Raw genomic sequence first — 144,179 nt, forward strand, 5'->3', positions numbered from 1 at the left:
GAGCTATTCTGCTGCCCAGAAAATTCAGTCCCGCTAATTTTGCATACTAAGCTAGTTGGTCTTCTGCTCTTTTCATTTATATGGATACCATTGAAACAGATGGGGGATGACCATCCTTTGTTAAGCAGATGGCTTGTAGTAAAATAAAATAAAATAAAAAAGTAACAAAAGAGAGGCAAGGTTTCAGACTAGTGCCCAAAGCATGAAATTTTATTAAAATGCAAAATATGGCCAATGTATTTTGACATTGGTCTTCCTCAGAGAAAAACAACAAACAAGTAGAGGTGAAAAATAGTCTCTGTTGGGCATAATTTTGGATCTGTTTTGCGGGTTGTTGTATGGTTTTTATTGTAATGTGTTTTTTTATTTTGTAACTGTCGGAGACTCCTTATGCGGAAAACTACTCATAAATTTAATGAATGTGTGTTTGTTTGTGTGTATGTGTGTGTATACATACAGTGGTACCTTGGGTTAAGAACTTAATTCGTTCTGGAGGTCCGTTCTTAACCTGAAACTGTTCTTAACCTGAGGTACCACTTTAGTAATGGGGCCTCCTGCTGCCGCTGCTCGATTTCTGTCCTCATCCTGAGGTAAAGTTCTTAACCCGAGGTACTATTTCTGGGTTAGCAGCGTCTGTAACCTGAAGCGTCTGTACCCGAGCTACCACTGTATAGACAAACACAACATTTTTCCATTTTGAGTACTGTTTTCAGGCCTTGCGGGGGCTGGAATTGCCACCTGTCGCAGGTATATCAGTTTCTGCCTATTTTGTTCTTGCATTTTTGTGAATAAAGCAAATATTACAAATGGACCTACATTTCCTTAAACAAAGGAAACGTAAATTATATCTTCATTCCCAGGAAGCGGCTTTGACTGGCCGACTAAACCAGATGAGGGAAGCTGATGGGTCTTAAACCCTCAGTGAGTTAGGGCTCCCCCTTCATGCGAAGACAGGCTCCAGGGGACTGAGCGGACGAGACCAATAGTGGGTCCAACAGTCAAGAAGGCAGTTTCTGCACATGTTGTAGAGAGGGAAATGAGGGGCAGATGGGGCTCATCAACCAAGGAAGATAACCCTCTAGGAGAAGGAAGACTCTGATTCTAAAAAATGAGATATAAATGTAAGAAAACAAATTACAAAATAAAAACAAATATATAGTTTTGGGGCTTCTTGGCAAAAACAAAACAAAACAAAACAAAACACTGGCTTATATTAACCTCCACTGTTGTGATGCTTGTTTAAAAAGGGGTTGCTTCAATCAAAGAGTTTTGTAGTTAGGAAGACAGTTGACATTTCTTCTATTTGAGCAATAAGTCATAACTTTAATGGGAACTCAAGCCCAAAAAATGGCAAGAAAACACCACCCTCTGAAACCATCATAACCCTACTGGCATCTAAAACAGGAGCTAAGAAAGCTGTCTTAAAAGCTAACTAACCAGGCCATATGACCCCCTTGCAATTTAAGCAGTGGTAGAAGCTTTTAATCATCCATATGAAATATGTTTGTATTTCCATAGATGATTTAGGAACACTGATTAGCATTTTCATGCAGGGATTATTATTATTTATTTGTACACCACCCATCTCCCTGGGTTGCCCCAGCTACTCTGGCTAGCTTCCAACATACATGAAAACATAATAAAACATTACACAATGAAGAGAGTTAGCAAAAAAAGAGAGCAGTCCTTGCTCTTAAACTTTCTTGCTTGTTTCCTTACTTCTATCTTGCTCAGTGGTGCTTGGGCCATCTCAGAGCAGAAACCGCTGGAACACAGCTCTCCTGTAGTTCTCCATTTTGAAAAGTAAAATTGAGTCACAAATGATCAGGGCCTGTTTTATTATGAGAACACAGAGTTGCAGTAAAAGACATACTTCCAATATAGACTCTCTGCCTGTAGCGAGAAGCGGGGGAACAAATCAAATTCTAACAAGGCAGTCAGTAGATGAAATCTCAATTGACATTGTAGGTGATTTTCCTTGGGTTCCGCTTTGGTAAATAAAGTCATAAAATGTCACATCCTTTGCTGAGTTTCAGAAAATTGTGACAGAGACAAGTACAATGCATGACTCACGTACCAGTGTACATTTCCATTCTGAATGTTAAAACTTAACGTTAATTAATAAGAGTAGCTTTGTTTAAGCATTTGGCACAAGCCCCCCCCCCCCCCGAAACTAAATGGCAGTGCATTGTGTGCATGTTCTTCCGGCATTTCAGTGGTACCTCGAGTAACAGATGCTTCAGGTTACAGACAGGGAATGCAACACCAGAACTGGAAAAAGGCTGGCCACCCTGTTTTATGCAGAGTGCCTAGTGCATTCATGGTTGGCCCTAAAGGCAGATTCAGGCATGAAGGAATGCAGTGTTACAGACCGCGTGTGACTTCCCACCTATAACCTGAAGTGATTGGGATATATGGCTTTGCTCAAATGTTTATACAGTGGTACCTTGGGTTACAGACGCTTCAGGTTACAGACGCTTCAGGTTACTGACTTCGCTAACCCTGAAATAGTACCTCGGGTTAAGAACTTTGCTTCAGGATGAGAACAGAAATCGTGTTTTGCGGTGCGGCGGCAGCAGGAGGCCCCATTAGCTAAAGTGGTGCTTCAGGTTAAGAACAGTTTCAGGTTAAGAACGGACCTCCGGAACGAATTAAGTTATTAACTTGAGGTACCACTATATCTTGAAATGGGAGCCTTTGAGTTTGTGTGCAGCTGTGCCATGTAGTAAGTGACTTCAGGTCCATTAGCTGACCTGGGTTGTAGCCTCTGCACAGGTCGTTTAGCATCCTATAAGGTCCTGAACACCCAGGCTGTTAAATATCATGGTTTAATTGACACTGAAATGAGAATGCCCAAATGTGTATTGGTGTGAAAAGGTTTAACATGGGGATTTCCCATGAAGCTGTATTGAAAGCAATAAGTGCTCTCTCTAAACTGTAACTAGTTGATAGTTTTCTACTCTGTGCTGAGAGGTAACCTTTGATCATGTGATAAAAGTATTGAGTTGCAAATTCGCCATCTTGAAAGGGTGGTGGCTGCTAGTCTATCTCTGAAGCCATAGGGAACAAGAGACATAAATGAAGCTCTCAAGAAAAACAGTTCCAGGGAAATGGCTGCTGTTAAAGAGAGCGAGAGAGAGCTTTGCTTATAAGTCTCTTTGGATTATTTAATATTTTCTAAGATGCTCAGCCTATTCTAGACAGCACAAGGCATTGTATGGATATTTTGGTTGTATCTTTGATGCTTATGTTTTGTTTTGAAGAGTAAAAGTTTGGATAATATTTTTATGGGCCCGACCAATGCTTCCTTTCCAAAAGGAGTCAGTTCTTATGCATCCTGTCGCTTCAAACTGTGCAATATTAATATCTGCAAAATAGGTTGGCTAAAGGACATGAAGGGGAATAATAGAGCTTTCTGTCCCACTTTCCCGCTGACGCCCTGCTTGAACAACAAAGCCATCCTGAGTTCTGGTGTGCTCTTGTATCAAGGAGCAAGCCAGAAGTCAGTACCGAAGGCCAGCTAAAGGTGATTGGTGCCTTCCAGCTTGCACTTTTCTTCTGCCTCCTGGTTTGTGCTTTGGTCCTGGCATTCTCTTCAGTCCAGACTACAGGCTGGTCCCACAGGTCTTCATTCCTGGCTAACCTCATGAAGGCTTCAGGGAATCCTATCCCTCCCGCAGTGGGATGCCAAGAAACAGAAAAACAAGAAGAGTTCTTACCAAGTAGTTTATTCAATATTCACAGAGAGAGACGAAGGAATGCGGTCTCTCTTAGATAATGGCATTGCTCCAAGTAAAGTCCCACCCCCTCAGTCCCTCCTATTCTACGTCCCCCCCTGCGCCGGCTGATCTGTGCTTTCTGCCTCTGAGCTTTCTGTTCCACTACTCTCAAGGTACGTCTCTTAGCTGTCTCTCCCCTGGTGCTTCTTCTTCCTCCTGCCCCTCTCCCAATATTTCCTAGCTTCTCCCATCTGCAGCCTCTGAACTATGACCTTCTGCAAACCACTGTTCTAAATCTATACTGTCCTCTTCTTGGGAAGGTGCAAGAAGAGGGGTGGTGGTGGTTCCCACTATTCGTTCTCAGTCCAGCCCCTGACACCTCAACTGCTGCCCGGAGCCCAGTCTAACAGCTAGGGACTGAAACTTGGATCCTCTTTAGGCAATGGATATATTGTGGGAGAACCTGCAAATATCATTTTGGCTCCCATTCAGGGAGAGCTCAACCCTAGGTTTTGAATGAGAGTGCATTCAAACCAGGGAACTCAAAAACTTGCAGAAAGTTCTAAGAGTTTCCCCAAACATGTGCAGAGTGCACTTTCCTAATCACTGAGGAAGCACAACCAGCCTCCCACATGCCAGGCTACTGAGGGCTTTTGTGCCAGAAGGATGGAGAACTTGTGGCACTCCAGAGGTTGCAGAACTCCAATTCCTATTAGCTCCAGCCAACCTGCCCAATGGTGAGCGTCAGATGCTGATGGTGGTTGCTCGTGAGTAACCAGGCAGGACTCCGACCTTCTTTTACAGGTTTTATTATGCAAACTATTTACAGTGCAGATCTACAAAGTTCATCTCTGTCTTAGTCACTTGCAGAATCCGGGAGTGGCCCCTTCCGGCTTCTCTCCCAACATAAGAACTTCAGCACCCCAAGCCTCCTCCTCTCCTCCTTGCGTTTCACCCCTCTGCACAAGCTGGGCGATGGAAGTGGCGCCTGCGTCCCTCCTGGCCAGCCTGGCCAGGTGAGATGCTGGGGCTCTCAGCAGCATCCTCAAGCCCTTTCCTCACTTGGCTGGCCCCTTCCCTCTCTTCTCCACTGGAGGTGTGGTTTTTCCTAACTCTGGAAGAGGAACTGCTCCTCAGGAGTTTCGGAGGCTCTCTGTATCCCAGCAGCCCCCCTGCCTCCCTCCCCTGTTCCGATGGCAGTCCCCTGACAGTGAGGTATGATGGGAGTTGTAGTCCTTCAATATCCAGAGGGCCACAGGTTCCTCCTCCCTGTTTTAGGGATACCTGAGTTCCATCAACTCTCTTTTTAGAAGCTTATTGCAGCTCACATGAATTTTTTAAAAATGGGACTTTGGACTTGTGCCAAAAAATAAAATGTGTCAAGAAGAGGCAGGTACTTAGGAAGTATTTATATTTTGTGTTTAAACTGGTCTAGCAGCCAGTTCATTTCCCCAGGGAGCCCTGGGAACTGTAATTTAGCATCCTCGTGAGACTCCAATTCCCATGACAGATAAAAATGACATAAAACCTATATAGTGCAGATATTTCCTTTGTTTACTTCTTGAAGGCTACTAAAATTTTGCCTTTAGGCAGCTGCTAGGGATAGTGCTGTAAAGATGGGTGAATATATGGGGGCATTGTAGTCTGCAGTCAGGGCTGCTGTCCCTAGATAAATGATGCGAAACGTAATATATGTAAACACTTTGTCTCTTAAGCTGATGCTAACAAGATTTACACTTAAGCAGTCACAAGGCACCAATCTAAAACATGCTCATGATCTGCATGGAGCCCACACTGGTTTTCTTGTAAATATTGCCCCCTATCTGGCTGCAGTTTGACCAAGGAGGTGTTTTGTGGTGTGTGGTTTTTTTTTGCAGTAAACAGTATCTTTAAGTGCAAAAGCAGCCAGGAAAGTGTGATTTTTCAGAGTTAGGTGATTAGGAGAATATTCTAGATTAGACTCCTGTGGCTGCCTTTTCTCCAAAATAAAAGCAGGTTAAGCACATTTGTTTTAAACACATGACTAACTTGATGTGTAGCTTTGCTCTAAAACATGTCTGCCCCTACCCCATTTCTGACAAGTGGTTTGTGTTGGAAGTGTAACAGCAGAGATCATTCCATATGCAATTTAAGGGTAAATTCTCTTAGTATAAAGTCAGCTAGCCAAGACAGGGAGAGGAGGAGGTGTTGCTTAGCACTCAGAGTAGCATGATGTTTGCTGAGGTAACTCTTGCCCTGATTGGCTCTGTAGTTCTGAGGGAGTTTTCCCTCTGTACATTTCATTGTATGTCACTCTGCTTTGATGAAGGCCTCCAAGAGAGAAAGGCAAAATCTCTTTGTTCCTTTCTCCTCATGTTATTGTTGAGTTTTCTCAGTACAGTGGTACCTCAGGTTACATATGCTTCAGGTTAAATACGCTTCAGGTTACACACTCCGCTAACCCAGAAATAGTGCTTCAGGTTAAGAACTTTGCTTCAGGATAAGAACAGAAATCATGCTCTGGCGGCGTGGCGGCAGCAGGAGGCCCCATTAGCTAAAGTGATGCTTCAGGTTAAGAACAGTTTCAGGTTAAGTACGGCCCTCCGGAACGAATTAAGTACTTAACCTGAGGTACCACTGTAAAGGGTAACCAGGATTCATTCTCTCTCTCTCTCTCTCTCTCTCTCTCTCTCTCTCTCTTTCTGTTATTTAAGTGACTCTGCTAATAGTTTGTACCATTCAAGCAGGATTGTAATGTGACAATCATATGCATGCTCACTTGGAAATAGGTCTCACTGAGCTTAGTAGGGCTTATTTCTGAGTAAACCTGCATAGGATCACACACTGTCAAACAACTGTTCTTAAAATAGCAGCCTGGCTTTTGCATTTCAGACAACATGAGGATTCACTGCCTGTAAAAAAATAAATGGTTGCTGAACTGTAGAAGTGCTGGCTCTGGATGTAATCTATTCTTGTAACTTCTTATAAACAACAATGACAAACTACCCTAGATTAAAAAATACTAACACTATTCTGCATACAAAGTTTTACATTACTTAAATAAGCTAAGCTCACAAGCTCTTTAATCATATATGCTGTCACTGTTTTCAGAAAGCACATTCTCCAACAAAGATTGAAGGGAAAATTTTCGGATTCCACCCCCCCCCAAACACATTATAAATGCAGATTGTGGGTTAATTTTTCTCATAACTGGACTCTAGTTCTCTGTTGATTTTGACATGTGAAAAGGCTGGTGGTTCTAAAGTGGTCAGAAGCTGAGCACTTCAAAAACAAACAAACCACTACCTGATATTCTTGTGCTTTACTTAACCACCTGTCATTTTGACAAAGCCATTCATAGTTACAAGCCATTGCAGAGAAAGAAAAAACGAAAAAACAACAGTTCTCCAAACCACATAATGCTCTTTAGAACCCAGTACCCAACCACATCCTTCCATGTATAAGTTTCACTGGTATAATTATGGTTTTCTTATAATTATTATTTTTGTAATATTCACAGGAGATACACACACACAACAGTGACTGTGATGTTCAAATGAACGGAGGCAAAATATTTGCATGCATCTCCTGAATTAATTTGGATAAGCAGGGATTTAGGGTAACTAAGCTTCAAGTATGTTCGCTGCAAATTACTGGCATGACATAATAATAATAATAATAATAATAATAATAATAATAATAATAATAATTATTTATTATTTGTACCCCGCCCATCTGGCTGGGTTTCCCCAGCCACTCTGGGCGGCTTCCAACAGAGATAAAAAATACACTAAAATGTCACATATTAAAAACTTCCCTGAACAGGGCTGCCTTCAGATGTCTTCTGAATGTCAGGTAGTTGTCCATCGCCTTGACATCCGATGGGAGGGCATTCCACAGGGCGGGCGCCACCACCGAGAAGGCCCTCTGCCTGGTTCCCTGCAACTTGGCCTCTCGCAATGAGGGAACCGCCAGAAGGCCCTCGGAGCTGGACCTCAGTGTCCGGGCAGAACAATGGGGGAGGAGACGCTCCTTCAGATATACTGGACCGAGGCCATTTAGGGCTTTAAAGGTCAGCACCAACACTTTGAATTGTGCTCGGAAACGTACTGGGAGCCAATGTAGGTCTTTCAAGACCGGTGTTATATGGTCTCGGCGGCCGCATTCTGTATTAGTTGTAGTTTCCGGGTCACCTTCAAAGGTAGCCCCACGTAGAGCGCATTGCAGTAGTCCAAGCGGGAGATAACCAGAGCATGTACCACTCTGGCGAGACAGTCCGCAGGCAGATAGGGTCTCAGCCTACGTACCAGATGGAGCTGGTAAACAGCTGCCCTGGATACAGATTTGACCTGTGCCTCCATGGACAGCTGTGAGTCCAAAATGACTCCCAGGCTGCGCACCTGGTCCTTCAGGGGCACAGTTACCCCATTCAGGACCAGGGAATCCTCCACACCTGCCCGCCTCCTGTCCCCCAAAAACAGTACTTCTGTCTTGTCAGGATTCAACCTCAATCTGTTAGCCGCCATCCATCCTCCAACCGCTTCCAGACACTCACACAGGACCTTTACCGCCTTCACTGGTTCTGATTTAAAAGAGAGGTAGAGCTGGGTATCATCTGCATACTGATGAACACCCAGCCCAAACTTCCTGATGATCCCTCCCAGCGGCTGCATGTAGATGTTGAAAAGCATGGGGGAGAGGACAGAACCCTGAGGCACCCCACAAGTGAGGGCCCAGGGGTCTGAACACTCATCCCCCACCACCACTTTCTGAACACGGCCCAGGAGGAAGGAGCGGAACCACTGTATGACAGTGCCCCCAGCTCCCAGCCCCTCAAGACGGTCCAGAAGGATGTCATGGTCGATGGTATCAAACGCCGCTGAGAGATCCAGCAGGACTAGGAAACAGCTCTCACCTTTGTCCCTAGCCCGCCGGAGATCATCAACCAGTGCGACCAAGGCAGTTTCAGTCCCATGATGAGGCCTGAATCCCGACTGGAAGGGATCCAAATGGTCCGCTTCTTCCAGGCGTGCCTGGAGTTGTTCAGCAACCACTCGCTCAATCACCTTGCCCAAGAATGTGAGGTTTGAGACTGGGCGATAATTGGCCATCGTGGCCGCATCTAAAGATGGTTTTTTAAGAAGCGGTTTAATAACCGCCTCTTTCAGCGGGTCTGGGAAGGCTCCCTCACGGAGGGAAGCATTCACCACCCCACGAAGCCCATCGCCCAGTCCTTCCCGGCTAGCTTTTATAAGCCAGGATGGGCAAGGATCCAGGAGACAGGTGGTTGGCTTCACTCGTCCAAGCAGCCTGTCCACATCCTCGGAGGTAACAGATTGAAATTGATCCCACACAACTTGACCAGACAGGACTCTAGCACTCTCCCGCCCCGGCCCTGCTCCCACGGTGGAGTCTACTTCTTCCCGAATCTGAGCGATTTTATCTGCAAAAAAATTTGCAAAATCATTGCAGGAGAACATGTGGCCCGTACTGGGCCCCGATGTTACAGGTGGTTCCGCTAAATTGCGAACCACCTGAAAGAGTCTCCTGCTGCTGTTTTCTGCAGATGCAATAGAGGCGGTGAAGAAAGTCTTCTTCGCCGTCGCTATCGCCACTTGGTAGGCTCGACGTTGAGCTCTAACCCGTGTCCGGTCAGATTCAGAATGAGTTATCCGCCACCGGCGCTCTAGCCATCTCAACGATTGTTTCATTGCCCTCAGATCCGTGGAAAACCACGGGGCTCTCCGGGCTTCATGCAATCGGAGAGGGCGCTTCGGAGCCAAACAGTCAATAGCCCTGGTTAACTCCACATTCCAGCGGGCCACCAGGGAATCGGCTGAAAGGCCATCAACATGGGATAAAGCATCCCCAACCACTCTCTGGAAACCATTTGGATCCATTAAGTGGTGGGGGCGGACCATCCGAATCGGTCCCACCTCCCTGCAGAGGGGATGGGTCGCGGAGAAGTCCAGTTGCACCAGGAAGTGATCTGACCATGGCACTTCTTTCGTTTCGCTTTTACTTAGTGTCAGATCACCAACATCCGTAGAGGTAAACACCAGGTCCAAGGCATGTCCGCGGCTATGGGTTGGGCCAGACTTATTCAGGGACAGCCCCATGGAGGCCATGCTTTCCACGAAGTCCCGAGCGGCCCCTTGTAAGGTCGTGTCGGCATGGATGTTAAAATCCCCTAGGACGACCAAGCTAGGTGTCTCCAGGAGAACATCCGCCACGACCTGAAGCAGCTCGGGCAGGGAATCCTTGGTGCAGCGGGGAGGTCGGTACACCAAAAGGAATCCTGTACTGCCCCTATTGCCCAACTTCCAGAACATGCACTCAGAAAACTGGGTCTTCCCAATAGGACGCCTGGTGCAAACTAATGACTTCCTAAAAATCACTGCAACCCCCCCTCCCCGCCCACATGACCTGGGTTGCTGTGCGTAAGAGAAACCTGGTGGACAAGCAGCGGCAAGGACAGGACCATCTGCTTCATCCAACCAAGTCTCTGTTACACATGCCAGGTCAAGTCCTCCATCCATGATCAAGTCATGGATGGCAGTGGTCTTATGAATCATTGACCTGGCATTGCACAGCAACACTTTCAGGTCATGTGGGTATCCCTTGCTGATTCTAGTATTCATCCGGTCAGGACCAGACCCAGAGGCAGGGATAGTCCTCAGACAACGACTAAACCTGCCTCCTCTGTAATGACATGGTCTGGTCTTAGCGTAACTCCTCCTCCTACCCATGATCACTGAGATCGGTTGTCCCAGTGCATTCCCCCCTGTGAAGCATTATATGCTAAAATGCTTGTTTTTGCAGGATTCAGGGATGTTGTGCTGGTGAAAACAGTTGTTCTTTTAGAAAATGGGAATGCGCCCATACTTGAAATGTAAAAAAAAGTAGATTGTAAGTCAAACAGGGTAATTGGGAAATGGAAGAGAAGCAATGGAACAAAAGGAATGTTCTTAGGTACTCTTCTTGCGTGATCAGTTTATACCTGAAGGTGGAAAGGGATTGTGCAAACCCAATGGCTGTACATTTGCTGGCTGTGAGGAATCCAGTTCCAGTTCATAAGAAATGGTGCAGAACAACCAAGAACAAAAAAAACTCAACTCCAAGAAATCTATTTCCCATCCTGCACAGCCATGACTTGACAATTTGACAAAAAAACTTTTGTAAGTAGGTGCTGTCATGAAGAAGCCATGGTCCCAAACTCCTTTATGTCCCTTAATACAGTGATACCTTGGGTTAAGAACTTAATACGTTTTGGAGGTCCGTTCTTAACCTGAAACTGTTCTTAACTTGAGGTAACACTTTAGCTAATGGGGCCTCCCGCTGGCGCGCGATTTCTGTTCTCATCCTGAAGCAAAGTTCTTAACCCGAGGTACTATTTCTGGGTTAGTGGAGTCTGTAACCTGAAGCGTCTGTAACCCAAGGTACCAATGTAATGGGTCACCTATCCCTTTGATCAAAGGATGAGAGGAGATACATAAAAGAAGTTATCCCTAATGTACTTGGATCATGTAGAGCAGTGTTCCCCAACCTTGGGCCTCCAGCTGTTTTCGGACTACAATTCCCATCATCCTTGACCACTGGTCTTGCTAGCGAGGGATGATGGGAGTTGTAGTCCCAAAACAGCTGGAGGCCCAAGGTTTGGGAACACTGATGTAGAGCATCAATGGGCTCCTCTATGGTCCTCTAGATCAGGATTTCCCAAACTTGGGTCTCCAGCTGTTTTTGGACTACAACTCCCATCATCCCTAGCTGGCAGGACCAGTGGTCAGGGATGATGGGAACTGTAGTCCCAAAAAAAATCTGGAGACCCAAGTTTGGGAAACTCTGTTCTAGATAGAGTCGATTTCCCATCAGCACCAGCCAGCATGGGCAATGATGAAGGATGATAGGAGTTTTGGTCGAAAAACAGCTGGAAAGCCAGAGGTTTCTCATCCCTAGTGTATGGCAGCACTTTGAAGCCTGAGCAATTGTGCCAGAATTGGAATGAACTACTTCCTGCATCCTATCCGTATTAAAAGACGTGCAAGCACATCACACCTGGTATGGCTGGCGAGAGTATAATGCCAAAGGAGAAATCTTTGTAATTTCTTCCAAAGGAAGATATTTTGTGGATCTTAGTGGAGGGTTGTTCGCATTATCAGCCATCTTAAAATAACCCTTGAATAAAAGCCCTTTCGCTCTTTTCAGTCTCTGATACAATCTGGTAGATGCTCTCCGAACTGAATGGCTCACAGTAGTTATTAATATAATCACTGGTGTGAGTGACCTGCAGGTTCTTGTAGGGCACCTCGCCCATTCATTTTTCTGTCTTCCATATTTTGGTTTCTCTCCTGGCTTCACAAATCTCACATTGTAGTTAATTCCTTGGATACCACATACATTATTAGATGTCTGGTGAGGGCTGATGAGTATTCGTTTATTGTGGCTCCTCCAGGTGACATATTTATTTGAGCATTCATTTTAATTTGTTTGCACAAAGCTTACAAGGTGGTTAGATTGTATTTGGCCTTTATATTGTGCATTTGTTGAATTATAATACAAAGAGGGGAGGTGTGAGGAGGTCAAGGAAATAAGTTAAGAAAGGGAATTATATTAAGGTTGGTTTTTTTTATTGTATCTTTTTTTTCTTTTTGGCTGTTTTTTGCTTTTTTATCATTTTATTTTACTTTTCTTTTGGATATGTTGTGTTTCTGTATTCTGTGTTCCTTTTTGTAATTTTTTTGAAAATTTGAATAAATATTATTTGAATATATATATATATATATATATACACACACAGTGCATTTGTTCTGATTTGTTTGTGGGGAGGTTATGCAACAATGAGCAACCGCAGGGTTTTTCTGTTAACCATTCATTCACCCCACACTTTTCAGTCCTTTCCCCCATCAATTTCCTAACCACTACAAGTTTGGGCTTTGTTGTTGTTTTTTTTAAAGTGGATATGTTGGGCACTTGAACCCCCTTTAATTCTGCAAACCTACATTTCTAGTGCCTCTTGTATAATTCAAGTGAGCAATATATTTATCATAATATTCAAATCAGATTAAGGGACATTGAAAAACAAAACATTAAGTCATCTGTAAATAATATTTGCTCCCCTAAGTTTTATGGTTTAAATACAACAGATAACAGGGTCACTTATATTTCAAAATTAATAATTCCAGTCCAATGCCAGGGCCTTTATGCTAGCCCAACTGAATGTTTCCTCCTCAGGGCAGATATTTAAACATCCTCCGAAATGATAGACATTGTGGATGTTTTTTGAATGTGCTGGACACAGTAGAACATATTCTTTTGTGCTGTCCATTGTACAACCAGCTATGCAAATGTGTACTATCCCCATTTCTTGGTAGTCCAACATCACGGCACAATGAAAATATCAGATTCCATCTGTCTGACATTAACCTGGAAGTAACTGCAAGGATGGCTGAGTTTTAATCAACAGTATCTTTTAGAGTGGTGAATGGCACTATTTAGCGGGAAGAAACTCCCATGAAAATCCTCGATATTACATAAACATGGCTGTTTATTTGTATATATTTTAAAATGTTATATGGATTTTTTTTGTTTTTGTTTTATTTTTATTTTTATTGCATTTTTTTAAATTACAAAGAAAGTATATATTAAACATTACATCCAAATCTTAGAACCAGAAAAGAAAAAATACCAAACAAAAAACAAGCAAGAAATAAAAATAAAATAAAATAAAATTATAAAAAGAAAGTAAGAAGGAAAGAATTGGAAAAAGAGGAAAAGGAGAATTTTCAAAAATAAAAAATAAAAAAAATTGATCAAGTATACTAAATTATTCAAAGGATACAAACAGTGATTTGATTATTCTATACACCAAGTTACCGGAAAGAGATTACATTTGTACTCCTGATTTTCTTTCTTCCTTTCCAGTCACTTCTGTTCCGGAAAACTAGTTTGAATTCCTTCTATGTTGGTTGACTTCCCTCTATCTCTTTGCAGTTTCAATATTTTCATTAAGTATTCTGTATTCATTTGTTAACATCAATTTATCCCATATAACTGAAAATAATCTGAGAACAACCAAGTATTATTTTTGGAACCATATTTTATCAGGTAGTTTTTGAAGCAACCCCATTCCTTTTTTACCTTGTTGCCTGAGCGGTTTCTCATTAGGTCTGTCATTTTGGCTAGTCTGAGGTACTCGCACAACTTTAATTGCCACTCATCTTTTGTTGGTGTTAACTCACTTTTCCAATATTTTGCTATTAGCACGCTGGCCACTGTTGTCACGTAGAGAAACACTCTCTTATTTTCGTTTGGAATGCTTATTGTTAGAATGCCTAATAGGAAAGCTTCAGGTTTCTTTAAAAATGTGTATTTAGTATTCTTTTTAGTTCCTCATAGATCATGTCCCAAATTTTTTTAATATATGGATGTTTTATGATGGCCTATATTTGTAACGCCTAATAAAGGTTTGGCAAAGGAAGTACATTTCCAGTGCTTAAATCTCTCCCACAAAGACTGAAAGTCTGGAGGCAGCCTTGGAAGGCTTAAAACACATCTGAGGCAGCCGCCCTGGGTGGCAGAATCCCAAAAGGCAGTGGCCCCATGGGTGCACTGGCCATCCCACCATTGGCAGACAAGCAATGGCAACTTCCAGTGATATCTCACCACCATTTTGTGGGCATCGCCACACAATCTAGGCAAGGGAGGGTCAGGTGGTGGGGCAGCATCTTCGCATTTTACCTCAGGTGGAGAAACAGGACGGGCCACCCCGCTAAAGATATCCCCACTCACTTGAAATCCACCCTCCAATTAGCCAAGCCTTGCTGACCCAGTATTTATGACAGATTTGAATTTTCTTTTTCTTTTTCCCGGAACACTAAGCTCTTTTCGATTTTAGTGGTAGTTTAATTAAAAATTAAAATAGCTCAAGGTGTATGGACAAGCTGCTTGTAAAGCAATTCTGACAGATCGAAGGGCTGCAAGATGAAAATTATTGGCCAGTTCACTTTCAGAAAGAAATAAAAAGTGGAATGCTGAAGTCAGGTTCTTAAATTTCAGTTTTAATATACCTCAACAAAATGATCTTATTCCAGAGTTTGCCATGTATATGAAGTTCCCAGTGAAATACCGTAATTACTCTTACCTGTAGCATTACATTTTTTAAAGACTAGTGGCTGACGCTGCAGCTTGCATTGCTCACCAACCCCACCTATCCCCCCCACCCCCATTTGCCAACCCCCCACCCTTTGCACACCACCCAACCCTCCCAGCCCTTTAGCTCCTTCGGCCACCAGACGTCCCCCAACAGGTCCTTCTACCCTCAGCCGTCCCCATGGCGTCTTCAACCCCCAACCACCCCCACTCTGTTGCCAATCCCCATCCCTCCACAGTTGACCCCAAACTCCCCCTTCTTCATCCCCTCACCAATCGCTCCAGTCCCATGATCCTGCTCCCAGTGCTACTTGCAGAGCAAGAGGTAATGGTGAGGTGAAAGTTTTTGCCCCTTCTCTCCACTTTGTGCTTGGTGTGGAGAGAACAATCTGGCTCTTAATACGGCTAAGACCAAGGAATTGGTGGTGGATTACAGGGAAAAAAAGGCGGACATTCAGCCCTTGTATATCAACGGGGAACGGGTGGAGAGGGTGGCGGAATTCAGGTTTTTGGGAGTGACTATCGATCAGGGCATGACTTGGAGCGCAAATACCACTGCTCTGGTGAAGAAGGCCCAGCAGAGAATTTATTTCCTCAGACTTTTAAAGAAGAACAATCTGAGTGAGAGACTGCTGGTGTCCTTCTACCGAGGCTCCATAGAGAGCATTCTCACATACTGTATTTGTGCCTGGTTCTCCAGCTGTACAGCTAGGAAGAGGAAGGTGCTCCAGAAGGTCATAACCACAGCCCAAAGGATTATTGGTCATCCCCTCCCATCTTTGGAAGAACTGTACGGTTCCCGTTGTCTTAGGAAAGCAAACAATATCCTGCAGGATGCATCTCACCCGGGACACAGTCTGTTTGTACTACTGCCTTCTGGCAGGAGATACAGAAACATCAAGTCAAGGACAAATAGACTGAAAAATAGTTTCTATCCAAGAGCTGTGGCCTTCTTAAATGCAGTAACTCGATAGTGTGACCTGGGAGTTTGATGGGTGTGGGTGTGGGTGTGGCTGGAATGTGGTTTGTTTGGTTGTTGTTGTTGTTTTGCTTTTGTTGTTTTTAAGGGATGGCATCCAATTTCGTTGCACTTGTGCAATGTTGCACTTGTGTAATGACAATAAAGAATCTATCTATCTATCTATCCACGCTGCTGGCAGAAGGAACAGGGCACCAACACTGGGTGATAGACTTTCTCTTCTTGACTCCCCAGTACATTTCCAAGCACAATTCAAAGTGTTGGTGCTGACCTTTAAAGCCCTAAATGGCCTCGGCCCAGTATACCTGAAGGAGCGTCTCCACCCCCATCATTCAGGCCAGACACTGAGGTCCAGCTCCGAGGGCCTTCTGGGGGTTCCCTCACTGCGAGAAGTGAAGTTACAGGGACCAGGCAGAGCGCCTTCTTGGTAGTGGCGCCTGCCCTGTGGAACGTCCTCCCATCAGATGTCAAGGAAATAAACAACTATCTGACTTTTAGAAGACATCTGAAGGCAGCCCTGTTTAGGGAAGTTTTTAATGTTTGACCTTTTATTCTGTTTTTAATATCCTGTTGGAAGCCGCCCAGAGTGGCTGGGGAAAGCCAACCAGATGGGCGGGGTGTAAATAATAAATTCTTATTCTTATTCTCTATAAGTGGCAGCATCAGCATCTTGGAACTGGGATGAGTTATGGGGTGATTGGGGCAAACTGTGGGTGGGGGTGGTGAAAATGATGAGAGGCCCTCTCTTAGCTGAGCTGCCCATTCATAGACAAAGAGTTCCCCTAAAAATGTGGTCCATGGACCACCAATGGTTCGCAAGCTTCATTCAGATGGCCCATGGTGTGTTTGGGAAGAACACTCAATCTGAATTCTATGGAATTGAAATTTTCATATGATAAAACAAAACATACAAAATTTAAGCAATAAATATACAATTAAAAGTCATGCAGGATATATCACAATACATTTAAATTGCTATAACAGGCAGAAAAATCATGAAGTGGTCCACCAAAACCCTCATAAAGAACTAATGAAAATACGCAAGGATTCTCTTGACTTGAGATCCTGCAGTACAACCAACTACATGATGTTTTCAATTACATGCCACAGCGACTTAAAGACAGGTAACTTTATATGCACTTTGCTTTTCTATGTTGCGTGTTCATGTAGCCACCAATCTCATTTTTTAGCAATTGAGTAGTAAACGCGAAAACTGCAAATGGTACCTCAGAATCGACCATCCAAGGTGGACCAGCTATCCCTAAGAGCAAGGCCAGTTTGCAGCATCCTTTCTTCATGTCTGCAAGCCTTCTGAGAATGCATTCTTAAGACGGATGAACCCAACTGACTTCAATGCATATAATGCCTTTCCATTTGCAAACAACCTCTAGGATTTAGAAACGCCATCAGTCACCAGCTTATTCGGCGTATTCTTCTTGATTTGTGTGTGTGACAATCTGCCAAAGAGATTTCTCCGTGGAGAAAGAGTGAGGTGTTCCGTGAAGGCTGGCTTTCTGCTTTATCCAGTTACTGCGCGTATAAGTGCAGTTTTTATTTTTAAATGCCTGTCAAGAAAAGCTCCAGCCTGCCTTGTGCTACTACACGCGTCCTTTTGATTTGCAGCTCGTTCTGCTGATATCTTTGCTCACTCCGCACTGAAGAAACAAACAGGCTGCTTTGTTAAACAGCATTAGAGAAAGGTCATTGTTTAATTGAAATAAAATATGGGCCCAGGGCGGGGGCCATCGGCACAGTCGCACCGGGGGAGCAGGCAATTTCTTTCATGCTCGCTGTGACTATTTTAGTATTCTCCTCCTGAGCAGTTATCAATGAGTTCTTGCTGCTTGTTTCCAACTCGGCTAGTTTTTGGATGAACAAAATCCACGGTTAGGTCAGATAACCTCACGGTTCTATGACTCTGGTTGCAAAACATGCACTTTCCTTGTTGTTGTTGTTTAGTCGTGTCTGACTCTTCATAACCCCATGGACCAGAGCATGCCAGGCACTTCGGTCTTCCACTGCCTCCCGCAGTTTGGTCAAACTCATGGTGGTAGCTTCGAGAACACTATCCAACCATCTCGTCCTCTGTCGTCCCCTTCTCCTTGTGCCCTCCATCTTTCCCAACATCAGGGTCTTTTCCAGGGAGTCTTCTCTTCTCATGAGGTGGCCAAAGTATTGGAGCCTCAGCTTCACGATCTGTCCTTGCCTTTGTTGGCAAGGTGATGTCTCTGCTTTTTAAGATGCTGTCTAGGTTTGTCACTGCTTTTCTCCCAAGAAGCAAGCGTCTTTTAATTTCATGGCTGCTGTCACCATTTGCAGTGATCATGGAGCCCAAGAAAGTAAAATCTCTCACTGCCTCCATTTCTTCCCCTTCTATTTGCCAGGAGGTGATGGGACCAGTGGCCATGATCGTCGTTTTTTTTTATGTTGAGCTTCAGACCATATTTTGCGCTCTCCTCTTTCACCCTCAATAAAAGGTTCTTTAATTCCTCCTCACTTTCTGCCATCAAGGTTGTGTCATCTGCATATCTGAGGTTGTTGATATTTCCTTAGTTCGCTAGAAACAAACGGCATACAAGTAAATATGTTGCTTGATGTCCTGCTGCATTAAGCTTTGTCTGAGCCTGAAAAAAAATGGACTCTCTTGTGCTTTTCCCCTGCTGTTCGCTCTGGCAGCCATGAAGGAGCCTGGCCTGGGTTCAGGTTTCTGTTTATTAAATCATAATCATGATAATGATTCCCTTTTGAAAAACCTGTTACAAATTAAAATCAGAATAGATTTCCTTTGCTGCGCTGCTAAGCCTCCGCTATTGCAGTATTGACAGCGTGCAGTGAAAACAGCGCAGCAGTAAATTAGTCCCATTTGCTTTCAAGCTGCCTAACGTAGCTCGCTTCTGGGGTAAACAAAGCTTGGAAAGATACCTTCAGTGGAGTTTAGAATCCAGTGACTGCCAACATCACCAACCATGCAATGCAGAATAAAGTGCATTCTTGAGTATGCATAAAGAGACTACAGGCAAAAAGCTGTGTTCTCCTCTTCTGCTGGCCCCCTTCTACATATGTGGGGAGGGAATTGTGCAGACCTGCTTTCTCTTCCCAGAAAGGCCTTCCAGTGTACAGTGGTACCTCGGGTTAAGTACTTAATTCGTTCCGGAGGTCCCTACTTAACTTGAAGCTGTTCTTAACCAGAAGCACCACTTTAGCTAATGGGGCCTCCTGCTGCTGCTGCGCCACCGGAGCACGATTTCTGTTCTCATCCTGAAGCAAAGTTCTTAACCTGAAGCACTATTTCTGGGTTAGCGGAGTCTGTAACCTGAAGCGTATGTAACCTGAAGCGTATGTAACCCGAGGTACCACTGTATATCTGGAGAAAGCAGACTGTGATCTATACACAGTCTGTAAGGCATCAAACTGGAGAACCAGGGTAATCACATTTTTAATGCTTCCTGCGGAAGAAGCATATGCAAATAGCAGGAAGGACAACAGAGAATAAACTGGGCTGGACCATCTCTCCCTAACACACATTTTTTTATTTGCAGTGAACTCGTTTTCAGGTGGGTGTTGATTCAAAATTGCCTCCATTCCACCCTTGACATTTCCTGTAGGGTTAAATGGCACAATCCACTCTATGGTCTTAGGATTCTTGCAACCTCATTCTTTTCTTTTTCTTTTAAACTCCCCCCCCCCATTTTATAATGAAATGAGTCTATCCTGTTTTCTCAGTTAAAATCACCCCAAGGTGTTATTTGTACAGCTAAGCAAAATCCCACGTACCTGTATGGATTCCTCCATGGGCAAACAACAGCTTCTGGGGAAATTTTAATCAGGAAAATGGAATGTGCAGGAACAAATTAGCCCTCACAATTCAATTTTGGAAGCCACTGCTGCTTTGGAAGCTATTTATTTTAATAACCATGGGAAATCTGGCACCACACCTAGTTTGGCTTTTGGTAACATCCAAAATATCACCAAAAAGTCTCATCTAGGCTGCCCGACTCATGTCTCCTCACTTCTTTCTGTTCAAACAAACTATACTTTTAAAGTAAATTCTCCACCTTCCAGTTCCATGATTTTTGATAGAACATCATGTCTTCTATGCAATGTCTTTTTGAGACCTGGTATGCAAAATAGCTCCTTAGTCGTTCCAGAGATAAAGATCATAATTGTCTGCTCACCTTAGAGAAACAAAATTATATAGTATGACTAGTTGAGTTGAATGAGTAAGGTGAAGAATTTTGCTTGACTAAAATTAGAAAAATCTATGGCCTCTGTTATCAACAGGATGAATATAAATAAAAGTATTCAAATTGTTCTAATCGGAGGTGTTTTTGAATTTCATACCTTTTCTCTTCTAACAGCAAATTTATGGACAGCAACATCTTCCATTATCGGCATTAGTTTTTACAAAGATGACAGCATAATAAAATGTTTCCCACCCATTTTTTCTTTCCCTTTTCTCTGCTGAGTTCATTATTTAGTTCCTATTGCTATTGGATCAGTTTGTCTAGACCACAGGAAGCAACAAAAACAAAATTACAATAAGAACAGAAGATAAAGACTCGCTTATCACAAAAAACCACTTTTCTCATTGTTCTTTTCTCTCTGTTGGCTAAAAGAAATTCTGTCCCCAATTTGAGAAATAGTCAGGGTTCAGTGCAGAGACAGTACTGGATATATACAGCACTGAAGCAAGTAATACAGTAAATCTGCAACTATATCTTACCACAAATACAGAATCGTCAACAATAAGTTTCTTTTTTCCTGCTAGGGTATCCAGAACAAATACATTCTCCAGTGATGTGGAGCCTGTGACCATTGAGATATTGTTGGATTCTAGCTTTCACCAGCCCCAGCCAGCATGGCCAATGGTCAGGGATGATGAGAGTTAACATAGGAAATTGCTTTATACCAAAGGCGCCTACAGACAGGTGTATTATTGCTGTTGCGTGCAGCAACAAGTGTTTTACACTTCCCGTGTAGATTTACTGGACCATGAGCTCCTCTTCCTGCTACATAAATGTTCACCAATACTCCTGCATTATTGACGCTGCCTCCTTTGGCTATCCCAAAACATGGTTTCCATCCCTGCCATCTTCCCACTATTCTTTCAAACAGCAGAAGTTAGTTTCGCAATGATGCTATGCTGCCACAATGGAGGCAGATTTAGGGCAGTGTGCCCTATATGGGGAGAGGCAGTCCTTGGGATATTGTGGTTCCTGAGCTTTTTGTTTTGGTCACAAAATTAAGCAGAACACTAGGGGGAGAAAAGCCGTTAGTGAGGCAGGGTCTCGTTTGTGGATTAAATTTCTCGTTACTGCCAATTTCTCATTGCTGTTAGATAACTTCACTGAGCTAAGATTAACATTTGTCCAGAGAAAGACATATAGCCTTAGACGTGTAGCATTAGGGAGATTAGCTTACGCATTTATATTTGATATATGCATATTTTTGTCGAAGGAGCTAAATACTGTAGTCATTCGATTAAAAATATAGGAGAGAATTTATAGAAGGACATAGTTTGAGCACTGTTCCCATGGCAACGACATCGCTGGAAACTAACTTGCGCATGGTAAGAAAAACAGTTTTCAAGTCAGATAGTCAAACACACCTAAACTGGGTTAGGTCAGGGAAGCCAGTGTGGTGATCTACCCCTGTATTAGATGATAGGTAAAGGTAAAGGGACCCCTGACCATTAGCTCCAGTCGTGACTGACTCTGGGGTTGTGGCGCTCATCTTGCTTTATTGGCCGAGGGAGCCGGCGTACAGCTTCCGGGTCATGTGGCTAGCATGACAAAGCCGCTTCTGGCAAACCAGAGCAGCACACAGAAACGTTTACCTTCCCGCTGGAGCAGTACCTATTTATCTACTTGCACTTTGACGTGCTTTCGAACTGTTAGGTTGGCAGGAGCAGGGACCGAACAACGGGAGCTCACCCCATCGTGGGGATTCAAACTGCCGACCTTCTGATCGGCAAGTCCTAGGCTCCGTGGTTTAACCCACAGCGCCACCCGCGTCCCTCTTAGATTATAGGACAGGACAAATAATTTGTTAAAGGTATATCTCATCTTTCTTCCACCATGGAATCCAGGTAACATATGTTTCCTAATCAGGCAGTAACTAGACCCAGACCTGTGTTGCTTCAGCGAGGGTGCTAACATCACATGTGCCCATCAGACTCTGTCGTGTTAGCAGAATCATAGAGTGATTACAGTGACTTATCCCACCCCTCTCCTGCTAAGGCCTGGGGTCTTCGCTTCTAAGTTCTCCGGTGCTGTGCTGGACTCATTGCTCTGGGAAAGGTCACAGTACTCTCTTAGCTGTAAAGCCAGCGAGTGGAATGGCTCGGAACACAGCTGTAATTATTAGGAGACAGATGATATATGGGAGACAGATGAAAAGTGGGAGGACGTGTGCTGCCTCATTCCTCTCGTAATTTTGGCAGCTTTGTAGTCGCTACAGATCCATTCGGCTTCCTTGGGATCACTTCTGCTGGTTGTTCATCTGCTTTGAAATGTCTTGAAAATGGTGGTACTGATGGTGGGCCCCTCGTGTCAGTTTCTATTGCATTAAAAACCAAAAACAAAACCCTTATGATTTCAAAATTATAGACCTTTCTTAGTTTGTATATGTTATTCAGAAGTCCCTTTCTGGGTATCTCTCTCTCTTTTGACAAGGTAATAATCATAAATAAATAAGAATAAAAATATGCACGCCACCGCCAAGACCATTCCATTGTAACTATCCAACCTGCCAAAATTTCAACACCTCATGCGATGGTTTGACCCCTTTCTGTTTTAACAGTACAAATTCTAAAAACACCCTCCGTTTCGCCTCAAAATCATTTCTCCTGCATATTCCCCGTCTTACCTTAATGGCACATGTTAATTTATCATTAATAGCTATATCCCACACCTCTTTATGCCATTCTTCCAATATATATTCCGCTTGCCCCTTCCATTTCCTAGCTATAATAATTCTTGCAGCTGTCAAATTTGTGAGCAAGTCCTTCATAGCCTGTGAACCTTCCACCCCATCATAAATTGATAATAATGGCTACCTCTGGACTTTTGGTCAGCTTTAATCCATTGGTATCTCTTTGGTCAGGTGGATAGCAACAGAGAACAGAATCTTTTCAGTGATGGTACTCTGCCATTGGAATGTACTTTCCAGGAAGACTTATTAGTCCATCCTGAGAGCACCAATGCTGAAGGACAGGATTAAAAAATAAGCAGACTAAAACCGATGGATTAAGAAATAGTCAAGGTAGACCCACTGAAATCAATGGACTCATATGGCTCAGCACTGCAGTACCTGAAGGACTGCCCTCTCCCCATATAAACTGTCCCGTTGTGGCTCCCTGTTTGTAGAATGCTCTTACCAGGGAGGTTCACCTGGGGATAATAAAACTGACCTACCATACGGGGGGGGGGATGCGGGTGGTGCTGTGGGTTAAACCACAGAGCCTAGGACTTGACAATCAGAAGGTTGGCGGTTCGAATCCCCGCGACGGGGTGAGCTCCCATTGCTCAGTCCCTGCTCCTGCCAACCTAGCAGTTCGAAAGCACGTCAAAAGTGCAAGTAGATAAATAGGTACCGCTCTGGCAGGAAGGTAAACGGTGTTTCTGTGCGCTGCTCTGGTTTGCCAGAAGCTGTACGCCGGCTCCCTCCGACAATAAAGCGAGATGAGCGCTGCAACCCCAGAGTTGTCCATAACTGGACCTAATGGTCAGGGGTCCCTTTACCTTTACAAAACATACTAAAGATTTGAGTGTGTATCTCCTTGCAGTCAGCCTTTGACAAGAACTCTGATAAAATAAGAATATTAAATACGTCAAGTATATAATACAGTCATTATAGTGTAACAGATGCTGGTGGACTGCTTTTAGAGTTTCACATAATGCAGGGATTTATCCTGGGACACATACATTCAAAGAATGATCCTCAAGTATTTTATTTGCTTCTCTTGCAGAATAGAATAGCTGAGGAATACAACTTAATGATTCGACACATAGATTCTATTGACAGGGAGCTGCAGTAAATTCCCAGCCTTTGGGGAGACATGCATCATTGAGATAAACAATGATTCGTAATCTGTGTGGGTGAATGGAGGAGTGGGAAAAAAGAACAGGGCCACCCGTCAGAGGGATGCACTATTAGTCTATAAAAACATACACATATAAATGTAACGTCTCTTTTATATTTCACTGTGTACATCATTTAGAATCACTTACATGAATAGCAAACCCAGGTGCCAAGTTACACCAATTACATTGCCAACACTGAATCAGTAAACACACACACACACACAAGAGGGAAGGGTTAGCATGCTCAGGGGAACCTCAAAATTTGCAGGGGAAGAAGAAAAAAATGATTCAGGGGAAAAACCCTTAATGGGGCAAAAAATCACCTGTAAAACTACCCAAGTGAGGACTAAACATGTTCAATGACCACAGAACACTGAGTATATTGGGGCGTGGCGAACGGAAAACAGGAGAGAAGGGGGAATGAATGGAATATCCTGAAAGAAAGCATGTCTGGCTGGAGCACTGAGAATCCCATACTGCAATGTTTTGCTGCAGGCTCCAGAAATAATCTGAATGCAAAGGCCTTTCCCAGTGTGTCCATGCCATTTTTGTTTTGTTTTTGTTTACATATGTGTGTGTATGTATTATTTCCTTCCTTCATTTCTTTTTAACATTCCATCTTAGAAGTTCACCAGTTGGATATCAGATATGGCAAGGGGCTATAAACTACGGCTATATGATTAGGCCATCTGAAAAGGCTTCTCTGTCCACTGTGAATGTCATGGAAGGCTGAGAGGATGCACCAGTCAGGAACCTAGACAAGAGCTTTATTGACTCCCTAAAATGAGAACAGAACAGTCACAGGAAACTCCTGACTCTTCTCAGATACAATGAAGTCTGGTGTCAGTTAATGAGAGGAAGAGCTTCAGCTAACTTTTCCACATATAGAGGTTATTTGACTCCCACTGTCCATTACTCCTGACCATTGGCTAAGGATAATGGGAGTTTTAGTCAACTTTTGGAGAACCACCCTAGGAGTTAGAACCAACACCTCTGCATTGGTCTTGCTTATTGTGCCATGTTCTTTTGAAGCTGTGGCTTATTGCTACCCATCTGTTTCCTTCTTTTCCCCATCCTGCGATGACCAGCCCATGAACTTTAACACCAGAATTGCTATATAAAGCTTAGGAAGAAATGTAGTTACTTTTACACAAGCGTTCTTTCAAACTGGGCATGTTTTTATTAAGTCTTTTGTGGCTCGGTATGTTAATATGAAGGTCAAGCGCAAGAGCAATGAAGCCTTGAAGATTCCCAGGTAAGATCCTCCCTCTATTGTGGGGGCAGGTAATCCCTCCCCTACCTGGCCTGGTCTCCTTGGCACCGCTTCCCCCAGGTGGGATTGGACAACGGACTGAGGTAGGCGGAGACCTTCAGGTATCCCACCTGAGGGAAGGCAAAGCCAAGCCTATGCTGTTGGAGCCGCTCCAGATCTAGGGGCTGCACGCGTCCACGCAAAGGGCGCCCCCCCATTTTAAGCAGGAAGCGGTCATTACTGGTTAAGTTTTTTGAGGCCTCTTGGGCAAGATGCTCTCGTTGGCTCCTTTCCATCACCTCTTCTTCCCTGCTGCCCATTCACTTGCTTGTCCCTTTGCACCTAATCCATGCCATCTTAAAGGGGAGAAGACAAGGCATGTGAAGGTTGCTGCTCCTTCTCCTTGCTCCTTCCAGTACTTCCTTGGCTGGAGAAAGAGCAAGTGAATAGGCAGTAAAAGCAGGAGACTCTTGGGATCAGCAATGTGGGGCATGGACTAACAAGCCCAGTGATTCCCTTGAATCACCGAATCCCTTGATTTTTCTATTGCAGTGCCTTTAGTTTTCCAGCTAGCAGAACACTAGTGTTTTGTTTTTGGTGGCAACGGGTTACTATAAGTTGGGTGTCAGTTACTCCTTCTTCTGAGGGTTGTTCTTTTAAAAACCAAACTCAAACAACTTGGGTGCAATTCTGAGTGCAGGCAGGCAGGTGGGGAGAAACCGCTTAAGCATTTTGCCTCCAGGTATTTTTCTGTTCGAGATTACCCGTCCCAATCTGTTTTGTTGTTGTTTTTTAATCTTGCAGGGGGAAACCCACAGAGAAGCTGCAGGGATCCTGTGTCTTTCCATCTGTGGATTAAAAAGTTCCTTGGAGCGGGTGGTTTTGAGCTGAAAAATTCCAATAGGCAGAGAATCAGAGCTCCTTCTCTCCGTAGCCTTCCTACTTTCAAATTAGCAGCCTGCCTAGGCTTACTTTGAATCTTAAAAAAATGCAAAGAAAAGGATATCGTAATTTGAGCCTATCAGACTAGTTCCTAAAGTGAACCACTTTATGGTTTTGATGATGGAAACAGAGAACTATGTTTAATCTATGGCCTACCTGAAAGGTAGCTTCTAATTAGATGGCGTGTATTGGTAGAAGCTTTTAAAAATTATTCTTAAAGCTGATTTTACTGCTTGCTTGCTTTTTTTCACATAGAGGTTGTTTGTTATGGGTTATTCTGCAGTGCCTACTGGGAGACTTCCTCACATTCAGTTTTTGCTGAATTCCAAATAGACTCCCAGGGGAGATGCTGAAGAGGCCCTGTTGCTTGAAACAATCAAATCATTTGACAAGAAGCATTGCCAAGTACCCTGTAGGCAACAGCCCTGTGCTAACCGGGGAGCAAGAGCTGATCTGTTGGGTTTTTTCCCCCCATTGCTTGTTTCTGAAATTTCGGAAGACAGATTTGCATGAATAACGCATAAGGGGAGAAATAGCAAGTAAGTGCCTTGCTGTTGTGATACATTTTCTTTCCAGCAGAATTCAATGCCATGGGCTCACGTTCAAGAAAAACTGTCAGCACTATTAGACAAAGGAGAGGGCAAGCGGGATTAGCAACAAAATGTGTTCAGCAGTGGTGTGCAGTCCGTGAACTAGGGGGACTAAGCTAGTCCCCTAAGTGTTCCCCTGGTGCCTCTTTCTCGCAGCCCAGGAAGCTTCTGCCCAACTTAGGAAGGGGGGAACAATACTAACATGGGTCCAAGAGCCCTCATGACATCACACGTGCTTCTCCATCCCCCAAAGGTTTGGACTTGGACTTGATATCCCGCCTTTCACTCCCCTTAAGGAGTCTCAAAGCAGCTAACAGTCTCCTTTCCTTTCCTTCCCCACAACAAACACTCTGTGAGGTGAGTGGGGCTGAGAGACTTCAGAGAAGTGTGACCGGCCCAAGGTCACCCAGCAGTTGAATGTGGAGAAGTGGGGATGCGAACCCGGTTCACCAGATTACAAGTCTATCACTCTTAACCACTACACCATGCTGGTGCCTCTGGCCCCAACTGTTCCCCTATGAAAAATTTCACTGCGCACCACTAGTGTGGAGTGCTCCACTTCGGGACGCCATCCATCCAGGTAGGCAAGCCCTCTTTGAGGACACTCCATTCCATTCCCCTCTCTCCACTTTTCCATTTCCCTCTTCCAGCTGTGGCTCGCCAGGTGGGGCTGAGGAGCTACTCTGCTAACTTCCCAGCAAGTGGGTCACATTTTCGTATTGGGAGGAGCAGGGGGCGAGGCAGTCCAATATGGTTCAAATGCACTTGCAGGAGCATCCAGTTGTCTCTGCTGTTGCTTTTGCGCTGTGCTTCACCCTTCTCTCTCCTGGTAAGAAACAGTCACCCACCTGCTGGGAAGCTATTGTAGTGGTTTTGCCTCAGCCAGCAAGCTGCTTATGCCCAGCATTCAGTGGCTACTGAGCATACCCAGTTCCCACTGGGCTGATTTTGGGGCCCCTGCAACTCTTTTACTGTAATTTTGCAAAGCCCTGCAGTTTCCCCAAGTCTGTTGATGCCTCCCTCTTGTGTGTGGGAGCTATTTTGGCTACATAATGATCTGCACTCTGAGAGCTGAGTTCACTCTTAGCATATAAGATGTTCACAGAGAACGAGCCATTTTACACACTACAGAGAATGAGGTGCTAAATGGAGGTGATGGTACGCTCTGAAATTTACCACTCCAGACTGCAAGTAGGTGGTCATATTTTTAAATGCCCCTCTACTTAAAAATCTCCCAGATGTCTGAAGTGGTAAGAATTTTTCCTGTGTGAGTGGCAAAAAATTTTCCTGTGTGAGTCCGCGTTATAGAGAAAGACCAGTCACTGATCTCCCAACACCTTTTTGTGAAATAAGAACGGATATGCCTGTGGCCTAATTTAAAGGAAAGCCAACACGTGTTCTTAAGGAATTTAACCCCATTTCCAGCCCCCACTCAAGCTGCTATTTGCTCGAAGTTAGAAAAAACAAGGACTTGAATTATGGCTGCCCCCCACTTTCATGGAACATTGTTGAGTATGCACCTGGTTTAGACTGAAAGAGTGGGAAAGGGTCAAACCATGTTGCTTTTCTGATCAAATTAGCACCCCAGAACTGCATTTAGTATAAATAAAAACAATGAGAGATCACTCATTGATCTCCTCTCATAGCAAATAGTTTAGCCCTTGCACTAGTGGTACAGGAGTCCGTTTGACAATGGTACATTAATTTGTACCCAATCCACCAGACCACTGTGAGATGCTTCTGACTACATGGGAGAAGCCTATGTTTCAATTTCTCCTCAAGGCTAGTGTTGCCTATTCATTCAAATCAGTGGGGTGCAGTCAGGTTCGTCCCATAAATGTTCCCCTAGCACCTCCTTCCCAAAGCTCAGGAAGCTTCTGCCCGGCTTAGGGAGGGAGGTGTGATGTTCACTCGTGTGACGGTCCTCCATAATCACCATCACACGCTGGCGCCTCTGACTCTAACTGTTCGCCTATGAAAATCACTGCACACCACTGATTTGCCCTCTCTAGCTTTCTCCCCCTCTCTCTCTGCCAAACTTGCCCATAAAGAGGACAAGATGAGGCCATTTCCCCCCTCAATGAAATATCAATGGCATAGTGTGTACCAAGAACCGCTGAGCTTGTCCAAAGCTGCTGAAATCATGGGATTTGGTGTAACAGAAATATTTCTTCAGCCGAGCTCATAGAAGTTGGAAGTGGTACATTCCAACCTGTGAGACTCCAACAGGTACACAATTCACACACTTTTAACTTCAGGATTTGAGAAAATTATTTTAATACACCATTCCTAGAGTGGAACTTGGGTTATGTTCACATTACGACTTACTGTGACTCCAGCATACTTCCTACCATTGGGTTTTTTAAAGTCAGGTTCACACAACATTACCCACAATCCTTTAGCTTTTAGAGAAATACTCTTCTTTGATGTGCTTTCTCTCAAACCAGTTGCCATGTGATTTGAAAATGGAAGCCGTGGTTTTGTTGTGGTGTGGGCAGTTCACGCAGAGCCAGTGTGGTGTAGTGGTTAAGAGTGGTAGACTTGTAATCTGGGGAACCGGGTTCGCTTCCCTGCTCCTCCACATGCAGCTGCTGGGTGACCTTGGGCCAGTCACACTTCTGTGAAGTCTCTCAGCCCCACTCACCTCACAGAGTGCTTGTTGTGGGGGAGGAAGGGAAAGGAGATTGTTAGCCACTTTGAGACTCCTTCGGGTAGTGATAAAGCAGGATATCACATCCAAACTCTTCTTCTTTTCCACATGCACAGATGATAGTGCACGCACAGATGAAAGTTTCACTGAATTGGAGGCATCAGGTGAAGCCTCTGGTGTAAACAGCAGCAGAAGAAAGCAACTGGGAAAAGCAGCAGAGGAAATGGACCTCACAGCTTTTCAAGCTGCCAATGTGAACATACCCTTGGTTTGTGGGTTTTTTTCTCAGCTGAATCGCAGCAGCGCAAGATTTGGCTGCTAGAACGATACACTCGGGGCTAGTTCAAAGATACAGAAATTGTTTGCTAACGTTTTAGGGGGAAACAGTGCATTCTGAATAGCAGATTTTTACTATACCGCTTCCATCCACTTTATTCTGTAGTTATTTATATAAAATCTAATTTGTGTACTAGTACATAAGTACAAGTACTCACGACCCCTTGTCAGACAATAAATTAAAGGGAAAGTATTTCCAAATTGAAAATTAATTCATTCAAAAATAGGCATGCATGTACATGTTTGTAGGCTGTTACGGTTTCGTCAGAAAGCTTGCAGTGCAGAAGGCGAAAGCATTTTTTCATTCAAGTGACTGTCGCTACTTCTCCTAAATATTGTTTAAGGCTCCTCTTTTATTTCACTAGATTCCACTAGGATAAAAATATAATAGTTCACACCCTGGTATGCACTTTGTAATGAAAAAGGAGTTCATATTCTATAAATATAATTCATGTGCCAGGACAAATCAGTTGTATTCTTACAAACAGCCCTCTAAAGGCATGCAATATATCCCCAGTTTATTGTGCTTTTCACAACAGTGGGATCATAACTCAGAAAATGCGCTCCGGCATTAATGTTAAATATGAATATTTTGACCTGGCATAGCAGCCACCTGCTGCCTGTATATAAGAATGGCTTAATAATGATCAATCCTGCTGCCCGTCTCTTAAGATCAAATCAGTAAGTCCTCACCCAGAGAATATTCCTATTGAACACTATTGTGCTTCCAGAGTGAATAATAAATCGGACAGTACATTCTTGTGATTGATTTATTTAATTGTTTGAGACAAGTTGTGGGGGGGGGGGCAGGGGTCAAGAATGAATACTCCCCTGCCCCAGCTAAAAAAATGTCCCTGGATGTAGAATATGTGGATGCCGCAGAGAAGGGCTTCAGAGCAGCTTCTTGCCCGATATATTAGTTTTCTATTTGCAAGGGAGTCATTTGGTATGAAGGAGCATTAACTCATGCAACCTATTACCTGTCGCTTGAAGTGATACAGTCCAGGAACAGGTTTAACCACCTCATCTACTGTGTGTGTGTGTGTGTGTGTGTGTGTGTGAGAGAGAGAGAGAGAGAGAGAGAGAGAGAGAGAGAGAGAGGAGGGGGGGCCTTTGTTGCTTTCATGTGTTAGAACATGAACAAGAAGAAAACTTCACATGTGTGGAGGAGAAAACCAAATCAAGTGTGCGATGGCACACCTAGCTGGCACTAACCTTCATTAGAAGGAAATTCCATGATAATGACCAGCAAATAATACACAGGGCATATACATAGTAGCAAGTACACAGTGGTGTAGCATAGGTTGCCTGTGCCACGCGGGGGGAGGGGGGAGGGAAACGGACAGAGTACATATGCACATTCAACTGCCTAATAGCATCTATCACAGCCACAGAAATAAGAAAAGAAGAGTTGTCCCATTGTCTGGAGAGGCCACTCCCTGGTTTGCATGGAGAAGTCATTTTCAACGCAGCCCAGCGACCGAAGCACACAGCTGTATTGAGGCAGCACTGGGTGTTGGAATTTGGTGCCCCTAACAATTTTGCGGCGAGGGCAACCAACCCTGTGCTTCCACCACCACCACCACCACCACCACCATGCTAGGCCACTGCCACAACGAACACAATTCAGCTGAAATCAGTGTGTTTCTGCAGGGCTGGCACAAGATGTGTACGCACCTCACCCATTCAATATGCAAAAACTAACTGCAGTGACAGTTGAATCTTATGCCCACAATAGGAACTGCGAAGCAGCATCTAGCTGAAGGGAACTGCTAGTTTAGGAGGTACTGTGTAAGCAAAGTGAATAGCTGGTGTGTGTGTGTTTGTTTGTGTGTGTGTGTGTGTGTGTGTGTGTGTGTGTGTGTGTGTGTGTGTAAGAATGCACAAACAGGAAAGAGGCAGCTGCCTAACTCTGTTGAATAGTATGGTCAACACTGTGTTAATGCATGCCTAACGCAGGCCACATTTACACTATACATTTAAAGCAATAACATGCCACTTTAAACAGTCATGGCTTCTCCCAAAGAATTCTGGGAGCTGTTGTTTGTTAAGTTTGTGCTGGGAGCTCTTAGGAGACCCCCTATTCCTTTCCCAGAGCTACAATTCCAAGTGTTCCCTGGGTTAGAGGGATTGACTGTTCAACCACTCTGGGAATTGTAGGTCTGGGAGGGGAATAGATGTCTCCTTAATGATTCTCAGCAACCTTAACAAACTACAGTTCCCACGATAGTTTGGGGGAATCATGACTGTCTAAATTGGTATTTGACACTTTAAATGTTTGATGTGAATGTGATCTCAGTGTTGGGAAAGTTCATAATGGATCTCAACAATGGAATAAGTATTTAAACATTATGTTAAAGTTTCAGGAAAGCTTTCAGAACGTTGCTTCACTTTCATTGTTACTATTTACTTTATTTGCATGTTGTTGTATTTGTTCTCAGTTGGCGGGGGGGGATCAGTAATATTATTGATAAAATGACCTAAATCAAAACAAGTGTTTCTTGTTTTGTTTTGATTCCATCACTTTTAAGGAACCATAATGCTACTTCATATTTAGCCCCAAGTAAAAATAATTTGAAATAGTTGGGAAATTAATGGTATTCCTAATTAGTACTGCAACTAATGGTGTGATAAGCATTCATTTGAAACTACATTAATGAAAGACATCTCCTTCCCTCTAGCCCTCTCCTCTAGATTTCTGTCTGAGCTGACTTATAAAATGAAAGAATTAAAACCTCCTAGCAAGCAATCTTAATTAATCTCTTGTCTTTTTTTCCCTCCTAAAGGAGATGATCTGATTGGAGTTGCCACAATGAAAAACAATCTTTCTTTTCTCTTGTGAAACTGGAAAGGTTTATTCTCTTCATTTTCAGAGCTAGTAAAGATTTTTTTTAAGGAGATTTATTTAAGAAGCCTGTTACCAGAATTACTCTGGAGAGTTTAGACTGTGGATTAGATTAATGAGGTTTTAACTAAAGAGAGAGAAATGTGTGTAGCTTTTCTCTCTATCACTGAAGTGACTTTTTCAGAGGTTTCTTCCCCACAGAACACTAGAGGCTGCTAATCTTAGAGAGGAACTATACATCTATTTTTTTTCTCACACGTGCACACACACAAATGAACACCCCTGACCAGAGCATGTAAACCAACCTGCATTGAAGTTCTTATGTGATGTTTACAAATAACTGTTGGTTCAGTGCAATGCAATGCCATAAAACATAATGTTGTACCAGCATTGCAAGGGCTGTTAATGCTGCAAAGACGCTGCTCTTTGGTTGTTTAAGGGTTTTGTTGTTAGTAGGGATGGTGCACGGTATCGATTCAATTAGCATTTAAAGACAAACCTACCCTAATTTGTGCTTTCTGAAACAATACATAAACTGAAACTCAACCGTCCTTTCAAATGGTCACTGCTCCATCTTTTGCAATGCAGTTCCCCAGCTAAGTAATATGTCTTAAAATTCATATATTGGCGTAAATGTGCATCAAAAGCATATATCAGTGAAAATAGTATATAAAATTCATTGTTTTAGAGGAAACTGCCTTGCAAAAATTCGTCTGTTAGGCAAAATTGCATGCAAAAATATGTTTATAAGGAGAAATTTGCAATAAAATGGTGGCAAGGGTCAGGTCTTGACATTCTGCTTCATTGGGGTTCTTATTGTTCTGCCTAGGAACATATCTGAATTCCATTGTGTGCATTGTCATCCAATGTACTGCAATTTAATGTAAGGGCACTTCCAACATTTCCATTATCTATGTTTTTATTTAATTAGTTTATCAGAATATTTATTAGATAGATGCTAGAGAGAGATTGAGATAGACAGACAGATAGATGTAGGTTTCAGCATCCATCTGTTTTAGGAGCCAATTGAAGAATGTGCCTTTGGAGGTGAAGTCAAACTATCGGAGAGTTACAGCACCTGCTGTGGCTGTAGAGACTGACACAGGATAGACATGTTTTGTTGCAGCTGAGACCGAGGAAGGCAGAGGTTTAGTAAAGGTAAAGGGACCCCTGACCATTAGGTCCAGTCGTGACCGACTTTGTGGTTGCGGCCCTCATCTCGCTTTATTGGCCAAGAGAGCAATTCAAATGTTTATTCGGCTTTACGCCCATCGTGAAACACAACACAACAAAACAAATCAAATAAAACAGCGGACTCGTACAAGCCACAAATAGTATAACACAGTTCACAACTCACAAGGACAAATATTAGCCATTCATAAGAAAAGTTTAAGATTAAGATTAAAATTTAAAAAAATTGCACTACACTAAAATCAATATCTGATGTCGTTATAGAAAATTCTTATAACTATCAATAATCAGCTAACATTCCATTCCGTCTCTTGTACGAGAGGACGGCTGTTAGGAATTTAGCAACCTGTAGGGTAATATAAGGATCCACATCTTGAAGAACCCAGGCAAGCTGTAGGTCTACTGGTTTGTCAGCCAAAGGCTGGATTATGGAGTTTAGTATACTAGCACGGGCTGAACTGTACAAAGGGCAGATAAACATAACATGATGTAGAGATTCAGATGTTTTCATTTCACAAGCACACATTGAAGGGACTTGGCCCTTAGTGAATCTGTGTCTCAGCACGTTTGTTGGAAAGACATTAAACCTAGCTCTAATGAAGGCATATCGGTGAGACGTGGCCATAAGCGATGTTAAGTAGGACGGAGTGCGGTAGATAGGGGTTATGCCGAAATTTAACGGCGAGCAGGCTCCACCACCAGCTACGAAATTTTGGTATAGCTCCGCATCATCCAGCCTTTGATTTATACACCTTTTTGCCACATTTAGATCCAGATTGAGCAATTCAGTGGGCGAGATCTCATAGGACAGCAATTTGGCATGGATTTTTCCTGACCACAAATTTGTGAAGTCATCACGCCACATGCATTGAATGAGATAGTGGTTTGGGAGTTTATGCCATAGGGATATCCAATAAATCAAAACTCTCCTCCATATAGCTAACTCCACTGACGGGATCTTCATTTCTAAGCAAATAGCCGCATTACTTACGCATGTTGGTAATTTTAAAAGTCGGCGTAAGAATTGGCTTTGAAGAGACTCTAATGGTGAGAGGTTTGCAAAGGCAGCCCATAAAGGTGCAGCATAGGCCATTGTGGCCATCACTTTAATGCTATACACTTTCAGGGCCGCAGGGATGAATAAGGCCCCCTCAGAGTAGAAAAAACGAAGGAGGGAGTGTGATAGGGCTTTTGTCTTGTTTTGAAGATATTCAACATGCGCTTTCCACCCTAAATTATATTGAAAATAAATTCCTAAATATTTAAATTTGTGTACTTGTTCGATTTTCGTGCCCTCCAGCTTCCATGAATAAATTTTTCGACTCCTTGAAAATATCAGTACTTTGGACTTGGTGTGGTTGATAGACAGATGATTAGAATGGCAATATGTCGCAAAAATCTTTAGTGCCCTCCTTAAACCCACTCTGGAGTAAGAGAGTAGTACAGCATCATCTGCGTAGAGAAGTAAAGGACAACGGTAATCTGCTATACAAGGGGTGTGGATAAATTTATGTGAGACGGCTAATGGGTTCCTCATATCACTGATAGATAAGTTAAAAAGAAGCTAAAATACAACCCTGGCGTACACCCTTATTTACTGGCACTGGGTTAGTCAGGTCTCCAGCAGGGGATAATCTCACCCTGGCCACGGACCCGGCATGAAGTTGGGAGATAAGCCACAGGAGCCTTCTATCTATTCCCCAACTGGCACGTTTATCCCATAGTAATTTCCTCGGGATACTATCAAACGCAGCTTTCGAATCTATGAAAGCTGCGCAAAGTTGGCCCCGTCTAGGTGTCGAGTATTTCCGGGCTAAGTGATAAAGAATAATTGCCTGGTCTGTTGTGGATCGGTTTAATCTAAATCCAGCTTGCTCATGTCCAATCAGGTCAGCCTCAACTGACCACTTCGTCAACCTTGCCAGCAAAAAACGGGCATATATTTTCCCAATGGACGATAGCAGACTGATATTCCGATAATTCCCTGGGTCACCGGGAGGGCCATTTTTGTAGATAGGAATTATAATGGCCTCCTTCCACATTCCTGGAATTAAGCTCGTGGCATTTATTGCGTCGAACGTTTTAGCTAAAATCCCTGCCCACCATGCAGAATGAAGCTTTATAGCCTCAACAGGGACCAAATCTGGCCCGGGGGCCTTACCAGTTTTCAGCTCGGCTATCAGTTCTAGGATTTCAGCAGGGTCGGTATTGGGCCAGACGGGAAGGGGATTAGAAGGTCTCCAATGAGTGGCCGGAGCATCTACCACTGAGAAATATTTTCTCAGGAACTGCTCCCATGTAGGGGCCGGGATCACCGTTAAGGGATATTTCGTGTTTCTTCCCTTTATTAAGGACCAAAATTTCCGGGAGTTATGAGATTTTGAGGCAGAAATTATGGCATATAGGGTTGGGGTAAGGTAAAGGTAAAGGGACCCTTGACCTTTCGGTCCAGTCGTGACCGACTCTGGGGTTGCGGCGCTCATCTTGCTTTATTGGCCAAGAGAGCTGGCGTACAGCTTCCAGGTCATGACTAAGCCACTTCTGGCAAACCAGAGCAGCGCACGGAAACGCCGTTTACCTTCCCGCCGGAGCAGTACCTATTGATCTACTTGCACTTTGATATGCTTTCGAACTGCTAGGTTGGCAGGAGCAGGGACTGAGCAATGGGAGCTCACCCCGTTGTGGGGATTTTAACCACCGAGGAAGAGGTTTACAACAATATAAAAACATAAAACCAGAGAGTAAAATCATAAAAAGTTAAAACAAGTTAAAAGCAATAAATAAATACATAAATAAGCATTATAATCTTATACTTTAATAACATGGACCATACTTCAGTGGTGGACTATTTGCATTTCATGTAGAAGCCTCAGAGGCTGGAGCCTTGCAGGTAAGAGGGTGGAGTCCAGAAACATCTTGCCAGTTGAAGCAGAGCTATTATGTTGGTTTCCAGGCAGGTGAGTCACTGTTGCTTATTAGGAGGGGGAGATGCAGGGATGAGGCAGCATAGAGGTTGCTGCAGTGCAAACACATCTTGCAGAGCAGCAGATTGGCTTTGCTAGAGCGTTTGCACTACAATGACCTCCCTACCACCCCTCCTGTTCCCCTCCTGATAAGCAACATTGGCCCAGCTGCCAGGAAGCTACCGTAGCAGTTCTGCTTCTTGTATGTAGTGGAGAACATTAGTGCTGGTTTGGGCGTGGAACCTGATGAATCAACAGCAAAAGCTCTCACGCCAAGCAGACATTTGCTCAGGGCAGGAGAACTGCTTGGTGGTAAAGTGTATGTTAGATATTAAATGTCCCAGGGCTGATTTCTGGTAACTTCAGGTGGTGGTTGTTTTCCCTCCAAAAGAATTCAGTGGTATGTGATGTGAAAGACCTCAGCTTTATGTCCTGCTAGGAAACTAGGAAGGGAACAAATATTCTGGCCTGGTATACAACAGGCCCAACACTGTTTAATTCAACGCCACTTCTCATTATCTGAACAACTGCAAGTTCCTTAGGCTAATCAAATTAATTACATTGCCCTGTGTTTTAAACATTAATCCTATGGATTGTCATAGCCAGTGGTGAGGTTCCAAATAAACTTTAGAGAAAACAGACATCCCAACCAAGTGCGCTCTTAAAATAAGTGATGTGGCTCTCCAGTTTCACTGAAATGGGTGAGAGGTGAAAAACTACAGATTGAAATGATTGGTTTATTTGTTGTTGTTTAGTCGTGTCCGACTCTTCGTGACCCCATGGACCAGAGCATGCCAGGCACTCCTGTCTTCCACTGCCTCCCGCAGTTTGGTGAAACTCATGTTGGCAGCTTCAAGAACACTGTCCAACCATCTCGTCCTCTGTCGTCCCCTTCTCCTTGTGCCCTCCATCTTTCCCAATATCAGGGTCTTTTCCAGGGAATCTTCTCTTCTCATGAGGTGGCCAAAGTATTGGAGTCTCAGCTTCAGGATCTGTCCTTCCAGTGAGCACTCAGAGCTGATTTCCTTAAGAATGGATAGGTTTGATCTTCTTGCAGTCCATGGGACTCTCAAGAGTCTCCTCCAGCACCAGAATTCAAAAGCATCAATTCTTCGGCGATCAGCCTTCTTTATGGTCCAGCTCTCACTTCCATACATCACTACTGGGAAAACCATAGCTTTAATTATACGGACCTTTGTTGGCAAGGTGATGTCTCTGCTTTTTAAGATGCTGTCTAGGTTTGTCATTGCTTTTCTCCCAAGAAGCAGGCGTTTTTTAATTTCGTGGCTGCTGTCACCATCTGCAGTGATCATGGAGCCCAAGAAAGTAAAATCTCTCACTGCCTCCATTTCTTCCCCTTCTATTTGCCAGGAGGTGATGGGACCAGTGGCCATGATCTTCGTTTTTTTGACGTTCAGCTTCAGACCATATTTTGCGCTCTCCTCAATTGCTTTTATGTGGTTTTATAGTAGGCTAGTATGGGTTCACACACAAGTACAAAAAACAGAACAATTCATCGGAGTCAATTTCTCTGTATTTCCAACAGAACTGCTGCATTTGACTGACAGCAGTAGTTCTCTTTTAATTCCTAAATAATTGTGAATGGCCTTGCAACCCAGCTGAATGGAGGATCTCCTTTTCATTCATTTCAGCGACAGCAACTGCCTACCCCTTTCTCTTTGATTTTGTTTTAATCAAAGCCACTTGAGACAAAGAGTGATAGAAAAAAATGGATTTGCTGGCAAACTGATGGGTTGTCAGGCTCAACCCATTAGAACGCTTTTTAATCAAGATCTAAAATGCTTTTCAAAATGGAAAAATGATTACAAAAATCCCTGAGAAGAGAGAATGAATTATTAAAATGTATATTAAAAAGCACTTGCCTTCGTAAGGACACCTCCCCTATTTGTTTTATAATTGTGAATTATTATATAATGTTTGCCCTATGCAGTTGAAGAGATAAAAACATAAAACAAATGTGAACAGAATGGTGAGCTGAACTGCTAGCAGAATCATATTACTTCCTAGGCTGCTACAGCACTTTTATTCTAGAATGTTTCCAATTATATTTCATTCATGAAAACCTTGAATCTTGATTTATTACACTGAATGAGTAGATCTTGCCAAATCCTATACATATAAATTTTCTATGATATTCCAGCAGTCAAGAGGGGGAAAGTGTACATTCTGATATTTATAACATTTCTGAGTCTGTCGCAGTTTAGATGAAATAAGAAATTGCAATAACTATATAATGGAAATAGATGTTTCCTGTCTCCTCCTTTTAGCTGTGCTAGGGGAGAGAGGGAAGCATATAAGCCTAAAGCTCATTCATGTAATGCTAAACTATGGTTTGGTGTTTCAACCAGCTTTCCCAATGAGAGTCAACCAATCACAACATATATAAAATATGGTGGACATCAGTGAATGAATCAGGGTGTAAATCACTCATTCCTTGTTCTTGGTGGATATTAGTTGTACAGTTTCTGTATCACTGTACTTTTGCTCCTAGATTCCTGCTGAACTTCTCTTTTTCTTCACTATATTCCATTTGCTGCAACTCCTCCACCAACTTCCCAGAGCAATGACCAGTGCCCAAATCCTTATTTTGGCAAGGTTTATTCCATCCGTCTGCATCTTCACGGTCTGCTGCTGAATCTTTAGCCTTCTCCCCCATTTTCCCAGTGTCGTGTCAACCTGTCCTCGTCACGCGTCATTTCAATTCCCCAAGCACTTTAGAAGCACAGGTGTGCCTTTCTTGGCTCCTGCTTTGGGTTAACCACAGTGTAACAGGCCCACATTTAGAGAGCCAAATTCATCAATCAGGGAGTGTCAGTGCTCTCTGGCTGGATGGCATTTGCAGAAGGTGAAAGGCATCTATTGCAAAACTAAGCAGAATGTTATGTGCTGAAGTTCTCACCCTGGGCCAGCAGGGGGATACTGTAGATAGTTATGCAAATAAGGGATCGAAAGTGACGTTCAGTGATTGGATAGTTTTAGAAAACTGTTACAGTTACATTGTACTGGAGCTCTATATAAGCAAGCTGACTGAACCCTTCAGTTCACTTCTGTCCTGTGAATAAACAAGAGCTGTTTGAAGAATCGCTGTGTCGTCTGATATGTTCACCCACAACTTAACACAGAAGGCATTCCACGGGTCTTTTTTCAGTGGAAGTCAAGGAACCAAGCCAAAGATGACAAGCAATTCATTGAGATCTTAAAGGTTTGATGAATTTCCAAAAGAGAATGTATCCTCAACAAGAAAATTAATATAGTTTCCAGACTGGCAATAGTATGTTGTGATGTGCAGCTTGCAGCATGTTTACTTAGAAGTAAGTCCCACTAAAGAAATAAGTCCCCTTGAAGTAAATCGGCCTTCCTTCGAACTAAGGAGGCGTAGGATTGTCGCCTTAATTGATATATGCTCTTGGCATATATCTTAACAGTGTACACTAAGCTTTACACTTCATTATAAACAAATAAATAGTGAGGAGCGACATTGCTAATACCAACTGTTAGTGTTGTTTTGATTTCAAAATTGGTCTGCACATTTTCTTGGCTAATTTAAACATCATGTCTCTCTTGTTTAGCCTTAAAAATCAATCCGGGAATGCAGAAAATCCAGCATCCCATTGTCTTAGATGATAAATTGTTTGTCAAGCCTTCAGAAAAATGTAACTTTAATAACAGTGAATCAGTTTCCTTTCTATTTGTTTAAACACACATGTAATAATAAACTCCAGAAGACAAGGAATCCTGGGGCTTGGTAGGGGGGACACATTCACAGCACACTTCTATACATGTCTATCATCATCATTACTACTACTACTACTACTACTACTACCACCACTACGAGTAGTAGTAGTTACTATTACATTTTGATTTGTACACTGCTTATCTGCCAAAACGAATTCTAAGCAGTTTGCAGGTTTAAAATATGCAATAAAACAAATCCACTAAAAGCACCCATGATTTAAAAATGCAATAAAGCAAGCCAGTTCAACAGCATAACAATTAAAATATTTAAACCCATTAGATCACAAGTTCAGTTGCCATACTTGTTCAGAATTAAGTCCCATTGGTTACACAGCAATCTTTGCAGCTTTGTGGGAGTTGGGGAGGTTGATGCCTCCCCCTTCAGCAATCCTAATGCAGGAAGAGAAATGTTAAAAGTCTGTGTGCATGTGAAAGGAAGATGACAGTGGAGGGAAGGATATGCCCAGGGCTTTTTTTTTAAAGCCGGAACTTACCAGAACTCAGTTCTGGTACCTCTCAGGTAGGTGATGTTACCATTCTAAAACAGGCTTTCTCAACCTCGGCCCTCCAGATGTTTAGAGACTACAATTCCCATCATCCCTGACCGCTGGTCCTGTTAGCTAGGGATCATGGGAGTTGTAGGCCAAAAAACATATGAAGGGCTGAGTTTGAGGAAACCTGTTCTAAAACAAAGAGGTGTTCTGGGTAAGTTCTGGAACCTCTTTTTCTAGAAAAATAGCATTGAATATGCCTCATTGTGTATATTCAATGCTATTTTTCTGGGGGGGGGGGGGGGGGAGAGGTGCCTCACTGTGTATAGCAGGACGCGGGTGGCGCTGTGGGTTAAACCACAGAGCCTAGGACTTGCCCATCAAAAGGCTGGCGGTTCGATTCCCTGCGATGGGGTGAGCTCCCGTTGCTCGGTCCCTGCTCCTGCCAACCTAGCAGTTCGAAAGCATGCCCAAGTGCAAGTAGATAAATAGGTACCACTCTGGCAGGAAGGTAAATGGCGTTTCTGTGCACTGCTCTGGTTCGCCAGAAGCAGCTTAGTCATGCTGGCCACACGACCCAGAAACTGTACGCCGGCTCCCTCAGCCAATAAAGCGAGATGAGTGCCGCAACCCCAGAGTCGTCCATGACTGGACCTAATGGTCAGGGGTCCCTTTACCTTTACCTTTATGCCTAATTGTGTATAGCAGGAGGGGGGCAGAGGTTTTGGTGAATGAATGTGTGTTTAAGAATGAGAGGGAGTCAAGGGGGATCCCAGCACTGGTCTCACCCGGCATTGAGTTTGTCCCCACCCTTGAAAATGAAACCTCTGCTCCTAAAATGTTGCCCATTGTATAGGTCTGCAGCCTCGCTTCCTTTGCACCTAGCTTTGAGTGGAAATCATTCTTTTTAAAATGACCTTGTAAACTATGAAATGTGTGTCCACGCAACGGAAATGCTGATCTGTGCTGTGTGTATTATGTCTTGCACTGTTTATGCTGCTGTTTTAAAATAGCCATAGCCATTCTATTATAGACAATCTCGATAGCACCCCCACTCCCGAAAAAAAGACAAAGACATTTGCAGTGATAATGGGGCTGCAATCAGCAGCTGTCCACAGTAGAGGCAGTACGCATTATCATGCCACCTGTTCCAATCCAAAATGTGAGCCACGCAGCAGTCACCTCCAGGCTTGATTATTGTAACTCGCTCTGCGTGGGGCTGCCCTTGAGACTGACCCAGAAACTCCAGCGGGTGCAGAATGCCGCGGCGAGACTCCTTATGGGGCCCTCGCCGCAGGATCACATTCATCCGGTGCTATACCAGCTGCACTGGCTCTCGGTGGAGTACAGGATCAGGTTTAAGGTGCTGGTTTTAACCTTTAAAGCCCTGTACAGCCTAGGATCCTCGTACCTACAGGACCGCATCTCCTGGTATGTCCCACGGAGGACCTTACGGTCTTCAAATAAAAGCATCTTGGAGATCCCAGGCCACAGGGAAGTTAGGCTGGCCTCAACCAGAGCCAGGGCTTTTTCAGCCGTGGCCCCGATCTGGTGGAACACTCTGTCACAAGAGACTAGGGCCCTGCGGGACTTGACATCTTTCCGCAGGGCCTGCAAGACAGAGATGTTCCACCAGGCCTTTGGCCAAGGCACAGTCTGACCCCCTTTGTCCTTCTGTAATCTTCATAGAACTTTAGCACAATGATTGCCATTAATTTGATTCTGAACTGATTTTAGAATGTATTTCAACTAATTGACTGTGATTTTATGTAAACTGTGCTATTTTTACTGTTGTTAGAAGCTCTGAGCCCGGCTTTAGCTGGGGAGGGCAGGATATAAATAAAATATTATTATTATTATTATTAATAATAATACTAAATGTTTTTCCTCCACCCTGCGTAAGTTGAACAAAATACACACACAATGTTGATACCTCCCAGGACATTTGCATTGAGAAGTTCTTATCACCGCACCATATTTATGTGTAGAAGAAGAAGAGGTTGGATTTGATATCCCGCTTTATCACTACCCGAAGGAGTCTCAAAGTGGCTAACATTCTCCTTTCCCTTCCTCCCCCACAAAAAACACTCTGTGAGGTGAGTGAGGCTGAGAGACTTCAAAGAAGTGTGACTAGCCCAAGGTTACCCAGCAGCTGCATGTGGAGGAGCGGAGACGCGAACCCGGTTCACCAGATTATGAGTCTACCGCTCTTAACCACTACACCACACTGGCTCTGCAACATAATGGGACCTGGCTATAGAGGCTAGGTTGAGTAATAAAAATGATTAATACTATGATTGATTGATTGATTGATTGATTGATTGATTGATTGACTGAATCATTCTTCCATCTTATCTCTGGGGCTTAGCACAAACTGCAGTAGGGTTGGTGGGGGTTTTTGTTTTATGTTTTAACAACCCAAAAGCCTGTAAAACTACTCCATATAAACCAACAGATAGAAATGTCACAGGAGCCAACCATTTGTTACAAATCCCAAGTAGCAGCTTAACCCTGGAATTGTAATCCAGCACAGGCATGACTGAATCTTACAATGCTGTTGCCTATAAAAGCTTGCGGTGCAATAAATTAGGTGGTCTTTAAAAGTGCCGTTATACTTTTTGCTATCTTCTAAGACCTTGGAAGTCTCTAATAGAAGCAAAATACCATTCTATGTGTCCTTGTTATTTGGACACTTTGAAGATGTTCCTCCTGGACAAGTTATACGGACAGCTGAGAACAAAGCCATAGGAGCAGAAGCCATTGTATAAAGCATTTGAGAACGGGAGAATGGTGAGTCCAGAGGAAAGACAAATGGACTTGGTTCCTAAGCTTCTGGTCCACTAATGATGGGAGTTTCTCTTCATAATAGGTGAGCTTCTGTTTAAGGAAGATGTGCTTCCATAAATGCAACTCTTTTGCTCTACGCAAATAGTCCCCTCCATTCACAGAGCCACAACAACATAGGATCCTAACTCTGCTCCTTTACAAAAATATACAAGGAGGTAGGAACCACCTGACTTTAGCGTGGGAATCATAAAGCAGTGCCAGTCCTTCAGAAGCAGCAATGTACCTCAGCAGCTCCCCAAGTTCTTTATAAAACTGCCCCCCTCCCCTTGTAACATTCAAAAATATGCTCCCCCTTGGACACAAAATGCACTTTTGCTGGACAATTGCTTATGACAGATTAAGCATGTTGCTTTCCCTTCTGAGATACATTTTGTAAGCAGATAAAAATATTGACATGGACTGAGGGTACACAATAAATATCTCTCTAATTACCACTGCAACTCTGGGGAGTCTTTCAAACTGTTCTCTCTTTAAGAAATTTTTAATACGTTTTCTTATCAAACTGTTCTCTCTAAGTAATTTTAATGTTTTCTTATCAGCCCAAAGGGGCGTTAAGCCTGGGTTGAAAGAGGACATCTTCACATGTATCTGACCCCTGGAAAGCACTTGAATGTGTGTGAGAGAGTCATGTTCTGTTACCAATACATGTGTTCCACCCATGGGTTTAGTTTGACCAAGCATATCAGCCATATGAATATCACTGGAATCTTTCTCCATATAAGATTATGGCCTAGGTTGATTTTATTAGATGGTCCCAACCTCTGCAGCTTTCTTCAGTGTGTGTGGGCTGGTCAATAGGAAGACTTGGTTCATTAATGCATCAGCCAGCATATGAATTTAATGGCACCATTAGAAGTGAGCAGATTAATCCTCTATTAAAAAGGAATATAAGTTTAACAGCAAAAGAGAAGGTCATTTGGCTGCTCTTCACTTCCTAGAGTATGGGCAATGTTTGCTGACTTCTACACACAGCCAAGGTGACTAAAATGAATGGACTGCACTGCTTTGTTCCTTAATTAGCCCATTAAACAATTTTAATGAATATTTATAATTTTTAAGTCTCTGCTATCATCGACACAGATACTTTTGCTTTGGTAGATAAAAAGTATTTATGGAGCCCTGATCTTCCACTGAGCAAAATTTTCATAATTGATTCTTAAATATTTATAAATTAACATTATCTTAATATTGAAAGTTGAAAACTGTGAGGTATATTGCATTCCATCCTCATTTTTATGACTATGTGCATATTATTGCTTCTTACTACACTGAGAAGCCAGGTGACCTCTTCTTTTGACCTATTAAATACATATTCTTCTTTTAAAAAGGAGGAACAGCTCTTTCATTTTCTAACAATGGTGTGAAAATCACATGCTAGCTAGTGCGATAATGCACAGAAGCTCCCAGGTATGCTATCTTCAGAACTGTCCTCAAAAATTAACTCACTCTTCCAGTTAAAACCCATTCCGTACTGAAAGAACAAAAGCACCAACAAACACTGTAATAAAAGAAGCAGAATTCTCATTTTTAATCTGAGTCATACACTTGGTCAAGCAACATGTGCCTTATTGACACCTCATGACGGAATGGGGCCAGCTCACACAAACTGAAGTACAGAATGCGGTTATGCAGAATCTGGAGGATAGAGTGGTCATGTGATTTCTTCACATTGTGATTTCTAAGACATCAACGGACGCAGAGCGTCTTGGACTGCATACAGACATGTGTGGTAGTAAGCCCAGTGGATCATTCCTGATACTTCTATTACCAGGGCTTTTCCCCCAGCCAGAATTCACACAAACTCAGTTTCAGCACCTCTCAGGTGGGCACCACTGTTATTACAGTGGTACCTCGGGTTACATATGTTTCAAGTTACATACGCTTCAGGTTACAGACTCCGCTAACGCAGAAATAGTGCTTCAGGTTAAGAACTTTGCTTCAGGATGAGAACAGAAATTGTGCTCCGGCAGCGTGGCAGCAGCAGGAGGAGGACTACAGAAATGGGCTCCAGCGGCACGGCGGCAGCAGGAGGCCCCATTAGCTAAAGCGGTGCTTCAGGTTAAGAACAGTTTCAGGTTAAGAACAGACCTCCAGAACGAATTAAGTACTTAACCCAAGGTACCACTGTATATGCACACATGTTGCCACAGGGAGTCTATGAATACAGGCAAATATATCAGTAAAATTTTGAAGGACCAAACACATTGTGTGCAGTATTATTATTATTTTTAAACTTGATTCATAGACAGAATATTTAAAATCCTTCCATTGTAGAAGAACAATTGTGTGGGATGGTGAATTTCTTTTGATTCAGTAGCAAACACATTTGCCCTGGAGCCAGCTGAGAAGACACTTGATTTTTCACCCTTTATAATGGTACTTCGGCTTCTCAACCAAATGTGGAAAACAGTAGCTTCCCAGGCTCTGTGACAGAAAAACACAGAAGTGCAGGCTGGGCAGAGCTTCCATTCAAATGCATTTTGCAGTCTTTTTCTTTGTTTCACAATCTGGAAAACAAAACCAGATGCTCGAGCTAGATTTCAATGCTTGTACAGTATCCTATTGAACTTGCAACTATGTTTTGTTTTTTAAGCAAATGTGTCCAGCACTCTAAAACTGTGTAGACCCCGTTCCTCATGAAAGTAAATAACTTTCCTTAACTTCTGTGGGAGAAAGAGGGGCAAATCTGCACCCATAAGAAACTGATGACCAGATAGCTATATTTGAAGAGGTAATTCCTGCACCCCAACTATTTATCAAAGGAGGGATGCCCTGAGAATTAGAAGTAAGCCCCCTGCTTGAATTGTTTTGCAGGACTGAAGCAGGTTCTGCCTGCTGTAGGCAGTCCACCCTGCTTTGATTCTGCTTGCACACCCAATTCCCATTGCCCCCTGCTACTCCAACCCTGTGGGGATGCGGGTGGTGCTGTGGGTTAAACCACAGAGCCTAGGGCTTGCCAATCAGAAGGTCTGTGGTTCGAATCCCCGCGATGAGGTGAGCTCCCGTTGCTCGGTCCCTGCTCCTGCCAACCTAGCAGTTCGAAAGCACGTCAAAGTGCAAGTAGATAAAGTACCGCTCTGGCAGGAAGGTAAACGGCGTTTCCGTGTGCTGCTCTGGTTTGCCAGAAGCGGCTTAATACTGCTGGCCACATGACCCGGAAGCTGTACGCCGGCTCCCTCGGCCAATAAAGTGAGATGAGTGCCGCAACCCCAGAGTCGGTCACGACTGGACCTAAAGGTCAGGGGTCCCTTTACCTTTACCTTACCCCAACCCTATATGCCAAAGGGAGGAAAAAGTATTTTGGGAACAGGAACATAGTAGTAGGAAGTGGAAGGCTGCCACAAATATGGAAGAGGCTTACTGGGCCTCTTTCTCAACTCCTGGCTAGCAAGATGCTAGCAATCTTTTTCATGACCCATACCCACTGAGATTCCTAGTGGCAAAGTACATTGGCCAGTAAGAGACTTGGCTCTCTCCCCTTGGAGGTCTCCAAATATTTAGAAGGAATGGTACCAGTTGCTCATCCATCACTAGTCCCATCTTCAACCTCTTTAACTTTTATTAAACTGAGAAAGCAAAACAGCTGCAATTGAGAAGACCAGGGTGGACTCCCCTTCATTTGTGGCTTTTATGCAGAGGTTCAATGGTCATCTGTCATGGATTCTTTAGTTGAGATTCCTGGGTGCAGGGGTTTGGACTAGATGATCCTCAGGGTCCCTCCCAAATCTATAATTCTATGATCTCAAAAGTAGGTGATCCACAGAAGGGACTTTTTTTTTTTTGTCTACACCTCTGCTGCAACTCTATAAACCTCTTCTGCAAAAGTCAATGGCAGCCACTATGAGACTCACCCATAGTGCTTCTTCATTTAGAGAAAATGACTGAGGACTAACTGTGAGGGTTTTGGATGATATAACAAGTTGAAATACATTCCACGAACCCAAGTAATTTTAATCTTGTGGTATATGATGTAGCTTCATACTGTAGCACAACACCCTAATCTCTGAGCGGTTTGAGATTCCAGGGTTTCCAGGATCTGTTTTACCTTTTGGAAATGAGGCACAGCAGAAACTGGGTGTCTTTATGATATATGGTTTATTTACACATATATACAACCTGAGCCTACGAGCATTAACACCTCAAAAGTATCTCGTTTCTCACATAGCCACAACTTTGGATTCAAGCAGAAATCAAGCATTGTTCTGACTCGCTCTCCAGCTCGCTGCTTTTGCTTCTAGCTCACGTCACGGCAAAACCCTCTGTCCTCAACTCTGCCTCTGTCTTTCTAACTACCTGCGAGTTGAGAGTGGGGCTCCCACCCATTTGCTGTCTCCCACAGATATCCTTCCTTTGCTCTTCATAATGGCACATCATCCAGGCTATCACCTCACCAGGAGGCTAGCTTGGCTATTCCAAGAATCATAAGCCTTGATTAAATTTTAACACTTGCGAAATCCAGGGATTAGAAGAGTCTCAACATATAGCCTAACATCCCAAACTGATTACTATCTTTTGTTAACCGTGCAGAAGAAGTTGTTAACTGTGCTTAGACATGGGTGAAGAGTATAGAATAAATATTTGGACTAGGCAGGTCATGTATCCCAGAGATTGCCCACCTTGCACAATAGCTCTGATGTGCCTTAAGATTTAATGACTTTGTATACTGGGTTTAGGAACTAATTAAAGGTAAATTGGGGTGCATCTGGTACCCCAATCCCCACAACTGTGGCAGAAACCTCATTTTGACTTTGACCACGGAAGCAGTAACAGAATGTTATTTTGCCTAGCACAGCAGGATAGGATGTTGATATATAAAATGTATTTACCAAAAATAAAAATTATCTTGAACGCTACAGATAACTGGTGAACTGGCTTAGCCTACATTAAGTTTGATTTATCCCTGCAATGATCAATATCATACTCTTGAACTGTACTCAAATACAGTAATTATGTTCCCAGCACGATAATTGGTTCCTGGGCAGTACAATATTTGTTGCTTTTAGTGCAGCTTGTCTTCAAAAAAGCTACCCTTTTGATTAGTAAAAAACCAACCATTTTGCTTTGAAACCGAATCCAGCAGTTTACCTTCGAGAATTCCCTTCAGTCTTAAAATTCCGAGGACGCTAGTGTCTGGAAGCTACAGCGATCTGAAGCAACAGCAAAAATCTAAAGGTTATGACATCTAAATATCTTAAACGCTCAAGTTGCTGCTGTTTGCGCTTTGATTGAATTGATTTTTGCGCCCATTTTTATTGTCCTTTTAACTAGTACTGTAATATTTTGTTCTTTTGTGAGGTCACATTCGGGGCGCCAACTTGTATAAAATATGGGGGGGGGGCAGACAAGCCCTGCCCTGTATCCTGATTGATCACGTGACATGCTACAAGCACACCACTTGAATAGCAATGCCCATCAACTTTTTTTGGGGGGGGAGAGCCCTCAAATATTTTATGGGGTGTGTGTGAAGGGATCTCAACCCCTAGGAGTTGGCCCCTCTATTGGTCACATTCACACCATACCTTTAAAGCACATGGCTTTCCCAAAGAATCCTGGAAACTCTGGTTTGCCGAAGTTGCTGGGAACTGCAGCTTCTTTGAGGGGCAAACTACACTTCCCACAATTCTTTTTGGGGGAAGCCATATGATTTAAAGGTATGTTGTGAATGTGACCCATAGGAGTCAACTCCTAGGGGTTGAGATCCCTTCGCCCCAATAAAATATTTGAGCCACACACACCCCCAAGTTGATGGGCATTTTCATTCAAATACGATTTAAATGTGTGGCATGGTTGTGATTAGTGTCTTTTTGGGACGTTTCTGTTTGTGTGGCTTTTCCGTTTTTGTGACTGTAACTTGTTCTTTGTTTTATGGGATTCACTTGGGACTTTGTTTTTGTGACTGTGTGGAAGAAGAGTTTGATATCCCACTTTATTACTACCCGAAGGAGTCTCAAAGTGGCTAACATTCTCCTTTCCCTTCCTCCCCCACAACAAACACTCTGTGAGGTGAGTGGGGCTGAGAGACTTCAAAGAAGTGTGACTAGCTGCATGTGGAGGAGCAGAGACGCGAACCCAGCTCCCCAGATTACGAGTCTATTCCTCTTAACCACTACACCACACTGGTTCTCTGGAACCCAGTACAGCTACTGGAACCCAGTACAGCTACACATTGGAACCCAGTACAGCTACTGATTGTGTGACTGCAGAAATGGATAAAAGCCCCCACCCCATCCAAACAATGACTATCATTGGTGTAGTAAGAGGAAAAAAAATAATTTTACTTTTCATCATTTACAATACTGTCTTATTTATTTTATAGTACAGTACATTGATCATTGCTTTCATTTTATGGATCAATGGTCTTGTTAGATAGTAAAATTCATGTTAAATTGCTGTTTTAGGGGTTGTTGTTTTTTAAAGCCTGGAACGGATTAATCCATTTTGCATTACTTTCTATGGGAAAGCACGCCTTGGTTTTGGAACGCTTTGGTTTTGGAACTGAATTCCGGAACGAATTAAGTTTGGGAACCAAGGTACTGCTGTATCTGAAAAGCAGAAATAAAAAATTAATTGATTAATTAATTGCATACGCGTGAGATAATAATGCTGTGCAGAAGCGCAGAGGGACTTTAGACTCTATTTGCCCTAGACATGCTGACCCCGAGCCGGGCCTTATACCCCGCTTAAGCCCTTGCTCTAGCACTCCCTCGTGGCGGGTTTTTGGTTTTCAGCCACTCGAAGGCAGAGCCTCCTTTGGCCCCACGAGAGCCTCGGAGCTGCTCCTTTCGGCAGGCAGAAGCGAGCGGGATCCGTCCTCGAGTAGCCATTTCTTCCCTCTGGAAGGGGAAGAGAGAAAAAAGCGCCCACTCCTTCTCTTCTGCTTATATGGTCAGGCGGGCAGGCGCAAGATTTGGGCAAAGGAAGGTAAGCCGCCGCTGCCGCCTGTTGCATTTCCTGCCCGGGACTGGCGCGCTCTCTCCGCCGCCCCATGGCGACCATTGATTCCCAGGGAAGGGCTGGGGGGGGGTCGGGGTTGGGGGGAGCCTGACGCCTCTGAATGCATTATATAGACAAGCGGTTGGGAATCCGTGGCAGGCAAGGATTCAACGGCGTCGTTGCCTAGGCGTCGTCCCCCCCCCCCCCCCAAGCACCGTAACAACACGCCTTTTAAAGTTGATAAAAATGGAAAAACGCGGAGGGAAGCTTCGGGCGCAGTGCGCTTGGGTATGATGCGCGCGGATTTAATCCGGTGCCCAAAGGATTGCGCACGAGGCGCCACCGTCACGGAACCGAATTCTCCCATCCGGCGGCAAATCCCCCCCCCCCACATCAAAACCCCATTTCCTTCCCGCTTTCCTCCCCTCCCCCACCCCAACAACTCCCGTTTTTAAACCGGAATGGATTGGAGCCTCGATAAAGCTGCATCATTGGGAAATGAGGCTGCTAAATCCACATTTGGGGGGCTGGTACCGATTCCATAGTTCGGTGGGCAGCACGTAGTATTTTCCACGGGGATCTACAGCCAGAGGGGACCGTGGGGTGGGGTGGAGGGGTGTCCCTGATGACAAGGCTGCAAGTGCAACAGGAGCAGGAGTTTTTTTGGGGGGGGGCGCGGGAGGTTGGCCTTAGCAGGTGCAGAGGGAAGAGGGTCGGACGCCCAACCCCAGCAGCAAATCTCTTTACTTCCGAGGAGATCCTTCCACCTCCCCCTCGCCTCCCCCGGGGTGCCTGGAATGAAAACGGAGCTGCCCAGATTGAGTAAACCAGGAGTAACCGCGGAGTACATGGCAGAGGACGTGTTCTCGGAGAAGAGAGAGCGGCCGATCGGCGGGCGGGTCATGGATTGACATGCCTGGGTGGAAGAGAAGAGATCGCTGCCCGAGATCGCGAACCCTTTCCCGGGCTGGAGGAGGAGGAGGAGAGGCAGAGGGACCTGGAGAGATCAGGTGCCCATTCAGGAAGCGGCACAACGGCCTCGCCTCTTTCGCGCCCAGGCTCCCAGGAGCAAGGCGAGGGCGGGGATCGCGCCAGACACCCGGAGTCCGTGACTCTCCGCCTGCACGTCCCAAGAAACTCTCGCGGCCGTGGAGCTGGGGGAGGGGGGGGGATCTGGCGCGCCCAAAGCAAGTCATCTCCCCGATCGCGTCTCCAAAGCGCCCTCCCTGCCAAGGGCGAAAAGCCCCCCATGGCTGGGGAGGGGGGCTGGCTGCCCAGTGTAGGAGCCCCCCCTCGATCTCCTAGGCGGCGGCACCTGTAGAGCACGAGGCGATCGAGTCCACTCGATCCCACCCCTTTCCCGCAACCTCCCCACGGCTCCGCAGAGCGAATCGAAGTCGTGCATGTGCTCCTGTCTCTGGCAAGGCGCTGCTCTGCTTGGTTTGCCACGCCCGGGTTTGCAGGACGCCGCCGCCGCCGCCGCCGCTGATCAGCATTCGGGGGGCGATCGGGGAAAGCGATCGGGCGATCGGGACGTGCCCTCCGGCTGGCCAGCGCCGCGCACCATGAGGCGAAGAGCGAGCGAGCAGCCGGCGGGGAGCGCCTCGCGTTGCCTTGGGATTTGGCCACACTGAAAAAAGGCTGCTGCTGGTGGGGGGGGAGACCCCAAACCAGCGGGGAAACCCTTCTAATCCGGATCGGTTGCTACGGAGCGGACTCTCCTCCGGGATCGTGGGGAGGAAAGGATCTCTCTCTCTCTCTCTCCCTCCCTCCCTCCAATGCCTCGCTTGCGTCGTCCCCGGGAAGGCGCGCAACAAATGGCAGCCAGGTCTGTGATCCGGGCTGCGGTAGCAGCAGCAGCAGCAGCGACTCCCAGGTGAGGCGCAAAAAGGCTCGGCAAAGCTGCAGCTCTCCATGCCCGCCTGCGCCTCGCCTTCCACGCCGCCTGAGTCACCCCGCCGCACCCGGTAAGGCGCTCGAATCCCCTGTCCCTCGGGTGGGGAGGTTAGCAAAGAGCCCTCTCCCAACTTCACTTTCATACGCGGGGAGGGTGTGGTGTGTGTCCCCCCCCCCTTTTCTTGAAATTTGTGCAGTTCGCCAACTAACCCCCTTCTTCCAGTGGTTGGTGACGCCTGTAGTAGAGGAGGAAGGGTGGGGAGTTCGTATCCCAAAAATCAGAAATGGGTGATATAGTGGCATGCCCTGGCTGGGACGCTGTGGTCGTGACCTTAAAATGTGGCACTAAGGAGAGAAATTCTATGGCTGTGCATAGTACAGGTTCTCAGCAAGTAGGAACTGGCTCTCTCTGTGTGTAATGCATTGCTATGTATGTGTCTCAAACTCCCCACCCTTGGTGTATTGATTATATTGGCACACAGCAAGGCTGTGCCAAATGAAATGTGTGCTTTGGTCCAGTGTTTTGCTAACTTGGGAGAGTGGACCAAACTGGCAAACTACGTAAGAAATAGGGCAATATAAAATAAAATTTGAAATGCCACACAAGAGGTAGCGGGAACCTGTTTTAAAATACAAACGAAAGTATATCGATCCCACAAAAGGAAAACATTAAACCGAAAACTTGAGGCAGAACAGATTCTGGTGATATTGTAACATTTCCATGTCTTGTGTGGTGCATGTTGTGGCCTGTTGAGAACTCGAATCTTGGAAATGTGTTGTGATGGGATACAGGACGGTTTGCATGCTTAACTTTTGCTTTTGGCTTCCATTACTGGACTGTAAATTACAGATGTGAATAAGTGTGTGGTTTGTTGACAAAGACCAGAATATGTAACCTGTTTTATAAACTGACTCGCTCCTACTTCGGCCATATAGTATCAGTTCCTGATATTTCTGTATTAGGTCGAGTTTAGTACAGCCAGAATAATTGGAGGAATATTTGGACCAATTCTGCATTCTCTATTGCTTCAAATAATATTTGATAGTGAAATATATGTTCAGATAAGTTTGTTGGGTTTTGTTTTGCTTACAGAATCCAAGATCTCTTAAAAGAGCAATGATATACTGTAAAGGGTGAAATCCAGGTTCCTAAATGTGAATGGGAGCTTTGCCACTGACCTCAAGAAGCTGTGGCTTACACTCAAAATTAAAGTTGGACTTGGTCCTTCTGACCTCTGAAAACAATGAGTAATATTCTGTTTGTCTTCCAGCAGAAAAAAACACACCAGCTACAGCCTAAATTTCCATTGCCTTTAAGTTGCTAAGAACTTCTACCTCTTGGGAGACATTTAACATTTTGTGCTGTTTGGGCCTTGAGTGATCTATTTTCCGAGTGAGACTGCAGAAATCCTAATTGTAGTTTTTTGATGTTGAGAAAGATGATTACTAGTAAGTCACATGTTGTGCCAGAAGGAGAAGGCAATGGAAATAAAGATTTAATTGCAATAAATGAAATAAGTATGTATTTATCTGATGAGCTTTGATTCAAATGAAGTATGGATATATTCAGACAAAGATGGGATGGGTCAGGAGTTTCTCTTCATAGTGCTTTAAAAAAGGCCTCAAATCTAACCTTAACTGCAAGAAATAAGTATATATTCAGATGATGAACTGTGATTTGAGATGGAGTGAAATAAAAATGGGTTTGGAGTTTGTAGTGCTTTAAACAGGGAGCTGGCTCAAAAGTGTCAGGTGTCTTGGGCCAGTTTGTATCTTTTGTGCTTGTCATCGTATATTGAACCAAGCTAAAGCTGTAACTGCTTACCTGAGAGTAAAGCCTATTGAACTCAATAAGATGTGCTTCTGAGTAGATCTGTCAAGCAAGTTGGGGTATAAATAAATTAATAAATATTAATATAATGATTATAGATTGCACTGCAAGTCGCTCAAATGGGAAGCATCTGAAACAGCTTTGGAAAGCAAGGCCATCTGTAATGGAGGGCTTGTTTATGTGATCATTTATCCTGGGATCACAAACCATTAATTCACTTTAGCTCTTGGTTTGTTTACACACTCAAGGGATGAACTGGAAGATAAAGTGAGTTGTGAAATCACATAGTCAGGAACTGTTGACTTCCTGCTCTTTTAACCCAGGATAAGCAATTGTATGAACAACAACAGGATCGTTATTTGTTCTGTGCAAACTCTGGTGGAGTGTTTCGCTCCGTGCAAGCCTCATGTTGGTGCATTAATAACCTGAAATTATTAGTGAGGTGTATTGCTGATTAGCTCAATCAGCAACTAAGGATCCCAGGTTAACAGTCCTAAGCCAATACCCTCAAGAAGCTCAGAAGCTTTATTAGCATGCCATCGGCGATTTGAAGGTGAACAGAAGCCAAGTGAAAATTTCAGTCTTTTCTCATCTGAAGACAAAATATTGGAAACTACTGAAAAATTAAAGATGATCACATTTCCATTTGACACTAAAAAGGGTAGCATACTAATTCATATTTAATGTAGTTTGCCTACTTTTGCAATCACATAAGTCTGCTTTGCCTTATTTATGGGGAAATTTCCTTGGCCTTGATGAGTTTAGTTACTTGACCAAAAAAATCAAGGATATAGCAACTTGCCATGCGTATCAAAAAGATACTGGCTCAGTTTGCACATAACACTAAGTCAAACTTCGGCCTAGTGTGAACGAGCAAGCATGCTTGTTCACACTTGGAAAATTTCAACCACTTTGCTACTCCTATGTTGCTGCTGCACTGAGGGAACTAAGCCATGGTTTGACTTAGCATGGCATGTAAACCCTGGGCTCGTAGTTTGTTTTCCCCAAACAAGAACAAACCTTGGCTATCATTTGTGGGTTGCTTGGAGCTCATTCGTGCTATAAACTATAGTTTATAGCTCAAGATTATTTCTGAACAAGGCTAGTGTTTGAAAAAAATGAAGGCATGATCCAACCAAGTGAAGCATTTTTCAATCCCATTTATTTCAGTGGGAGAGTGAAACATATACTTAAATCATATGGGAAATTAAAGTACTTAGCTTTGTCAGGATTAGACCCTTGGTGGAAAGCCGGTTTTGTTGTTGTTGTCAAACTGCAGTGTGGGGAAAGGGGAAGAATAACTCTATAGAGTTGTTAAATGCCACTTTTGAAATATTTGTGTATCCCTTTGTCTGATTTCATTGATTCTAGAGACCAGAACAATAAGAATATTTCCACATATTTCACTGGGCTTGGAGTTTTCTCCACAAAAAGAAAAGGGGGAATTGGTCATATGGATTTTCAAAATGGTAGATGCTCTACAGAATATCAACTGAATTCAATGAAGTTTCTAGAATTTCTAGCAAGTGATTTAAAAACCGTACAAGCCAATTTCTAAAGCACTGGAATTTATTTAGCAAATGCATTTTGAAAGCTTTGGTAAGGCTTTTAAAACAGTTTTCTTAATAAGAAGTCATTTGCTTTAATCTGATGAGGAAATACGTTTGTGTTCACCTAATTGGGTGTTCTGGGGACCAGTTTAAAGCATTCATCGCATTGATCCTTCATGGTTCTAAATATCTACACAAGACCAGGCATTTGGTCTGCAGACATTTGCCTCTGAGTCAGGAAGGATGATGGCGAAGTTGGTTGAGGGATTGAGCTAGCAGTCTCCTCCCCACTCTGTGATGGATTTAGAATGTCTGGTTGGAGCTGTCTCAATGGAGGAATGAAAACAGCAAACAGTAGTTCAAGTCTGATCATATTTATTTCGGAGCAGACAGCTGTTGCTTCATGGGCATTATAATTTGGCTCTGTACAGTGTGTGTCAGCAAGAGGTAGGGCCTCATAGACATTTATTTCTGTGTAGATAAATGTGCTTCCTCTTAATGAAAACAGTGCTCTCCTTAGGCAACCACTTACCAATGAGGCCCTTGTTACAGAGTTCCATATAACTCAGTGATTTAAGCTTTGCATGTTCACAATGATGTAACATTAACTGAAACATTTTATGCTTGAAAAATACATAGGGTTGGATCCCTAAGTTAGTGACACTTAGTTCCCATTGACACCAATGCTCAAATAATTATCATACATGAGAATTGCTTCCAGGTAAGTGGGAAAGGATTGCTTGGGTATAGAATTTTAGCCTTTCGTCTGGGCGCAACCTATTGCTCCTGCTGGTGCAATTTTGCTGAATCACTGGGAACTGTTTTGTGGATGCTTGTGGCTTTCAGTGGATCCAGACTTTTCAATTATGCCATTCTTCACATTTAGTTAAAATAGCAACGAGATATAAATCCTAGTTCACCCTCCCCAGCACTGTAGCCACCTGTTTTGGGAGGAAGCCACTGGTTTCCAGTCATCCTGCCTCCCATTATCCCACCAGTGAAAAGTCCTGTCAGAGCTGACAGCACCATCTGTTTGGCAGGGAAGACCCCTGTACACAGCAAATCGTGGACAAACTTTGAATTGCTCTCCCCCTCTCGTATTAAGAGAAAATACACAGAGAGAATAAATTAAAAATACTTCTGAGGGTCAGTCATTTGTGACTACATATATATGTGTGTGTTTGTGTGTATGTGTGTTTACCTACAAATAAAAACTGATGTTAAAATACTGCTGCAATGCTTGAACAAGTACAGCTCTTGACAAACACAACTTGGACCTGCTTTTGTTCAGGGAAATTCTTTGTTCATCCAGTCCTTACTGAAATATATTTTAAGCTGCATCCTGTTTGAATTTAAGCTTTCAGTTATTTGGGAACATGAACCGATGTGAAAAGCATCTTTCTTCCTGATCACATTTCCTGATGCAGTATTTGATTCCAGGTCTTGATTTAGAGAGTTGTCAAGCCAAAAGCTTGTTATCATCAACGACTAAGGGGGGGAAAGCTCCTTATGTTCAAAGCATACAATGGTTGTTTCTAATTCTGGCCAGTGCAATTCTATGAGCTGAGCGTCTGTATTTGGTTGAACAGGGACAGCGTTGGAATGATAGGGTGGGACCTCATATTTTTGGCTTCTACCTCTCCAGAAGGATAGCATTTCCATTCTTCACATTATGATGGCTCTGTGTCATGAGTACGATTATGAAGGCATGTCTCATTCATAGAAAATAGGAAAGTGCCTTATGCTTAGTCACCCATTGGTCCATTTTGCTCAGTAAATGGACACCAGGTATCTTCAACCTTTTCAGACCCGCCTTTAACCCAAGGGTGCATCTGGGGACCCACTTCTTAATCTCTGCATGGTGGCAGTGCTTCCGTTGCAACTCGGTTAGTGGGTCCCAACCCACCAGTTGAAAACCAGTGGTCTACACTGTTCGGCAGTGGCTTTCTACAATTCCGGGACGCGGGTGGCGCTGTGGGTTAAACCACAGAGCCTAGGACTTGCCGATCAGAAGGTTGACAGTTCGAATCCCCGCGACAGGGTGAGCTCCCGTTGCTTGGTCGCTGCTCCAGACAACCTGGCAGTTTGAAAGCACATCAGAGTGCAAGTAGAATAATAGGTACCGCTCCAGCGGGAAGGCAAATGGCGTTTCCCAGCACTGCTCTGGTTCGCCAGAAGCGGCTTAGTCATGCTGGTCACATGACCCAGAAGCTGTATGCCGGCTTCCTCGGCCAAAAGCGAGATGAGCGCTGCAACCCCAGAGTCGGTCACGACTGGACCTAATGGTCGGGGTCCCTTTACCTTTACCTTCTACAATTCCAGTGTGGAATCTTTCCTAGGCTCCCTGGAGATGCTGGGGATGAAAGTTGAGGCCTTCTGCATGCAAAGCATATGCTCTGCTGGTGTGCTACATTCTTTCCCCTCCCCCCACAGAGTGATCACAACTCCAGAGGCGCAACTCCCACATCCTACCCGTAGCCTAGTAAGCAGAAGAAGGCATGAGGGCTCTGGCAGGGTCCTAGAGCCCCCTGCCTACATCCCAAAGCTTTCCCAGCTTTAGGAAGGAGGCAGGAGGACTCTAGGATGCTGCCAGAGCCTCACACCTCCTTCCCAAAGTGACTTTGGGGAGGCATCCCAAGGGCTATGGGGTGTGTGTATCAAATTTTGGCCTTGCACGGGACACTGTATTACCAAGGCCTGCCCCTGACAACTCCAAACCACTGAGTCTCCCTACCGAGGGAGTAGTGAGCGAAATGACATCTACCATTACTCGTTCTGCTTTCAGGATAGAGATTATAGGGGGGATATATGAAAGATGGGCAAAAGGAGGATTAAGTAAATGCTTGGCTAGGTAAGAAGAAAAGGGGGGAATTGCAGTCAATTGTTTTGCTTAATTATCCTTCCTTAGATCAGGCCCCAGGTAGGCTTCCTTCTGCTAAAATCAAGTAAAAAAAGGAACAGCCACGAGTAATATTCTGGCAACAGGAGGGTGATATTTGAGGATTTCAGAGTAGTGGCTGGAGTATTCGAAGCCGCAGAACTAGCAAATGAAAGACGGGAGAATCTGTGTCACATTGGTAGATATGCCAAGACAGAGCCAAGAGACCTGTTTCCCCCAATATTGGATTTATTAGAAATTGAAAGCACAACCTTATGAGATATTACTTCTTCTTTTTTACTGCTCTGTGGTGCACTGCTTTGGAGACCTTAGTATGCACATTCATTCTTCTTTTTATTGAAGGAGAAATTCCAGACAACAGGGTAACAAGAAAGCCTCAAAGCTTTTCTGACTTTCTGGAGTCCCTTGCCAAGAAAAAGGAGAATTCAGCCTGCTTTTGTGCCTTGGTTTTTGCCTTTAGTGCCCAGGCTCAGCTCTGGAGCTTGTGGAGCAAGCACCTCTGTTGCCTACACAACTTATCAGTTTTTATGCACTTGTAATTAAAATGCAAAGCTTCTGGGTCAAAGGCGGTGGCTTCTAGGCAGACTTGCGCCCCAACACTGAAAAAGAAAGATCTTAAATGCTGATATGAATGTTACAAGATGTATTCCTGTTGTACCGCGCTTCTTAACAGATGGCTCACCCTTCAGTCACGCTGTGGCAGAATGACGGCATGTTCTGCTATTGTGGATCAAGTCATATTGCTGCTGGCTGGTGGTCACCCTGCCCAGCAAACAGCATGTGTATTTTTAACAGTGACATAGAACACAGCCACGTTTTATTTAATTTATGTATGTTGATTGAGGACAGCCGCAAAGGGCAGAGACTTTTGCAGCAAAGGGGAAGCCCTGGGGTTTCAAACCAAGGTATACAAAAATAGGTGGGTAGAGAGGAGGGACCATGTGGTTTAAATGTTGCTTCTCCCTTCTCTAGTCTCAGGCTTACTTCACATGTGGAAAGCTTGTAAAATGTAAGGACCCACCAAACTGTTACCACCCTTGCTTTGACATGTGTCACCCTCTATATGAACTATGGCTCTGTGTTCAAGGATGAAGCCCTTATGGAAAACAAAACAAAAAAATGGGGGGTGGCATTTAGTGTAAATGTTCTAGGGGAATTATTTTCCACTGCAACCCTGGCTCTGTTCTGCTGGAAGACAGGCTGCCTATATCAGGCATTGCTGGCCCAGATATTAACACATTTTCCAAATACGCAGGAGTGAAGTGCAAGTAACTTTTGATTGTTTAGTCAAGGTAGTGGAGTTCCCTTGTAAAGGATGGACTGAGATAGCATCAGAGCTTTTAAAGAAGTGAACTCCTGGAAAAGGACTTTGCTGTGAGTCCTAGAAGACCTGCTCCCCTGCCTTGCAGGCCTTTTCCCATCTGGCCTGGGAAGGCAGCCTTGACTGACTCCAGCTACAAAAGCAGAGACTGCTGAACAGAGTCTTGGGCTGGGGTTTTGTTGGGAGTGGGTTTGTTGCTGTTGCTGTTGCTGATGTTGTTTTTTGTATTTTTGTTTTGGATCTTATGTTTTATGTAGAAACGGTTTGATTTGGTTGTGTACTTCTGCTATTTTGTTTATTGTTAATGACTACTTTTGCTGTCTTTGTAATTATATCATTGTTTATATGTTGTAAGCTGCCTTGAGCATGGTTTTAACTTTGGGAAAGCAGCATAATAATAATCAGGACTCTTTTTTTCAGCTGGAGCTCAGCTCTGGCACCTCTCAGGTACCATTCTAAGAGAACAAGGGATAAGTTCATGGTGAGCTCTGGCACCTATTTTTCTAGAAAAATAGCACTGATTATAATAATTTGCTATTGATATGGCATACAAATGACATGATTGATTGATTGATTGATTGACTGACTGATTATTGGGAGAGAATAGCAAAATTCCAGTGTGACAGTTGACTGTGGATAGTTGACTGTGGAGGCTGTTTTGGGGATAAGAGGGAAAGAAAAGAAGGAAAAGTGATGCCACAGATGCTACAGGGGAAAACTGGATTGGGGGGCGGTATTGCATAGAAACTGAAAATCCATCAAGAGAAAATGAGGGTTGTACCTCTCCTTCCATATCCTCTGTCCAGTGCAGGAACTATTCACGTTAGGCTAAGATCCAAAAGAGAAAGTAAAAAAGAGGTGACTGCCATTGGCTATGGCAAGGCTTTCCTGGACGGAGTACGCTGGAATGGGAGTGCAGAAAAAGAGCACCAAAGCCAGGATTCCTTAAGCCAAGCTGTTTATTCCAGCAAGATCCTTTTGTGGGAACACCGGGACTTCAAGGTTTCGGAGATGAAAGACCAGGCACCCATCAAAGAAATATAAAACTGCTTCTGAAATCAAATCACTTGTGCTGCCTTGTAGAGTTTCTCTGCGAATATCTAAGGGGAATCTTGGGGTCTGAGAGGGACCCAACTATAGCTTTGATGACAAAGACTCACCAAAGAGTAGGGTGATCACACCGTGTTGATTTCTAGATACAGAAAGGGGAGGTGATTTTCTTCTTCCTGCTTAACAAAGGGAGGGTCTAGGCTTTAGGTGGAGTTAAGCTAGTGGCGCTGTGGGTTAAACCACAGAGCCTAGGACTTGCTAACTAGAAGGTCGGCGGTTTGAATCCCCACCATGGGGTGAGCTCCCGTTGCTCGGTCCCAGCTCCTGCCAACCTAGCAGTTCAAAAGCACACCCAAGTGGAAGTAGATAAATAGGTACCGCTCCGGCAGGAAGGTAAACAGTGTTTCCATGCACTGCTCTGGTTCGCCAGAAGCGGCTTAGTCATGCTGGCCACATGACCCGGAAGCTGTACGCCAGCTTCCTCGGCCAATAAAGCGAGATGAGCGCCGCAACCCCAGAGTCGTCCGTGACTAGACCTTTACAAAACATACTAGACATTTCAGGGCTCTTCATAGTTAATCAATAGGTGATAAAGTGTGGCTTTTACTAGATTAGGAACTGGAGGAATGCTGGTCATTAAGCATCTCAGGATGTTTCCTGCTAATGTTTGTTTGTTTCTTAAGTATCTTCTTTAGCTTATGCTTCACAAAGTGATCCTAGGGTTGGTTGCAACATAATTGAAACAGCAGCAGCAAGAACAACAACAACTTTTTCTTTCTACCCTGCCAATCTGGCTGGGTTTCCCCAGCCACTCTGGGTGGCTTTCAACAGAACACTAAAAACAGAATAAAACTTCAAACATTAAAAACTTCCCTAAACAATTTTAAGTTAAACGCAGGTTAAAAACACAGCATTTAAAGTTCATCCATACAAACACCCAGAATCGTGGCAGAAGCCAGTGAAACAGATTGGGCATTTGGGCAACAGGAGAAGACCTAAGTGTTGACTCCACTCATGTTTCTAGGTAAGGAATGGGGAGAGAATTCCTTAGTCAGGATGCCACCACAGAGCAAACCCTACAGAGTGACACCAGGAGATGTGTTCCTTCATATATCTGGATCCTAACTTGGAATAGGAAGCCACTGTATATCTTTCAGAATCAGTGTCATGATCCCTTCTAACTCCTCCAGTCAACATTCTGGCAGCTGTGTTCTCCAATAACTGTAGCTTCCAGACCATTTCCAATGTGTAAGGTGCATCTTAGTAAGCCAAGCGGGAGGTTATCATAGCATGCGTCATTGTGGCTAGGTTATCTCAGTCTACAAATGGCCATAGCTGGTGAGTCAGTCACAGCTGGTGCAATGGCACTCTGTACTTTGGAAGCGACCTGAGCGTCTAGTGACAAGCCTGGATCAAGGAGTACCCCTAGTCTATACACCTGCTCTTTCAATAGGAATGCAGCTCCATCTATCCCATTGGGATTCAGCCTCAGTTTATTACCCCTCATCCAGCTCATTTCTTCCTCCAAGTACAGGCCCAGTACCTGCATTACTTCATCTGACTCGCATGGCACGCAAATAATCATAATCATAATCATAATCATAATCATAATCATAATCATAATCATAATCATAATTTATTTATACCCCACCCATCTGGCTGGGCTTCCCCAGCCACTCTGGGCAGCTTCCAGCAAAATATTAAAATACAGTAATGCATCAAACATTAAAAGCTTCCCTAAACAGGGCTGCCTTCAGATGTCTTCTAAAAGTCTGGTAGTAGTTGTTCTCTTTGACATCTGGTGGGAGGGCATTCCACAGGGCGGGTGCCACTACCAAAAAGGCCCTCTGCCTCCTGTAACTTGGATTCTCGCAGTGAGGGAACTGCCAGAAGGCCCTTGGTGCTAGACCTAAGTGTCCGGGTAGAACAATGAGGGTGGAGACGCTCCTTCAGATATACTGGGCCAAGGCCATTTAGGGCTTTAAAGGTCAGCACCAACAGTTTGAATTGTGCTCGGAAACGTACTGGGAGCCAATGTAAAAACCAGACCCCTTGGCCTCTCCAATTTCAGTAGAGGGATTTGACAGGAAACTTTCAAATACACCTTCTCCTAGTTTGCTAGGTCCTCACAAGTATTTGTCTTCCTGGGCAAAATGCAGCTTTTTGAGTAAGGTGCTTGGGTGAGGACACACAAAATGACACTGCAACAGTGCTCTCCAGCGAGAAAACTGAATCCAGTCCACCAGCCTTGCATGGTGGCCTGCCACCTTGACAGCTGTCTCATTTTTGTAGTTCTAGGTGTTCAGCAAAGCAGGAGGATTAAGGAGGCCCTCAGGTAGCTTGATGGACCACGTGCTTGTTTAAGGGATGCATCTAAAAATGAGGAAATGCGTTGATAGGTGTTTTAAGCCCATACACAGTGCTGTTGTCCTAGAAAAAGAGGTGCCGGAACTCACAATGAAGGAATACAGAGAGTAGAACCTCATCCAGGTTGATGAGGAACTCACAACAAACATCTCCCTCATTCTCTTAGAATGGCAATGGCGCCCACCTGAGAGGTGCCAGAACTGAGTTCCAGCTAGTTCTGGTTGGGGGGAAAAAGTCCTGCTTATGCGCATGCTTGAACCAGGAGAGCTCTTATACAGGGGTGGAGAGCCTCAGGCCCAAGGCTTAGAAGTGGCCCTTCAAACTGCTTTATCTGGCCCTCAGGCCTCTCCCTAGGCCACATCACCTTTCCAGGTAGCACCCGCTCAATTGTGCTCTGCACTCGACTTGAAGTTCTCTTGCCTGTCTGGAATGAACATTGAGCTTAATAATGCCTCTTGCTTGCAGTGTGTGTATATATCTGTAGAAAGCATGGTGGGAATGTATCCTACTGTAGAAAGATTGTTATTGTTATTATTATTATTATTATATTATTATTATTATTATTATTATTATTATTATTATTATTATTATTATTTTATTTGTACCCCGCCCTCCCCGGCAGGAGCCGGGCTCAGAGCGGCTAACATCATATAAATAATACAACATGCAGAAAAACAATCAATCAATCAATCAATCAGTCATTTAAAATGCATCCCAAAATTAATTCAAATAAATTAAAATTAAAGTTAAAACTGAACAAATGACAATCCTCAGGTTAAAATTGAAAGCTGTTAGTACTCGCTAGGACCAACTGTTTCCACTGATACTATAAGGACCCGTGAGCAGGCTGGGAAACCTCCTTCATGCTTGTTCTTATACCAAGAGAAAATGAGTCAGACTGAACCCTGACCAAAGGCCTGGTGGAACATCTCCATCTTGCAGGCCCTGCGGAAGGATGTCAAATCTTGTAAGGCCCTGGTCTCTTGTGAGAGAGCGTTCCACCAGGCCGGGACCACGGCAGAAAAGGTCGAGGCCAGTTTAATAGATAATAGATGCAGTGGTGTAGCATTGGTTGCCAGTGTCCGAGGCAGGCAAGCTGCCAACGCCGCCTGAGCACACACACCCTGCCACCAGAGCCAAGGGAGCCCAACCTGCCAATGCGGCCTTTGGCGGGTGAATCCACCCAGCGTCTGCAGAGAGGAGCAGCAGGCTGGGCCATGCTGGGGTTGCCCCTTGCTTACCCCCATCTGTGCCCGCTCACCGTGGGCCTGAGCTGCTCTGCTGCCTTTGCTTAGGTGGGGTGGGGATTCCTGTGGAAGTCAGTGCCTGCATGGGGGCACCGAGTTGTGCCACCTCAGAATTTTGCACCCGGGGCCATGGTCCCCCTGTCCCCCCTCCACTATATTGCTGAATAAATGTGCCCATTGTTCTGCCCCAATTTTGACACTGGCTCTTCCCATCAACAGCATGCGGTCCCTGCAAGGTTTGCCTCAAGGAAATGTGGCCCTCAGTCTGAACAATGTTTCCTACTCATGAATGAATTAATGGATTTTTATTTGCATCAGCCATCGGCCATAGCAATAAAACAACAATACGGTATACAAATAATAGAAACAAAAAGTCAATTATATAAAATACATTTTAGGGTTTTGACTCAATAGTCAAATAGTGGATCTTGTTCTAATTGCCCCAACTAAAAACCTTGCAACCTTTGCTGTCACCTGCTCATCTTGATCTGCCAAGAGAAAGGACACCATGGCAGTGGTTGGGTGACCCAGAATGGACAATAAAAGAGGGGTGATAATCTCATTCCTCAAGTCTTTATAAAGAGTACAAGCCAGAAGGGCATGCGCCACCGATTCGGTACTTCCATCTCCACAGGGACCTAAGTGTTTTTCGTGTGGAATTTGTTGGAATTGTCCCTCAAGTACAGCCGAGGGCAATACATTCAATCTTGCGAGAGTAAAAGTGCGTGTATATTTTGGAATTGCTAGGTTATGCAGATAGAGTGCCAGAGAGTCAAAATGGGAAGGTAGAAAATATTCATTCCATGGGCAAAATTTCCTTATTGCGTGGACAGGCGGAGTCCCCAGATCCCGCGCGGTCCCCCTGTCATGTGGAATAACGACTCAAGACAACGTGCTATGGGATTAAATTGGCCACAACTTTATTAAATTTCTAATGTGGGTAGACCTTGGCTCAGGCATTGGGCGTTCTCCCTCCCCAGTCCCCAGCCGGGGACCTAGGGAGCATCAGGGTTATCCAGTGTGTGTGGGGGGGGGCGGCTCTGGAGAACATATGTTCAAGCAGAGATAGCCGCCCCCGTTACGCCGCCGCAGGGGAGAGCAATGACGACCTTTCGGCGTACGGTCAAAGCCTCCCTTTAGAAACCCCTTTAACGGGGAACCCTGGTATCGCCACCGCAAAGAGGAAGATGGACTAAAGGATTCCGCCCAAGGCCTGATACCGCCAAAGTTGTGACGTTTTGCTACGGGAAAGGCGAAACCTGCCAATGCAGGAAATTCCTTTCCGGCCCTTTAACAGCGACCTTAACGTAGCAGCGCCCGCATACCTGTGAAGAAAATTAACCTGCAAAACCTGTGGAAGAAAAGTTAAGCTGCAAAATAAGACCTTAACTGAGGGTGGGTAGGGTGGGAGAAGCTCTGGAGCCAAGTGAGGATTCCCAGGTAAGATCCTCCCTCTATTGTGTGGGCAGGTAATCCCTCCCTACCTGGCCTGGTCTCCTTGGCAACACTTCCCCCAGGTGGGATTGGACAACTGACTGAGGTAGGCGGAGACCCCCAGGTATCCCACCTGGGGGGAGCCAAAGCCAAGCCTATGCTGTTGGGGCCGCTCCAGATCTAGGGGCTGCACGCGTCCACGCAAAGGGCGCCCCCCGTTTTAAGTGGGGAGCGGTCATTGTGCTCAAGTTGTCCAGAGCTCCACAGATTTTAACTGAGATTTAATTGTTTTTCCTACTCGTGTGTTATACGTTCCGTTTTTGGAAACTAGTTTTGGGGAGGAGGGGAATCCTGTCTGACTTGTACATATACTGGGACAAAAGTAATGCATTTGTATTATATATTTCTTGGCACTGAATATTAACAATGTATTGCCTCATTTTTTAAATAAGCATTAGCTTGCTCTTACTGCTAAAGCAAAACAAAATCAAGTTCTTGGGTGTTATTGGTTCTCCAGCAGACATTATGTGGGAACACTGTTTTTTGGGATTTTGTTTGTTTGTTTGTTTGTTTATAAAGGGTATGGATTTTCAGTGCTTGATGTGCTTCACGTACATCATCTCTGTAATTCTGCTAACAAGGATTGGAAGGCCAAAATTTGCAGCTCCATTTGACAGATAGTAAAAGTAAGAGGAAGTGGAGGTGTTGAGTCCGCAGCTGAGCAGAGTTTTAAATAGCTATGGGAGGGGAGGGCATAGACTTAAAGCTCATGCTGTAAAGCACCACAAAGTAGATTACTCACGATTAACGAAGAATTGTCCACACTTAATTGCATGTAGATTGTACAGTGTGGTGTACATTAGCTGAAATGTCAACCTGGAGTGGTTGTCTGGCCTTTGAATATGGTTGCTTTGTTTGGCAAAGATGAGCTGATGTTGTGAGGGAAAAGGTTGGCCTTCATTTTCTTATAATTTATTCAGCCATTCTTCCCAATAATTGTGTAGGCCCTTATTTGCGGCAATCTGTGATGTGGCCAGACAGGATGCCGGACTAGACCACTGGCCTGATCTGTTCTTATTTAAAATTGCACACTGGAACAGTTCAGCTTTTAGAACTGTAGAAAGCTTTTCTTACAGTTCCCATTGAACTGTGAATCTGTCGTTTTAGACTTTTGAATGTGAGGCAATAATGAAAAACATGGAATTTGGCCAGTGTACAAATTCTCCCTTGCAAGGGTCTACTGCTTTGTTAATTTTCAATTTGAGTCAGTCTGCATGTCTATCAAGAGTTTTCTGAAGACTTCTTTTACACCAGCTTAAGTTCCAGTTCCCTGTCAAACTCCTTTCTCCCCCTAGAGCTCAGTTTATCTCTTTCCATTTCCTCATTATATTCTCATCAGCTGTGCCTTAGCTGCTAATTGGTCTCCAGGCGCAAACATATCCAGCAGAAAAGTCCCACAGAGGGGTAGGATTGGGTTGTTGAAGGATCTTTTCTTAGTATATGCTCTCTTGGAAAAAAAACCCACCCACCTCCAGTCAGAGGGGTTTTCAGTAAGATACAGGAGCACCAATATTTGACTGTTTACCCTGGGGCATTTAAATGAGGATAATGGGGAAGCTCTGATGGTTCTGTAAAGTAGTAAAAGCACACGAGAAAGGTGAGGAAAGAGGAGAAAGAATAAAATAGCAGAGAAGAAATCTGCTTAAAGATAATTGTAATGGGCACAATTCTACTAAAAACAAACACTTCTAAATCCCGTTGATTTTCAAAAATTACATTTTTAAATGTACTTAAACTTTCCCCTAAATCAGTGGGGCTGAAAAATGTTTAACTTTGACTTAATAACAATAAACTGCCTTTCATCTGAAGATCAGTGGGTAGTTCACAACATACCGTATTTTTCGCTCTATAAGACGCACCAGACCACAAAACGCACCTGGTTTTTGGAGGAGGAAAACAAGAAAAAAAATATTCTGAATCTCAGAAGCCAGAACAGCAAGAGGGATCGCTGTGCAGTGAAAGCAGCAATCCCTCTTGCTGTTCTGGCTTCTGGGATAGCTGCACAGCCTGCATTCGCTCCATAAGATGCACACACATTTTCCCTTACTTTTTAGGAGGCAAAAAGTGAGTATTATAGAGCATTTCCTGGACCCACAAGCCCAGCGGGTGCAGAACGCAGCAGTGAGGCTCTTCATGGGTCTCTGCCATGGGAGCATATTCACCCAATGCTTTTCCAACTGCACTGGCTCCCGGTGGAGTACAGGGTCAGATTTAAGGTGCTGGTTTTGACCTTTAAAGCCCTTCATGGCCTAGGACCCTCGTACCTGGGGGCCGCCTCTCCCGGTATGCCCCACGTAGAGCCTCAAGGCCCATAAATAGCAACACCCTAGTGGTCCTGGGCCCTAAGGATGTTAGATTAGCTTCAACCAGAGCCAGGGCCTTTTCAACACTGGCTCCGGCCTGGTGGAATGCTCTGCCTCATGAGACCAGGGCCCTGCAGGATCTGATTTCTTTCCGCAGGGCCTGTAAGACAGAGTTGTTCCACCTGGCCTTTGGCTTGGAGCCAATTTGATCCCCTCCCCCTCTTTCTTTTTTCCTTTTCCTTTCTCCTCCTGTGATGAGGCTGCATTTTAATATTTTAATGTTTCAATATTTTAATGTTGTATTTTAATCTTGTTTTTAAGTTGTATTCATTCAACTCGTTTTTATTATTGCTTGTTAGCTGCCCTGAGCCCAGCCTTGGCTGGAGAGGGCGGGGTATAAATAAAAATTATTATTATTATTATTAGTCACTTTCTCCCAGCCTGACGTTTTGTGGTTTTTTTGTTTTTTACACAGGGTTGCCATATTAATAACCTGAGTGGGAGGAGAACTATCTATGCTTGTCTGAACCCCATAGAGAGAGGACAGGATTATAAGTGACTAATACCAAAGCCTTGTAGCTAATTCCCACTCAGGTTGCGGGCCTGTGGTCACTTCTACTCTCTGCCTCACTTTCCCTCTGTGCTGCCCCTTCATCTTGCCTTTCCTGGACCCACAAGTCCAATTCTCCCGACCAGAAATAGCATAGGGACTAATTCCATTCAAGTTTCCATGTCGCCACCATGTTAGGCTCTCTGATTTTCTTCTCTTTTCTTACTTGGAAAAAAGCTAGCGAGAGCATTGTAATCGTGGGGCGAAGTTTCCATTGGTTGCTCTCGTCACTATCCTGCATCTTGGTTTTGCCATCACAATAATAATAATAAATATAATAAATTTTATTTATATCCCGCCCTCCCCAGCCGAAGCTGGGCTCAGGGTGGCTAACAATAAAATAGTGCAACATTCTAAAAACATTTCATTATAAAAATTAATTAAAATCAAATTGATGGCAACCATTAAGTTAAAGTTCTGTGAAGATTGCCAAAGGAGGGAGTCAGGCTGCGCCCTGACCAAAGGTCTGGTGGATCAGCTCTGTCTTGCAGGCTCTGCGGAAAGATGTCAAGTCCCGCAGGGCCCTTGTCTCTTGTGACAGAGTGTTCCACCAGGTTGGAGCCGCAGCCGAGAAAGCCCTGGCTCTAGTTGAGGCCAGCCTAACCTCTCTGTGGCCTGGGACCTTCAGAATGTTTTTATTTGCAGACCGTAAGTTCCTCTGTGGGACATACCAGGAGAGGCGGTCCCATAGGTACGAGGGTCCTAGGCTGTATAGAGCTTTAAAGGTTAAAACCAGCACCTTAAACCTGATCCTGTACTCCACCAGGAGCCAGTGCAGCTGTTATAGCACTAGGTGAATGTGATCTCGCAGCGAGGACCCCGTAAGGAGTCTCGACGCGGCATTCTGACGATACTGACATTGCTGTTCACCGCAAGTGAATGAATGGGAAATTAGAAGCTGCCCTGTTGGATCGCCATCCAAAATGTGTGTGTTTTTTTCAGAGTTCATTGCTTTTTAGAAAGATCACTAATTTTAGCTTCTTGAAGGTTCTGTTCTGTTGATGAGCCAGCCTTTTCCTCCTCCCCCTCGTTTCTTTTAGCTCGTAGCTAAACGAAAATCCAGAATCTCCAAAGTAATTGCAGATAACTGTGGGATAAATTGCCTTTTTTGTGTGTGTTCAAGAATGAGGACGGCTTCACACATGACATTTGTGTGTGCCATCTGGGTGAAAACAGTAAAAACATTTAATTAGCAGAATGTACAAGTCTTGGAAGCTGCTGCCAGTTGTAGATTCCTGTTGCGTGTATACCCAGTGTAATTAATCTACAGTGGTACCTTGGTCCTTGAACTTAATCTGTTCCGGGAGTCCATTCGGCTCCCGAAACCATTCGAAAACCAAGGCACAGCTTCCAGTTGGCTGCAGGAGTTTCCTGCACTCAAATGGAAGCTGTCTCGGACGTTCGGCTTCCAAAAAACGTTCACAAACTGGAACACTTCCGGGTTTGTTTGGGAGCCGATTTGTTCAGCAACTAAGCCATTCGAGAACCAAGGTACCACTGTATGTATGTTTCCTTAAAGACTGTTTACAATACATCTTTAACATGTGGTTGTTTCTTGGCCCATCCAAAGAGAAGTGATAACTGTCTAAGAAAAATCCTTCGTTAAGTGCCCTTGACAGAATTTGCCGACCGAGTCTGCTATGCTGGTATCTGGTATTGAAACTATGCAGGCCAATCAAATGAAAGGAATATAGCAGTTTATGAATTGACCTGTACTGGGGTTTATGGCCTGTGGCAGTTGCTAATCAGTTCATAAAGATTTTTAAACTGCAGTGGTATTTGACTATTGGATCTGAGCGAGTCTAATCATGCCATAGCTGTAGTAGGAGAAAGAGTTGATTAAAACACACACACAGGAAAACCGTTGATGTTCAAAGTACTACATTTGCGTTAATGTTGTGAGTTATTGGAGTCTGATTGAGCCTGTCTTCCCACAGCTTAATTGCATTAATGCAGGCATAGGCAAACTCGGCCCTCTAGATGTTTTGGGACTACAACTCCCATCATCCCTAGCTAACAGGGCCAGTGGTCAGGGATGATGGGAATTGTAGTCTCAAAAAACATCTGGAGGGCCGAGTTTGCCTATGCCTGGATTAATGCAACTGTAATGTTGACTTCCTGCAAATCGTGGTTAGCCTTCCTCATAGGCTATAGATTTAGCCGTTCATTGGCACCAGTGTTAATTGAGGGCAAAGTTAGCTAGGGTTTAAGTCAGGGATCTGAACCTGCAGATTGATATCAGTCAAGCTTCTGTTGAGAATACCTGAAATATTTCCTCTTTTTGTATGTAACGTTGTGATAGCTGTTTGTAATTTTCATTCTGTTTGTTTACCAATAATGTGAGTTTTGTATGTTTGGCAGTTAATGTTTGGTACCATTTGGGTTACTGTAAAAGCAAACTACAGTGGTACCTCGGGTTACATACACTTCAGGTTACATACGCTTCAGGTTACAGACTCCGCTAACCCAGAAATAGTGCTTCAGGTTAAGAACTTTGCTTCAGGATAAGAACAGAAATTGGGTTCCGGCGGCGCGGCAGCAGCAGGAGGCCCCATTAGCTAAAGTGGTGCTTCAGGTTAAGAACAGTTTCAGGTTAAGTACGGACTTCCGAAACGAATTAAGTACTTAACCCGAGGTACCACTGTACAACAGTTGCATAGTTCTGCTTTGTGAATAAGCCCACAAAAGTTTTTAGCCTGCTAGGGGCTGACAGAGGAGAGACTGAGATCTCACTTGCATTCATCCACTACCGTTCTGTGATGGACACAAGGGAAGGGGCTTCCCTCTTCTAGCTTCCTATTTAGTTTTTGTGCTGGCCACTGAGAGAAAACAGAACACTCAATTTCTGCCCCGGTCGTTTGCTCACTCGCCTGCATGGAATTCCTTGTCGCCTATGGCTACCAGGCCAGGGCTTAAATCCAAGGTTGGCATTGGTACTGCAGCTCATATGACCTTAATGCATTTTTTAAAGTGCAATTATAGGCTTGGCAAAGTCATAACAGATGAGATGACAAACTGCTGCAGAAACGCCATGATCTTCCTGGTATGAAAATGCATAAAGTATGAGCTTCCAAAGGTTTCCCTATTCCAAATTCTATGCAGATAAGCCACCAGCTTCTTCAGAAGGTTCAGAACTTGTCTGATTGAAATATAACTTTACCCTTGAAAAGAGCATCCTTTTCCCCCCTGTTATCGAGAGTACTATTTTTTTAATAAAAAAACCGTAGTTGGTTTTCATTGATCATGATATATTATTGCATATTTAAGCGGGGGTCAAATTCTCCCTGTCCTTGTCCTGTTTCACTGTGGATCTTGCCAGCAAAGCTGTTTTTAATTAACCACAAGTTCAGCAAGGTTACTCCAATGCAGAGAGGTTCTCTGGAGGCAGCCAGCCATTTGGATACAAAGAACTCTATCTGGGATTTATGGTAACCAATTCCCATATAGCCCAGGATCTATTTGTGCTTCAGCTTGATTTGGGGAGTTGATGTAGAATGAAGGTCAAAATTGGGTTCATGTTGTAGCTGGAGGGTATGCATGCTATTTTTACTTTTACTTTTTTGTTTATTTTTTTTAAAAAAGTACCTAGCCCACCTTATCTCAGCAGGACAGATTTCAGCAAATCTTCTACAGCAAGCAGGGATGGACTTGGGGTAGAAAACCATGTATAAGCAACCTTTCCTGACCTGAGGCTGGTGTAAAGTCAGAAATAAATTGCATATAATAGCTGAAAAACCCAGTTTCTGTGAGAATGATATCTTCTTTCCAAATCCATCTTCTGTGTACCATTCCTACCCCCCCCCATAAGCCCAAAAGTAAGTTCCTTGGATTCAATAGGACTTATTCCCTAGGAGTGAAACATGTGCTTAGGATTCCCGACTTAACTTCTGAGCAGCTATTCAAAGGATTGTGCTGACTGGCATTTTCAAATGCCATTTAGAACTGTGAAGCATAGAGTTGTCTTGTCCTGTCGGAAACGATGGGCACTTCGTTCTCGCCTAAATTACCCGTAGCTTATTTCAAACGTCTCGTATCGTTGCGCCACTTCCTTTCAGAGTTTTGCTTTCGTATGAAGAGATCAGCCGTGCATTGAAAGTCTCCTGCTCTCTTGAGTCAAAATGGTATTCTTCAGTTTCCATGGATGGTGATTCTGTTCAAACAAACAAGACTTTTGTGAAGGAAGGTGACGAAGTGAAACAAAGTGTAATAAGATGCAACATCTCAAAACTGCTGGTACCAGCAGGAATACTTTTTTATCTGTATTTTTTGAAAGGCATCCAAAAATTTGTTTCTTTGTGCATTCTTCCTCCCCACCCCCACACACTCCAGCTGAATCCATTTATATAGTGAACTACTTTTTTTTACCAGCCCTTAATTAAACCTGCGGAACAGGGAATAGAAATTGAGATCTGTATTATTTTTATTCTCAGTTTTTAATTGTCAGTGGGTAAGAACAAAGGAAGACAGTACAGTGGTACCTCAGCTTACATACGCTTCAGGTTACATACGCTTCAGGTTACAGACTCCACTAACCCAGAAATATTACCTCAGGTTAAGAACTTTGCTTCAGGATGAGAACAGAAATCGTGCTCTGGTGGCATGGTGGCAGCAGGAGGCCCCATTAGCTAAAGTGGTGCTTCAGGTTAAGAACAGTTTCAGGTTAAGAACAGACCTCCAGAACGAATTAAGTACTTAACTCGAGGTACCACTGTATTTAAAAACTGCCATATTCACAGAGTTGTCGCAAGGATTTACAGCTAGATAACACATGTGAGCTTCTCTGAACACTTCAGAGTTCTGTACAAATCTTGTGGCAGTTGGAAACATGATCAGGGGATTCGTACCCGCGCAAAGGTTTTTTGTGGAGTTGGGAATGGGGAAAGCATGCTTTACTGTTTGGAAAAAATATATATGTTTTAGGAGATGGATCTGGTTTCTGATTCAGATTACTTCAAACCAATTTGTTTGTCGGTTCAAAACATTCTGTTTAAAGTTTTGTCATCACTTCCGCTTCCTCTCTGTAGACAGTTGCACCGCAAGGATACTGGCAGCCTTATGAAAACAAGAGATGTGAAATGAAAAGGGGCAGACTCCACAGTGAGCAGAGGAGAGCAGGCAGTTCATCCCTGGCGGAAAAGCAAGCCTCTTGGCAGCAAGAGGAGGGCCACTGCTATTTTCACTAGGTGGAACAACCAAGAGGGCCATTTTGTTTCACACAGCCAGTGTTGGAGAGGTTGGACTGAAACACAATAGCAGATCTTGAGCTTCAGTCCTGTATGGGGGGAAAACCTAAGACCGTGTCTTGACAGTGGTCTGAACTTGTGAAAGGTTAAACCGCTGAATGCAGTGAGCATGCAGACCCAGACCCAAACATCGCCCAGCTGTGTCTGCGGCTCTTTTAGAGGTTCTGAAAGAGCATACAATTGAGGTGGCCCTGGCTTAGGGTCAGAAGAATCGCCTTAGTTTCAATTTGGGACCTTTTATTCATAACGAATGGGACTTGGGTGGCGCTGTGCGTTAAACCACAGTGCCTAGGACTTGCCGATCAGAAGGTCGGCGGTTCGAATCCCCGCGACGCGGTGAGCTCCCGTTGCTCGGTCCCTGTTCCTGCCAACCTAGCAGTTCAAAAGCACATCAAAGTGCAAGTAGATAAATAGGTACCGCTCCAGCGGGAAGGTAAACGGCGTTTCCGTGCGCTGCTCTGGTTCACCAGAAGCGGCTTAGTCATGCTGGCCACATGACCCAGAAGCTGTACGCCAGCTCCCTCGGCCAATAAAGCGAGATGAGCGCCGCAACCCTAGAGTCAGCCATGACTGGACCTAATGGCCAGGGGTCCCTTTACCTTTCCTATTCATAACGAATCACAAAGCTGGCATAGGCACTCTCCTGGGCTTCCGCACCAACAGTGCCTAGCTCTAGGGCAGTGTTCCCCAAACTTTGGTCTCTGGCTGTTTTTGAACTACAACTCCCATCATCCCTAGCTAGCAAGGCCAGCAGTCAGGATTGATGGGAATTGTAGTCCAAAAGCAGTTGGAGACCCCAGTTTGGGAAACACTGCTCCAGGGGGTTTCACCAGAGTGAGACATTATTGGGTATGAGGTCCTGGGGAGCCTTTACACACCTATACTGACTGAGGGATGGATTATATTTCTATGCTGCTTTTCATTCAAATGAATCCCAAAGCAGCTTACAAACAATAAATAACAGCAACACGATAGCACATAACAGAGCATCACAAATATAGAATCATTAACAAATCCTCTGTGAAACATTTACAATATAAAACACTGTTAACAAAGCCACAACTAAGGAATGAGCTAAACATCACAATTTTTTTAAAATGTATTTTTATTAAAGATTTCTTGGTTTACAAAAGTATGTGCAATATCTCATTTTTCAAGTTACATTTTCTACAGATCAGTTTTGTTTGTTGAGACAGTAGTGTTACATTAGGAAGAAAAGGGGGGAAGAGGTGGAGGGGGAAATGGTGGGTGGGGTGGGGTCAAGTGGCAATGCTTCTATTCTTCTTAGTGTATGTGTGGGGTTTTGTGTCAGCGTCACTTGTGTGGGTTCTCTTTACTATTCGCTTGTACAGTGGTGCCTCGCAAGACAAAATTAATTCGTTCTGCGAGTCTCTTCGTCTTGCGTTTTTTTCGTCTTGCGAAGCACCCCTATTAGCGGCTTAGCGGCTTAGCGGCTTAGAAAAAGGGGGGGAGGGGAAAAACGCGCAAGACTCGCAAGACGTTTTCGTCTTGCGAAGCAAGCCCATAGGGAAATTCGTCTTGCGAAGCGCCTCGAAAAACGGAAAACCCTTTCGTCTAGCGAGTTTTTCGTCTTGCGAGGCATTCGTCTTGCGGGGCACCACTGTATTCCTTTGGTGGTGAAAGACGTTGGGGTTGGTCTAGGGCAGTGTTTCCCAACCTTGTGCCTCCAGCTGTTTTTGGACTACAATTCCCATCATCCCTTGCCACTGGTCTTGCTAGTCAGGGATGATGGGAGTTGTAGTTCAAAAACAGCTGGAGGCACAAGGTTGGGAAACACTGGTCTAGGGTGTGGTTACAGTGGTACCTCGGGTTACATACACTTCAGGTTACAGACTCCGCTAACCCAGAAATAATACCTCGGGTTAAGAACTTTACCTCAGGATGAGAACAGAAATCGTGTGGTGGCGGCATGGCGGCAGCAGGAGGCCCCATTAGCTAAAGTGATACCTCAGGTTAAGAACGGTTTCAGGTTAAGAACGGACCTCCGGAACGAATTAAGTACGTAACTGTATTTGTTTGTGATTGGCTGTACTGTAGTGAACTTTGTTTTCATGTGTGAGTGGGGTGTATGTGTCTGTGTTTCGGTCAGCTTAGCCAGATTGATTTGAATGCTGTTGGCGGGTTCTTGTTGTCTTGTTGGGCTGTGTATGTGATAAAGGGTAACCATATTGGGGTGAAGGCATCCTCTTCCATTTGTCCCCGTGTCAGTTTCAATTTAGTGGTTAGTTTTTCTAATAAGGCTGTTTCCCATACTATTTGATACCATTAGTCCATGCTTACTCCTGACAGGTCTCTCCAGTGTCTGACTGCGACCAAACATCACAATTAAAGCAAAAGTCTTATGATACGATTAACAAATCAATACGGCATTTATAATCTAAGAAACAATAGTAAACAAAATAGCTGCCAAAGAATAAACTAAGCACTGTCAAGTTCATACACACTCTCTCTCCCCAGCCCTGTGACTCATAATTTTTCATTCTATTCAGTTCATTAAAACACACATCCACATAATGCTTGTGGCAGCAACTCCATTCTGAAGGTTCCTTGGGTTGGAGCAGTAGTGCAGCGACTGATGCAGCCGCAGCAACAGGGGGTGGTCTGTGTGGTGTCTAGGGCAGCAGGTCTTCCTTGGGCAGTAGAGAATTTCTTGCTCTGGCAATGTGTGTCTTCAGCAAACGCAGTATACAGCAGGCTTGGAGAACCTGTGGCCCTCCAGATGTTGTGGGACTACAGCTCCCATCATGCCTGACCATTGGTCATACTGGCTGTGGCTGATGGGAGTTGGAGTTCAACAACAACAACAATGAAGAACGGCTAAGGGAGCTGGGCATGTTTAGCCTGGAGAAGAGGAGGTTAAGGGGTGATATGATAGCCATGTTCCAATATTCCATGTTCGACAGTGGAATTTGCTGCCAAGGAGTGTGGTGGAGTCTCCTTCTTTGGAGGTCTTTAAGCAGAGGCTTGACAACCATATGTCAGGAGTGCTCTGATGGTGTTTCCTGCTTGGCAGGGGGTTGGACTCGATGGCCCTTGTGGTCTCTTCCAACTCTGTGATTCTATGATTCTATGATTCTATGAACAAATTTATTATTTGTACCCCGCCTATCTGGCTGGGTTTCCAAGGTCACCCAGCAGCTGCATGTGGAGGAGCGGGGAAGCGAACCCGGTTCCCCAGATTAGGAGACTACCGCTCTTAACCACTACACCACACTGGCTCTCAATAAAAGTTCAAACGATAAAAGATCAAACATTAAAAGCTTCCCTAAACAGGGCTGCCTTCAGATGTCTTCTAAAAGTCAGATAGTTGTTTATTTCCTTGACATCTGATGGGAGGGCCTTCCACAGGGCAGGCGCCACTATTGAGAAGCCCTCTGCCTGGTTCCCTGTAACCTCACTTCTCGCAGAGTGGGAACTGCCAGAAGGCCCTCGGAGCTGGACCTCAGTGTCTGGGCTGAACGATAGGGGTGGAGATGCTCCTTCAGGTATACTGGGCCAAGATCTGGAGGGTCATAAGTTTCCCATTCCTGGTGTAGGGAAACATGAAGCACGGGCATAAATGACATGGATGCCTAGTGTAATACATTAAAAGTTATCAGAGCTTTGATGCTATTCGCTTCTGTTTGTCTTAAATGAAAAATGTGGGGATGTTTTCAGTTGTTGCCACCTCTGCAGATTAAAGTTGAAGTTACAAATAATACGTCTCTTTTTTAAAATATAATTTTATTGAGACATTTTGACATACAACAAAAAACAGAAACAAAACAAAAAATAGGGAAGACAGAGGATCTCCAAATTATAGTGTTGTGATATTACAGAAGCAGCTGTGATTTGAGACCAAAGGCAACTTGATTTATTTAGATGAGGCCTAGAATTTTGCCCAACTTGGTTTATGTCTGCTGAAAGATGTCATCAAGACTTTTTTTTTGTTATGACCTCTGCCATATCTATAAGAATTAAATAAAAGCTTTGATGCCTTGTGTACAAATGCTTCTAAATAACCATTCATTTTTAATATATTCAAGGCGTCTTAGTAAGAATGGAAGCATCCGAACAGCAGATTTTATTTAAGTCAGTATCTTGCAATCAGCATGTAGTCGGAAATAATTATTGTAAATGCGCTTGCAGCTTCAAACACTCAAAACGTGCATCCGTTTAAAGTTGTCTTGCCTGCAATCCTGAAAAGATAAACCCTTTATCGCTTAGCATGCCTTTTTTCAAGTTTTCATTTCTGAGCTTTGTTATGATTGATGTTGTAATAAATGATTTTTTTTTTTAACAAGAGAATATGGGAATAAATTCAAATACAGTCAACCTAAAATCCTCTGGATTCTGCTTTGTTCCATAAGCTTTCCCATTTCTATTCTTTGGTGTTCAGTACCTTACAATAGTAAAGATGCCCGCAGCTGATATTTTTCTGGTAATTTGGCATACTCATTTTATTTGAAGCGGCAAGCAAAGATTTTGCTAGAAAATTTAAGTAATTAGGTTCTAGGATTAGCTCTTCCCTTGAAAAGGGAAGCAGCAACTGGGGGACAAAACATGAATTAGCTTGATGGAAGCAACAGTAGTAGCTGGTAATGGGAAAGCATAAACCAGGGTTCAGACAGGATATCTGTTAAGCCCTAAAGCTCCATCCTTAAACCATGTTTTGCACTCCATATTTAGGATGTGCATCTAAAAAGTAAAATGTGAATACGATAAATGCTTGCATTGTACAGGGACCTCATCTAAAATCATAATTGGCTGCAAACAGTGCTAGTTTTCTAGAAATTAATCAGAGCTCACCCTTGTTCTCTTAGAATGGCAATGGTGCCCACCTGAGAACGGCCAGGACTGAGCTCCTACTGAAAAAAAAGCTCTGGCTGCAACTATCTGTTAGAATTCCTGCTCCATGATTGCAGTCATGGGATTTTTGTCTATCACATGGCGGTGTATGTTTTGACTCCACAGAGTGGGAAGTGACGGAAACAGGACGTTTGTGTTACTGTGTTCCGTGAAGTGGGCCTATTGTCCTTTGTTCTCTCTCTTTGCTGTCTGATGCTAGAGAGAGAGGGAGCCGTGTTGCAGTGCTCCGTGTGTGTGTGTGTGTTTATTTATTTATGTAAATAAAGTAGATTAGCCAAAATGCTGAGTTGCTGAGGTCTGTCATGCAAGCTGCGAAGACTCTGTGGATCCCTAAGTGTGCCGATGTCTGTTGGCATCGGTTGCTGTGATGTTTGGGCAGAAGAAAGCTTATGAAGCTCCCGAACGATTGACCAGGGGGAGGGAACATGCCAGTTGGGCATGTGTCTCTACCAAGGTCCTACTCGAGTGTAGAACGAGCTCCTGACAGGATATACATGGGTAGGAATTTTTTTTTTTTTTGCCTCCTGTGTAAAAGAGAACAGGTCTTCTTTACCTTTATTATTATTATTACTGTCAGGGGCTCAGGAGCAGAGGCACAGGGGAGAGAGGAAACGGAGAGTGAAGGGGAAGAATCTGAGGGCAGCGTAGGGGAGTATGACAGTGGCCCGAGAGATTCCATGAGTTTCTCCAGCGATTCAGAAGATTCCCAGAGGGGGGCGCCGATGGCCAGGGCAAGGGGGGTCCCAGGGGGGAAGCACCAGAAGCAAGGGGCCAGCGGGGACTCCCAAAGCAGCAGCGGAAGATCAGGACCAGTTCCCCCACCAGAGCGTAGTGGGGGGGAAGAGTCCCATGTGTCAGGGCCAGCGTCTCCTCCAGTAGGGAGAGAAGATGAGTCAGGGCTGACCACGCCTCTATCAGAGAGTGAGAGAACGGAGGGGAAGTCAGGTCCAGCTAGCCCCCCCAAAGAGGGAAGCAGTGACAGGAGCAGTGTAACGGTCAGGAGAAAGGTTGCCGGCTGGGCGCGCGCGCCAAGTTCAAAGGTACAGGCGCGCGGGACGGCAGAAAACCCGGATTGGGAACCAGGTCCTAAAGCCCACCGGAGGCAGGGGGAAGACTCAGGGGATTCAGCGTCAGAAGAGTCTAGAAAGGGCAAGACCCCAGTGGACAGGCGGACCCAGAGGAGGAAAGAGCAAAGGAAGAGGTGGAGCAAGGCTAGAGTCTTAAACTGGTGTCTGGGGGGAGGAGATTCAGACGGAGCTTCGGCGGTCTAGAGTTTGAGACGTAGAGCTGCACGCCACGGCTTTGAAATCGAAACTGAACTTCAATAAAGACTTTTGTATATAACAACGAACTGGCATTGGTCCTTTGTGAGCTGGGACCTCGGGCAGCTCTGACAATTACCTTTATTATTATTATTATTTATTAAATTTGTAAACTGCCCTATATCCGTCTCAGGGCGGTTCGCAACACAAAATTACACAATATAAAAGCACAAAATACATTTCAATATAACAATTGACCATAGGTATACAAACTAATAAAAATATACTGTGGTGCCCCGCAAGACGAATGCCTCGCAAGACGGAAAACTCGCTAGACGAAAGAGTTTTCCGTTTTGGAGGTGCTTCGCAAAACGAATTTCCTATGGGCTTGCTTCGCAAGACGAAAATGTCTTGCGAGTTCCTGCGGGGTTTTTTCCCCTCCCCCCCTTTTTCTAAGCCGCTTATCCGCTAAGCCGCTAATAGCGCTAATCCGCTAAGCCGTCAATGGGCTTGCTTTGCAAGACGAAAAAAACGCTAGACGAAGAGACTCGCGGAACGGATTCTTTTCGTCTTGCGAGGCACCACTGTACTCCCCGACAAAAGCCCTAGCCCATAAATACAAACACCCAAATCAACATAAAACGTTTAAGAACCCTCTCAAATAAAACAACACCAACCCAAGTTAACCCCATGCCCCATTAAATAATTTTAGCACAAGAGGGCTGGCCCATACCCTTGTTCTGCCCCTGAAGTGCCACCTCCCAAGGGACAACTCCCTTTGGTGTCTGCCCTTCAGGAGTGGCCTGGCTGGGGGGTGCCCTGGCCCCCAGGACAGGCACACTTTATAGAGCTGCCCAACAACTGGTCATGCCTAGCTAGGCAGCAGGTGTTTCCAGTGCTGCTTTAATATCTTGAATGCACGACAAGCTGTACCCTTCTAGACAATTATTAGAGTTGCGGGAGCCCTGTCATCTTCTGTATTTTTGGGGATAACATTTTATTAATTTTCCAGAAACAACAGAAATAAAAACAATACAAAAATCAAAACCAAATAGATTGACTTCCCGCTAGTCCCTTCCTTGGTTCAATTATATATCAACATACCGCATGTCCATTGTTAAATTTAAAACCCATTTAAATTACCAGCTATTATCCATTCATAAGAAAATTACAAGTAGTTTTGAAACCCTGCTAATGTATTAACCTGTGTACAGTGCTTCTGTATAAAGTCAATAAACATCTTCCATTCTTCTTTAAATTCGTTGTCATCTCTTCCTCTTAGTTTCATTGTCAATTTTGCCATTTCAGCATATTCCATTAGTTTAATCTTCTTTAGAAACATTGGAAGCTTCCTTATGTTGAGCCATTGGCTCATCTAACTCAGCATTGTCCACTGACTGGCAGCGGTTGACCAGAGTTTCAGACCAGGGCCTCTCCCAGCCCTACCTGAAGATGTCTGAACCAGGGACGTTCTACATTCAAAGCAGATGTTCTGCACCTTCCCCAGGTAAACGTGAGTCTCTTTCGAACTTACGAGTTAAGCATTGATGGTCTGGGCTATTGGTTTTAATTAATTGCTTGAGAATAATGCAATAGCCGCATTAATGGCAAACTTAAAAAAGGTAAAGGACCCATGACAGTTAAGTCCAGTCGCGAACGACTCTGGGGTTGCGGCGCTCATCTTGCTTTACTGGCCGAGGGAGCCGGCGTTTGTCCACAGACAGTTTTTCCGGGTCATGTGACCAGCATGACTAAACCGCTAATGTCGAAACCAGAGCAGTGCATGGAAACGCTGTTTACCTTCCCACCAGAGCGGTACCTATTTATCTACTTGCACTTTGACATGCTTTCGAACTGCTAGGTTGGCAGGAGCAGGGACCGAACAACAGGCGCTCACCCCATTGTGGGGATTCGAACCGTCGACCTTCCAATTGGCAAGCCCTAGGCTCTGTGGTTTAGACCACAGCACCACCCTTGGCAAACTTAACTCTTGATAAAATGTTGTGCGCTAGCCTTGTGCATCGACGTATTCATCAAATGAATTAAAAGCAGACAGAGTCTTGTAACTTGGTTTCTGTTGATGTGGACTGTGTTTGCTGTGCTGGAATGTAATTGTTCTGGTTCCCAGATGGAATTGAAAACGAGGCTTTGGGTGAGCTGCAAAAGTGGGTATCTCCCAACTGAGTTTTGCACGTCACCTCATAACAGTTTCACTGCAGGCTTTGACTCACAGTGTTTCAGAGCTGTGCAGTGCTACTTCACATTATACGTGGGGGTTTGTGATGGATAGATCCTTCATATGAAAAGAAAGAAACCAGAAAAGCTCATAGAACTTTTCTCACTAGCTGTATTTACATTTCCTGTCAGAGGCTTGGCGCAGTGTGCACAAGAAACACCTTTTGAAGATGATGGGTGACAGAGGCTTGAAGAAAGAAGTGAAATCCTGAGAGAAAAATCTTGATAGAATCACAGAGTTGGACACACACGCCCTCCTGGAAGGGCCTGTACATATTGGGCTAGAAGCCTCTTTCAAGTATTTGGGTCCCAAGCCATTAAAATACAGTTGTGCCTTGCTTTTAGAATTTAATCCATTCCAGAAGTCCATTTGAATCCCAGATGAGTTTGAAAACCAAGGTGCGGCTTCTGATTGGCTGCAGGAGTGTCCCACTTTCCCTCCAGGGAGCCCAACGTGGTTCCCACCCTCTTCATTGCATCCTCACAACTCCTTTGTGAGGTACATTGGGAAGAGAGACAGTGACTGGCCTAAGGTCACTTGATAAACTTCATGGCCAATTAAAGCATCTGAACTGGGTCTCCAAGGTCCTAGTCCAGCACTCTAACCACTATACCACACTGTCTCTCTGCATGAGCCTTTTTACGAGCTTTTCGTCAGTACTTCATGTGAGCGCTCACAAAACTCAAACCTTTGGGGTTTTTTGTGTTTTTTAAAAATATATTTTTATTAAACAATTTCAATCAAACAGATTATTCAAATAATCAGTTACATTATTTCCCCCCTTTTTTATTCCCCCTCATCCCTCCCTCTCCCCCCCCCCCCCGCCGCCTAGGACTTCCCTCAGCTCCCCTCTCTGATATCTTTGCATGTAGAAAACTGTACATATCATTACATCATCTGTCCTATATTCTATTAATAAATTTGTGGATGTTTATTCAAAGCCTGCCACGGAGTCCAAATCATTTTGTGTGTTTTTTCTAAATAGTCTGTAAAAAGTTCCCAATCTTCTTTGAAGTCCCGATTGTCCTTCTCCCATAGCTTATTTGTCAGCTTTGCCAACTCTGCATAACTCATCAATTTTTCTTGCCATTTTTCTTTCGTTTGGATTTCCTCCTCCTTTCATCCTTGTGCTAATAAGACTCTTGCCGCTGTTGTAGCATACATAAATAGATTATTTAATTTTGTGGGCAGGTCTCGTCCTATAATCCCTAACAAATATGCTTCCGGTTTCTTTATAAATGTCATTTTAAACTTTTTTTTTTTCAATTCATTATATATCATTTCCCAATTTTTAAAAATTTCTCTACATTCCCACACGAAACTAAAACTTTTGGGGGTCACATATTTTGAAAGCGCACTGTGCAGATACATCACTGCAGCTGAGAGGGTCTGGATCTGTCCAATGCCTTAATACAGAGATAATCAGGCAAGGCCAACGTCAAAATGTGGCATCCTTAGGTAGCTTCCAGAGCTCAAACACTGATGCTTGCTCAGTGCCCCTATTTAAAACAAAACAGAAACAGTCCAATGGTTTGGGCGCTCCAGACAGACCTGAGTTCTCCCTGCCACTTAAATTTAACAAAATACTATCAAAGCATGATATTGGGAGCCAGGTTTCCGGTAAATTTAAATACCAGCAAGACTGGGTTGCTTGGAGTGCTGCTGCTTGCCTCCCACAATCACCAGGTAAGCCTGTCAGGGCCCACTGATGGAAGAACGAGCCCAGCAGAGGGCACTTTGCTTAAAGCTAGAGATGCTACGCATGTCCCTCCCAGTGATTTGGAAGACAGACACATAATACTGTTGCAAGGACTTTGGTGCAGTAAGTTTGATAGCACACACTTCTGCCAGGCCTATTGTAAATAGACATACAGTGGTACCTCGGGTTAAGAACTTAATTCGTTCTGGAGGCCCGTTCTTAACCTGAAACTGTTCTTAACCTGAGGTACCACTTTAGCTAATGGGGCCTCCCGCTGCCGCCGCACGATTTCTGTTCTCATCCTGAAGCAGAGTTCTTAACCTGAGGTACTATTTCTGGGTTAGCAGAGTCTGTAACCTGAAGCATCTGTAACCTGAGGTACCACTGTACTTGAAAGGAAGTTGGGAGAAAATTGGTTTTCTGGTTCTTTCCCGCGGTACCTGGAAGCACAGGCTATATATCCTTTTACATGATACTAAAGCTCCAATAATAGCCGCATAAACCTGTACCATTGTGTCACGATGTTCTTGGCTGCGCCTCAGTTTTTAATTCACAAGAGTATCCTGAAGGGCTTACTGGGTTTCTTATTGATAGCAATTCACATCTGCTGTAGACTTGTACTTTGGGGTCATGTTTCTGCTGTTCAGTGACAAAAAACAACAGCAACCCTTGGATGAACATTGACTGTTTATTGTGACCTTCGTTGTGTATTGCTTGCAAGATCAGCGGTTTGGCTTCTTTACTTTTTAATGGGCTGGACTGCTCTTCGTGAAACCGTATTGAATCTCCGAATTAAGACATTTGATACGTGAAAGGAGAGTTTGTCTCATCCAGTTTTATCATTAGCAGTAGGATGCTGGAATCATATTTTTGGATCGAGATGAAATTAGTTGCCTTTAGGCTCCATTTCAGTCAATGGAATCAATTAGATTTATTCCGTCTCATTTTCGCAGATGGGTAAGATGCCTAAAGCGTGGAATTCTGGAGAAAAAACAGCTGCACAGCCTGATCTGAATCTCTGTGCTCATTTTCTGTTGAATGTCTCCCCCTACTTGGTTGACCCTCAAAGGGCTGTTCATACCAAATGTCACTTTCAGAGGCAAAAAGCATCCCAGAGGGAGCAATTTTCAGCAGAAAAACTGGTGCAAGGAAGATGTTCCAGATTGGGGGTCTACAGCTTTCCCCCAAAATAAAAGCAGTTAGATTAAGCACACACTTAGATATGCGACGAGCAATGTGTGTAGTTCAATGTCAATTTCAGGTGCCAATTTCCGTCTTGTGGGCTTCTGCTACCTGAGGCAGCCGCCTCAAATTGTCCAATGGCAGAGCTGGCTCCACCTGAACAGGGAGAGAAGGGGAAAGACGTATGCAAGCAGGTTTCTCTTGAGCTCCTCAGAATTTTATGGGAAATCATATGGAAATACAAATCATATGGGAAATTTCTTAAACGTTCACGGCAGATTTTATTTTGCGTGGTTTAATCCTGGGCAGTGCGCGTGTTATGTTTATGTGTTTGCTCTCTCTAGATTGCTTCCCCAGAGGTGTAGTTTTTATGAACTGGTTTTTCATTCAATGCAGTGCTTCATTTGGTCTGAAAATACAGTGTGGGCTGCTATTCAGCAAGCAGACTGATGACTCACCCCTTTGCCTTGCTGACTTTTTGTAGCTGATTCTATCGCTTAACGTACCTAAGGTCTAATAGGTTTCTAATGAGATGTTAACAGCATCCAAGGGTAGATCTTGTACTGCCACAGAATGATTTCTTTTCCCTGGAACACCACCAACTCTGTTGCTCTTAGATCTTCTGCAGTATGTCTGCTGTGGTTGTTTACACTTTAGACTTCGGGTCAAAATGTGTGTGTGGCAATCCCCCAGCAGCCCTACTATTTTTGTCTGGGGAAAATTGGGCTCGCTACGTGGGCAGCATGAAGTGGAGAAGCAACCTTATGGTGCGTGTTATGTACTGAAGTTCTCACCCTGGACCAGCAGGGGGGAATGCTGTAGTTAGTTTTCACTCAGGTCCACATATGCAAATAAGTGATTGAAAGTGACGTTCATTGATTGGATAGTTACAGAAAGATGTTACAGTTGCCTTGTACTGGAGCTCTATGTAAGCAGGCTGGCTGAACCCTTCAGTTCAGTTCTGTTCTGGCCTGTGAATAAACAAGAGCTGTTTGAAGAATCGCTGTGTCATCTGATATGTTCACCTACAACTTAACAGTGCGCTTGTTTGCTTAAAACATTTCCCTGCCCACTGCAGTTCTCGTCCACATCTCTCCTCTCCCACGCAGAACTGCTTTTATGAGGACCATTGCTCAGTGGTAGATAGGGCTGGGTGATATATCAGAATATTGTCCCAAACCAATTTGAAGTCCATATGTGTGATATTGATGTCATAATGTTTGAACAATATATCGCAAATCATGATGTGTGTAACTGTTTGCTTTTGCAAAAATCACAATGTGGAGGAAACTGTGAAGCCAGCCGGCGCCTGGACTTAACTCCATCATTTCAGACATTGTGATATATCAATATATTGTGACGTTTAGCTGGTGATATAGCAGTGTGGAGAACCAGACATCAGCCATCCGTAGTGGTAGACCAGATGCCTTGCATGGAAAAGGTCCCAGGCCCAACCCTGGGTGTCTCTATATAGGCCTCTGAAAAGCTCCATGGAGAACCTCTGCCAGTCCAAGTAGACAACACTGAGCCTGGTAAACCAAAGGACTGACACACACACACACACACACACACACACACTCTCTCTCTCTATATATATATATACACACACACAGTGGTACCTCGGGTTACATATACTTCAGGTTACAGACTCTGCTAACCCAGAAATATTACCTTGGGTTAAGAACTTTGCTTCAGGATGAGAACAGAAATTGTGCAGCGGCAGCAGCGGGAGGCCCCATTAGCTGAAGTGGTGCTTCAGGTTAAGAACAGTTTCAGGTTAAGTACGAACCTCCGGAACAAATTAAGTTCTTAACCCGAGGTACCACTGTATAGTAAATAAAGAAATGAATAAAATTCCATATATGTGTGTGGTATTTTATTCATTTCTATATTTTACTTTATTTACTTTCTCATACACACACACACACACACACACACACACACACAGTGGTACCTCGGGTTAAGTACTTAATTCGTTCTGGAGGTCCGTTCTTAACCTGAAGCTGTTCTTACCTTGAAGCACCACTTTATCTAATGGGGCCTCTCGCTGCTGCTGCGCTGCCAGAGCATGATTTCTGTTCTCATCCTGAAGCAAAGTTCTTAACCTGAAGCACTATTTCTGGGTTAGCAGAGTCTGTCACCTGAAGCGTATGTAACCTGAGGTACTACTGTATATGTAAATAAAGTAAAATAAATGAATAAAATTCCACACACGTATCTGGAATTTTATTCATTTCTTTATTTACTGTCATTTACAGCAGTGTTTCCCAAACTTTGGTCACCAGCTGCTTTTGGACTACAACTCCCATCATCCCCAGCTAGCAAGACCAGTTGTCAAGGATGATGGAAATTGTAGTCCAAAAGCAGCTGGAGTCCCAGGTTTTAGTAACACTGATTTACAGTATCTTCCTATGTTGCTAGTTCCATAGCACCAAAGACAACACAGTGCCAGCATGCCTGCCGATCTGTTCCAGTTGGTGGTGTGATGTATGCCAGGGGGCCCACAGCCATCTCTCGTGCCCACAGGGTTCTTCCCACCACAACTGCCCCACCAAAATTAGGCATGAAAGCAGCACTCTGTTGTAGCCAGTAGAATAGTTTGCAAGGTAAGAGGAGTGCCCATGAACATTTCCCCAGTTTGCAAATGTAGGCGCCCCTGAGCCCCCACTGCTTACTTCAGGAAAGCAACCAACATTTAACAAAATGGGTGATAATCATAGCTGTCAACCGTCCCTTATTTGGCGGGAAAGTCCCTTATCCCAGCGCCGTGTCCTGCTGCTGTCCCTTACTGATGATGTCCCTTAAATTTCCCGGGTTTCAAAGGAAGCAGCTCCTCTCCTTCCCTCCCTGCCGGCCAGGGAGGAGGGAGGCTCCAACTGTGTTGCTTGACTGCATTGCTCACCCAATAAGGAGTCTAAGAACGACTGGGGGGTGGAGCTTGCATGCCTTGTGCCGACCAAATCGTCCACGTTGCCTGGGGACTCGCCTTTGCTCAGCGCTTCCCAGCGGAGAGGTGACGGTGGTTTCCCTTGCTGCATCCCCTTTGCCGGGTTGCTGTGCTGTGAAAACCACCGCTTGAGGCTTCGTTTGGCTGCTGTCTGGGCTTTCTGCCTTTGGCTTGGAAGGGCTCAGAAGTCGAACATACCTGTGCTGGAAAAATCCCTTATTTTGGCTGCTGATCCCTTATTTTCGAGGCTGCTGGTCCTTTATTTTCAAATCTGTAAGTTGACAGATATGGTTCTGATGTCATCTTAGTTTTGCCCTGTGTGCACAGGATTGCAAAGGCATAGACAAATCCTATGTGCTAAGGCCTATTTTATTCAACTGGTCTTCCTCCAAACTCGATGTGCCATAGGATTGTGGTCTTAAATCTGCTTTACCTGGGCACAAGGCCCATTGACCTCTGGAGTAAGCAATGGAATAAGCTCTGTTGAATTTTGAGCATGCACATGTAGGCTTATATTGTTAGTCATCTTCAGGTTTCTTAATTACAAAGAATTACAAATTGTACAGTATTTAAAACACACCACCACCATGTGGGCCTGTAGACAAAGAAGTGCTTACTCAAACAGTCCTTTCAGGTGCTATTTTCATGAAAAGCGACTTTACACTTCATTGCTTAAACTAACAAAAATATGAACTTTGTTTATTTTGTAAAGCCATGTGCGGATGAAAGCATATAAAGGAATTTTTGTTAATATTAAATTTCTGTAATTTGTATGTGTGGGCTTGCAGACCAAAGGTTTTATTTTTACTTTATTTATTTTTTTGCAGTAACATTTTGGAAGATCTTTAATTGAAAGATCAAAATAATTCATATTACTTGCTTCAGTAAATTTTAATTTAATTTCCTTGCCTGGCGCTCCTCCTTAGTTATGTTTGACATTGCAAATGGTCCTTTTTCTTTCTGCGGTCATTTGTTAGCTTCCTTCTAGTAGTATCAGATGATGACTGAGCTTTCATGACGGACGCCTGTATCCTCTGAACAAAAGGCATCTGTGACCATGTGAACTGGTTATCTGTAATTATTGACCATCCATTCAAAGTGGACTTGATGTAACAGTCACTAATGTTGTTGTAGACATAGTTGTGGTGCGGGGGGGTTGGATGGGGGTGAGAGAGCAGAAATCTCCCCTGCTTTTAATAATGGTTTGCTATCACATAAAAGGGACACAGGTGGCGCTGTGGTCTAAACCACTGAGCCTTTTGGGCTTGCCAATCAGAAGGTCGGTGGTTCGAATCCCCGCCATGGGGTGAGCTCCCATTGCTCAGTCCCTGCTCCTGCCAACCTAGCAGTTCAAAAGCACACCAAAATGTGCAAGTAGACAAAGAGGTGCCGCTCCGGTGGGAAGGTAAATGGCGTTTCCGTGTTCTGCTCTGCTTTCGCTGGCCACATGACCTGGAAAAACTGTCTGCGGACAAACGCCGGATCCCTCGGCCAGTAAAGCGAGATGAGTGCCGCAACCCCAGAGTAGTCTGCGACTGGACTTAATTGTCAGGGGTCCTTTAACTTTATTTTTATTTTTTTATCACATAAAAACAGCTGTGAGAGTCTAGAATCCCCAGTGAAGGACTTTGTGGGTATCCAGTTGGCAACACCTGCTGTACAGTGGTACCTCGGGTTAAGAACTTAATTCATTCTGGAGGTCTGTTCTTAACCTGAAACTGTTCTTAACCTGAAGCACCACTTTAGCTAATGGAGCCTCTCGCTGCTGCTGCGCTGCCAGAGCACGATTTCTGTTCTCATCCTGAAGCAAAGTTCTTAACCCAAGGTACTATTTCTGGGTTAGCGGAGTCTGTAACCTGAAGCATCTGTAACCTGAAGTGTGTGTAACCAGAGGTACCACTGTATAGTGTACAGTGGTACCTCAGGTTACATACATTTCAGGTTACAGACTTCGCTAACCCAGAAATATTACCTTGGGTTAAGAACTTTGATTCAGGTTGAGAACAGAAATTGTGCAGCGGGGTGCAGTGGCAGCAGGAGACCCCATTAGCTAAAGTGGTACTTCAGGTTAAGAACAGTTTCAGGTTAAGAACAGACCTCCAGAACGAATTAAGTTCTTAACCCGAGGTACCAGTGTACAGTCGTAACTTGGAAGTCAAATGGAATCTGTTCTGGAAGTCCATTCGACTTCCAAAACATTCGGAAACCAAAACACGGCTTCTGCTTGGCTGCAGGAAACTCCTGCAGCCAATCGGAAGCCCCGCTGGTCATTCGGCTTCCAAAAATAGTTTGCAAACCGGAACAGTCACTTCCAGGTTTGCAGCATTCGGAAGCCAAGCCAAAACGTTCAGAAACTAAGCTGTTCGAAAACAAAGGTATGACTGTACAAGATTTCTGTCTACAGAGTATGAGAATTAAACATCTGATTATGGACATTTTAAAATGACCCAACTGCATATTTAACTGACCTAATATTTAGGAAAGAAAGAGAGAACTTTTTCAGGTCTATCAACTTCAAATATTTTTTCCCCCTTCCAGTTAGAAGGAATGGGGAATTGGAATGTATGCCAAAGAAGGTACATGAGGAAGAGAGGATCTCTGTGGAGTTGACCTAGTTCTTATGGCGAGAAAATTTTCCCTTGCAACCATTGCTAATTAATGTATTTTAGGTTGAGATTCAGCTTACCTTCACCATGAGGTAGGTAAAAGTGAGGTAGTAATTAGTAGCAGGTTCTCCAATGAACTTTGTCAAGGCAGATCTTGGAATATGAATCTCCCAGTTCTTCCTCAAATGGCCTCACAGATACCAGATCCCGTTTAATTTTTGCCCTTCCCTTGAATGGCTCTGGGGAATGATTGTAATTGCAGTGTAGAAGTCTTTAGATATACAAAAACATGTTAATCTCTTTTATTCTCCCCCTCCTTCCACCCCCACAACACCCAGGCCAGACAAATTAAATCATATTGTTTGCACTTGCAAGCCTTTGCCATATTTGTTTTCCTAGGAAATTTGTTCGGGTTTTTAGCACATGTCCAAAGTTGCTTTTGTACATTTGAAGAAATGCTATGGTTGAGTGGAAACAAAATCCTTAATAAATGTCTGCAAATTATGCTGTGAATAAGTGTGTCTTGTCAGCTTGCAAGCACTTGGCATAGCCTCTTGTAACATTTATATAACATTTATATTTATATTATATGATTGACTTAATTTTTTAATGTAGAAGACCAGTGAATGACAGATCATCACTTCAGATGTTTGGAAAACCCACTTATTTTTGCCTTCTTTTTCTTCATTTCATTCTGCTGATACTTATGTATTCTGGAATTTCAGGGCTTGATGTTTGTGGTTTATTTTTGCTGACTTTTAATGGGTTTGTTGTACCATATTTTATTTTAATTACATGCCACCTTGGGAGGGGGGGGGTTCCCTCCCCTTTCAAGCAGCTTAAAATAGTTCAGATGAAATAAACTGCTTTTATCATAATGAACATTCATTCTGAGTTTAAATCTCACATGAAAAAGAATTTCTGGGCCTTTTGAGCTTTTCCACGTGAAATATATTCCTATTTAGGTGAAGAATTCATTGTTCCTTTGCTTTTTCATAGGTGGGTCACAGTTTCTGCTACTCGTTATTTTTCTTGCAGTCCTGGATGAAATCTTTCATTGTCATCTAATTTCATAGCAATATAGTATCATAGTTCATTTTGCACCCCACTCCTTATGGAGGCTGTTGCTCCTTATTTCAGCTTAAATGTTTTGAGCACAACATTATGGAAAGCATGAACTTCGCATCTCACAAAGTGTTGAAAGCTCATGCCAGAAAAAAATTTCAAGTCTCTGAGCAGATGAAGTTCTGTTGTTTCGGACACTTTGTATGGATGGTAGTTTGTGGATATTTTGGCACCCCCTAGCATTAAACCAACTGATGACAAAAATAGCCCTTTCAGTGTAGAGTCAAGGATGGATAGGTACTGATGATGAACCCTATGTGCTTATATTTCCATGAATATCAACAAGGCTAGTTATGAAGGCTTTTTGTTTAATTTAGTTAGAGACTTCACTGTAGAGCAGTGCACAAAAGTGTAATTAAGCTTCTATGCGTAGAGGAGAAATAAATCCCACTATATTCAGTGTGACTTATTTATAGCTATAATCCTTACCTGAGCATAAACTAGATAAAACATGGCATAGCTTCACACACATGTATACATAAATGCTGCTTTTCTGAGCAAATGCAAAAATCTTTTAAAAAAATTATTTTTAAGTACAAATTTTAAAGCTTTAGAAATTTAACCCTGCCATTCAATCAAATAAACATGCATAGGATTGGACTGCTCAGTCTTTCTCAGCACTAGTTTCTTTCAATCACTGATTTATGCATTGCAGAATATAAACAACTTTCCTCAAGGCTGCATGCCTGCTGCAAGAATATAATGTTTTCTCAGAAAACTCTTTCTTCAACCAGTTAGTTGTAAGGTAGGCATGGTTCTTCCAACTAGGTCTGAGAGATGTCTGGTTTTCAACATTGTGATACGATACGATACGATGATACGATAATCTTTATTGTCATTGTCCCATACAGAACAACGGAATTGAAAAAAATCTACATCAGACATTCAAAAACCAACAAGCCTGCTATCCCAGCCTGGTTAACCCCCTAAAAACACTGATACCCCATAATTAAATACAATATACTCCCATAGAGACTACCTTACACTGTGTTTAAAACCAAAATTGCATTTGGATAGAAACTGTTTCTCAGTTTCTCAACTGATATATCACCAGAAATATACCAATATATTATGTCGTCTGAAATAAGGTTGTAACTATGTAGAGGCAAATGGGATAATGTCCTGGCAACTGCTGCTACTTGGCGGGTCTAAAACTGATACATTTTTACTTAACGTTTAACGTATTGTTACAACTGTTATTTTATACTGTAGTACAGAGCAACAGGGGCTCCAGGAATCATAGACGAGTGACAAATAGCTTCACTGTTTTCCCCACATCATGATTTTTTACATAGCACACACATCGCAATTTGCAATATATAGCCCTGTCGAACGTTATGAATCCATTACCATGGCATGGACTTCAAACCGATTTTGGATGGTGTATTGATACATCGCCCAGCCCTACTTCCAACTGGTGGCACTGAAGAAACAGACCATTTTCCCCCATGTAAATGTTGACATATGAATCAAACAGCAGTTGCACCGAGAGTGTCAAACAAACCACAAATGCACTGTAAACTGCTGTAGGCTCCCAGGTTTACAAAATGGCTAGGGATAGCAACCGATATTCACATTTGAGGAATATCTTTATTAGGGCCGACAACAATGCAAGAAGCTTTCAATATTGTGACAAGTTTGCCACATTTCTGTGACTTCATTTGATCCTCCCAAATGAAGGTAATACGCAAAGTTGGAGTTTTTTTTCCCCCTTGTGGACCAACTTGGCTCCCTCTTCCTTTTTGTGAACCCTGATTGTTTGCACATTTACTTAGAAGGATGCGGGTGGCGCTGCGGGTTAAACCGCAGAGCCTAGGGCTTGCCGGTCCCTGCTCCTGCCAACCTAGCAGTTCAAAAGCACACCAGTGCAAGTAGATAAATAGGTACCACTCTGGCAGGAAGGTAAACGGTGTTTCCGTGCGCTGCTCTGGTTTGCCAGAAGCAGCTTAGTCATGCTGGCCACATGACCTGGAAGCTGTACACCGGCTCCCTCGGCCAGTAAAGAGAGATGAGCGCCACAACCCCAGAGTCATCCGTGACTGGACTTAATGGTTAGGGGTCCCTTTACCTTGAAATTCTACTCAACCCTGTTAGCTTCGAAGGAAGCATACTTAGGGTAGGGTTGCAGAGTTCCTTGGAACACACACCACCTGAGCTACCTGCAAGCGAGCCCTGCAAAGTAATAAGGCCCCCAAGTTGCGATAATTCAGATGTCGCAATGCCAATGCCATTCCGTTTTAGCCATTCTTTTCAACAGCGGCCTCTGATTCATTTCCCCCCTCTTACGTTCGCCTGAATTCCCTCTTGGCAGGAGATCCTCAGGTGGCTGGTGGAAGCATCTTTCTTAAACGATTTGTGCTGCCGCGGCGAATTAACATTTTGTAGGTACTATGTACTAATGTGTTCCTTGCTGAATATATCCCTTCGTTGTTTACGTCTTTTCCACCTCGCTGACCTTATTATCAACAGATCTTCCTCGGGCTAAGTACCCTGATGCTTTCTTTGGTGTTTCCTGTTTTGAGTTCCTGGTATGTGCAGCTCGTTTATTATTCTTTCCAAACAGTCTCACTGTATAAAACATGTGTTAATTAGGGTAGGCTAGCAGGGGCTGAAATGTTGCACTCTGCCTTATTACTTCCCGAGGCTTCCTTGTTTATGCATGTTCCCCTATGTAAAAGGGACGCGGGTGGCTCAGTGGTTTAGACTTGCTGATCAGAAGGTTGGCGGTTCGAATCCCCGCGGCGGGGTGAGCTCCCATTGCTCGGTCCCTGCTCCTGCCAACCTAGCAGTTCAAAAGCACCTCAAAGTGCAAGTAGATAAATAGGTACCGCTCCGGCAGGAAGGTACCGTATTTTTCGCTCTATAAGATGCACCAAACCACAAGATGCACCTAGCTTTTGGAGGAGGAAAACAAGAAAAAAAAATCTGAATCTCAGAAGCCAGAACAGCAAGAGGGATCACTGCGCAGTGAAAGCAGCAATCCCTCTTGCTATTCTGGCTCCTGGGATAGCTGCGCAGCCTGCATTCGCTCCATAAGACGCTCACACATTTCCCCTTACTTTTTAGGAGGGAAAAGGTGAGTCTTATAGAGCAAAAAATATGGTAAATGGCATTTCCATGCACTCTGGTTTCCATCACAGTGTTTCACTGTGCCAGAAGCAGTTTAGTCATGCTGGCCACATGACCTGGAAAGCTGTGTGTGGACAAACAATGGCTCCCTTGGCCTGAAAGCAAGATGAGCACTGCACACCATAGTTGCCTTTGATGGGACTTAACCGTCTAGGGGTCCTTTACCTTTACCTTTTACCTATGTCACACAACTATGGGCTGTTTGTGTGACTTGCTGCATCCGTTGGTAGGCTTTGCCTTGTAGTTCAAAACAGGTGGCATTCCCTTTCTTCACCCCCAAGCAGTCCATTTCCAAAGACCTCTGACATTTTCCCCTGTGTGCTGTATTCAGAGATCTATAAATTGTGCAGTACAGTGGTACCTTGGAAATTGAACTGAATCCGTTCTGGAAGTCCGAAACCAAGGTATGGCTTCCGATTGGTTGCAGGAAGTTCCTGCAGCCAATCGGAACCTGCGGAAGCCGCTTTGGACGTTCAGGTTCTAAAGAAGGTTCGCAAACTGGAACAATCACTTCTGGGTTTGTGGCTTTTGGGAGCCAAAATGTTTGACTCTCAAGGCGTTCGGGATCCAAGGTACAACTGTATTTAAAGCAGCCTTTTACCAACCTGATATTTGGTGCTACAACTCCCATCAGCTGCTTTTAGAGAAAGCATGAGGTAGCTTTAAAGAAACCCAGAGAAGAAAGGAAACAACTACCACAAAAAGAAAAGGGGAAATTTATTTTTTGGTATGGGCTCTTTAAACTCTCTTGTTTTCATCAATGCAGGCTATTAAAACTAGACTTCAAACTTCATTTTTAAAAGATTTGATTGCTGGTGATATGTGAATATACAGTGAATTTGCTAATATGATGTAACAACAGAGAATCGGTACTCTCTGCCCCCTGCCCAATATAGACTGAGCTTCATCTCTTAGCAGTGGTCCATCCTTTACGTAGAGCTGTGAAAATGTACACATTACGTCACGTCTCCTGTCTTGCTGAAAGCATTAATCTTATGCGCAGACAATCATTAAAGCATAGCCAGGGAATCTGTTTGCTGCTAAAAGCCTGGTTAGAATCTTCATGCACATAAGAAAACAGTATCACAAAAAAAAATCCTATGCCTGGAAGCCAGCTGAGTTCAGTGGAGTTTATTCCCAGATAAATGTGCATAGATTTTTACCGGTGCATTTTTCCTAGAAAAATAGGTGCTGGTACTCACCGTGAAATTGTTACAGTAAGTACGACACTTTTTAACAACAACAAAAGAGGCGCCAGTGCTGCACGCCCCTGAAAAACCCACAACAGTACTGCTTTTTACCCTTTATGTCGTTGTCTTCTATGTTAGCTGCCAAATAACAGCATGTAGATGATTCTGGTAGTGATACAAACTTCTCTCTCTCTCTGGCCCGTGGCAAATAGACTATCTAGTTTTTGTGTTTTTTCCTTTTTAGTCGCAAAAGGTTTTCTTTATTGTCACATGCAATTTTTTCCCCCAAAAAAACCAGGCAAATGTGGACAGTTCTAACATAAAAGAATTAAAGCCTCTGTATCTAATAAGCTGGAAACAAAATTTGCAATTGAGACAAATAAAATAGGTGCTATAACATTGTTAAATGCCATCCTCAATCTGCAGAGCAGTAGAGAGATTCCAGGGTTTGCGTTCCTTTGGAAAACTAGGCACCACAGAGGCTGCAGTGTCTTTGTTTTTATTTAGTGTTCTTTTATTATGTATTTTGTTTTTTGTTTTTATTGTATTTTTATGTTGTGAACCACCCTGAGATCTGTGGGTGAAGGGTGGTATGCAAAATAATAATAATAATAATAATAATAATAATAATAATGTGGTTTATTTACATATATACAACCTGAGCTTACTTATGGAGGGGCTTGCAGCAGCAGCACCCCAAAATATACCAGCTTATTCCATAGTATAATCACCCTTCCTCTTCTGCCTCTCTGCTTCCTGGTTAAAGGTAAAGGTAAAGGGACCCCTGACCATTAGGTCCAGTCGTGGCCGACTCTGGGGTTGCGGCGCTTATCTCGCTTTATTGGCCAAGGGAGCCGGCGTACAGCTTCCGGCTCATGTGGCCAGCATGACTAAGCCGCTTCTGGAAAACCAAAGCAGCACACGGAAACGTCGTTTACCTTCCCGCCGGAGCAGTACCTATTTATCTACTTGCACTTTGACGTGCTTTCGAACTGCTAGGTTGGCAGGAGCAAGGACCAAAAAACGGGAGCTCGCCCCATCGCGGGAATTCGAATCTTCTGATTGGCAAGTCCTAGGCTCTGTGGTTTAACCCACAGCGCCACCCGCATCCCTTCCTGGTTACTTCACTCTTAACACCAACCCCATTGCTCCTAAGCTTTTCTTTTCTACCTGGAGAGAGGCCTCACATTTGCATTCTCACGCCTATTTCCTTTGATCCTGTGTTGTGTTAATGCATAATCCTTTGATGCTCTGGACTCCTTAATTATTTATCCCCCTAGGCTGTCACCTTACAAAGAAGTCTCTCAAACTTCCTTAACAGTTGTTGATTTGGCTAAGATTACAGTGTCCAACAAACAACCCAAGAAGTGTGCTAAAGTTAATTTACTCTTCACACATGCTAATTCCAGGGTGTCAGCAGCAGCTAACCCGCATTATAAATGCACATGAGACTGGCTATTACTGGTCCTAACATTCTAATTAAATCCTAACATTTCTTTAACCAAATCATTTAGCATCTAAAGATTGCTAACAATAAAGCAAGTTATGGACTGATGCAAAACATATAGAGTGGTACCTCGGGTTACATACACTTCAGGTTACATACGCTTCAGGTTACAGACTCCGCTAACCCAGAAATAGTACCTTGGGTTAAGAACTTTGCTTCAGGATGAGAACAGAAATCGTGCTCTGGCGGCGCGGCAGCAGCAAAAGGCTCCATTAGCTAAAGTGGTGCTTCAGGTTAAGAACAGTTTCAGGTTAAGAACGGACCTACGGAACGAATTAAGTACTTAACCCACTGTACCACTGTATATTATTGGTTTTTGCACGTTTTCCAAACATAACATCCCATCTTATACAATATAACAAACCTTCGGCTATCACAGCCTAGGACTTCTGTCAACCTCGACTAATGGTTTTCTAACTTTCTTTCTGATTTTGCATTTTATTTTAATAGTTATTGCTATAAAATCCAAATCTTAAATAAACTCCTTCTTAGTCCTTTTTTGCAATAATTCATATAATTCTCCTTACAAAACTTCTTGCAACCCTACAAGCAACGTCAGTTGATTACAATTGTCTTTCAAATACAGTCATACCTCGGGTTGTGAACGCTGCAGGTTGCGAACGTACCTCCCGCACGGATCACGTTTGCAACCCAAAGTATGACTGTATATCATAAACTTCTTCCAATCTTTCAGGAAAGTCTGGTCTTGCTGCTTCCAAATTTTCCCAGTTAATTTCGCCAACTCGGCATAGTCCATCAGTTTCATCTGCCACTCTGCTTTCATTGATAGTTCTTCTTGCTTCCATGGATTGGCTAATAGTATTCATGCTGCAGTTGGTGCATATAAAAGCAATTTTTTTATCATGCTTGTAAATCTCTGTACCTACTATATACGTACCAAGTAAAAGAACTTCTGGGTTGGTTTTTTTTGCAAATGTATATTTCAGCATTTTAAAAATCTCATTATAAATCATTTCCCAGAACACTCCTGATCATGAAAGTGAACTGCAGAGCCAAGTCAGGGCTAGAAATTACATGGTTTAGCTATGAGTAAAGCTGTGTTTTTAAAAATATATCCTCTGTCTTCCTTGATATGAGGTGAGCAGTGGTGTGCAAAATTGAAACTTCTGCTTGTGGCAAACATCATCTGGAATTGTTAATTGCAAGAAATGAGCTGGCACTGTACTAGATGATGAAAAGCATAGAAAATTGGGTGCCCTTGCTTATCTGCCTTTCTCTCTAAAAAATGCAGGCTAGGAACGAGAAAGCAAAAGCCTGAAATTCTCTGTTTTCTGACAAAGTGATGAGGCTGCACTAGGGAATGGTAAATCAGTCCATGTCAGGTTTGCATACATTCACTCACTGAACTTGTTCTGTTTCACCATTAATCTGATTTTTTTAAAAATGCACATTTTAAATAACCCTTATTTCTAAATGCATTTTCTTTCAAAATACACATCTCTAAACACATTTTGATGTGCTTCTTTAGCAGAGAAATACATGACAATGTTTAGAAACTGTGAAAGCTCGTGAAGAGCCAAGCGCTAATTGTTCATTAGTCCAGAAGGCTAGAATCAGATTTGTTTCTGTTGGAATTGTCAAAGATCAAATTCTTCAAGCACTCCTAGTCTATATGCTGCCCACTGAATAGGGTATAGAAAAGAGATTTCCTGAACCCTTTAAACCCTTGCACATGTCAGCTAGCCTTATTCATTTACGTTATGCAGGAGAAAGCTATTGTCTAAACAGGAAGAAACTGTACAATGCAGTGGGCAGTTTAGCAAAATACTAGGTTTCTTCTGCTTATGTGCTGGTATGTAAACACTGGAATAAGCTCCTTAAATAAAAATATTTTTTCATCCACAGTCAATAGCATTTCAGGACATTTTCAAACATTAGAATGGTACTGGCAAGAGCATAATTCAGGCACATGTGCCACAATAAACTTAAATCCCAACTTTGTCTGGTACTTTCTCAAGCAGAACTTGGTGGCCGGCACCATAGAAAGCATTTAACTTTCTGGAATAGTGCCTCCTGCCTTAACTGAAAACAATTGGTACCCAGTCCAGTTGCTTCCCCTTCTCAAGTGCTGGCTGATGGTCAAAGAACTCCTGACTGATGCCAGAAGTGTCCCTGCACAGTTTCAGTTTGGTGTGTGTGCCTATGCACTTCAGTATTTTGCTCCCCGATGGTCTCTCAGACCACTGGGAAACGGAGACAGTGGCCAAGGCTCTGGTGTTTTCATGGACACCAAGAGGAAAGTTCCAGAAACTTGATGAAGCACCAAAATTTCCTCAAAATCATCAACCACATATTGTAGACCAGTGGCATAGACCCAGGGCCGTCTTTACCCGGGGGTACAAGGGGTGTGGTGCACCCGGGCGCTGAATTCTGGGGGGCACCAAATGTATTCTGGGGGGTGCCAGATGTATACCTACTGTATATCAGTCCCTCTCAATCAATGGCAGTGAAAAACAATGGATTGAAAGTCCCCGCTCCCCTCCTCCGTCACTCTGTTACTCCGTAGCGTCAAATATTCCCGACGAGTCAGGAAACAAAAGGAGTTATTTCCGCTGCGTCGTTGTTACAGGTGAGCGATCTTCCTCCCTCCAAAATGGTCAACAACTTTGGCTTCCCCCCTCCCCAAAAAACCTAAACAACTAAAAAAATCTGGGGGCGGCTAAACTAAATTTGGGGACGCTGGGCGGATCTTTGCACCCCGGCGGCGCATTTGCTAAAGACAGCCCTGCATAGACCCACTCCTTCTGAGGCTTTGTGGGGGCTCCTCCTAGACCTAGACCTTCCTCAGCTTAGTGTGAGGTGGGGCACGTGGGACAAGCAGAAAATGTGTTTCCTCTGAGCATGTTTGGAGTGTTATTTTTATAAATAAAGCAGGTGGCAGCAACTCATAGCTCAAAATCTTCTTCTTTGGCGATCACTCGTAGCCAAGTAAGATTGTCTTCCATGAACACGGTCTTAACAGTGAGTCCATAAGTGACTGGTGGAGGCCAATTCTGGATCAACGCATCCTTCCACAGTGGGGACATAGGTTTCCGGGCAGGAGTTGATCACAGGGAGGGTTTGCCAAACATGCCTTCCTCTTAGCACGTTTCTCCCTTTCATCCTGAGTTCGAGCATCTTCAAAGTCCATGACACCTTGGGGCTCAAAATACCTTAAAACTGGCAGTTAGGCCAAGGACATACAAATGGAGAGGCCAGTGGGCATTATTCCTGTTCTTCTTAATGCGTGTTAGGAATATGCCATGAAAATAAAGTCTGAACAGAGAGTCTAGAGATCATTATATTCAACATTCAGAACCGACATTTCTTGAATTCAGGGTGAGGTCACGGCCATGGTATATTTATCTTTAATTCTGTTTCTAAGTGTGTAAGGGAAGGACAGGATAGAAGAAGAAGAAGAAAAGGGAGGCAAAGAAATTGAATGGCAGAAATTCTGAACTTTTAGAAACTGAATAGCAATTAATTTTCAAAAAGTCCTTTTGTGATCTGGAATGCTTTCCTTTATGGCTGTTCATTATTTTTAATGGCTGTTTCTTATATGAAAATCAGGCTTTCACTTAAATGTACTTATTTTTATTTAATTGGCACTTTGAAGGACAAAACATGTTGAAGGAAAGAGGCTACTTCCTGCCTCGTTCCAATTCTTTAGAATGCAAGGGTTGGGGGCACTTGCACAGTCAAACAATGAAGTAATATTTACTCAATAATTTTGACTCGAGAGGTGGGAAAGCAGAGTTAAATTCATTTTTAGCATGTCGTGCACCCATCAATTGGAGAGTGCTGATTCACTTACACACAGAGTATAATTAAGCAAGTCTTTAATCTGGAATAAGGAGCAATGCATTCAATGACTGTGAAATCATAGCATAATTATGGCTATAAATGTTCATGTGGCTCTCCTTAGCATTTGATAATTCCATAATTGTTAAGAGTCAACGGTTCATAGTGTGAGGTCCTTAACTCTATCCAGCCATTAGCCCTTTCAGACGCTAGGAAAAACCGTCGTAAGTAAAGAAGAATTTACAGAAGACAACCCGGCAGATTCCCCAGAGCCCACAAGTCTCCTTTCTAATTGTAACTCCTGATACCAGGGGTACCAGGGGCTATTTTATTAGATAACAGTGGTATTACATAATTTGAAGGTGAGGCTTACTGTTCAATGATGACATCTCTTATTATTCATTGAATCGGTGATCTTTTGAACTTCTTTCTTTCTGCCTAATCTGCTGTTCACTTTTAAAAATTATGTTCTCCTATTCCATTAGTGTTCCGTCCTTCAAGGTGTTTTGGTCATTCATTAGGGATTGATGGCACTCTGCGCGTTGCCAGGTGCCACTCAGAACTGAGACACTAGCAAGCTAGCGAGACACTAACATCCCTTTGCACAGCATATGAAGAAGGAGGGAAGCGTGAACCCTTCTTGTTAAAGTTCTAGTTTTCTATGCATTGCACTATCTTAGTTGTCCTTTTGCGTTACAGAAGCCAGACTGGCCTCAACCAGGAGTCAAACATTTAGTGTTGCCAGTAGGGCTGAGTGATGTCTCGTTTTCAGCATCATGATGCCGAACCAGCTGAAGATCGCAATATACAGTGGTACCTTGGTTGTCAAACTTAATCCGTTCCAGGAGTCCCTTTGGCTCCCGGAACCGTTTGAAAACCAAGGTGCGGTTTCCGATTGGCTGCAGAAGCTGCCCGTACTCAATCAGAAGCCGCATCAGACATTTGGCTTCCAAAGAACATTTGCAAACCAGAACACTCACTTCTGGGTTTGCGGCGTTTTGGAGTCGATTTGTTTGGGAGCCAAGCCGTTCAGCAACCAAGGTACCACTGTACCGATATATCACAAAGTCTGAAATAAGGATGTAACTGCATAGAGGCAAACAGGGCAATGTCCTGGCGACTGTTAGTATATAAAACCGATAAGTTTCTACTTACCTTTAATATATTAAGAGAACTGTTATTTTATAGTACAGAGCAACAAGGGTGGCAGGTGTCATGAGAGAAGTGATGAGTGGCTTCACAGTTTTCCCACATCACAATTTTTTGCATTGCACACACACACACATCGTGATTCACAATCTATTGCCATGTTGAAAATTATTCAAACTGCTTTTTGACGATGTATCAATACATTGCCCAGCACTAGTTGCCAGAGCATGGAACACTCCTCCTTTGGAGATTTGAACACTACAGTCTTCATCGGAGGCCCTTCTTTGGGTTTCCCCTCCACAAGAGGGTGGCAACACAAGAACGGGGACGAACATAATCACAAGGAATGGGCAAACGCCACACCAGGCCTTTAACTATCTGTGGCCTTTTAGAAGTAGGTGGGATGTTTTTAATGTACAGTGGTGCCCCGCAAGACGAATGCCTCGCAAGACGAAAAACCTGCTAGACGAAAGGGTTTTCCGTTTTTCGAGGCGCTTCGCAAGACGAATTTCCCTATGGGCTTGCTTTGCAAGACGAAAACGTCTTGCGAGTCTTGCGAGTTTCCCCCCCCCCTTTTTCTAAGCCGCTAATAGCGCTAATCCGCTAAGCCGCTAATAGGGATGCTTCGCAAGACGAAAAAACCGCTAGACGAAGAGACTCGCGGAACGGATTATTTTCGTCTTGCGAGGCACCACTGTATTTCTTTTTCCTCCTGGTTTTGATGAATCTGTGGGGGAAGTGCGTTGTTGTGTTGGTTGGTTGTAAGTTGCTTTGAGTTGCCCTGGGCGAGATAAAGCGACTAAGAAATACAAAATAAATAATAATTCAGCAGGATTCTTCGCTTTCCACCTTCAGGCATCTCCTGAAGACTTTTTTTTTATACCTTTAGAGGTGTGTGTGTGTGTGTGTGTTTGATTAGCCATTTGCCTTAATGATTATCTGCATTTTTATTTTTTAAGTTGTGCCTTTGGTGTAATGTTATCGGAAACAAAATTTGCAAGTTTAGGAAGTGGAATTGGCACCTTGAAAGCAATTATAAAGCTGGGTATCTGGCAGTGAAGTTGGAAATTCAGCTTTTGATGAACCTGATTACATGGCTTCAGCTTTCCCAAATTATGCCAACCATTAAATAGCCTCTAGTGCTCTTGTTGTACATGAAATAAAGCCCTTTTATTACACTTATGTGTGTGCTCACAGACCATTACAATTCTAATTATTTCTCCCTTGTAAATGGTAGCCGAATAACAACTCAGTAAACATAGTTGATTTTTTCCATTGGTAACAATAAAATACTTAATAGTTCATATTGTTCCTGTTTTTCATAAATGCACTTGATACAGTGGTTCATCTTGCTTTGTACAGAGGTTCCATCTTATATTTTTGTTTCTTTAAATATAGAATGTTAAATATACTATATGCATATCAGTAGCGTTTAAAAAGAAGCTTAGGCTGAACTGTGGACCACAGTGGGAGAACAGCATGGATTCCTTTGATGATACAAAATTAACCATGTAAATGTCCCAAGAGCCAGTCTGATGAGCATTGCAATTTGTGAACTCCTACACTGTGTCTTAAAGGACCATGCATGGGGACAAAGGACCTCTCAGTCACCAGGCAGAGGGCGCCCGCCCTGTGGAATGCCCACCCATCAGATGTCAAAGAAATAAACAACTATCTGACATTTAGAAGCTATCTGAAGGCAGCCCTGTTTAGGGAAGTTTTTAATGACTGATATTTTAATGTACAGTGGTACCTCAGGTTACATACGCTTCAGGTTACAAACTCCACTAACCCAGAAATAGTGCTTCAGGTTAAGAACTTTGCTTCAGGATGAGAACAAAAATTGTGCTCCGGCGACGCGGCAGCAGCAGGAGGCCCCATTAGCTAAAGTGGTACCTCAGGTTAAGAACAGCTTCAGGTTAAGTACGGACCTCCAGAACGAATTAAGTACTTAACCCAAGGTACCACTGTATTTTTAATCTTTTGTTGGAAGCCACCCAGAATAGTTGGGGAAACTCAGCCAGATGGGCGGGGTAGAAATAATAAATTATTATTATTATTACTACTACTGCTACTGCTACTACTATGTGTGGTTCAGCTGTATTCCACAATTTGGAGTGAGCAAAGCCTAAGTATTAAGACTTTGTGAGGCCAAGTATTCCATAGTCTTATGCCTCTTTCCCCATTGAACAATCGCAGTTCCAGGCAAATAGCATCCACAAGTATAGCTCTGTATAGCTTTGTTTCTGCACCACAGTTTATTGTGCCAGAGCCCCAGTGGCCCCGAGCCACCAGCAAGGCCACCACCTCTTGATATTCTTAAAGGACCATGATGAAATATGAGCTACAAGCAGTTCATGCGGTAGCATGTTGGTAAAACTTATCACCAAAGAATGGCAAAAGTGATGGAGATAACTCCCATTCTATAACAGAAGGAATTAAATCTTGGCTGCTTTCCTCATCTTCTGCTGGTTGGCTCTTCAGCAAGATACAAAAATGCTACAGTCAAACCTTGCTTCCCTCACGCCTCCATTTTGGAATGTTTTGGCTCCCGAACGCCAAAAACCAGGAAGTAACTGCTCCAGTTTTCAAACGATTTTTGGGAGCCAAACAGCTTCCGATTCTCGTTTTTCATTTCCCTTTCCCCCATTGACTTTGCAGCCAACCCACTGATCCTTGGTTTTTGAACTTTTCGGAAGCCGAACGGTCTACTGGAATGGATTAAGTTAAAAAACCGAGGTTCTACTATACCATGGGTAGGTAATTTAAGGCCTGGGGGCCAGATCCAGCCCAATCGCCTTCTAAATCCGGTCCGCGGACGGTCCAGGAATTAGTGTGTTTTTACATGAGTAGAATGTGTGGTTTTATTTTAAGTGCACCTCTGGGTTATTTGTGGGGCATAGGAATTCATTCATATATATTTTTCAAAATATAGTCCAGCCCCCACAAGGTCTGAAGGACCGGGGACCGGCCCCCTGCTGAAAAAGTTTGCTGGCCCCTGCACTATACCATTAAGCCTCAGGATAGCCCTTCCTTGGCTTTGCTTCAGTGCATAGCCGCCAAGTAGAGGCACCCCCAATATTTACGGTGAAAGGGCCCACAAAGTTTTGCGGTGGCCACACACGCATGCCACGCGGTGTGCTGATGTCATAGGTGCATGCCAATTTCGCTGGACCCCAGGCCCCCTCAGTCTCAGGGGCAAGGTAGCAGCCCTGCTTCAGCGCATGTCTGTTTCACTGCTTTTCTTGTGTGTGTATGTATTTGCATTTTTATTATGCCCAAACAAACTAGGTAAAGGTAAGGGAACCCCTGACCATTAGGTCCAGTCGTGACCGACTCTGGGGTTGCGGCGCTCATTTCGCTTTATTGGCCGAGGGAGCTGGCGTACAGCTTCCGGGTCATGTGGCCAGCATGACTAAGCCGCTTCTGGCGAACCAGAGCAGCGCACGGAAACGCCGTTTACCTTCCCGCCGGAGCGGTACCTATTTATCTATTTGCACTTGACGTGATTTTGAACTGCTAGGTTGGCAGGAGCAGGGACCGAACAACAGAAGCTCACCCCGTCGCGGGGATTCGAACCGCCAACCTTCTGATCGGCAAGTCCTAGGCTCTGTGGTTTAACCCACAGCGCCACCTGCGCCCCTAACAAACAAACTAAACAAACATAAAAATGTACCAGCATCCCAGGAAGGAGGGACTTCCCTGCTTTCCTTGCTAAGAGCACACAGTACAGTGCAATACACTTCCATAAATTTTCCTCTTTTGATCATTAACTGAGGTGTGTGCCTGGGTGGGTGGGTATGAATGAGAATGAATTTAGTAGAATGCATCAGTTTAGGTTCTGAATTGTTGGTTTTGAATTTCTTCCAAATATCTAAGGGTTCCAAGCTGAGACGTCAAGCACAAATCCTTTGTTAACTGATTCAAGATTTATTTATTTATTTTGTATAAATGAAAAACTTGCTTTGCAGTTTTTCAAAATACTGCAAAGCACTCCCCAAAGTAGAATGGATTATCTATTTAAAAATTAAATAAATGAATTGGGGGCATGCATTCTCCCCAAGCCTCCATTTTGGTGTTCTTAACTGGTCTCTATACAGTTTGCATGTGTGTTACCTCTCCTATTAGCTGCGTTCTAACTGGTAATTGGGGACCACATACCATTCTTTTATTATTCCCTTTTCTGAAATTATATCTTCTGTGGTTGTTTGTTTTGCAATTTGCTTCCTAAGAGGGTATTGGATTTAATTGCATGGCTGTGATTGTTACTAGCTGTTCAGTTCCAGATACTTCCTGTGGAGATTTGTATGCCAAGGCAGCAATGGTCTCTCTTGTCATCTCCTGCCTTAGACAATGGCTACAAATCTTATAATTGCATCCTTCTAAGTTATGTTTTGCCAGGGACTATTACGGTGGCTTGAAATATTGCATTCCTAATTGTACTTGGTGGTTTAGCCTTTCTGCTTTTCTTTAAAATTTCAGAAGTGTTCAACATTGTGTTTAGATGGTGACTATCTATGTTCCTATCGCTACACTTCTTAATGATGTGATATATGCAGTGCTTTTTTTCTTTAAAAATGTTTAGGAATACTCTCATTTTCCTACTCATATTGAAATACTGCCCCTCAATGAGGCCGAACTTAGATTCACAAAATGTCAATCCAGAAAAAAAGCACTGAATATATGTCTCGAATATATTATCTGGTCCTCTTTTGTTTTAGAGCATTCGTCTCATTTGGTTCTATTGTTCCCTTTAACAACATGATCTGCTCTCACGCCTGCATAGATTATCTTCATTCAAGTGACTTCTGATGATGTTCTTTAATAGAACAAAACATTCTGATTTAGTTGTCTTAATCACTTTAGCAGTGATACCTTTAACTAGGGATGTAATAAGTAAAAACATTCTTAATGATTTTTCCCAATCCCTTAATGTTCTTTCTCTGCATTTTTCAGTCAAGGAGTTACTACATAACAATGTTTTCTCCTTTAATACACACGCACAAATTTTATTTTTATGTTATATTATATGTTTCCACAAAATGCAATTGGTTTCCTTAGCAGGATAGAGCTATAGGTAGCAGCTTTGTTCAGTTTTAACTCAGAGTTGTTATTTTAGGCTGCATTTCTGTACTTCCTTACCTGCGAGTAAGCCTCCTCGAATTCTGAAGATACATGTAAGAGCTATATAGTAACTGGATGAGTGTTTGTGGTTGTATTCATGCATGTATTTACACACAAATACCTGTATGTGTGTGTGTTAGTTTGCAGAAGAGTGTGTTTCCATCATGTAATGTTCTTCAAGCCCCATGTTGGGCAAAAGATTGCTGCATTGCAGAACACGGACAAGATAACCCTCGTGGTCCCTTCCAGCTTTACAATTCTGTGAACACAAATGTCTGTTGCCATCTGCAGAAGTGGCAACCATTTTGTGAGACAATGCTTCCTGGGGAAAAATATGGCCTAGGACTTTTATAGTGACTCACAGAACTTATAATATTTTTTTCAATTTACCACCTGTGTTTTCAAGTACAAATTACCCTTTTACCCATTCGCCTCTATGTAACCTGGCCAATATTTTGCCCACCTCTGCAACTTCCTTGCTGGCCACAGTTGCCAACGTTGGCTCTTTTCTAGTACATTCTTCATATATCATTTTATGATTGGCTGGCTTTATCCAACCCTGTCTGTGGATGGAGCCCAATTAAGCTGGGAGCACTTTTCATTTTCTTTAGGGGTTTTTGAAATACATGGTTAAGAAAACTACAGGAGCCCTTTAACTTTCTCTACAGTGAGGGATTTTTAAAAATAAAACAAAAACAACAGCATAAAAGCACAGTTTTTATCCTATCAGGATAACTCCTCAGTTTGTGTTAAGACAGACCATTCAGGAAGATACAGGTACAAGTGTAGAAATGTTCAGAGAAGTGTATGGCTCCTTGGTCGTGAATTTATGGGTTTATATAGTATTGTGGATTGTTGCTAAATGTAGCAGATGGTGATTAATGGGTTCCCTGCGCATGTTCCTCAGCCAGCTTCTGCTGTTTATAATGGAACTGATTTGGAAAGACTATAGGGGTAATTCGGAATCCCTGATGCTTGGTTACTAAAGGCTTAAAGGTTTGATGCCTCTGAAATGTTGTTTTTCAGTGATGAGAACTATGACTTTGGTAAACTTTTTAAAGACTTTATAGAAAGCTTTCTTTAAAAAGTTATTGTCACGATTTTAGCTTAGGACATATTCTTGAGATATTCCTGAATCATGGAAACAGAAAATCATCAAATGAGATGAATTCATAAGATTCTGGGTCTTACGAATCTTTTGCAAGGAAGTCTTGCAATGAGGTTCAAGATCTGCATATACTTTTCCTTTTTTATCCCCCCCCCCAAAAAAATGTACGCCTAAGAGATGAAACTGGGGTACAAGAGTAAATAAATTATTGTTCTCAGTACAACAACAGTTTTACCCCTGCTTCATTATGTAATGCTTAATGCATGAATGCCAGAATCAAATCGTAAGAACTCTGTTTAAAAGTGAATTTACTCCTCACAGAGCTACAGATATATTTTGCTTCATTGTTGAAAATTTGCAAACACACATTGTAAATGCACCCTTAGTTTCTTCAGCATTCAACTTGCTATTTTCAGTATCCTTTTCAAGGCTGTTATCTCTTACTATCAAGTTCTGGAAAGTCATTGCCAAAATTTGCATTTCATTTAAGTTCCCCACTAGAAACCTCTCATTGCTTAGAGATATCTTATAGACTAGCACTATACATTTTGTTCATCAAAATCAGTTTTCATTGCTTGTGATTTGTCTGCAGGGGTATTCATCCTTCCATATTTCCTCACTCTAAAAATATTTAGACCATCACCACCTTTACCATCATCATTATTAGTAACAGGGATAAGGCACAGTCGATTTTTGCTTGGCTTGATTGCTATGATAAGTTCCATATTATGAAATTAGAAGGAAGAGAAGAGTAGTTTTTTAACATTAAATAAACATTTTTGCGCAACCTTTTCTACAATCATTTTCTTTCTTTTTGTCCCCAAGACCTCTCGCCCATAAGATATGAGATGGCACCATGTGATTCATTCAGCAAGATCTCTTTCTACCTCTTTGTCAGAAAAAAACAGCACCCTATGAGGATATCATCAGATAGGAGGCTACCTGGCAACCTTCCAAGGCTTCTCACCAAAACATCAAAGCTACGATAAGTTGGCAGGTTCTTCAGATTTCTTTTATTACACTGTGTCTCTGAATTTCCTCAAACCCAGCTTTAATTTTTGAAAAGATTATTTAGATGGCATAGCAGCTATTTCCCAAAACTCAGAACTCAGGGGTTTTCTATATATGAGAACCAGTAGTTTGAACTCAGCCTCACATGCATACATCACTGCTAATTTTATTTATGTTGTTATTTGTCATTTTTGTAAAAATATTTTAGAGCTCAGCTGAGCCAAAACTTTGACGGAGATGAATTTTCAGCTCAAAATGGTCGAGAGGGAGTCATATGGGGAAGTCATAAAAATTGTTTCACACAATTGCTCCCCCTCACCTTTTCCACTGCCGTCGCTACCTGGTGGAAAAACAATTGTGCTCCTAATTGGTGCATGCCATTGTCATGAAGCCAGATCTGAGTTAAGGGTAAAAGCCGTGCTTCCTGCTCTCTGTGGTGTCTTTTGAGTAGAACTGTAGTGAGAAGTGTGAATGGCACCAATGGTAAATGTATGCTTGTACTTGATCTCGGCTCCCATACCCAAACTGCTGAAAAGAGTCCCCAACTTTTCAGTCTCAGTCATGGTAGCAACATTTCCCCTGTGAAGAAAGGTTGCAACATTTGGGCCTTTCTAGTTTATCAATAATGCAATTAAGGAGGGGCATGACACAGGGCACAAGGAGAAGGGGACGACAGAGGATGAGATGGTTGGACAGTGTTCTCAAAGCTACCAACATGAGTTTGACCAAACTGCAGGAGGCAGTGGAAGACAGGAGTGCCTGGCGTGCTCTGGTCCATGGGGTCACGAAGAGTCGGACACGACTAACGACTAAACAACATGACACAGGTGTATACAGTTTTGCATGATGTGGAGGAAGTGGATAGAAACACACCCACACACCCCATAATACTAGAACTCAGAGCCATCCAATGAATCTGAATGTTGCAGAATTCAGGTTCAGCAAAAGTAAGTACTGCTTCACACAGTGCATAGTTCAACTATGCCATGTTCTCCCACAAAATGTAGTAATGGCCACCAACTTTAAAACAGAATTAGACAAATTTGCAGAGAATAAGGATATTGTTGGCTGTGTTCCACCTCTGATGTTCCACCTCTGAATATCAGATGCTGGGAATCACAAGTGGGGAGACCACTGTTGTGGCCAGATCTTGCTTAAAGGCATCTGGTTGGCTACTATAAGAACAGGATTCTGGATCCTGATCCATCAGGCCTTTTCCTATCTTCTTATGTTGGGTGGTCTGTTTTGGCTTAGCCATAGCAGTACCTCAGCATCCTTCCAAGGAGCTCAGGGCTGCTTCCTTGTGATTTTCCTATCTTAGAAAAACCATGTGACGTAGGTTGGGATAAGCCAAGATCTAGCACATTTATATCCAGCACTATCTGATACAGTGGTACCTCGGTTTAAGAACAGCCCTGTTTACGAACTATTCGGTTTATGAACTCCGCACAACCGGAAGTAGTGTCCCGGTTTGTGAACTTTACCTTGGTCTAAAGAATGGAAGCCAAATGGTAGAAGGCTGCAGGAGGCCTCACTGGGGAAAGCGCGCCTCAGTTTAAGAACAGTTTCGGTTTAAGAACGGACTTCCAAAGCAGATTAAGTTCATAAACCGAGGTACCACTATATTCCATAAAACTCTCATGCAGTTGTTCCAAACTAGTCCTAGGATTCAATATGCAGAAAGCAGAACAAAACCCATTCAATACCGAGATTTGTTTAAGCTCTACTGATGAGATTCTGAAATTTCTGCACCCAAATTCAGATGGACAATCGCTAATGTGAGCCCATCTGTGTCTGTGTGATAACCTACATCTATGAATTTATAGCCACAACATGTACTTTGTGAAATTTTGAGAGAGTGATTACACCACTGAAACGCCCACATGGAACCTTCAGTATTGGAATGAGTTGAGTCCCTCAAGGCAATGGCTTCCTGAAGTATAGAGTCATTCTTTTGTGACATCTAGTTGACTTTAGCACATCAATGGACTTATGGTTGGAAACGATGGAAGCTCAAGGATTACATTCTTGGGGCCAAACTGCATGTGATTTGGAGCTCCATGTTCAGACGTCTTGGGAAGATTTGTCCTTTTGCCCAAGCTTTCTCCAACTCATAAGACTGGACAATTTTTTTACATGTTTTCTCTGAATTTTTGTTTTATTTGCTTTTATATTGCTGGTTTACTGGTTTTAGGTTATAGGGGTTTGGGATTTTTAGTGTTTTAATGATATTCTGTTTGTTTGTTTGTTTGTTTGTTTGTTTGTTTGTTTGACTGTACACCATTTAGAGATTTTTGAAATATTAAGCACTAATTAAATGCCTAAATAAATAAATGTTACATTTCCTTGATTTCTTTTTTTAATTAAAAAGAAAAGCAGTCAGGCACCAAAACTCATGGTCTTTCTGTTGAGGTGCTTCCACAAAACTAAGTTGTGCATGCTTTGTATTTATTTAAAAATGGCCTTCTACTAACTTATATTGTAGCAGGGATTTCAGAATAGAAATGCTTTACCTTGCAACACCTTCATTGGCGGGGGGGGGGGGATCAAATTGCTAATACCTCCATATTATATAGCATTTTAGGTGTGCAAGTTGGGTTTGTTCCATTTTTATTCTTCTTTAAGTTGGGTCATTATTGTTCCCATTTTACATATGGGAAGCAAAGACTAAACTGTTGGGAGTTGCCAAAATTCACAATATCTATATCTAAATTAGGGTTCTTAGAGATTTCTCGTATGCTTGTCACTCTCTTTTATATCCAATATACTGTGCCCAGTCCTTAATTAAGAGAACAGATGATATGTAAATTATCCCCAAATTTAGGAATCAAAATTGAAGATGATTCACACAGCTTACATTCTAGGAATTCAATTAGCAGTAACTTCCCTTTGTGTATAAAATAAGAATAATTTATATGTAAATATAGCTTGGAAGGTGGGCAAATCTCTCAGCTTCTGCATAAAAGAAAATGTCTGTATATAAAGAACCTGCTTTGATTTATAAAACTGGACTGTAGTTCATACTTAAAGGACAACAAAGCAATTGTGTCGCAAAATGTTGTATGTTAACATTTCACTGTCTGCTCTCCTGTTCTGTTCAAATTTAATTAAGGGGAAACTATTTGAATATTTTCACTTTTCTTCAGAGAGTTCAAAGACAAAAACACATTCACTTGTTTTCATTGTTACACTTAGATACTGTAAAATTGTAGAGAGCTTTTTAATTATTACAGTGGAATGTATTCCATCATTTCTGTTATAGTGCTAGTGATAATTTAAAATAAAATATATTATTGTTTAAGATCTTTTATTTCCAGTGTCCCTGCCACAAAGATGTAGCAAAATTCCTTTTCATGCAGGTAGATTGAAATATTCCGAAGGAAAAGGAAACTGGGCAAGAAAGCTTGTATTTGTGCCATGAAATCCAGCAATATTTTGGTTTGCTTTGAAAAGGAGTGCAGTCTTCTTGTGAGAATGTGCCCTCCTTTAAATAGTTTTATTTGAATTGAAAGCTATACGGAATACTTTGTTGCAAGGCCATTAACCACAAAAATGCTTGCCTAATTTGTTACTGCTGCTGGAGACCCACTGTAAATCTTATTAATGTGTCTGCTACTGTAAAAGGAAGAAAGTAATTAAGTTTTATTACTATTGTTCTAGAAAACCTCTGTTTTTTTAAAAAAAGAAAAGGGGGAAAAACAATGTCCCTCAAGAATGGTAATATTAGATGGGATGACGTCTGTACTCTGAAGGAAATACATATGAAACTCACGTTGGCACTGTGCGTTAATAAAATAATAGACTATCCCATTGAATTTTTCAATTAAGACTATATTTCTATTCATCAGGGATGAATAGAATGAACTTAGAACTCTTTAGGTGTGTTGGATTCCCATCATGCCTGAACATTGCAGATGATGGGAGATGGAGTACAGCAGCTTACATGGGAATAAGTCCTACTGAACCTCATTGGGGCTTACTCCTGAGTAGACATGCCAAGGATTGCACCGTAAATTGCATTTGTGCCTTGTTGAAATGAGTGTCTTTTCTAGTCTGATTGGTGGTTGTTGTTCTTTTGTTTTGATTTTCCAGGAATGTTCTTTCGAAAAGAAAACCGACCATGAGGAAGCCCGCGCATTAACACATTTTTGAGCAACGTCGCTGAAGAGGATGAGATTGGAGTTTTGTGCCTGAGACCCTTTGCCACCACTGCTGGGTAAATGAGAAGTGGTTGTGTGATTATGCTGACATCCCAGCATGCATCTGGTAGACCTGTGGTTAACTCGCTCCCTCTCCATGTGTCTGCTCTTACAAAGCTTTGTCCTCATGATACTGTGTTTTCATTCTGCCAGTATGTGCCCCAAAGGTTGCCTTTGTTCCCATTCTGGAGGTTTGAATGTCAGCTGCAGCAATGCAAACCTCAAGGAAATACCCCGAGACTTGCCTCCTGAAACTGTCCTCCTTTACCTAGACTCCAATCAGATCACCTCCATCCCCAACGAAATCTTCAAGGACTTGCACCAGTTGAAAGTCCTCAACTTGTCCAAAAACATTATCGAATTCATAGACGAACATTCCTTCAAAGGGGTGGCCGAAACCTTGCAGATGTTGGACTTGTCGGACAACCGGATTAAAAGTGTGCACAAAAACGCGTTCAACAACTTAAAGGCCAGGGCTAGGATCGCAAACAATCCCTGGCACTGTGATTGTACTCTGCAGCAGGTCTTGAGGAGCATGGCCTCCAACCACGAAACGGCCAACAGTATCATCTGTAAGACTTCGGAAATCGACGAACACGCCGGGAGGCCGTTCCTCAATGCTGCCGACGCCGACCTCTGCAACCTCCCTAAAAAGACTACTGATTATGCTATGCTGGTCACCATGTTTGGCTGGTTCACCATGGTGATATCCTACGTCGTTTACTACGTGCGGCAAAATCAAGAGGATGCACGCAGGCACCTCGAATACTTGAAATCCCTGCCAAGCAGGCAAAAGAAACCAGAGGAAGCAGATGACATAAGCACTGTCGTATAGTGCCCCGGGTTCAGTGATTGACTGCGAGGTGGAAATTAGATGTGCATAGCACGGACGCCAGGTGTTTACTTCTAACATTCGTTGTAAACCTGTAAGACTTTTTTTCCCCCCAATTAAGCTGAATTATACCACTGTCAAAACTTTCTAACAAAAAGATTTCTGTTTGAGGTGATAACAGTGCACCTTTATTGTTTCTCTGGTGGTATTCTCAACCAAGTAAAACTAATATGTAAACATTAGTTTAGACCCATTCCACTCTTTAATAATGAAATTTATTTTTTTAATTTAAAACCAAATAAAAGCTTAACTTTGAACCATGTAAATACAGGCTCATTTATTGAACCAAGGTCTGCCTGGTGTGTGTGTGTGTGTGTGTGTGTGTGTTAATATGAGAGAGGGTGGAGGAGTCTAGAATGGCTGTGGTATAGGATTTATTTTATTTATAAGAGTATTTATAAACCACTAACTCATACAAAATATCAAGGCAGTGTACAATTAATAGGGTGATTTTCATCCTGAAAGATCCTGCCACTGTTCAACTTTATCATATAAAAAAAATTATTTGTACAATTTCACAGAATTGGGCAAAATCTGTAATAATAAGAACACATTGTGACTGCTTAGTGCTGTGTGTGTGTGTGTGTGTGTGTGTGTGTGTGTGTGTGTGTGTTTGAGTGCCAGTCCTTCTGTAATCTTTCTCCTCTCCCATCCCTCTCCAATTGGCATTAAGCTTTAACTTAAAGTATCAAGGGAAACTGATCATGTTGCTGAGAGGAGAGAAGGAAATCCAATAACTAGCTGTTCTTTCAAACCTCCCCAGAGAATCCTGCAGCATCAGAGGGTTTAAAACACACACACACAAACACAGAAAGAAAGAGAGAGAGAGCGCGCGCAAGAAGGCTTCCTTCTGTGTAGAGATTAGAAATGGATGAATTTGTCAATTTTACTGTCTCTCCGATTCTCATTTTTCCATCCTTTAGTTTAGTTCTACACATTCCCACAACAGTTTTCAGTTTATTTGTTGTTGTTTTCAAAGGCCTCATGAAAATCCATCAGTTATTTTAGTGCAAATTTATCCTAATATACACATTATTATATGCATTTTTCCCTAATATGCACAATTTGCATTTTTCCTCCAAGTGCATTTTTGTATGTTATTTGCACTAATATATGCATATCTTTCTGCACACTATCCTAGTATCTCCGTTTTTGTACATATTACTTGGCTGAAGAACTGCATTGCAAAATTGGGAGAAGTGAGGATTTCAAAGGATGACTGTGTTTTCATAATATTTTGGAAAGGGCAAATTTGACAAGTTTGCCTTTAAATGAGTACTGAATTGAATTCCTTCACCATTTCTAGTGGAGATACTTGCCTTTCCCTAAAGTTCCCCACACCCCAGAGTGTACAGACAGGCTTCCTCATGTTGCAGGTAACTCCCAGAGAATTTTCTTTTGGCTGGCGGGAGACAGTGGGAAGAGACTCAGGAATGATTTGATTGTCCTTCCTACTCTGAGCAAAGTTGAATGTCAGAGAAGGCAGAAAGAGAGACATTTTCTTAATCTACAGGAAGATTGGCACACACACACACACCACTCAGCACTATGCACTATGCAGCCCCAAATATTTTGTATTATTACAGGTCTTGTGCAAGTCTGCTCATGTAAGGAGAAAATGGAAATAGAATGACGCTGTCCAATCACACATCGCCATGCATGTGATAAACCATCCATTTAAAGGGGAAAAAACAGCAACCAGCACTAAAGCGCTTCTATGCCAGCAGTGGATGGAGATGTGTACAGTGGTACCTTGGGTTACAGACGCTTCAGGTTACAGACGCTTCAGGTTACAGATTCCGCTAGCCCAGAAATAGTACCTTGGGTTAAGAACTTTGCTTCAGGGTGAGAACAGAAGTTGCGCGGTGGCGGCAGGAGGCCCCATTAGCTAAAGTGGTCTTCAGGTTAAGAACAGTTTCAGGTTAAGAACGGACCTCCAGAACGAATTAAGTTCTTAACCCAAGGTACCACTGTAATGGATTATTTTTACTTAGGACGGTTTTCCATTGTAAGGAATCAAACAAAGGAAAATGTACCAACTGGCAATTTGATTGCGACATTGGGTGGACCCTGCAGAAGCAGTGCGGCATGGAACCCACCATAAACTCTCCTGTTTTTTTCAGATTTAATCAGTATTCCTAAACATGGTTATTGTGACGGCACAGCAGCGTGCAGTTAAAATGCCTGCAAATCCATAGAGTTTCTGCTTTGCTGAGCAGAGATGGCATGACTTGCTGGCTATTAGCTGTCGTCCTGCCATTGCAAGGTGTGGAGTTCATAGCCAAGCAGCTGTACCAGACAGATTTCCTTTACTATACTAGCTATGTTTCTTGGTTCCAATAGAACCAGAGGGCAACATCAGCACCAGCTTTCATTTTCTCTATACAGACGCATGCCGTCACATAACAGAGAGGCAGTGTGTGATCTGTGGTATTTGTATAGAGTGGGTGTGCTGGTCCCAGTGGGTTACCATGCGGTGTGGTCCGAGTCCAGTTCAAGGTTGAGGGTGCGGTATGGAGGCTGTCCGTCAAGGGTGAAGCGGGGTCCAAGGCAAGGATCAGGTGTGGTCAGGAACTCTGGCAGAAGAGCAGGACAGGGTGCCAGCAGGAACAGGCTACCAACAATGTTGCTCCCACAACCTAGGACTGGGGCTGGCTGGCTTTTATCTGCCCTGAGGCATAGGGCGGCCCCTGTCCACAGGTGACTAGCCTCTCCTGGCCTGGAGGCGAGCACTCCTTCTGTGAGAACTTAGTTCCCTCTGCCTCTCTGCCCTGAGCCTCTGCAGCTCAGGAGAGGCTGGAGAGTTACCGGACCCAGAGGCAACCTCAGCTTCCCCTGATGGGGCTGAGAGTGGAGCACCTGCAGGGAATGACCTCCTCGATCACCTCCGGAGCCAGAGCAGACTCAGCTGGTGTCTGCTCCTGAGGATCTGGCACAGGTGAGGGCCCTTCAGGTTCAAGCCCCAGCCCTGGCTCAGCTGGTCCTGGAGGCAGGGACTCCTGTGCAGGCTGGGATTCCTCAGGTTCAGCCTCTGAATCCAATTCCCAGGCCATCACAGTGGGGATTAGCCGGAATGTGCCCTAACGTGTTGCACACAGTTGGGATGTTTTCAAACAACCAGGAAATCAGAACATGGGACGCTTCTAAATATTTCTGGACTTGTCTCCACGCCACTGCATCCTTTCCCAGACACTGTCCGCTGCGTCAAGATCTGCAAAGAGAATAGCCTCTTCTTGCGTTGCTCAGAAAGGCTGCTCCTAAATGTCCTGCCTATGCCAGCCTCATGAGAGGTGGAGATCTGAGGTGGGGAAGCCAATATGTACAGGGTTCCTTGGATCCTGGAACCCCATGGAATCATGGTCCTAGGACCCAGGGAAACTGGCACATATAGGCTTGCTTATCTTCCTCAGGCTCTCTAAGTTAATGTGCAGGCAGTGGCGTAGCGTGGGTTGTCAGCACCCGGGGCAAGGCAAGTGATTTGCGCCCCCTAACCCGTGGATTTGCGCCCCCTAACCCGTGGATTTGCCCTAACCCCAGAAGTTGCGCCCGGTGCGGCCGGCCCCCCCTGCACCCCCCACGCTACGCCACTGTGTGCAGGTATTGCGGCCCAGTGAGGGGAGCTTTCCAGAAGTGGGACTTTAAGTCCCTTTCTATAGACAGAGCTATTCCGCCTGGCCTTTAATCTGAATTCAGCCTGATCTTTTATTTCCCTCCTCTTCCTTCCCCTTCCCCTTTTATGAAGATTACTCACTCTGAGCCCCACAGCTAATTCTCCCCTGGCCTCCTTACTGGCCCAAGTAGAACCAATTCAGCCAGCTAGCCCTGGGGATTATCTAATGCTTATTTCCCCTAAATTGATTTTTGATTTTTGAATTTTATTGTTATTCATGTTTTTATACTGTATTTTATGCTGCTTTTACAATTAAGTGTTTTAAATTTGTTGTTAGCTGCCCTGAGCCCAGTTTTTAAACTGGGAAGGGAGGGGTATAAATAAAAATTTATTATTATTATTATATTATTATTATTTACTTTTGCCCCTTCATGTAGCATACAAAGGGGCTAATGTGTATGGCACAGGCTGTTACAAAGAGCAGTTTTGAGAAAGGTCAGTGCTCTTTTTCTATAGAAAGAGGTGCAGGAATTCACCATGAACACCTCCTTTGTTCTCTTATAATGGTAATGGCGCCCACCTGAGAGGTGCAGGAACTGAGTTCCGGTAAGTTCCGGCTGGAAAAAAAAGCCGTGGATATAGTTAAAAGAAAAGTGGCTTTTCCACTTGCACCGTAGAGAGGTAATACATCGCAAATGGATAATTTGCAGTTAAGAAAAGGAATGAAATCCAACATTGCCTCCGCCTTCTCTTTTGTTACCGTATCATATATTTGAAACCTAATGCTATATTCAGTGGCTGGTGTCAGTTAGACATATCTCTCTTTGCCAGCCTTGGGATTTAATTAAACTATTCTAAAATAGAAACAGATGAGCTTTTCGTATTGTGCGAACAAAATTGAAAGGTGCTTTTTTTCCTTGAGAATAGTGAAAAATGTAAGTTGGGGGGGGATGTCCCCTTTTTTAAGCTATATTGAGTATAAACTACTTGAAGAATTATTAAGTATTACAATGTGTCCTATTTGATTAAAATGATACTGTTTCAATTGATTTGTCAATGGATTTTAAAATGATTTTTAAAAAAGAAGTGATTTGATTCCGACTAAACAGCAGGAAGAACTTTTTTACAGTAAGAGCTGCTCAACAGTGGAAATGACTCCCTCAGGAGGTTGCGGACTCTCCTTCCTTGGAGGTTTTTAAGCAAAGGTTGGATGGTCATTTGTCATGAATACTTTAGTTGAGATTCCAGCAGGGGGGTTGGACCAGCTGTTCTTCAGGGTTCCTTCCAACTCTACAGTTATATGATTCTGTGATACAATTTTGAGTGTCTTTAGTGGAAATTCAAAGTGTGTATACACACACACACACACACACACACACACTTACTTTGTTGTATATGCAAAAGATCTCATTTTTCCAACACTAAATTCATTTCTTGACATTTCCATGTCAGTTTGCTTTAAAAAAAAAAGTCCTCATGAAAATTAATCAGCATTTTAATGCAATATACATACAATCAAATACATTTTGCCTAACGTAATGCATTTTTGTATGTTAATTTTAACAGCTTTATTGACACTTTACCCCAGTATTAATTTTTGTAATTATTTTCAAAATGAAACAGTATACTAGAAGGAGCGTCTCCACCCCCATCATTCAGCCCAGATACTGAGGTCCAGCTCCGAGGGCCTTCTGGCAGGTCCCTTGCTGCGAGATGTGAGGTTACAGGGAACCAGGCAGAGGGCCTTCTCAGCGGTGGCGCCCGCCCTGTGGAACGCCCTTCCATCAGATGCCAAGGAAATGAACAACTACCTGACTTTTAGAAGACATCTGAAGGCAGCCCTGTTTAGGGAAGTTTTTAATGTTTGATCTTTTGTCGTGTTTTTAATATTCTGTTGGGAGCTGCCCAGAGTGGCTGGGGAAACCCAGCCAGATGGGCAGGGTATAAAATATTACTGTTATTGTTATTACATCCTACCCCACCCAACTAAAGGATGAAGAAAAATTAATAACAAAATGCCTGAGTGAATGGGAACATCTCTGTCTGGTGCCTAAAGGTTGATAGTGATGGTGCTAGGAATATTTCTCTGTGGGGAGCAGTCACTGAGCCACCATTCAGAAGATCCTGTTCTTAGTAAATCTTCCTTCATATTTTTCTGATGGCTCTCCTAGTCAGTAGCTTACTGCTTGCTCTTTGTCTAATGAAAATATCCTGTCCTCCTGTCCTCATTTCCATCTGTTCCTCATAGAGAAAAGGAGAAAGATAGACAAATGTGGTGAAGTATTTTAAAGGTCCAGGCTGGGATCAAAGGTCTGGTCAAGTTGAAGAATTCACTCTGTAGGCCATGCCTTTTTCTTCATGGGATCCTGATGGAAATTTAAGTGAGGCCGAAGGATTTATATGATCTGAAGAAAAACCAGAGTAAAATTAGCGGAAATGTATAATGTTGGAAATGTAAAGAAAAAGAGGGAACATTTTATCACATGTGGTGGGAATGTAAAAAGGTGAAAAGCTTCTAGGAGATGATATATAATGAGATGGAAAAAATGTTGAAATATACATTTATAAAGAAACCAGAAGCATTTTTACTTGGCATTGTTGGGAGGGATATAAATAGAAAGGAATGTAAGCTTTTTTTATATGCAATAACAGCAGCAAGAATATTACTGGCCCCAAAATGGAAGCAAGAAGAATTACCGACGATTGAGGAATGGAGGATGAAGCTAATGGACTATGCGGAACTAGACAAACTAACAGGAAGGATTCGAAACCGGTGGGACCAGAAATTCATGGAAGACTGGAGTAAATTTACAGATTATCTGAAAAGTATTTGTGAAGAGCAGACAATGTTTGTAGGTTTGCAAGAAGTTTTGTGAGGAGTATTAATGGAATTACTGAAAAAATGGATAAGGGGAAGGATGATTTGTCAAAACGGTAGATCATCAGAGGTGCTAATGGAAGTCTAAAAAGATTGTATAAGTGATAAGTTTTGTGGTAAACCTTATAATTTATATGTTAAAATTAATAAATTTTATATATATATATATATGAAATTTAAGTGAGGCTGCCTCTCGGCTGAGGAAGGCCAAAGGCCTCTGCCGTTCCTTTCTGCTTCTCTCCTCCCCCTGACTTGTGTCTGCTGTGATAACAACCAAAATGATGACTCTGGCAGCCTTTGTCTTTCAAGGCTAGCAGGAGAACAAATGCCTCAAGGGGCAGAGCTCTTCCGTCTTCAGGCAGGCGAGCAACTTCTAGCTGAGGACTGGGAATAAGCCAGGAGGCTCCTTAGCTAATCAACTGCTTCATCTCGCTACCTTGACAGCAGCTTTCCGTGCTGTGTGGCATTTCCCTCCCTGATCCTCATCAGTCCCTTGGTGAAGTGTGATTTTTCTCCATTACCTTCTTAGCCTCAGGTTTTAAAAATTGTAATGTTCATGCTCCAGTATTCCCATCAGAGGTGTTAAATTGGCTGTGTGCTTTTTTAAAAGAGTTGGCTTCTGGGGATGGGGGTGGGGGAAAGTCTACAGGTAGATATATCTACTCTCTTTTAGCTTCAACTTTCCCTTGCCCTTCTCTTCAGATTGCAAGGCCAGCCACTGCCTCTGCAGTATCCTTGGTTATTTTTTGCCTGGAAACCATCTTCTAAGGGATGCAAAAACAACAAAGTTTGACCCGTAGCTGTCAACCGTCCCTTATTTGGCGGGAAACTCCCTTATCCCAGCGCTGTGTCCCGCTGATGTCCCTTATTGATGATGTCCCTTAAATTTCCCAGGTTTCAAAGGAAGCAGCTCCTCTCCCTCCCTCCCTGCCAGCCAGGGAGGAGGGAGGCTCCAACTGTGTTGCTTGGCTGTGTTGCTCACCCAATAAGGAGTCTAAGAACAACTGAGGGGTGGAGCTTGCATGCCTTGTGCTGATCAAATCAGCCACGTTGCCTGGGGACTCCCCTTTGCTCAGCGCTTCCCAGCGGAGAGGTGACAGTGGTTTTCCTTGCTGCATCCCCTTTGCCGGGTTGCTGCGCTGTGGGAACCACCACTTGAGGCTTCGTTTGGCTGCTGGCTGGGCTCTCTGCCTTTGGCTTGGAGGGGCTCAGAAGTTGAACATACCTGTGTTCAGAAAATCCCTTATTTTGGCTGCTGATCCCTTATTTTTGAGGCTGCTGGTCCCTTATTTTCAAATCTGTAAATTGACAGCTATGGTTTGACCAGATGTGGGGGACCCAAGGCACAGGGCTGAATTGCCTCTGCTCAGGATGCAGCCTGCAATCCTGAAATGTCTATCTTTTTGTGCATTCAGCAATTTCTATTCAAGGCCTATGGACACATTTGGATTTTTCAGTGAGTGTTGTGGGCACCAACCTTTTGGGAACCTCTCCCCTCCCCCAGATCATCTTCCAAGCACACAGAAAGACAAAAAAATGCATCACACAGACATCATTTTTCCAAGGATCTGACTTCTACTCAGATCCAGTAATATTAATCTGAGCCTTAAAAAAGCTTTGACAGATGCCAACAACAACAACAACAACAAGAAAAGGCACACAGAGCTGAAAGAGGAAGCAGGAAAGAACATCACTCATTGTTCACTGAGTGCCTCAGGTCTATAAGAGGAGAAAATCAGTGCTTTTGTATAAACATAATATTAACGTTTCATTTTGTATCAATACAAAAGACTAAGTCGGTTCTTGAGAAGAAATGTATTGTGAGTCACTTTTAAAGGAAAGCACAATGGATTGTGAAAGTCTTTGCATGGTATTTGCTTAATTTCCTCCGGATTCATTCATGATGCAAATCGCTCAATTGAAAAAAAAATGCAATCAACTAAAGTGGTGCATTGCTTTGTTTTGGAAAAAAAAATCAGGGCTACCACAGGGATTTACAGCTGGATTAGTCAGATCAACAAAAAATGTCTGGTGGTGAAAGAAAGAGGGCCAGAGAACGTCTAATTTCAGGAAAGTTGCTAGTTGGGTAATTAGAAAATAGGTTTCCGGTTCCGCTCTGCCTTAACGGAGGCAGCCTCCACAATAGCAAATCGTTGGCGAAGGAAAAACAAGGATGATCGAGGGTAATTATCCTTGCAAATTCCCCCCAGGGACGGGGGCCCTGAACTCGCATCAAATGCAGTTCGCCTTGGTACCTGGCTATCGCTCTGGCATTGAATGGGGGGGGGGCAGGGAGGTGCTGAGTACAAAAGCACTTCGCCTGGCAAAAACCCTCCCAACGCCATAATTAAGAAGCAGCAGTTCTCCTGTTAATTAGAGCATAATTGGACTAAAGTACAGGCATGTGCTAGAAGAGATGAGATCAGAAACTGCAGAACAAACCAACTGCAAGGACTTTAACGTTTGAATTTGAGATAAGACTTCATTTGGTGCAAAAGACGGTGGGGGGAACGGAGCCTACAGTTTCTTTATTTAAAGTTTTCTTCTCTACATTTATGATTCGGCAACCCTCCTCTGAATGTTAGTTCAAATTATATTTGTACAAGTGAAGATGGAAGAAATTGGATTATAAATATGGAATATAACATCAAATGAAACTGTGTGTGTAAAAAGAAAAAGGGGGGGAAGCTCAATTTTGCAAAAGGTTTATGATGGAAACCTAGAGCTGACCCTTCCCCATCCCTTATTGTTTACGAAGTGAACTGAATTACGCTAAGAAGACTTGGAATTTAATTTAATTGGAAGTATAATTGCTCATATATCTTCAGTTGGAAGGAAGGATCAAAGGAGTCTGTGAACTGCCAAGGAACTGATAAGGTTCTTTATTGAGTCATATTTAGTTTGACAGACCACTCTTCTTCCCAGGCTGAGAGGTAAAATGGTGACAACAGGTAATATTTACTGGGACAGAGTGACTTTTGCAGCTGTTGTTAAAGTTGCAAAGCAACAATGCATGGAACAGAGCAATGGAGAAATTTCTGGAGCAACAATGGTATATCAACTCCACCCAAGACATGACGGATAACAGAAAAACATAACATCTTACAAGGACAGGAAGAAACACCACAGACAGAATAATTGCCACACAAAGGAAGAACAAGGATATAGTTTGAGTTCCTCACTTGTAATTTTATAAATCATTTAATGTGTCAACACGAATAGAAGTTATTAATATTGCAGTTGTTGTACGAGGGATTATTATTTTGACCGGAATGTAATTTTGGAACACAGAAATAAAGAAAGTAATCAAACCATCAAATCTAGCATGCAGGGGTGGCACTTTATCTAAATCATATAATTTGGTATTTGAACAATTTGTATTAATAATTGTATTATAAATTGGTATTGTTATAATAAGCCTATTATTGGACTGTATTGAAAACTAATAAAAATATTATTGAAAAAAGTTAGGTAATTAGAAATAAATCCATAGAACAGCAAAGGGATGGAAGGCAAAAATGAATGGACGTTTTCCTAAAGTAAGGATGAAAACATATCGGCGAAGATCTGCGATGGAAATTTTTCGGGTGCCTTATTTTTCCATGGTCCCCCCCACACCCCGTTTCATAAGTAAGAATGAACAGATGCCAAGTGAAAATATGATATTAGGCAAGCTTGACAGTTTCAAAAGCTTTTTAGCTTTGTTTACTAAATGCAAGTAAAATAAACAAGCTAAATGAGATCAGTCTCTTAAGACATTTGAAAAATTTCTGATGCAGGCTGTAAACTTTCTGATGCAGATTATCCTATTTTTTTTTCGTCCATTTTTTCCCCTGTTCATAGGAACATTAGAATCTGCCTTATGCCAGGTCATACGCTCTGGCTGATTCCATGTGACCTGCTTATTACGCATTCATCCTGATTTGTTTGTGCAGAGGTTAGATGATGTATCAAAGCCAGTCATCCCACATTTTCAAGTGTGTTTCCACATCACTTTCTTGATCACTTTCTTGATCATAAAAAGTCTGTTCTTTGAGGGAAGCAGTTTGTTGTGGAAGACCTCCTAATCAATGTAACCTATTTATTTTTTTCTGGGATGTGATTGGATCTCACCCAAAATAGCAACAGTCTAGAAGCACCCTTTGTGCTGTCTAGTGCAGCATGGTCTTCTTTGACAGACCATGTCTCTGCAGGGTCTCAGGTAGGAAGATTTTTCCCCCACCCCAGAACCCCCACCTGATTTTTTTTCCCAGCAGGAAATAGGATTGAACCTGGAAACTTTAGCATTAGAACAGCAGATATATGGTGCAACTGAGGCTAAGGGCACTTCCATATGGGCTGCTTGATATTTCTAAATTGCTATCCTACACTCTCCATCCTGTCACTTGCCTGAGTGAAAAGTGATGGGGAATTTGCACTGAAACCTGGCAATGTCATATCACCTCTGCATGAATGTATCAGGGCGGGTGCTCAGGAAACAAGCAGTGTTGTATAACTTCTCCGGAGGTTTTGTGCAAGCCTCTCCGAAGGAACGCTCAATAAACAGCTACTCCAGAAGATCCCCAAAATAGCTCAAATTATTGTTTCTTTGTTTGTTTATTACAGTGTAGAGATTCTGTGTTCTATAGCAGCCACAACTTATGTCAGTTCAAAACGGTTTCAGACTAATCTGCGGTTCTTATCTGAGGGTGTTTATGAAAACTTGTTTTGTGTTTGTGGGTCTCCAGTTCCTATAAGAGCTTTTGAGATTTGCTGGAGCCAATTAGAAGCAGTGTAAGAACAGAAACAGCAACATTCTGAGCAGTGAGCTGCTGTTCCCTACTTAGCTGGTGTGCCACCACCAAAAAGGCCCTATACCATTCTCCAATTTCCTTGCTTCAGAGGGACACAGAACAGCCTCAGAAGCATAGCTTAGCTTCTAGGTGTGGGTGAGAGAAAGAAGCCTACAGTAAATTGCATCAGCTCCCACTGCCCCTTATATCTCACTGTCCTTCATTATGATAGCTCTTGCCCTTGTCTCTTGCTGCCAAGTGACTGCCACAACCTGTTGGGACCTTGCGCCCTGCAGTTCTTGAGAAATGAGGGAGCTTCAAACATCCCTCTTCTCCTGTGTGTATACTGAACTTCTGGAGAGGGAAGTAGAACAATGCTTGGTGGCCTAACTTCCAAAAACTTGGGAATGGTGTTTCTGCATAGTTCCTGGGCACCTAGAATAGGGCGAGAAACCTCTGGCCCTCCAAATGTTATTGAACTGCAACTCTCATCAGTGGCTATGCTGGTTTGAGCCAATGGGATTTCAGCGACATCTGGGGGGTCCATTTCAGGTTCAAAACAAAGTGGGGGAAGACTTTGAAGAATCAAGAGGCCGATGGGATGTTAGGAGAATTGAGGTGGCTGGGTTGGAGAGGGAAAGAGAATGACTTACTTCCAAAGTCAGGTTGGCTTGGGGAACAAGCTGACTTTTGCAGAAATAGCTTACGTTTATTTCTGTGCTGATCCTGTTTGAGCTAGTGCTGGTGGCAGGCCATCATGAGTTGTATATGTTTTCCTGCTGTTTTACCACTTGTTGTATTGTGGTTTTTCATCTTCTCCGAGAGCCTACAGGCTGAGCGCAAGCAATGATTTGCAAGCAATCACACAAGAGAGGAAATGAGTTAAGCCTCTGGTCTCGGGAGTGTATGGAAGATACCACAAGGGACAGAGAACAGTGTCTAAACAGCATTTTTAAACAAACCAACACTTGTGCATAATGAATGTAGTACAATCTGTGCCGCCATGGCTAGTTAAATATACAATTTGGGGCATTCAGAAATGTAAGGAGCTTAAGTGGAATTAAAAGCTAGAGGTCACCAATCAATCCTCTAATTTTTCAAAACAAACAAGGAGGAGGTGTGTTTTCTAAGTTTGTACCTGGCCAGAGTAATGAGGCTTCCACATAGCTTATCAGTGAAACTGCATAGCCTTTGGCTCAACCGAAGCAATATGAAATGTCCGCAGCTTTCTAATTGCTGAGAAGGGGTCAGCCAAACGATGCTGACAAACAGAACAGCTGCTCATTCCCTGGGGAGGAAAACAACATTGCAGAGGCGGTGATGGGCTGGATGTGAGACAATAAATTGTTGCTGAATCCCGAAAAGGCAGAGGCGTTATGTATTCCGAGTTCTTGAGTTCAGGAGGTGGGAGGCAGCCAGTTTTCAATGGAGGGCTCAAATCCCCACTTGGCCACGAAGCCTGTTGGGTGACCTTGGGTCAGTCACTGCCTCTCAGTGTGACTTACCTCACAGGGTTGTTGTGGGGATTAAATGGGGGGGGGGGAGAGATCACCATGTACACCACCTGGAGCTCTTTGGAGAAAAAGGAGGGATAGTAGCCTCCAGATTGGACAATTGCAATGTGCTTTACAAGGGGTAGCAGCCAGGGTTCTTATAGCCCCAAAATGGAAGTCATCGGAGATCCCAACAGTTATGGAATGGCAAGCCAAATTTTTTGAATATACGGAATTAGCGAACATGACATATAAAATCTGACACCAAAAAGGGGCAAAGTTTGTAGAAGAATGGAGTAACTTTGTAACATATATAGGAAATAATTGTAGAGGTTTAAGAACTACAGCAGGGTTAATATAACTCTTGTGACGTGTATAGAAATGTAGAAGAAACTGTAAGAGAGGATGTATTTTAAGAAAACCGCGACTGGGAAGGAAGGAAGTCGAAGCGTAATCTTACGCAATGTAAATAAGACGACATTAAGGATGAGTGTAAAGATTGTTTTATTTTGTTTGTTTTGTTTCTCTTTTTTGGAAAAAGTCAATAAAAAGTATTTTTTTAAAAAAACAAAACAAGGGGTTGCCCTCGAAGATGATTCGGAAACTTGTTTCAAAATTATGGGTTCCATTCAGAGCTCATGTAAACCATGCTTCAATTCAGGGTGTTCATATTAGTGTTTTAAACCCTTAAACACCATCCTCTTGGGTGTTGAGATCTACAGAGTGGGCTCTCTTGGTAGTTCTGCCATTCTCAGAAGTGTGGGAAACAGGAGAGGCCTTTCCCTGTGACAGTCCCAAAATTGTTGAGCTCCCTCCCTACAGAGTTGTGTCTGCCAGTTTCACTGTACAGTGGTGCCCCGCAAGACGAATGCCTCGCAAGACGGAAAACCCGCTAGACGAAAGGGTTTTCCGTTTTGGAGGTGCTTCGCAAAATGAATTTCCTATGGGCTTGCTTTGCAAGACGAAAATGTCTTGCGAGTTCCTGCGGGTTTTTTTTCCTTTCCCCCCCTTTCTCTAAGCCGCTAAGCCGCTTATCTGCTTATCCGCTAAGCCGATAAGCTGCTAAAAGCCGCTAATAGCGCTAATCCGCTAAGCCAATGGGCTTGCTTCGCAAGACGAAAAAACCGCTAGACGAAGAGACTCGCGGAACGGATTAATTTCATCTTGCGAGGCACCACTGTACAGTATAGCTTTCTCCATTTGCTGAAGGCACCCCTCTTTACCCTGGTCTTCAGCAGTTAAGGTGTTTTATTTTTTTGTACTCGCTTCTTTTGCTGAATTTATCCTGGGCTTTTCCCCTCATTGGTACAGTTTTACTTGTTTTTCTTTTATAATTACACCTGGTTTTATAACTGTATATTTTATGGTTGTTGACTTGCACTGGGACATTACGGTGAAGGGCAGGTAAGAAATATAAAATATAAAATATATATTGCATATAAAATAAAGCAGGGATGACTAGCATTTGACAGAAAGGGACAAGGGACACACAGATAGGTGGTTAACTCTTCAGGGGCTGCAGGGGCATGTCAAAGGGGGGTGTCAAAACTGAAAAGTAGGTGTGGTCTTTTTTAAAGGGTATTTTGAGAGGGTCAAAACAAATCACAGCAGGAAACATACATATAATTTTCTTCTTTAAAAAATGGGCAATGGGGGGGGGCAAAAACCTTTTGGCATTACATAAAGTGTATCTCTGGGAGCAACTAATGAAACTTCTTTTTTTAGTTTAATTTTGTAAAAGCGTATTAACTAGGCAAATTTGTTGTTGTTTTGAAGAACCATAGAAAAATTTGGATATGACAGTACAATAGCTTTGGAACCTTTGGGAAGAGCCAGCAATTTTTTTATGGGGAGCTTGTGGGGGGGTGTTTCCACAAAAAATAATAATAATTGTCGGCTGGATGTGACGTTCAGCCCATGGTCTGTTCAAACCTCTGTTTTAAAATGAGTGTCAAGCAGCAAGGCCAATGATAATGTCACAAAGGCTAAGATCCTAGAATGCTTTGCATATTCACTGATGTGCAGTGTACTCTTTTTTTGGATCGCCATCAGGTGTTACAGTTATGCACATGGTAAGTATGTGTATCAAGTTAGCGGGTTATACAATACAAGCCCGCAAGAGATTGCTTGGAAAATGACAAGTGTACAACCAGAGAAGGCACAGTCTAGGTTGACTCCTAGTTTATTATAGCACAGAGCCTGAGGGCAGGCTTTAGGGGAAATATTTCTGCCTCCAGGTGCCTGGAAGTTATGGATTTCGCAGCTTAAAGATCTCGCTTGTTTCCTTGCATTAGACACAAAGGTTTGAAGGTTCAGTGCCTGAGCAGCAACTTTCTTCAAGACAACTCGAGCTTTGCAAGAAACTTAAAGCATTGCCTTGTTACGCTCTTTCTGTTCAGTCTGTGCAACTACTCCGTGCCTGTTTGAAAGCTTTGAATTTAAATCGGATGAGAGGGAGGACTCTAGACACATAAAGAAGGGTAATGGCAGCCCAGAGCAAAATCAGCCACCGACTGAAGTAGCCCTTTCTCTCTCACAAAGTGGGTACTTTTGCTCTCTTCCCTATCACTTGGAGCACTGAGAGCAACACCAAAAAAGGGGGAGAGGAAAATGTTTAAGAAGTGTAGGCAGAGGAAATATACACTGGTAAATAACCTATGGAAACAGAGGTCTGGTCTTTGGGGATGGGGAACAATGTTAGAATTCCTGCTCCATGATTGCAGTCATGGGATTTTTGTCTTTCACATGATGTTATATGTTTTGACTCCACAGAGTGGGAAGTGACAGAGACAGAATGTTTGTGTTACTGTGTTCCGTGAAGTGGGACTATTGTCCTTTGTTGTTGTTTTCTCTTTGCTGTCTGATGCTAGAGAGAGAGGGAGCCATGTTGCAGTGCTCCATGTGTGTTTATATGTAAATAAAGTAGATTAGCCAAAATGCTGAGTTGCTGAGGTCTGTCACGCAAGGTGTGCAAACTCTGTGGATCCCTAAGTGTGCCGGTGTTGGTTGGCATCAGTCGCTGTGATGTTCGGGCTGAAGAAAGCTTTTGAAGCTTCCGAATGAAAGACCAGGAGGGAGGGAACATGCCAGTCACGCATGTGTCTCTGCTGGGGTCCTACTCGAGTGTAGGCTGAACTCCTGCCAAACATGTGGCCCTCCAGATGTTGTTGGATTCAAAGTCTTCTCTGCCCCAGCCACTATGGTCAATCAGGGAGGATGGAAGCTGTAGTCTGGCAAAGCTGAGATAGCTCAATTGGTAGAGTATCAGACTCTTATTCTCAGGATTGTGGGTTCCAGCCCCACCTTGTGCAAAATAATTCCTGCATTTCAGAGGGCTGGACTAGATGACCTTCCAGCTCTATGATTCTGTGACTCTAGCACCTGCAGGGCAACTCATTCCTCAGTCCTGTTGTTTACCACCTGCCTAGACGTGACTAATGGCGACCACGTGGCACATTACGGTCCAGAATAGAAATCAATCCAGCGACTCCAAACCGTATTTGCTTCTGCTGTTGTTTTCAGCCTGCTAACAATGCACAACTGATTGCATTCTTCCACCCCACCCTGCTATATAAATTGTTTCCTTTGCATTGGAATTTATGGTGTGGAAATAATCACATCATGGATTACGTTGATTATTTGTATCTTGCACAACTCATTGCGGAAATTTCGTTAAATAGTGGCGGCAAGATGAATGTGGCATAAACTGCAGAAAAACTGAAGCAGCTGGTGATGCCAGAGGCAGAAATTGCAACCAGTCTGTAACTCTGATGGCCCTTCGGCACCCACCAGCTAATGATCCTGACATGCATTTCTCATTTTGAGGAAGGAGGCATTTTGGGGGGCACCTTGCCTTGAATTGACTGTGATCAAAGGTTGGCTTTTGAAAATTCAGCCATTGTTGGGTGGGAATTAAAAACTAAAACCTGTAGGAAGATTGGCACATGAAGATGATGGACTTTTCGGAGCTAGCCGACCTGATTGGAAGAGTCTGCGACCAGAAGGAGGAGGATCACCAAGAAGAATGGAAGAAATTTAAAGACTATTTAGTTAAATATGTTAAACTAACTTAACTGGGGAAAGCTTGCAAAAACCAGATAGGCTTAGGATTTGAAGATGTAGGGTGACAAAATAACATGCTCAAAGTTGAACTGCAAAACAAGAAAGATGTTAAGTGAATAAGTTAAATTTTTAATAATTTAGGTTTTGGAAAACCATTAAAATGATTTACACTGAAATTCAACCGGGGGATACGAGAAAGTCACTTAGTAATGTTAATTGGATTAGTTTTAATAAGGTTATGATTTATGTTTGTTTGTGTATCTGTTTTGTTTGTCTACAAAAAAAAATTTGTGGAAAATTAATTTAAAAAAATTAAAAAATAAAATAAAACTAAAACCTGTAGTTTGAGGAGAAATAAACCCATATTTTTAAAAAAGCAATGCGTAGGAGAGTAAGAAACAAGCATGAGATTTGGGAGGACTGGGCTACTTGAATCTGCAGTGGTTTTATATGATTAGAAATAGTACAAGACTTCAATAAGAGAGAAATCTGGATTCAAACCTCATAACCCTATGTATTCTCTGCCCAGTGCAGAGAATAACATCAGATAGAAGGCTGTGGTAAAGTAGGCCACCCAAGAGAAGAAATGCCTTATGAACTGCACTCTGAGTCTTTAGCAAAGGAGCCATTGATAAATGCACATGGTGGTTTTTATAATATGAATATTGCAAGGAAGTGGGTTGTCTTATAAAAAAAAAAGCTCAGATAACTGAGCTTCCTCATCCAGCAGGTACCCAATATTTAAATAGAATATGTGAGCAGTGCATAACAGCTTTCTGTGATAAGTTCTCAAATGGAAGCAGAGCTTTTGCTCTTGACTGAGGCATGAAATGTCAGCTCTTGGAGATTAGGATTCTGCAGTAGGATTGGCTTAGGAATTGCCAGAGTGGAAAGCAGCGCTTTCATTCTAATATGGGCTAACACGTAAAAGCAAAGCTTCCTTCTTCTCTTGCTTGCAAAAATGCGAACTCAACTCCACATTTTCTGTTTGTATACTTAGATGCAGCTATGGGGTGAAATTCACCTGCTTGGATTAATAATAATAAGTCACAGAGAGGTGCTTTGGACGAAGGCAAATAGAAGCACATTATCTCAGTGAACCTGGTACACTAATGCCGAAAATTCACCACACTTGGAAAAGCTACAAAAATACACCTACACAATCAGCCAAAAAGATCAGTAGAACTAGCAAGTAGCAATCAAGATAAAAGACAGGAAGAGCACTTCTTGACTGTTGCTGTTTTGGGTTGGGATTCAACCACAAACTTAATAAATTCAGGTTGCACTTTTATAGTTAATATTGAGGTTCTGGACTTTTTGCAGTAAGGAAAGTGATGTTCTGGAAAGTGTAGGCTATCAATTGCTCTAACACAGCATCATCTAACCTCTTGCAATTAAATCAGAATGAATGCTCTTTAAATAGTCTAATCTCCCTGCAAACAAATCAGGATGAATGTTCAATAAACAACTCATATGGAAGCGCTCCATGTGAAAGGTAAGTTAGAAGGATCATAAAAACCATCAGAAGCTGTCACAAGCACAAAAGTGCAAGATAGACTTTGCCTGCTGCCTAGAAGATAAGAAAGTTGGCACCAGCTGAACATGTCAGAGCAGAGTTCCAGGAGCCCAACAGTGCTGTGGAAAAGGCCCTTTCTCTGATAATCATAAATACAAACTTCAAAGGCTAAAGAAGAGGTCTAAAGTGGCAAGCAGGTTCATGAGAGAATGGTGGTCTCCTAGATCTCTCAGTGAGACAACCGCTTTGAATGATGCCACAAGGACAGAACTGGTGATGAAGGCAGGAAGCATAGTAGCACTGAAACATCTGATTGTGCTGCTGGGATATTTTTCAGTACCCCTGAAATGGAAAATGCACCCCATGAGAAAGGCATGCCCCTACTGGGAGGGGTAATTGCAGTGAGAAAATGGGGAGGGGTTTTGAAGTGCATGGGGATAAATTAATTGACCTGTAACGTTATTCCATAAGAATGTCACTGGGAGACATGCTATGTCATGACTTAACATAGTTCCCAGGAGTATTCTGGCCTAGATTCCTGGAGAGACACTGTGATGCTACAAGTGGATGTTGAAGTTTAAATTTAAGTTTGAAAAGCAACCTTATGGAGTTGGTCACCTTATGGAGTTAAGTAAGCCCAGTACATTTCCGAGCACAATTCAAAGTGTTGGTGCTGACCTTTAAAGCCCTAAACGGCCTCGGTCCTGTATACCAGAAGGAGCATCTCCACCCCCATCATTCAGCCCGGACACTGAGGTCCAGCTTTGAGGGCCTTCTGGTGGTTCCCTCATTGTGAGAAGTGAGGTTACAGGGAACCAGGCAGAGGGCCTTCTCGGTAGTGGCCTGTGGAACGCCCTCCCAGCAGATGTCAAGGCAATAGACAACTATTTTACTTTAAAAGACATCTGAAGGCAGCCCTGTTTAGGGAAGTTTTTAATGTCTGACGCTGTATTGTTTTTGATATTTTGTTGGAAGCTGAACAGAGTGACTGGGGAAACCCAGCCAGATGGGCGGGGTATAAATAATAAATAATAAATTATTATTATTATTATTATTATTATTATTATTATTATTATTATTGACATCCACTACCACCAAAATGTTAGCAAAATGTTAGCAAAATTCCCCATTTTTCAGGTGAGAAAAAGTGAAAGAACCTGAAAGTGTGTTTGTGTTTTTGGCCCACCTTTACTTACCATCATTAGCAAAAGGTGATTATTGTGGTAGAGGATCATATCCTCCTCTTTCTGGGGCCATATTTGATGCTGAGAAAAAGGTGAGCCTTTCCTGAAATGCACTTTGTCCTCCTGTTTGGCACAGTTTAGCACGTGGGCCAGTTCTTGCACTCTCACCTTCTCCATGAGTCACACGGATTCTAAGGGATGCCAGTCTTGTGTTAGATTCATTATATGATTGGTTGGCTGCTTTCAATGCAATGCTGCCTGTTTAGTATGCAGTGTGGTGGTCCCCATGTCACATGGCCATCTTTGATAAGGACAGGCACAGCTCTGCAGTGCTTGACATATCGGATCAGGCATTCCTCTGGTCCAGCCATCTGTTCCCAAGAATAGTCATCCAGACACTTTTTAGGATACTTGCAAACAGAGTGTGATGGAAATAGCCCTCCCTTGCTGTTTGTCCCCAGCATTTGCTATTCAGAGTGGGGTTGACAAATCAGTCTATTTCTGGTCTGTGTTGATCTCAAATGCTCATAACTCTGTTCTGTCTCCTTTTCCCATCAACCTGATTTTCTTTAAAATCCATATAAATATCTGTTTTCAAATATGTGTTTTATCACAACAATTCATACATAAATACATGTTTTAGCTCATCATACACATTTCCAAATGTATTTGATCCTAGAATACCTACATTCTGGTATTTTTTTTTTAATTGAAACTTGTATTATAAAATTCAGAAAATTGTGAAATCCAAAAGACAATTACACCCTGAGCCATATGTTAGCAAAATTAGGTATACCAAATTAGGTACAGTGGTGCCCCGCAAGACGAACGCCTCGCAAGACGGAAAACCCGCTAGACGAAAGGGTTTTCCGTTTTGGAGGCGCTTCGCAAAACGAATTTCCCTATGGGCTTGCTTCGCAAGACGAAAATGTCTTGCGAGTTCCTGCAGGGGTTTTTCCCTCCCCCCTTTTCCTAAGCCCTAAGCGGCTTATCAGCTGATCCGCTGATAAGCCGCTTATCAGCTGATCCGCTAAAAGCCGCTAAACCGCTAATAGCGCTAATCCGCTAAGCTGTCAATGGGCTTGCTTCGCAAGACGAAAAAACCGCTATACGAAGAGCCTCACGGAACGGATTAATTTCGTCTTGTGAGGCACCACTGTATGTTCAATGGGAAAATATGGACCAAATGAAGTTATTCTCCATCCTTAATTTCAGATTTATAATTTAAAATGCATTGTTAGGGAGTCTTCCTGTGAAGTTAGTCCATGGGTAGGCAAACTAAGGCCTGGGGGCCAGATCCAGCCCAATCACCTTCTGAATCCAGTCTGCGGACAGTCCTGGAATCAGCATGTTTTTACATGAGTAAAATGTGTCCTTTTATATAAAATGTTCTCTGGGTTATTTGTGGGGCCTGCCTGGTGTTTTTACGTGAGTAGAATGTGCACTTTTATTTAAAATGCATCTCTGGGTTACTTGTGGGGCATAGGAATTTGTTCATTCCCCACCCCAAATATAGTCCAGCCCCCCCCCCCAAGGTCTGAGGGATAGTGGACGGGCCCCTGCTGAAAAAGTTTGCTGACTCCTGATTTAGTCTATTCCTCTCTGATTGTATGGAACCATTTAGGGGAGGGGTATATTTGAAGCTCTGTGGACTATTAATAAACTTGAGCCGAACCAAACTATGAAATTAGCAGCCACATCATCTGTACCCTGCAGACACCCACTACAATGAGACTGCAAAACTTCATTGTTGTTGCTTGGTGCATTTATTCTGAATGAATCATTGCTTTCTTTGGCATGTGCACATGGTGAACATGTGGTGAAGGGGAGGGGAAGATGGGCAGTGCTTCCATATGTCTAGCGTACATCACGGATACAACATACTGTATATAGACTTGTAGCTGGTGGTTTTGTAATATGCATAAAGGCCCTTGACTTTTAGAAAAAGAGTCACAGGTTGTACGCAGTGTGAGCAATTCCAAAATCTAGAAGGTTCATCAACTTAGATACAGTTCCTCCCAATCTACTGTTATGAGTTGGAGGGGGGGTAGGTTGTATGTGAAGACTCTTTAAATTCCTGGAATAGCCAGGCTAGCTTCCTCGTGAGATACAGTGGTGCCCCGCAAGACGAATGCCTCGCAAGACGAAAAACCCGCTAGATGAAAGGGTTTTCCGTTTTGGAGGCGCTTCGCAAAACGAATTTCCCTATGGGCTTGCTTCGCAAGACGAAATGTCTTGCGAGTTTTTCCGACTTTTCCCCCCTTCCCCCCCTTTTTCTAAGCCGCTAAGCCGCTTATCCGCTTATCCGATAAGCCGTCAATGGGCTTGCTTCGCAAGACGAAAAAACCGCTAGACGAAGAGAATCGCGGAACGGATTCTTTTCGTCTTGCGAGGCACCACTGTAATGAGTGGGCACCCTTCCCACAACTGGCTGGTAGTTAGAAGGACAAAGGCCAGAGTTGAGAGTGGAGTTATGTGAGCAAGAAGCTAGAAGCAGAGCTGAGCAGGCAGCTGAGCAACAAAGCCATGCCTAATTTCTGCTGGAATCCAAGGCTCTGGCAAGACCCTCTTGGAGTGTTAATGCTGTGAACCCCTCCATCGTAGGCTCAGGTTGTATAGATGTGTGAATAAACCTTACATCATAACGACATCGCAGTCTCTCCTGTACCTCATTCCAAAGGAAACACAAACCCTGGAACCCCAGGAATCTCACGTCAATCGGAGATTGCGGTTAAGGTTAGGGTTTGATCCAGTTCATATGTAAAGGCAAACCTACCTGACTGACACTTTCTGAAACCATATTTGAGCTGACACAAGCAGCCATCCTTCAACACTTGCATTTACCTGAATTTTGCAACGCAGTTCTCTAGCCAAGTAATGTATGCAAAAATGTATGCAAAATACTGTTGTAAAGTGTGCCTATAAATGCATATATTAGTGAAGCCATAATACAAAAATGCATTCTGTTAGGGAAAATAGCTTTGGGGAAATGTGTGATCAGGCAATATTGCTTTGCAAAAACGTGTGCATTAGGAGAAATTAGCACTAAAATGCTGGTGCATTTCCAGGAGGACTTGGGGAAATGAGTAACAGAGAGGAATTGACAGATTTGTGCATCCCTGGTAGCCAGCATCTCCTCCAGAACAAGCAGGACGCATCCCATTGGCTATCCACTTGCATCATCTGGAGTGGGAATTCTGTTTGTTGGAACACCCTCTGCCCTATTCAGAGGGTAATTTCAGGCCCACCACAGATAGGCTTAACCCTTAGGGATGCCCTGTGTGTGGTCATGCAATTTTTAACAATCATCGCTGCAGACAGATCCACCACTCATCAGCTCGGGGATTACCCTGCTTGCTAGGTCTTGTTTCTACAGCTGCTGTTTCAGAAGCACTGCCTTCAAGCAAAACATCAACACGAGCAAATTCACTTTACTCCTTGTAACAATGCTGCCACATTTCTTCACAAGATCGTGTATTTGAAATGTTCGGTCTATGTGCCGTTGGGATGGACTCGCAGCCTGTTTAGAAGACTGCCAATTATAACGCTAAGGGGTCTCCCATTTGCCTTGGCTAATGTTGCCACCACAAAGGCTCTTTTTGTCTCTTCTTCACATGGATACATTGGCTCAGAGGCTTAGCGGCCACAAACACTTTGGGAATAAGGACTTTGATGGGGTTACGTTGTTCAAAACTCCCTGGAAACAGAGCAGCTAGCCTAGCTTGTGTAGAGGCTGAATGTTTTCCTTTTGTTCTCATCTATTCTTAGCATCGCTACTCAGTTTCCATCCAGTTGCACCAGTAAAGTCAACACCTGTCTTTCTAAATATAGACAAGTGTCTTTTCAGTCCCTTCCCCCTTCCACTGTTTCTTTTTCCTGGAACGGATTCCAGTTTGTCTCTATGACTGGCCCTCACTGTCACGTTTCCTGAATTGACCTTTATCATCACACTCCTTTTTAGGATCTTCTCCTCCTGTGAAAGGAAGGGCTTAGCAGGAATGGGGGATCTAGGCCGATATCAGGGACAGGTGAGAAATCAGATTTTGTCTGCATTTTAATGAGAAGCTTCCTAATCCACACAGTCCAAGCCAATATGCTAACCGAAACATAGCTATTCTCTTAATTTTGCACATTTCCAAATTTTGCATTAGTTTGATTCTTATTGTAGTTTATCTTGAAAATTCTCAATAATTATTTTTTTAATGAAATTTGCACATTTCCCATTTTTGCAATGCACTTCACCAGCGACCCAGATGTACAAAAGTGCATACATTAGGAGAAAGCATGCATATGAAAGAATACATTAGTGAAAGCAATGTCAGTGTGCATTAGATAGGTTGGCCCTAAAATGTGAACTGAATCAAATTTCTTCTCCACCCCCAATCTTGAGATCCTTTTAAAAAAAAACTTGGAAATACCATGGAGCAAAACCAGGACCTTCTGTGTGCACAGAATGTACTCTGTCATTGAGCTATGGAACCTCTCCCCTCATTCTTGGAGAGGATGGTGGAGAAGGAACTGCAAGTGTTCTTGGATGACACAGCTCATCTGGTTCAAACTTCAGTCTTGGTTTAGGCCTGGTTTTGAAAGTGCATGTCAGGCGTCAGATGCTCCAACCCTCCACAGGGTAGGTTGCCAGGAAACGATAAGACAAGGAAAGTTCTTACCAATGTTGTTTATTCAATATTTACAGAGAGAGGCTTAGAAATGCAGCCTCCTGGAGCAATGGCATTGCTCCAAGTGAAACCCCACCCCCTCCATCTCTCCCATTATGCGGTATCCCTACGGTAGCTGAGCTGTGCCTTCTGCCTCAGAGCTCTCTGCTCTCCTACTTTCAATGCCCGCCAGGTTCTGGGAGGGGGGGGGTCTGATAGACAGATGATAGATAGATAGATATAGATAGATATAGATAGATAGATGAGAGAGAGAGAGAGAGAGAGAGAGAGAGAGAGAGAGAGAGAGATAATTTATTATGGTTGGAGACAAGCTTATAAAACACACTTGGGGGTACAGTCACAGAAGGAAAACAAACAATTAAAACAATGTACAACAATAAATTACCGCAGGGACCTGACCCGGAGTCACCCATAGAACCGAGTTTGGGAATTTTCTTAGCAAACTAGTTTGAGTTGGGAGATGGTCTGCACCTACAGATCTGTACACAGAATCTGGGGACCATCCAGGTCATCTTCTGATCTTTGCCTAACAGGAAAAGGTCGATTTTTTGCTTATCCGGGAGGTCAGCGAGCCTCACCAGTAGGGGATCAATGGTCTTACTACGTGCCTCTTCATAAAAGGGACATCTAAAGAACAAGTGCTCTGGGCTTCCTATCTCCCCCAATGAACAGCACAAAGTCTCTGAGCATATGCGGGGGGGGGGGTCTGGAATGCTTTCTAAAGACACCGAGTCTGTCAGTTCTCTCTCCCCTGGTGCTTCTTCTTCCTCCTCCTCCTCCTCTCCCATTATTTCCCAGCTTTCCCCCTCATCTGCCTCTGAGTTGTGACCTCCCTCAACCCCCTGTTGTAATTCTGAACTGTCTCCTTTTTCTCTGGAAGGGTCAGGCTGGGGAAGCGGTCTCCACTATTCCTCCTCTGCCCTGTCCCTGACAGTGAATCAGCCTTGGTTGCCCTGACAGATGACCTGTCTCGGGAGAAGGTCAGGGGGAATGTGAGCTTGCTAGTATTACTCAGTTTCTCAGGGGCTTTTGATATCATTGACCATGGTATCAGAGGCACTGTATTACAGTGGCTTCCTTCCTAATGGCATGGCCAAGTCCAGAGAGTTGCATTCGGGGTCCATGGGACACTATTTTGTCTCCAGTGCTATTCAACTGTATATGAAGCCACTGGGAACAGTCACGAGGAGTTTCGGAGCATGATCACACACAATTCTACTTCTCCATAACATCTGACTCAGGAGAGGCTGTGCAAGCTGTGATCAGTGTCTTAATGCATTGGTGGACCAGCTGAGGACCAATAAACAGAGTTTGAGTCCTGGGAAGATGGAGGCTCTGTGGATAGATTCTTGCCTGGAAGTTGGGTCAGTTGCCTGTCCTTGATGGGGTTGCACTCCCTCTAAAGGAGCAGGTACACAACTTGGATATGTCCTGAATACATCTTTGTCAAAGAGGACCAAGTGTCCTCAGTGGCTCGGAGTGCCTTTTACCAGCTTTGCCTGGTATGCTGTACCTGGATTGGGATAATTTGCTCACTGTAGAGCATGCACTGACCTCAAGGCTGGGCTACTACAATGGGCTTTGTACAGAGCTCCCCTTGCACCTGGTTCAGAACTCCCACTGGTGAAGAACACAGAGCCTAGACTGCTGATGGGGGCAGACAACCGACAGCATGTAGCATCTTTGCTAAAACATCTGCACTGGCTTCCCACATCATACTGGGTCATGGTCAAAATTATTGGGCTGGATATACAAAGCCCTGAACAATTTGGGTCTAGGCTAAGCTAAGGATAAGCTCGATCACTGGGAACTTGTGGAGGAGCATTGCTAGTTGTCCACCTACGTTACAAAGGTCCAGTTGTCCTCAACTAGAACTCAGGTACTTAGCGTTAGCGGTCCCATGTTGTGCAACATTCCTCCAGCAGAGATTCAGAAAGCATCCTACCTTTTCACTTTCAAGCATCTCTTGAAGAGCTTTTTATGCTGACATACCTTTGCAGTTGTTCAAAAGGTCCCTTGGATAGTCAGTCATTTTGACAATTGCTTCATATTGCTTTTAATTATTTTTTACGTCATTGTACACCGCCCTGATGTTTTTCAGGAGGTCGGTATAAAAATACTTTAATAAATAAATAATTTCTTCTTCTTCTTCTTCTTCTTCTTCTTCTCCTCCTCCTCCTCCTCCTCCTCCTCCTCCTCCTCCTCCTCCCTCTTCCTCTTCTTCTTCTTCCTCTTCTTCTTCTCAACTGCTTCTTGGTCTCCCCAGCTAAGTCACAGACAGACTAGTTTTCTATAAAGGTAAAGGTACCCCTGCCCGTACGGGCCAGTCTTGACAGACTCTAGGGTTGTGCGCTCATCTCACTCTAGAGGCCGGGAGCCAGCGCTGTCCGCAGACACTTCCAGGTCACGTGGCCAGCGTGACGAAGCTGCTCCGGCGAACCGGCTCCAGAGCAGCACACGGAACGCCATTTACCTTCCCGCTAGAAAGCGGTACCTATCTACTTGCACGTAACTGTGCTTTTGAACTGCTAGGTGGGCAGGAGCTGGGACCGAACGACGGGAGCTCACCCCGCCGCGGGGATTCGAACCGCCGCCCATGCGATCGGCAAGTCCTAAGCGCTGAGGTTTTACCCACAGCGCCACCCGTCACAGACTGACTAGTTTTCTATAAGCTGCATTAAAAAAACCAAACTGAAAACCAAAGTATATTCCCTCCCTGTCCTCCCATTGCATCACCTCCTGGTTGACAAATCCGAATAATTAATTTTTTATCATTGTGCTCCTAGGCTGACATTTCCATCTTAAAAGAAAGAAAGGAGCATGTTTAATTAAAGAAGAAAGTGCTTGGGTTTAACAACACTTCAATCACACATACACAGTTTAATAACATGCTGTCCTTTCAGAGCAACACAGTCGCTTTTCAAGCAATATTTGCTCTCCCCCTCCACCGTTTCTAAAGTCTGTTTTCTCAGAATCGTCGCAGCAGCAATCTGCCAAAAGCTGAACACAATTAGCAGAGACCAGAAGCATAAAATTTGTACACTCAAATGCTTTGGGAGTGACTTCATCCATTCATTTTGGGCTGTATCGCTCAGTACCACACAGCAGCTTCTTGTTCCACCAATATTATTTCTGAATGACTTTGAATAAGACCCTTAACTGGGTTTAATTCTGTTTGCATTTGTGTGTGTGTGTTGGATTGGTTGGATGCAGAGGAATGGTGGGAGGAATCAGCTGAGAAACCACCAAGGGAAGAGGACTCAGAGCCCAGGCAATGGTGGCGGGAGACAATGAGTGGTCAGAGGGGAAAGCTGCAGAGGTAACAGGACTTAGTGACCTGGGAGAGTCTGTGGCAGAGAGAAGCCCAGAATCAGAGGCAGAAGCTGAAAAAGGAGAGGAGGAAGCAAAGAGGCATCAAGTCAGGCTGGTGAAGAGTCCTGCTGTGACCAGCTCCCATTCCCCCCTGACTCCCAGAACCAGAAGAGGCATGAAAAGGGAGGAGCCAAGGCAGACAGATAGGCTCAGTCTCTGATTGCTTGGAAAAAGCCCTGGGGAGGAGCAGACAGCGGTGGGGAGGCAGGGACTTTCAGTCTCAGCAACTGATTTCATGGAGTAAGACCTATGGGGAATGAGCTGTTGTGCTCATTAGGCCAAGTCAGTGCTCACTCAGCCAAGTCTGTGAAGGTCATGGTTTTGCTCCAACTCTGGACTGTGCGATTTACTGACCACCTCACTCTGTGACAGTGTGAGAGAGAGTGAGAGAGATATAGATATATATAGGCATTTGTGTGCTGATCTATAGCACAAAAATTTCTGGGCAGGTTGCAATAAATCAGTAGACACAAAACCCCCAATCTAAATATAAAATTAAACATAAAACCATAAAATCAAAATCTGTCTTAAGTACAACACAAACAAAAACTCACCACACCCCAAAAATTAAGACTCAAAAACTGGAGACTATTTTGTGCATTGCTACATTGCAAAATTTGTTTCATAACATTTGGAGGCTGAGTTTTTTCCAGTAATGATGTGAAATGATCCTAAGTCAGAGAAAGAATAAATGGAAAATGTAGGCACTGGGGTTCCTTGTAGCTTCTTAAGTCAAGCAGTTTCTGGAAATGACAGGGGTAAGCAAAGGAATTAAGATTTTGTAAAGAAACTAAATGCAAGTTATCACCCTGGTACATAATATTCACCCCAAGGTTCTGAAAGAACAGGCAGAGACAATTACAGGGCAGTTATCAATCATTTTTGACAACTCATTAAAAACAGATGAGTTACCAGTTGACTGAAGGACAGCAGGGGAAGTCACAGCATTTAAGCAGATGATAAACAGGAAATTAGATGCCATTGTAACCAACCTTAATACCTTATTTAAAGCATAAAGGCTAAGAATAATTACTGCAATGCAAACTTTTCACTCCAAGGTGATT

The 144,179-nt window shown here is 43.4% G+C and overlaps 1 protein-coding gene and 1 long non-coding RNA gene across 6 annotated transcripts in view; both read left to right on the plus strand.

Annotated features, from left to right (window-relative positions):
* The first annotated feature begins 50,518 nt into the window (after positions 1-50,518).
* On the plus strand, positions 50,519-115,818 carry LRRC3B (leucine rich repeat containing 3B). 5 transcript variants are annotated; one of them, XM_081833895.1, is made up of 3 exons: positions 50,519-50,693; positions 110,276-110,447; positions 114,554-115,818. In XM_081833895.1, exon 3 carries the CDS (start codon positions 114,719-114,721, stop codon positions 115,493-115,495), a length of 777 nt encoding a protein of 258 aa, XP_081690021.1. In that variant the 5' UTR covers positions 50,519-50,693; positions 110,276-110,447; positions 114,554-114,718; the 3' UTR covers positions 115,496-115,818. The 5 variants fall into 5 exon arrangements, with proteins under 5 accessions (XP_081690021.1, XP_081690024.1, XP_081690020.1 ...); XM_081833894.1 differs by lacking the exon at positions 50,519-50,693 and adding an exon at positions 51,227-52,672; XM_081833896.1 differs by lacking the exon at positions 50,519-50,693 and adding an exon at positions 51,227-52,672 and having other exon boundaries at positions 110,276-110,443.
* A 14,531-nt stretch (positions 115,819-130,349) lies between these two features.
* Positions 130,350-144,179, plus strand: part of LOC309325811 — an 18,981-nt gene continuing 5,151 nt past the window's right edge. Inside the window, exons 1-2 of the long non-coding RNA XR_014150032.1 lie at positions 130,350-130,377; positions 139,029-139,095. This is a non-coding gene — a long non-coding RNA (uncharacterized lncRNA). The remainder of the gene's footprint in view (positions 130,378-139,028; positions 139,096-144,179) is intronic.

This window comes from Podarcis erhardii, assembly GCF_964252035.2.
Source record: "Podarcis erhardii genome assembly, chromosome: 12".
Classification (NCBI taxonomy): domain Eukaryota; kingdom Metazoa; phylum Chordata; class Lepidosauria; order Squamata; family Lacertidae; genus Podarcis; species Podarcis erhardii.

What these genes read in the sequence shown, in the direction of transcription:
- LRRC3B (XM_081833895.1), top strand. Translation starts at nt 114,719, where the DNA reads ATGCATCTGGTAGACCTGTGGTTAACTCGCTCCCTCTCCATGTGTCTG.